Genomic DNA, 144179 nt, shown 5'->3' on the forward strand with positions numbered 1-144179 from the left:
GGAACCTACTTACTACTGTAGCTGGTGTCTGCCTTCCTGCTTTCTTGTAGCTCCCATACTGAGCGGTATACCTTAACTGACAAATGTATTCTTTCAAATGGAGCTGAACAGAAAAAGTGTGGTATTGAAGATAGCTCCCACAGGAAAGCAGCTGCAAATGTGACACCGTGCTGGCTGCTAGACTGCATGGGGACCTACTTACTACTGTAGCTGGGGTCTGCCTTCCTGCTTTCTTGTAGCTCCCATACCCAGCGGTATGCCTTAACTGACAAAATGTAGTTTTTTCAATGGGAGCTGAACAGAAAAAGTGTGGTATTGAAGATAGCTCCCACAGGAAAGCAGCTGCAAATGTGACACCGTGCTGGCTGCTAGACTGCATGGAGACCTACTTACTACTGTAGCTGGGGTCTGCCTTCCTGCTTTCTTGTAGCTCCCATACTCAGTGGTATACCTTAACTGACAAATGTATTCTTTCAATGGGAGCTGAACAGAAAAAGTGTGGTATTGAAGATAGCTCCCACAGGAAAGCAGCTGCAAATGTGACACCGTGCTGGCTGCTAGACTGCATGGGGACCTACTTACTACTGTAGCTGGGGTCTGCCTTCCTGCTTTCTTGTAGCTCCCATACTCAGTGGTATACCTTAAGAGACAAATGTATTTTTTCAACGGGAGCTGAACAGAAAAAGTGTGGTATTGAAGATAGCTCCCACAGGAAAGCAGCTGCAAATGTGACACCGTGCTGGCTGCTAGACTGCATGGGGACCTACTTACTACTGTAGCTGGGGTCTGCCTTCCTGCTTTCTTGTAGCTCCCATACTCAGTGGTATACCTTAACTGACAAATGTATTCTTTCAATGGGAGCTGAACAGAAAAAGTGTGGTATTGAAGATAGCTCCCACAGGAAAGCAGCTGCAAATGTGACACCGTGCTGGCTGCTAGACTGCATGGGGACCTACTTACTACTGTAGCTGGGGTCTGCCTTCCTGCTTTCTTGTAGCTCCCATACTCAGTGGTATACCTTAAGAGACAAATGTATTTTTTCAACGGGAGCTGAACAGAAAAAGTGTGGTATTGAAGATAGCTCCCACAGGAAAGCAGCTGCAAATGTGACACCGTGCTGGCTGATAGACTGCATGGGGACCTACTTACTACTGTAGCTGGGGTCTGCCTTCCTGCTTTCTTGTAGCTCCCATACTCAGTGGTATACCTTAACTGACAAATGTATTCTTTCAATGGGAGCTGAACAGAAAAAGTGTGGTATTGAAGATAGCTCCCACAGGAAAGCAGCTGCAAATGTGACACCGTGCTGGCTGCTAGACTGCATGGGGACCTACTTACTACTGTAGCTGGGGTCTGCCTTCCTGCTTTCTTGTAGCTCCCATACTCAGTGGTATACGTGAAGAGACAAATGTATTTTTTCAATGGGAGCTGAACAGAAAAAGTGTGGTATTGAAGATAGCTCCCACAGGAAAGCAGCTGCAAATGTGACACCGTGCTGGCTGCTAGACTGCATGGGGACCTACTTACTACTGTAGCTGGCATATATCTTCCTGCTTTCTTGTAGCTCCCATACTCAGTTGTATACCTTAAGAGACAAAATGTAGTTTTTTCAATGGGAGCAGAACAGAAAAAGTGTGGTATTGAAGATAGCTCCCACAGGAAAGCAGCTGCAAATGTGACACCGTGCTGGCTGCTAGACTGCATGGGGACCTACTTACTACTGTAGCTGGGGTCTGCCTTCCTGCTTTCTTGTAGCTCCCATACCCAGCGGTATGCCTTAACTGACAAAATGTAGTTTTTTCAATGGGAGCTGAACAGAAAAAGTGTGGTATTGAAGATAGCTCCCACAGGAAAGCAGCTGCAAATGTGACACCGTGCTGGCTGCTAGACTGCATGGAGACCTACTTACTACTGTAGCTGGGGTCTGCCTTCCTGCTTTCTTGTAGCTCCCATACTCAGTGGTATACCTTAACTGACAAATGTATTCTTTCAATGGGAGCTGAACAGAAAAAGTGTGGTATTGAAGATAGCTCCCACAGGAAAGCAGCTGCAAATGTGACACCGTGCTGGCTGCTAGACTGCATGGGGACCTACTTACTACTGTAGCTGGGGTCTGCCTTCCTGCTTTCTTGTAGCTCCCATACTCAGTGGTATACCTTAAGAGACAAATGTATTTTTTCAACGGGAGCTGAACAGAAAAAGTGTGGTATTGAAGATAGCTCCCACAGGAAAGCAGCTGCAAATGTGACACCGTGCTGGCTGCTAGACTGCATGGGGACCTACTTACTACTGTAGCTGGGGTCTGCCTTCCTGCTTTCTTGTAGCTCCCATACTCAGTGGTATACCTTAACTGACAAATGTATTCTTTCAATGGGAGCTGAACAGAAAAAGTGTGGTATTGAAGATAGCTCCCACAGGAAAGCAGCTGCAAATGTGACACCGTGCTGGCTGCTAGACTGCATGGGGACCTACTTACTACTGTAGCTGGGGTCTGCCTTCCTGCTTTCTTGTAGCTCCCATACTCAGTGGTATACCTTAAGAGACAAATGTATTTTTTCAACGGGAGCTGAACAGAAAAAGTGTGGTATTGAAGATAGCTCCCACAGGAAAGCAGCTGCAAATGTGACACCGTGCTGGCTGATAGACTGCATGGGGACCTACTTACTACTGTAGCTGGGGTCTGCCTTCCTGCTTTCTTGTAGCTCCCATACTCAGTGGTATACGTGAAGAGACAAATGTATTTTTTCAATGGGAGCTGAACAGAAAAAGTGTGGTATTGAAGATAGCTCCCACAGGAAAGCAGCTGCAAATGTGACACCGTGCTGGCTGCTAGACTGCATGGGGACCTACTTACTACTGTAGCTGGCATATATCTTCCTGCTTTCTTGTAGCTCCCATACTCAGTTGTATACCTTAAGAGACAAAATGTAGTTTTTTCAATGGGAGCAGAACAGAAAAAGTGTGGTATTGAAGATAGCTCCCACAGGAAAGCAGCTGCAAATGTGACACCGTGCTGGCTGCTAGACTGCATGGGGACCTACTTACTACTGTAGCTGGGGTCTGCCTTCCTGCTTTCTTGTAGCTCCCATACCCAGCGGTATGCCTTAACTGACAAAATGTAGTTTTTTCAATGGGAGCTGAACAGAAAAAGTGTGGTATTGAAGATAGCTCCCACAGGAAAGCAGCTGCAAATGTGACACCGTGCTGGCTGCTAGACTGCATGGAGACCTACTTACTACTGTAGCTGGGGTCTGCCTTCCTGCTTTCTTGTAGCTCCCATACTCAGTGGTATACCTTAACTGACAAATGTATTCTTTCAATGGGAGCTGAACAGAAAAAGTGTGGTATTGAAGATAGCTCCCACAGGAAAGCAGCTGCAAATGTGACACCGTGCTGGCTGCTAGACTGCATGGGGACCTACTTACTACTGTAGCTGGGGTCTGCCTTCCTGCTTTCTTGTAGCTCCCATACTCAGTGGTATACCTTAAGAGACAAATGTATTTTTTCAACGGGAGCTGAACAGAAAAAGTGTGGTATTGAAGATAGCTCCCACAGGAAAGCAGCTGCAAATGTGACACCGTGCTGGCTGCTAGACTGCATGGGGACCTACTTACTACTGTAGCTGGGGTCTGCCTTCCTGCTTTCTTGTAGCTCCCATACTCAGTGGTATACCTTAACTGACAAATGTATTCTTTCAATGGGAGCTGAACAGAAAAAGTGTGGTATTGAAGATAGCTCCCACAGGAAAGCAGCTGCAAATGTGACACCGTGCTGGCTGCTAGACTGCATGGGGACCTACTTACTACTGTAGCTGGGGTCTGCCTTCCTGCTTTCTTGTAGCTCCCATAGTCAGTGGTATACCTTAAGAGACAAATGTATTTTTTCAACGGGAGCTGAACAGAAAAAGTGTGGTATTGAAGATAGCTCCCACAGGAAAGCAGCTGCAAATGTGACACCGTGCTGGCTGATAGACTGCATGGGGACCTACTTACTACTGTAGCTGGGGTCTGCCTTCCTGCTTTCTTGTAGCTCCCATACTCAGTGGTATACCTTAACTGACAAATGTATTCTTTCAATGGGAGCTGAACAGAAAAAGTGTGGTATTGAAGATAGCTCCCACAGGAAAGCAGCTGCAAATGTGACACCGTGCTGGCTGCTAGACTGCATGGGGACCTACTTACTACTGTAGCTGGGGTCTGCCTTCCTGCTTTCTTGTAGCTCCCATACTCAGTGGTATACGTGAAGAGACAAATGTATTTTTTCAATGGGAGCTGAACAGAAAAAGTGTGGTATTGAAGATAGCTCCCACAGGAAAGCAGCTGCAAATGTGACACCGTGCTGGCTGCTAGACTGCATGGGGACCTACTTACTACTGTAGCTGGCATATATCTTCCTGCTTTCTTGTAGCTCCCATACTCAGTTGTATACCTTAAGAGACAAAATGTAGTTTTTTCAATGGGAGCAGAACAGAAAAAGTGTGGTATTGAAGATAGCTCCCACAGGAAAGCAGCTGCAAATGTGACACCGTGCTGGCTGCTAGACTGCATGGGGACCTACTTACTACTGTAGCTGGGATCTATCTTCCTGCTTTCTTGTAGCTCCCATACTCAGTGGTATACCTTAAGAGACAAATGTATTCTTTAAATGGGAACTGAGGAGAAAAAGTGTGGTATTGAAGATAGCTCCCACAGGAAAGCAGCTGCAAATGTGACACCGTGCTGGCTGCTAGACTGCATGGGGACCTACTTACTACTGTAGCTGGGGTCTGCCTTCCTGCTTTCTTGTAGCTCCCATACTCAGTGGTATACCTTAACTGACAAAACGTAGTTTTTTCAATGGGAGCTGAGAAGAAAAAGTGTGGTATTGAAGATAGCTCCCACAGGAAAGCAGCTGCAAATGTGACACCGTGCTGGCTGATAGACTGCATGGGGACCTACTTACTACTGTAGCTGGGGTCTGCCTTCCTGCTTTCTTGTAGCTCCCATACTCAGTGGTATACCTTAAGAGACAACTGTATTTTTTCAATGGGAGCTGAACAGAAAAAGTGTGGTATTGAAGATAGCTCCCACAGGAAAGCAGCTGCAAATGTGACACCGTGCTGGCTGCTAGACTGCATGGGGACCTACTTACTACTGTAGCTGGGGTCTGCCTTCCTGCTTTCTTGTAGCTCCCATACTCAGTGGTATACCTTAACTGACAAAAGTATTCTTTCAATGGGAGCTGAAAAGAAAAAGTGTGGTATTGAAGATAGCTCCCACAGGAAAGCAGCTGCAAATGTGACACCGTGCTGGCTGCTAGACTGCATGGGGACCTACTTACTACTGTAGCTGGGATCTATCTTCCTGCTTTCTTGTAGCTCCCATACTCAGTGGTATACCTTAAGAGACAAATGTATTCTTTAAATGGGAACTGAGGAGAAAAAGTGTGGTATTGAAGATAGCTCCCACAGGAAAGCAGCTGCAAATGTGACACCGTGCTGGCTGCTAGACTGCATGGGGACCTACTTACTACTGTAGCTGGGGTCTGCCTTCCTGCTTTCTTGTAGCTCCCATACTCAGTGGTATACCTTAACTGACAAAACGTAGTTTTTTCAATGGGAGCTGAGAAGAAAAAGTGTGGTATTGAAGATAGCTCCCACAGGAAAGCAGCTGCAAATGTGACACCGTGCTGGCTGATAGACTGCATGGGGACCTACTTACTACTGTAGCTGGGGTCTGCCTTCCTGCTTTCTTGTAGCTCCCATACTCAGTGGTATACCTTAAGAGACAACTGTATTTTTTCAATGGGAGCTGAACAGAAAAAGTGTGGTATTGAAGATAGCTCCCACAGGAAAGCAGCTGCAAATGTGACACCGTGCTGGCTGCTAGACTGCATGGGGACCTACTTATTACTGTAGCTGGGGTCTGCCTTCCTGCTTTCTTGTAGCTCCCATACTCAGTGGTATACGTGAAGAGACAAATGTATTTTTTCAATGGGAGCTGAACAGAAATAGTGTGGTATTGAAGATAGCTCCCACAGGAAAGCAGCTGCAAATGTGACACCGTGCTGGCTGCTAGACTGCATGGGGACCTACTTACTACTGTAGCTGGGATCTATCTTCCTGCTTTCTTGTAGCTCCCATACTCAGTTGTATACCTTAAGAGACAAAATGTAGTTTTTTCAATGGGAGCTGAACAGAAAAAGTGTGGTATTGAAGATAGCTCCCACAGGAAAGCAGCTGCAAATGTGACACCGTGCCGGCTGCTAGACTGCATGGGGACCTACTTACTACTGTAGCTGGGGTCTGCCTTCCTGCTTTCTTGTAGCTCCCATACTCAGCGGTATACCTTAACTGACAAATGTATTCTTTCAATGGGAGCTGAGGAGAAAAACTGTGTTATTGAAGATAGCTCCCAGAGGGAAGCAGCTGCAAATGTGACACCGTGCTGGCTGCTAGACTGCATGGGGACCTACTTATTACTGTAGCTGGGATCTATCTTCCTGCTTTCTTGTAGCTCCCATACTCAGTGGTATACCTTAACTGACAAAATGTATTTTTTTCAATGGGAACTGAGAAGAAAAAGTGTGGTATTGAAGATAGCTCCCACAGGAAAGCAGCTGCAAATGTGACACCGTGCTGGCTGCTAGACTGCATGGGGACCTACTTACTACTGTAGCTGGGGTCTGCCTTCCTGCTTTCTTGTAGCTCCCATACTCAGTGGTATACCTTAACTGACAAATGTATTCTTTCAATGGGAGCTGAACAGAAAAAGTGTGGTATTGAAGATAGCTCCCACAGGAAAGCAGCTGCAAATGTGACACCGTGCTGGCTGATAGACTGCATGGGGACCTACTTACTACTGTAGCTGGGGTCTGCCTTCCTGCTTTCTTGTAGCTCCCATACTCAGTGGTATACCTTAACTGACAAAACGTAGTTTTTTCAATGGGAGCTGAGAAGAAAAAGTGTGGTATTGAAGATAGCTCCCACAGGAAAGCAGCTGCAAATGTGACACCGTGCTGGCTGATAGACTGCATGGGAACCTACTTACTACTGTAGCTGGTGTCTGCCTTCCTGCTTTCTTGTAGCTCCCATACTGAGCGGTATACCTTAACTGACAAATGTATTCTTTCAAATGGAGCTGAACAGAAAAAGTGTGGTATTGAAGATAGCTCCCACAGGAAAGCAGCTGCAAATGTGACACCGTGCTGGCTGCTAGACTGCATGGGGACCTACTTACTACTGTAGCTGGGGTCTGCCTTCCTGCTTTCTTGTAGCTCCCATACCCAGCGGTATGCCTTAACTGACAAAATGTAGTTTTTTCAATGGGAGCTGAACAGAAAAAGTGTGGTATTGAAGATAGCTCCCACAGGAAAGCAGCTGCAAATGTGACACCGTGCTGGCTGCTAGACTGCATGGGGACCTACTTACTACTGTAGCTGGGGTCTGCCTTCCTGCTTTCTTGTAGCTCCCATACTCAGTGGTATACCTTAACTGACAAATGTATTCTTTCAATGGGAGCTGAACAGAAAAAGTGTGGTATTGAAGATAGCTCCCACAGGAAAGCAGCTGCAAATGTGACACCGTGCTGGCTGCTAGACTGCATGGGGACCTACTTACTACTGTAGCTGGGGTCTGCCTTCCTGCTTTCTTGTAGCTCCCATACTCAGTGGTATACCTTAAGAGACAAATGTATTTTTTCAACGGGAGCTGAACAGAAAAAGTGTGGTATTGAAGATAGCTCCCACAGGAAAGCAGCTGCAAATGTGACACCGTGCTGGCTGATAGACTGCATGGGGACCTACTTACTACTGTAGCTGGGGTCTGCCTTCCTGCTTTCTTGTAGCTCCCATACTCAGTGGTATACCTTAACTGACAAATGTATTCTTTCAATGGGAGCTGAACAGAAAAAGTGTGGTATTGAAGATAGCTCCCACAGGAAAGCAGCTGCAAATGTGACACCGTGCTGGCTGCTAGACTGCATGGGGACCTACTTACTACTGTAGCTGGGGTCTGCCTTCCTGCTTTCTTGTAGCTCCCATACTCAGTGGTATACCTTAAGAGACAAATGTATTTTTTCAATGGGAGCTGAACAGAAAAAGTGTGGTATTGAAGATAGCTCCCACAGGAAAGCAGCTGCAAATGTGACACCGTGCTGGCTGCTAGACTGCATGGGGACCTACTTACTACTGTAGCTGGGGTCTGCCTTCCTGCTTTCTTGTAGCTCCCATACTCAGTGGTATACCTTAACTGACAAATGTATTCTTTCAATGGGAGCTGAACAGAAAAAGTGTGGTATTGAAGATAGCTCCCACAGGAAAGCAGCTGCAAATGTGACACCGTGCTGGCTGATAGACTGCATGGGGACCTAATTACTACTGTAGCTGGGGTCTGCCTTCCTGCTTTCTTGTAGCTCCCATACTCAGTGGTATACGTGAAGAGACAAATGTATTTTTTCAATGGGAGCTGAACAGAAAAAGTGTGGTATTGAAGATAGCTCCCACAGGAAAGCAGCTGCAAATGTGACACCGTGCTGGCTGATAGACTGCATGGGGACCTACTTACTACTGTAGCTGGGGTCTGTCTTCCTGCTTTCTTGTAGCTCCCATACTCAGTGGTATACCTTAACTGACAAAAGTATTCTTTCAATGGGAGCTGAACAGAAAAAGTGTGGTATTGAAGATAGCTCCCACAGGAAAGCAGCTGCAAATGTGACACCGTGCTGGCTGCTAGACTGCATGGGGACCTACTTATTACTGTAGCTGGGATCTATCTTCCTGCTTTCTTGTAGCTCCCATACTCAGTGGTATACCTTAACTGACAAAAGTATTCTTTCAATGGGAGCTGAACAGAAAAAGTGTGGTATTGAAGATAGCTCCCACAGGAAAGCAGCTGCAAATGTGACACCATGCTGGCTGATAGACTGCATGGGGACCTAATTACTACTGTAGCTGGGGTCTGCCTTCCTGCTTTCTTGTAGCTCCCATACTCAGTGGTATACGTGAAGAGACAAATGTATTTTTTCAATGGGAGCTGAACAGAAAAAGTGTGGTATTGAAGATAGCTCCCACAGGAAAGCAGCTGCAAATGTGACACCGTGCTGGCTGCTAGACTGCATGGGGACCTACTTACTACTGTAGCTGGGGTCTGCCTTCCTGCTTTCTTGTAGCTCCCATACTCAGTGGTATACCTTAACTGACAAAAGTATTCTTTCAATGGGAGCTGAACAGAAAAAGTGTGGTATTGAAGATAGCTCCCACAGGAAAGCAGCTGCAAATGTGACACCGTGCTGGCTGCTAGACTGCATGGGGACCTACTTACTACTGTAGCTGGGATCTATCTTCCTGCTTTCTTGTAGCTCCCATACTCAGTGGTATACCTTAAGAGACAAATGTATTCTTTAAATGGGAACTGAGGAGAAAAAGTGTGGTATTGAAGATAGCTCCCACAGGAAAGCAGCTGCAAATGTGACACCGTGCTGGCTGCTAGACTGCATGGGGACCTACTTACTACTGTAGCTGGGGTCTGCCTTCCTGCTTTCTTGTAGCTCCCATACTCAGTGGTATACGTGAAGAGACAAATGTATTTTTTCAATGGGAGCTGAACAGAAAAAGTGTGGTATTGAAGATAGCTCCCACAGGAAAGCAGCTGCAAATGTGACACCGTGCTGGCTGCTAGACTGCATGGGGACCTACTTACTACTGTAGCTGGGATCTATCTTCCTGCTTTCTTGTAGCTCCCATACTCAGTTGTATACCTTAAGAGACAAAATGTAGTTTTTTCAATGGGAGCTGAACAGAAAAAGTGTGGTATTGAAGATAGCTCCCACAGGAAAGCAGCTGCAAATGTGACACCGTGCTGGCTGCTAGACTGCATGGGGACCTACTTACTACTGTAGCTGGGGTCTGCCTTCCTGCTTTCTTGTAGCTCCGATACTCAGCGGTACACCTTAACTGACAAATGTATTCTTTCAATGGGAGCTGAGGAGAAAAACTGTGTTATTGAAGATAGCTCCCAGAGGGAAGCAGCTGCAAATGTGACACCGTGCTGGCTGAAAGACTGCATGGGGACCTACTTATTACTGTAGCTGGGATCTATCTTCCTGCTTTCTTGTAGCTCCCATACTCAGTGGTATACCTTAACTGACAAAATGTATTTTTTTTAGTGGGAACTGAGAATAAAAAGTCTGGTATTGAAGATAGCTCCCACAGGAAAGCAGCTGCAAATGTGACACCGTGCTGGCTGCTAGACTGCATGGGGACCTACTTACTACTGTAGCTGGGGTCTGCCTTCCTGCTTTCTTGTAGCTCCCATACTCAGTGGTATACCTTAACTGACAAATGTATTCTTTCAATGGGAGCTGAACAGAAAAAGTGTGGTATTGAAGATAGCTCCCACAGGAAAGCAGCTGCAAATGTGACACCGTGCTGGCTGATAGACTGCATGGGGACCTACTTACTACTGTAGCTGGGGTCTGCCTTCCTGCTTTCTTGTAGCTCCCATACTCAGTGGTATACCTTAACTGACAAATGTATTCTTTCAATGGGAGCTGAACAGAAAAAGTGTGGTATTGAAGATAGCTCCCACAGGAAAGCAGCTGCAAATGTGACACCGTGCTGGCTGCTAGACTGCATGGGGACCTAATTACTACTGTAGCTGGGGTCTGCCTTCCTGCTTTCTTGTAGCTCCCATACTCAGTGGTATACGTGAAGAGACAAATGTATTTTTTCAATGGGAGCTGAACAGAAAAAGTGTGGTATTGAAGATAGCTCCCACAGGAAAGCAGCTGCAAATGTGACACCGTGCTGGCTGCTAGACTGCATGGGGACCTACTTACTACTGTAGCTGGCATATATCTTCCTGCTTTCTTGTAGCTCCCATACTCAGTTGTATACCTTAAGAGACAAAATGTAGTTTTTTCAATGGGAGCTGAACAGAAAAAGTGTGGTATTGAAGATAGCTCCCACAGGAAAGCAGCTGCAAATGTGACACCGTGCTGGCTGCTAGACTGCATGGGGACCTACTTACTACTGTAGCTGGGATCTATCTTCCTGCTTTCTTGTAGCTCCCATACTCAGTGGTATACCTTAAGAGACAAATGTATTCTTTAAATGGGAACTGAGGAGAAAAAGTGTGGTATTGAAGATAGCTCCCACAGGAAAGCAGCTGCAAATGTGACACCGTGCTGGCTGCTAGACTGCATGGGGACCTACTTACTACTGTAGCTGGGGTCTGCCTTCCTGCTTTCTTGTAGCTCCCATACTCAGTGGTATACCTTAACTGACAAAACGTAGTTTTTTCAATGGGAGCTGAGAAGAAAAAGTGTGGTATTGAAGATAGCTCCCACAGGAAAGCAGCTGCAAATGTGACACCGTGCTGGCTGATAGACTGCATGGGGACCTACTTACTACTGTAGCTGGGGTCTGCCTTCCTGCTTTCTTGTAGCTCCCATACTCAGTGGTATACCTTAAGAGACAACTGTATTTTTTCAATGGGAGCTGAACAGAAAAAGTGTGCTATTGAAGATAGCTCCCACAGGAAAGCAGCTGCAAATGTGACACCGTGCTGGCTGCTAGACTGCATGGGGACCTACTTACTACTGTAGCTGGGGTCTGCCTTCCTGCTTTCTTGTAGCTCCCATACTCAGTGGTATACCTTAACTGACAAAAGTATTCTTTCAATGGCAGCTGAACAGAAAAAGTGTGGTATTGAAGATAGCTCCCACAGGAAAGCAGCTGCAAATGTGACACCGTGCTGGCTGATAGACTGCATGGGGACCTACTTACTACTGTAGCTGGGATCTATCTTCCTGCTTTCTTGTAGCTCCCATACTCAGTGGTATACCTTAAGAGACAAATGTATTCTTTAAATGGGAACTGAGGAGAAAAAGTGTGGTATTGAAGATAGCTCCCACAGGAAAGCAGCTGCAAATGTGACACCGTGCTGGCTGCTAGACTGCATGGGGACCTACTTACTACTGTAGCTGGGGTCTGCCTTCCTGCTTTCTTGTAGCTCCCATACTCAGTGGTATACCTTAACTGACAAAACGTAGTTTTTTCAATGGGAGCTGAGAAGAAAAAGTGTGGTATTGAAGATAGCTCCCACAGGAAAGCAGCTGCAAATGTGACACCGTGCTGGCTGATAGACTGCATGGGGACCTACTTACTACTGTAGCTGGGGTCTGCCTTCCTGCTTTCTTGTAGCTCCCATACTCAGTGGTATACCTTAAGAGACAACTGTATTTTTTCAATGGGAGCTGAACAGAAAAAGTGTGGTATTGAAGATAGCTCCCACAGGAAAGCAGCTGCAAATGTGACACCGTGCTGGCTGATAGACTGCATGGGGACCTACTTACTACTGTAGCTGGGGTCTGCCTTCCTGCTTTCTTGTAGCTCCCATACTCAGTGGTATACGTGAAGAGACAAATGTATTTTTTCAATGGGAGCTGAACAGAAATAGTGTGGTATTGAAGATAGCTCCCACAGGAAAGCAGCTGCAAATGTGACACCGTGCTGGCTGCTAGACTGCATGGGGACCTACTTACTACTGTAGCTGGGATCTATCTTCCTGCTTTCTTGTAGCTCCCATACTCAGTTGTATACCTTAAGAGACAAAATGTAGTTTTTTCAATGGGAGCTGAACAGAAAAAGTGTGGTATTGAAGATAGCTCCCACAGGAAAGCAGCTGCAAATGTGACACCGTGCCGGCTGCTAGACTGCATGGGGACCTACTTACTGCTGTAGCTGGGGTCTGCCTTCCTGCTTTCTTGTAGCTCCCATACTCAGCGGTATACCTTAACTGACAAATGTATTCTTTCAATGGGAGCTGAGGAGAAAAACTGTGTTATTGAAGATAGCTCCCAGAGGGAAGCAGCTGCAAATGTGACACCGTGCTGGCTGCTAGACTGCATGGGGACCTACTTATTACTGTAGCTGGGATCTATCTTCCTGCTTTCTTGTAGCTCCCATACTCAGTGGTATACCTTAACTGACAAAATGTATTTTTTTCAATGGGAACTGAGAAGAAAAAGTGTGGTATTGAAGATAGCTCCCACAGGAAAGCAGCTGCAAATGTGACACCGTGCTGGCTGCTAGACTGCATGGGGACCTACTTACTACTGTAGCTGGGGTCTGCCTTCCTGCTTTCTTGTAGCTCCCATACTCAGTGGTATACCTTAACTGACAAATGTATTCTTTCAATGGGAGCTGAGGAGAAAAACTGTGGTATTGAAGATAGCTCCCACAGGGAAGCAGCTGCAAATGTGACACCGTGCTGGCTGCTAGACTGCATGGGGACCTACTTACTACTGTAGCTGGGGTCTGCCTTCCTGCTTTCTTGTAGCTCCCATACTCAGTGGTATACCTTAACTGACAAATGTATTCTTTCAATGGGAGCTGAACAGAAAAAGTGTGGTATTGAAGATAGCTCCCACAGGAAAGCAGCTGCAAATGTGACACCGTGCTGGCTGCTAGACTGCATGGGGACCTACTTACTACTGTAGCTGGGGTCTGCCTTCCTGCTTTCTTGTAGCTCCCATACTCAGTGGTATACCTTAACTGACAAAACGTAGTTTTTTCAATGGGAGCTGAGAAGAAAAAGTGTGGTATTGAAGATAGCTCCCACAGGAAAGCAGCTGCAAATGTGACACCGTGCTGGCTGCTAGACTGCATGGGGACCTACTTACTACTGTAGCTGGGGTCTGCCTTCCTGCTTTCTTGTAGCTCCCATACTCAGTGGTATACCTTAAGAGACAACTGTATTTTTTCAATGGGAGCTGAACAGAAAAAGTGTGGTATTGAAGATAGCTCCCACAGGAAAGCAGCTGGAAATGTGACACCGTGCTGGCTGCTAGACTGCATGGGGACCTACTTACTACTGTAGCTGGGGTCTGCCTTCCTGCTTTCTTGTAGCTCCCATACTCAGTGGTATACGTGAAGAGACAAATGTATTTTTTCAATGGGAGCTGAACAGAAAAAGTGTGGTATTGAAGATAGCTCCCACAGGAAAGCAGCTGCAAATGTGACACCGTGCTGGCTGCTAGACTGCATGGGGACCTACTTACTACTGTAGCTGGGGTCTGCCTTCCTGCTTTCTTGTAGCTCCCATACTCAGTGGTATACCTTAACTGACAAAAGTATTCTTTCAATGGGAGCTGAACAGAAAAAGTGTGGTATTGAAGATAGCTCCCACAGGAAAGCAGCTGCAAATGTGACACCGTGCTGGCTGCTAGACTGCATGGGGACCTACTTACTACTGTAGCTGGGATCTATCTTCCTGCTTTCTTGTAGCTCCCATACTCAGTGGTATACCTTAAGAGACAACTGTATTTTTTCAATGGGAGCTGAACAGAAAAAGTGTGGTATTGAAGATAGCTCCCACAGGAAAGCAGCTGCAAATGTGACACCGTGCTGGCTGCTAGACTGCATGGGGACCTACTTACTACTGTAGCTGGGGTCTATCTTCCTGCTTTCTTGTAGCTCCCATACTCAGTGGTATACCTTAACTGACAAAACGTAGTTTTTTCAATGGGAGCTGAGAAGAAAAAGTGTGGTATTGAAGATAGCTCCCACAGGAAAGCAGCTGCAAATGTGACACCGTGCTGGCTGATAGACTGCATGGGGACCTAATTACTACTGTAGCTGGGGTCTGCCTTCCTGCTTTCTTGTAGCTCCCATACTCAGTGGTATACGTGAAGAGACAAATGTATTTTTTCAATGGGAGCTGAACAGAAAAAGTGTGGTATTGAAGATAGCTCCCACAGGAAAGCAGCTGCAAATGTGACACCGTGCTGGCTGATAGACTGCATGGGGACCTACTTACTACTGTAGCTGGCATATATCTTCCTGCTTTCTTGTAGCTCCCATACTCAGTTGTATACCTTAAGAGACAAAATGTAGTTTTTTCAATGGGAGCTGAACAGAAAAAGTGTGGTATTGAAGATAGCTCCCACAGGAAAGCAGCTGCAAATGTGACACCGTGCTGGCTGCTAGACTGCATGGGGACCTACTTACTACTGTAGCTGGGATCTATCTTCCTGCTTTCTTGTAGCTCCCATACTCAGTTGTATACCTTAAGAGACAAAATGTAGTTTTTTCAATGGGAGCTGAACAGAAAAAGTGTGGTACTGAAGATAGCTCCCAGAGGAAAGCAGCTGCAAATGTGACACCGTGCTGGCTGCTAGACTGCATGGGGACCTACTTACTACTGTAGCTGGGGTCTGCCTTCCTGCTTTCTTGTAGCTCCCATACTCAGCGGTATACCTTAACTGACAAATGTATTCTTTCAATGGGAGCTGAGGAGAAAAACTGTGTTATTGAAGATAGATCCCAGAGGGAAGCAGCTGCAAATGTGACACCGTGCTGGCTGATAGACTGCATGGGGACCTACTTATTACTGTAGCTGGGATCTATCTTCCTGCTTTCTTGTAGCTCCCATACTCAGTGGTATACCTTAACTGACAAAATGTATTTTTTTCAATGGGAACTGAGAAGAAAAAGTGTGGTATTGAAGATAGCTCCCACAGGAAAGCAGCTGCAAATGTGACACCGTGCTGGCTGCTAGACTGCATGGGGACGTACTTACTACTGTAGCTGGGGTCTGCCTTCCTGCTTTCTTGTAGCTCCCATACTCAGTGGTATACCTTAACTGACAAAAGTATTCTTTCAATGGGAGCTGAACAGAAAAAGTGTGGTATTGAAGATAGCTCCCACAGGAAAGCAGCTGCAAATGTGACACCGTGCTGGCTGCTAGACTGCATGGGGACCTACTTACTACTGTAGCTGGGGTCTGCCTTCCTGCTTTCTTGTAGCTCCCATACTCAGTGGTATACGTGAAGAGACAAATGTATTCTTTCAATGGGAGCTGAACAGAAAAAGTGTGGTATTGAAGATAGCTCCCACAGGAAAGCAGCTGCAAATGTGACACCGTGCTGGCTGCTAGACTGCATGGGGACCTACTTACTACTGTAGCTGGGGTCTGCCTTCCTGCTTTCTTGTAGCTCCCATACTCAGTGGTATACCTTAACTGACAAAAGTATTCTTTCAATGGGAGGTGAACAGAAAAAGTGTGGTATTGAAGATAGCTCCCACAGGAAAGCAGCTGCAAATGTGACACCGTGCTGGCTGCTAGACTGCATGGGGACCTACTTACTACTGTAGCTGGGATCTATCTTCCTGCTTTCTTGTAGCTCCCATACTCAGTGGTATACCTTAAGAGACAAATGTATTCTTTAAATGGGAACTGAGGAGAAAAAGTGTGGTATTGAAGATAGCTCCCACAGGAAAGCAGCTGCAAATGTGACACCGTGCTGGCTGCTAGACTGCATGGGGACCTACTTACTACTGTAGCTGGGGTCTGCCTTCCTGCTTTCTTGTAGCTCCCATACTCAGTGGTATACGTGAAGAGACAAATGTATTTTTTCAATGGGAGCTGAACAGAAAAAGTGTGGTATTGAAGATAGCTCCCACAGGAAAGCAGCTGCAAATGTGACACCGTGCTGGCTGATAGACTGCATGGGGACCTACTTACTACTGTAGCTGGGATCTATCTTCCTGCTTTCTTGTAGCTCCGATACTCAGCGGTATACCTTAACTGACAAATGTATTCTTTCAATGGGAGCTGAGGAGAAAAACTGTGTTATTGAAGATAGCTCCCAGAGGGAAGCAGCTGCAAATGTGACACCGTGCTGGCTGATAGACTGCATGGGGACCTACTTATTACTGTAGCTGGGATCTATCTTCCTGCTTTCTTGTAGCTCCCATACTCAGTGGTATACCTTAACTGACAAAATGTATTTTTTTTAGTGGGAACTGAGAATAAAAAGTCTGGTATTGAAGATAGCTCCCACAGGAAAGCAGCTGCAAATGTGACACCGTGCTGGCTGCTAGACTGCATGGGGACCTACTTACTACTGTAGCTGGGGTCTGCCTTCCTGCTTTCTTGTAGCTCCCATACTCAGTGGTATACCTTAACTGACAAATGTATTCTTTCAATGGGAGCTGAACAGAAAAAGTGTGGTATTGAAGATAGCTCCCACAGGAAAGCAGCTGCAAATGTGACACCGTGCTGGCTGATAGACTGCATGGGGACCTACTTACTACTGTAGCTGGGGTCTGCCTTCCTGCTTTCTTGTAGCTCCCATACTCACTGGTATACGTGAAGAGACAAATGTATTTTTTCAATGGGAGCTGAACAGAAAAAGTGTGGTATTGAAGATAGCTCCCACAGGAAAGCAGCTGCAAATGTGACACCGTGCTGGCTGCTAGACTGCATGGGGACCTACTTACTACTGTAGCTGGCATATATCTTCCTGCTTTCTTGTAGCTCCCATACTCAGTTGTATACCTTAAGAGACAAAATGTAGTTTTTTCAATGGGAGCTGAACAGAAAAAGTGTGGTATTGAAGATAGCTCCCACAGGAAAGCAGCTGCAAATGTGACACCGTGCTGGCTGCTAGACTGCATGGGGACCTACTTACTACTGTAGCTGGGGTCTGCCTTCCTGCTTTCTTGTAGCTCCCATACTCAGTGGTATACCTTAACGGACAAATGTATTCTTTCAATGGGAGCTGACGAGAAAAACTGTGTTATTGAAGATAGCTCCCAGAGGGAAGCAGCTGCAAATGTGACACCGTGCTGGCTGATAGACTGCATGGGGACCTACTTATTACTGTAGCTGGGATCTATCTTCCTGCTTTCTTGTAGCTCCCATACTCAGTGGTATACCTTAACTGACAAATGTATTCTTTCAATGGGAGCTGAGGAGAAAAAGTGTGGTATTGAAGATAGCTCCCACAGGAAAGCAGCTGCAAATGTGACACCGTGCTGGCTGATAGACTGCATGGGGACCTAATTACTACTGTAGCTGGGGTCTGCCTTCCTGCTTTCTTGTAGCTCCGATACTCAGTGGTATACGTGAAGAGACAAATGTATTTTTTCAATGGGAGCTGAACAGAAAAAGTGTGGTATTGAAGATAGCTCCCACAGGAAAGCAGCTGCAAATGTGACACCGTGCTGGCTGCTAGACTGCATGGGGACCTACTTACTACTGTAGCTGGGGTCTGCCTTCCTGCTTTCTTGTAGCTCCCATACTCAGTGGTATACCTTAACTGACAAAAGTATTCTTTCAATGGGAGCAGAACAGAAAAAGTGTGGTATTGAAGATAGCTCCCACAGGAAAGCAGCTGCAAATGTGACACCGTGCTGGCTGCTAGACTGCATGGGGACCTACTTACTACTGTAGCTGGGGTCTGCCTTCCTGCTTTCTTGTAGCTCCCATACTCAGTGGTATACCTTAAGAGACAAATGTATTCTTTAAATGGGAACTGAGGAGAAAAAGTGTGGTATTGAAGATAGCTCCCACAGGAAAGCAGCTGCAAATGTGACACCGTGCTGGCTGCTAGACTGCATGGGGACCTACTTACTACTGTAGCTGGGGTCTGCCTTCCTGCTTTCTTGTAGCTCCCATACTCAGTGGTATACGTTAACTGACAAAACGTAGTTTTTTAAATGGGAGCTGAGAAGAAAAAGTGTGGTATTGAAGATAGCTCCCACAGGAAAGCAGCTGCAAATGTGACACCGTGCTGGCTGCTAGACTGCATGGGGACCTACTTACTACTGTAGCTGGGGTCTGCCTTCCTGCTTTCTTGTAGCTCCCATACTCAGTGGTATACCTTAACTGACAAAAGTATTCTTTCAATGGGAGCTGAACAGAAAAAGTGTGGTATTGAAGATAGCTCCCACAGGAAAGCAGCTGCAAATGTGACACCGTGCTGGCTGCTAGACTGCATGGGGACCTACTTACTACTGTAGCTGGGATCTATCTTCCTGCTTTCTTGTAGCTCCCATACTCAGTGGTATATCTTAAGAGACAAATGTATTCTTTAAATGGGAACTGAACAGAAAAAGTGTGGTATTGAAGATAGCTCCCACAGGAAAGCAGCTGCAAATGTGACACCGTGCTGGCTGCTAGACTGCATGGGGACCTACTTACTACTGTAGCTGGGGTCTGCCTTCCTGCTTTCTTGTAGCTCCCATACTCAGTGGTATACCTTAACTGACAAAACGTAGTTTTTTCAATGGGAGCTGAGAAGAAAAAGTGTGGTATTGAAGATAGCTCCCACAGGAAAGCAGCTGCAAATGTGACACCGTGCTGGCTGATAGACTGCATGGGGACCTACTTACTACTGTAGCTGGGGTCTGCCTTCCTGCTTTCTTGTAGCTCCCATACTCAGTGGTATACCTTAAGAGACAACTGTATTTTTTCAATGGGAGCTGAACAGAAAAAGTGTGGTATTGAAGATAGCTCCCACAGGAAAGCAGCTGCAAATGTGACACCGTGCTGGCTGCTAGACTGCATGGGGACCTACTTACTACTGTAGCTGGGGTCTGCCTTCCTGCTTTCTTGTAGCTCCCATACTCAGTGGTATACGTGAAGAGACAAATGTATTTTTTCAATGGGAGCTGAACAGAAAAAGTGTGGTATTGAAGATAGCTCCCACAGGAAAGCAGCTGCAAATGTGACACCGTGCTGGCTGCTAGACTGCATGGGGACCTACTTACTACTGTAGCTGGGATCTATCTTCCTGCTTTCTTGTAGCTCCCATACTCAGTTGTATACCTTAAGAGACAAAATGTAGTTTTTTCAATGGGAGCTGAACAGAAAAAGTGTGGTATTGAAGATAGCTCCCACAGGAAAGCAGCTGCAAATGTGACACCGTGCTGGCTGCTAGACTGCATGGGGACCTACTTACTACTGTAGCTGGGGTCTGCCTTCCTGCTTTCTTGTAGCTCCCATACTCAGCGGTATACCTTAACTGACAAATGTATTCTTTCAATGGGAGCTGAGGAGAAAAACTGTGTTATTGAAGATAGCTCCCAGAGGGAAGCAGCTGCAAATGTGACACCGTGCTGGCTGATAGACTGCATGGGGACCTACTTATTACTGTAGCTGGGATCTATCTTCCTGCTTTCTTGTAGCTCCCATACTCAGTGGTATACATTAACTGACAAAATGTATTTTTTTCAATGGGAACTGAGAAGAAAAAGTGTGGTATTGAAGATAGCTCCCACAGGAAAGCAGCTGCAAATGTGACACCGTCCTGGCTGCTAGACGGCATGGGGGCCTACTTACTACTGTAGCTGGGGTCTGCCTTCCTGCTTTCTTGTAGCTCCCATACTCAGTGGTATACCTTAACTGACAAATGTATTCTTTCAATGGGAGCTGAACAGAAAAAGTGTGGTATTGAAGATAGCTCCCACAGGAAAGCAGCTGCAAACGTGACACCGTGCTGGCTGATAGACTGCATGGGGACCTACTTACTACTGTAGCTGGGGTCTGCCTTCCTGCTTTCTTGTAGCTCCCATACTCAGTGGTATACCTTAACTGACAAAACGTAGTTTTTTCAATGGGAGCTGAACAGAAAAAGTGTGGTATTGAAGATAGCTCCCACAGGAAAGCAGCTGCAAATGTGACACCGTGCTGGCTGCTAGACTGCATGGGGACCTACTTACTACTGTAGCTGGGGTCTGCCTTCCTGCTTTCTTGTAGCTCCCATACTCAGTGGTATACCTTAACTGACAAATGTATTCTTTCAATGGGAGCTGAACAGAAAAAGTGTGGTATTGAAGATAGCTCCCACAGGAAAGCAGCTGCAAATGTGACACCGTGTTGGCTGATAGACTGCATGGGGACCTAATTACTACTGTAGCTGGGGTCTGCCTTCCTGCTTTCTTGTAGCTCCCATACTCAGTGGTATACGTGAAGAGACAAATGTATTTTTTCAATGGGAGCTGAACAGAAAAAGTGTGGTATTGAAGATAGCTCCCACAGGAAAGCAGCTGCAAATGTGACACCGTGCTGGCTGCTAGACTGCATGGGGACCTACTTACTACTGTAGCTCGGATCTATCTTGTGCTTTCTTGTAGCTCCCATACTCAGTTTTATACCTTAAGAGACAAAATGTAGTTTTTTCAAAGGGAGCTGAACAGAAAAAGTATGGTATTGAAGATAGCTCCCACAGGAAAGCAGCTGCAAATGTGACACCGTGCTGGCTGCTAGACTGCATGGGGACCTACTTACTACTGTAGCTGGGGTCTGCCTTCCTGCTTTCTTGTAGCTCCCATACTCAGTGGTATACCTTAAGAGACAAATGTATTTTTTCAATGGGAGCTGAACAGAAAAAGTGTGGTATTGAAGATAGCTCCCACAGGAAAGCAGCTGCAAATGTGACACCGTGCTGGCTGCTAGACTGCATGGGGACCTACTTACTACTGTAGCTGGGATCTATCTTCCTGCTTTCTTGTAGCTCCCATACTCAGTGGTATATCTTAAGAGACAAATGTATTCTTTAAATGGGAACTGAACAGAAAAAGTGTGGTATTGAAGATAGCTCCCACAGGAAAGCAGCTGCAAATGTGACACCGTGCTGGCTGCTAGACTGCATGGGGACCTACTTACTACTGTAGCTGGGGTCTGCCTTCCTGCTTTCTTGTAGCTCCCATACTCAGTGGTATACCTTAACTGACAAAACGTAGTTTTTTCAATGGGAGCTGAGAAGAAAAAGTGTGGTATTGAAGATAGCTCCCACAGGAAAGCAGCTGCAAATGTGACACCGTGCTGGCTGATAGACTGCATGGGGACCTACTTACTACTGTAGCTGGGGTCTGCCTTCCTGCTTTCTTGTAGCTCCCATACTCAGTGGTATACCTTAAGAGACAACTGTATTTTTTCAATGGGAGCTGAACAGAAAAAGTGTGGTATTGAAGATAGCTCCCACAGGAAAGCAGCTGCAAATGTGACACCGTGCTGGCTGCTAGACTGCATGGGGACCTACTTACTACTGTAGCTGGGGTCTGCCTTCCTGCTTTCTTGTAGCTCCCATACTCAGTGGTATACGTGAAGAGACAAATGTATTTTTTCAATGGGAGCTGAACAGAAAAAGTGTGGTATTGAAGATAGCTCCCACAGGAAAGCAGCTGCAAATGTGACACCGTGCTGGCTGCTAGACTGCATGGGGACCTACTTACTACTGTAGCTGGGATCTATCTTCCTGCTTTCTTGTAGCTCCCATACTCAGTTGTATACCTTAATAGACAAAATGTAGTTTTTTCAATGGGAGCTGAACAGAAAAAGTGTGGTATTGAAGATAGCTCCCACAGGAAAGCAGCTGCAAATGTGACACCGTGCTGGCTGCTAGACTGCATGGGGACCTACTTACTACTGTAGCTGGGGTCTGCCTTCCTGCTTTCTTGTAGCTCCCATACTCAGCGGTATACCTTAACTGACAAATGTATTCTTTCAATGTGAGCTGAGGAGAAAAACTGTGTTATTGAAGATAGCTCCCAGAGGGAAGCAGCTGCAAATGTGACACCGTGCTGGCTGATAGACTGCATGGGGACCTACTTATTACTGTAGCTGGGATCTATCTTCCTGCTTTCTTGTAGCTCCCATACTCAGTGGTATACCTTAACTGACAAAATGTATTTTTTTCAATGGGAACTGAGAAGAAAAAGTGTGGTATTGAAGATAGCTCCCACAGGAAAGCAGCTGCAAATGTGACACCGTCCTGGCTGCTAGACTGCATGGGGGCCTACTTACTACTGTAGCTGGGGTCTGCCTTCCTGCTTTCTTGTAGCTCCCATACTCAGTGGTATACCTTAACTGACAAATGTATTCTTTCAATGGGAGCTGAACAGAAAAAGTGTGGTATTGAAGATAGCTCCCACAGGAAAGCAGCTGCAAACGTGACACCGTGCTGGCTGATAGACTGCATGGGGACCTACTTACTACTGTAGCTGGGGTCTGCCTTCCTGCTTTCTTGTAGCTCCCATACTCAGTGGTATACCTTAACTGACAAAACGTAGTTTTTTCAATGGGAGCTGAACAGAAAAAGTGTGGTATTGAAGATAGCTCCCACAGGAAAGCAGCTGCAAATGTGACACCGTGCTGGCTGCTAGACTGCATGGGGACCTACTTACTACTGTAGCTGGGGTCTGCCTTCCTGCTTTCTTGTAGCTCCCATACTCAGTGGTATACCTTAACTGACAAATGTATTCTTTCAATGGGAGCTGAACAGAAAAAGTGTGGTATTGAAGATAGCTCCCACAGGAAAGCAGCTGCAAATGTGACACCGTGTTGGCTGATAGACTGCATGGGGACCTAATTACTACTGTAGCTGGGGTCTGCCTTCCTGCTTTCTTGTAGCTCCCATACTCAGTGGTATACGTGAAGAGACAAATGTATTTTTTCAATGGGAGCTGAACAGAAAAAGTGTGGTATTGAAGATAGCTCCCACAGGAAAGCAGCTGCAAATGTGACACCGTGCTGGCTGCTAGACTGCATGGGGACCTACTTACTACTGTAGCTCGGATCTATCTTCCTGCTTTCTTGTAGCTCCCATACTCAGTTTTATACCTTAAGAGACAAAATGTAGTTTTTTCAAAGGGAGCTGAACAGAAAAAGTATGGTATTGAAGATAGCTCCCACAGGAAAGCAGCTGCAAATGTGACACCGTGCTGGCTGATAGACTGCATGGGGACCTACTTACTACTGTAGCTGGGGTCTGCCTTCCTGCTTTCTTGTAGCTCCCATACTCAGTGGTATACCTTAAGAGACAAATGTATTTTTTCAATGGGAGCTGAACAGAAAAAGTGTGGTATTGAAGATAGCTCCCACAGGAAAGCAGCTGCAAATGTGACACCGTGCTGGCTGCTAGACTGCATGGGGACCTACTTACTACTGTAGCTGGGGTCTGCCTTCATGCTTTCTTGTAGCTCCGATACTCAGCGGTATACCTTAACTGACAAATGTATTCTTTCAATGGGAGCTGAACAGAAAAACTGTGGTATTGAAGATAGCTCCCAGAGGGAAGCAGCTGCAAATGTGACACCGTGCTGGCTGCTAGACTGCATGGGGACCTACTTACTACTGTAGCTGGGGTCTGCCTTCCTGCTTTCTTGTAGCTCCCATACTCAGTGGTATACCTTAACTGACAAAAGTATTCTTTCAATGGGAGCTGAACAGAAAAAGTGTGGTATTGAAGATAGCTCCCACAGGAAAGCAGCTGCAAATGTGACACCGTGCTGGCTGCTAGACTGCATGGGGACCTACTTACTACTGTAGCTGGGGTCTGCCTTCCTGCTTTCTTGTAGCTCCCATACTCAGTTGTATACCTTAAGAGACAAAATGCAGTTTTTTCAATGGGAGGTGAACAGAAAAAGTGTGGTATTGAAGATAGCTCCCACAGGAAAGCAGCTGCAAATGTGACACCGTGCTGGCTGCTAGACTGCATGGGGACCTACTTACTACTGTAGCTGGGGTCTGCCTTCCTGCTTTCTTGTAGCTCCCATACTCAGTGGTATACCTTAACTGACAAATGTATTCTTTCAAATGGAGCTGAACAGAAAAAGTGTGGTATTGAAGATAGCTCCCACAGGAAAGCAGCTGCAAATGTGACACCGTGCTGGCTGCTAGACTGCATGGGGACCTACTTACTACTGTAGCTGGGATCTATCTTCCTGCTTTCTTGTAGCTCCCATACTCAGCAGTATACCTTAACTGACAAATGTATTCTTTCAATGGGAGCTGAACAGAAAAAGTGTGGTATTGAAGATAGCTCCCACAGGAAAGCAGCTGCAAATGTGACACCGTGCTGGCTGATAGACTGCATGGGGACCTACTTACTACTGTAGCTGGGGTCTGCCTTCCTGCTTTCTTGTAGCTCCCATACTCAGTGGTATACCTTAACTGACAAATGTATTCTTTCAATGGGAGCTGAACAGAAAAACTGTGGTATTGAAGATAGCTCCCACAGGGAAGCAGCTGCAAATGTGACAATGTGCTAGCTGATAGACTGCATGGAGACCTACTTACTACTGTAGCTGGGGTCTGCCTTCCTGCTTTCTTGTAGCTCCCATACACTGTGGTATACCTTAAGAGACAAATGTATTTTTTCAATGGGAGCTGAACAGAAAAAGTGTGGTATTGAAGATAGCTCCCACAGGAAAGCAGCTGCAAATGTGACACCGTGCTGGCTGATAGACTGCATGGGGACCTACTTACTACTGTAGCTGGGATCTATCTTCCTGCTTTCTTGTAGCTCCCATACTCAGTTGTATACCTTAAGAGACAAAATGTAGTTTTTTCAATGGGAGGTGAACAGAAAAAGTGTGGTATTGAAGATAGCTCCCACAAGAAAGCAGCTGCAAATGTGACACCGTGCTGGCTGATAGACTGCATGGGGGCCTACTTACTACTGTACCTGAGGTCTGCATTCCTGCTTTCTTGTACCTCCCATACTCAGCGGTATACCTTAACTGACAAATGTATTCTTTCAATGGGAGCTGAGGAGAAAAACTGTGGTATTGAAGATAGCTCCCACAGGGAAGCAGCTGCAAATGTGACACCGTGCTAGCTGATAGACTGCATGGAGACCTACTTACTACTGTAGCTGGGATCTATCTTCCTGCTTTCTTGTAGCTCCCATACTCAGTGGTATACCTTAACTGACAAACGTATTCTTTCAATGGGAGCTGAACAGAAAAACTGTGGTATTGAAGACAGCTCCCACAGGAAAGCAGCTGCAAATGTGACACCGTGCTGGCTGCTAGACTGCATGGGGACCTACTTACTACTGTAGCTGGGGTCTGCCTTCCTGCTTTCTTGTAGCTCCCATACTCAGTTTTATACCTTAAGAGACAAAATGTAGTTTTTTCAAAGGGAGCTGAACAGAAAAAGTGTGGTATTGAAGATAGCTCCCACAGGAAAGCAGCTGCAAATGTGACACCGTGCTGGCTGCTAGACTGCATGGGGACCTACTTACTACTGTAGCTGGGGTCTGCCTTCCTGCTTTCTTGTAGCTCCCATACTCAGTGGTATACCTTAACTGACAAATGTATTCTTTCAATGGGAGCTGAACAGAAAAAGTGTGGTATTGAAGATAGCTCCCACAGGAAAGCAGCTGCAAATGTGACACCGTGCTGGCTGCTAGACTGCATGGGGACCTACTTACTACTGTAGCTGGCATATATTTTCCTGCTTTCTTGTAGCTCCCATACTCAGTGGTATACCTTAACTGACAAAATGTATTTTTTTCAATGGGAACTGAGAAGAAAAAGTGTGGTATTGAAGATAGCTCCCACAGGAAAGCAGCTGCAAATGTGACACCGTGCTGGCTGCTAGACTGCATGGGGACCTACTTACTACTGTAGCTGGGGTCTGCCTTCCTGCTTTCTTGTAGCTCCCATACTCAGTGGTATACCTTAACTGACAAATGTATTCTTTCAATGGGAGCTGAGGAGAAAAAGTGTGGTATTGAAGATAGCTCCCACAGGAAAGCAGCTGCAAATGTGACACCGTGCTGGCTGCTAGACTGCATGGGGACCTACTTACTACTGTAGCTGGGGTCTGCCTTCCTGCTTTCTTGTAGCTCCCATACTCAGCGGTATACCTGAACTGACAAATGTATTCTTTCAATGGGAGCTGAACAGAAAAAGTGTGGTATTGAAGATAGCTCCCACAGGAAAGCAGCTGCAAATGTGACACCGTGCTGGCTGATAGACTGCATGGGGACCTACTTACTACTGTAGCTGGGGTCTGCCTTCCTGCTTTCTTGTAGCTCCCATACTCAGTGGTATACCTTAACTGACAAATGTATTCTTTCAATGGGAGCTGAGGAGAAAAAGTGTGGTATTGAAGATAGCTCCCACAGGAAAGCAGCTGCAAATGTGACACCGTGCTGGCTGCTAGACTGCATGGGGACCTACTTACTACTGTAGCTGGGGTCTGCCTTCCTGCTTTCTTGTAGCTCCCATACTCAGCGGTATACCTGAACTGACAAATGTATTCTTTCAATGGGAGCTGAACAGAAAAAGTGTGGTATTGAAGATAGCTCCCACAGGAAAGCAGCTGCAAATGTGACACCGTGCTGGCTGATAGACTGCATGGGGACCTACTTACTACTGTAGCTGGGGTCTGCCTTCCTGCTTTCTTGTAGCTCCCATACTCAGTGGTATACCTTAACTGACAAATGTATTCTTTCAATGGGAGCTGAGGAGAAAAACTGTGGTATTGAAGATAGCTCCCACAGGAAAGCAGCTGCAAATGTGACACCGTGCTGGCTGATAGACTGCATGGGGACCTACTTACTACTGTAGCTGGGATTTATCTTCCTGCTTTCTTGTAGCTCCCATACTCAGTTGTATACCTTAAGAGACAAAATGTAGTTTTTTCAAGGGGAGCTGAACAGAAAAAGTGTGGTATTGAAGATAGCTCCCACAGGAAAGCAGCTGCAAATGTGACACCGTGCTGGCTGCTAGACTACATGGGGACCTACTTACTACTGTAGCTGGGGTCTGCCTTCCTGCTTTCTTGTAGCTCCCATACTCAGCGGTATACCTTAACTGACAAATGTATTCTTTCAATGGGAGCTGAACAGAAAAAGTGTGGTATTGAAGATAGCTCCCACAGGAAAGCAGCTGCAAATGTGACACCGTGCTGGCTGATAGACTGCATGGGGACCTACTTACTACTGTAGCTGGGATCTATCTTCCTGCTTTCTTGTAGCTCCCATACTCAGTTGTATACCTTAAGAGACAAAATGTAGTTTTTTCAATGGGAGCTGAACAGAAAAAGTGCGGTATTGAAGATAGCTCCCACAAGAAAGCAGCTGCAAATGTGACACCGTGCTGGCTGATAGACTGCATGGGGACCTACTTACTACTGTACCTGAGGTCTGCATTCCTGCTTTCTTGTACCTCCCATACTCAGCGGTATACCTTAACTGACAAATGTATTCTTTCAATGGGAGCTGAACAGAAAAAGTGTGGTATTGAAGATAGCTCCTACAGGAAAGCAGCTGCAAATGTGACACCGTGCTGGCTGCTAGACTGCATGGGGACCTACTTACTACTGTAGCTGGGGTCTGCCTTCCTGCTTTCTTGTAGCTCCCATACTCAGTTGTATACCTTAAGAGACAAATGTATTTTTTCAATGGGAGCTGAACAGAAAAAGTGTGGTATTGAAGATAGCTCCCACAGGAAAGCAGCTGCAAATGTGACACCGTGCTGGCTGATAGACTGCATGGGGACCTACTTACTACTGTAGCTGGGGTCTGCCTTCCTGCTTTCTTGTAGCTCCCATACTCAGTGGTATACCTTAACTGACAAATGTATTCTTTCAATGGGAGCTGAACAGAAAAAGTGTGGTATTGAAGATAGCTCCCACAGGAAAGCAGCTGCAAATGTGACACCGTGCTGGCTGCTAGACTGCATGGGGACCTACTTACTACTGTAGCTGGCATATATCTTCCTGCTTTCTTGTAGCTCCCATACTCAGTTGTATACCTTAAGAGACAAAATGTAGTTTTTTCAATGGGAGGTGAACAGAAAAAGTGTGGTATTGAAGATAGCTCCCACAGGAAAGCAGCTGCAAATGTGACACCGTGCTGGCTGCTAGACTGCATGGGGACCTACTTACTACTGTAGCTGGGGTCTGCCTTCCTGCTTTCTTGTAGCTCCGATACTCAGCGGTATACCTTAACTGACAAATGTATTCTTTCAATGGGAGCTGAACAGAAAAACTGTGGTATTGAAGATAGCTCCCACAGGAAAGCAGCTGCAAATGTGACACCGTGCTGGCTGCTAGACTGCATGGGGACCTACTTACTACTGTAGCTGGGGTCTGCCTTCCTGCTTTCTTGTAGCTCCCATACTCAGTGGTATACCTTAACTGACAAATGTATTCTTTCAATGGGAGCTGAGGAGAAAAAGTGTGGTATTGAAGATAGCTCCCACAGGAAAGCAGCTGCAAATGTGACACCGTGCTGGCTGCTAGACTGCATGGGGACCTACTTACTACTGTAGCTGGGGTCTGCCTTCCTGCTTTCTTGTAGCTCCCATACTCAGCGGTATACCTTAAGAGACAAATGTATTCTTTCAATGGGAGCTGAACAGAAAAAGTGTGGTATTGAAGATAGCTCCCACAGGAAAGCAGCTGCAAATGTGACACCGTGCTGGCTGCTAGACTGCATGGGGACCTACTTACTACTGTAGCTGGGGTCTGCCTTCCTGCTTTCTTGTAGCTCCCGTACTCAGTGGCATACCTTCAGAGACAAATGTATTCTTTATATGGGAATTTAGGAGAAAAAGTGTGGTATTGAAGATAGCTCCCACAGGAAAGCAGCTGCAAATGTGACACCGTGCTGGCTGCTAGACTGCATGGGGACCTACTTACTACTGTAGCTGGGATTTATCTTCCTGCTTTCTTGTAGCTCCCGTACTCAGTTGTATACCTTAAGAGACAAAATGTAGTTTTTTCAAAGGGAGCTGAACAGAAAAAGTGTGGTATTGAAGATAGCTCCCACAGGAAAGCAGCTGCAAATGTGACACCGTGCTGGCTGCTAGACTGCATGGGGACCTACTTACTACTGTAGCTGGGGTCTGCCTTCCTGCTTTCTTGTAGCTCCGATACTCAGCGGTATACCTTAACTGACAAATGTATTCTTTCAATGGGAGCTGAACAGAAAAAGTGTGGTATTGAAGATAGCTCCCAGAGGGAAGCAGCTGCAACTGTGACACCGTGCTGGCTGCTAGACTGCATGGGGACCTACTTACTACTGTAGCTGGGGTCTGCCTTCCTGCTTTCTTGTAGCTCCCATACTCAGTGGTATACCTTAACTGACAAATGTATTCTTTCAATGGGAGCTGAACAGAAAAAGTGTGGTATTGAAGATAGCTCCCACAGGAAAGCAGCTGCAAATGTGACACCGTGCTGGCTGCTAGACTGCATGGGGACCTACTTACTACTGTAGCTGGCATATATCTTCCTGCTTTCTTGTAGCTCCCATACTCAGTGGTATACCTTAACTGACAAAATGTATTTTTTTCAATGGGAACTGAGAAGAAAAAGTGTGGTATTGAAGATAGCTCCCACAGGAAAGCAGCTGCAAATGTGACACCGTGCTGGCTGCTAGACTGCATGGGGACCTACTTACTACTGTAGCTGGCATATATCTTCCTGCTTTCTTGTAGCTCCCATACTCAGTTGTATACCTTAAGAGACAAAATGTAGTTTTTTCAATGGGAGGTGAACAGAAAAAGTGTGGTATTGAAGATAGCTCCCACAGGAAAGCAGCTGCAAATGTGACACCGTGCTGGCTGCTAGACTGCATGGGGACCTACTTACTACTGTAGCTGGGGTCTGCCTTCCTGCTTTCTTGTAGCTCCCATACTCAGTTGTATACCTTAACTGACAAATGTATTCTTTCAATGGGAGCTGAGGAGAAAAAGTGTGGTATTGAAGATAGCTCCCAGAGGAAAGCAGCTGCAAATGTGACACCGTGCTGGCTGCTAGACTGCATGGGGACCTACTTACTACTGTAGCTGGGGTCTGCCTTCCTGCTTTCTTGTAGCTCCCATACTCAGCGGTATACCTTAACTGACAAATGTATTCTTTCAATGGGAGCTGAACAGAAAAAGTGTGGTATTGAAGATAGCTCCCACAGGGAAGCAGCTGCAAATGTGACACCGTGCTGGCTGATAGACTGCATGGGGACCTACTTACTACTGTAGCTGGGATCTATCTTCCTGCTTTCTTGTAGCTCCCATACTCAGTTGTATACCTTAAGAGACAAAATGTAGTTTTTTCAATGGGAGCTGAACAGAAAAAGTGCGGTATTGAAGATAGCTCCCAAAAGAAAGCAGCTGCAAATGTGACACCGTGCTGGCTGATAGACTGCATGGGGACCTACTTACTACTGTACCTGAGGTCTGCATTCCTGCTTTCTTGTACCTCCCATACTCAGCGGTATACCTTAACTGACAAATGTATTCTTTCAATGGGAGCTGAGGAGAAAAACTGTGGTATTGAAGATAGCTCCCACAGGGAAGCAGCTGCAAATGTGACACCGTGCTAGCTGATAGACTGCATGGAGACCTACTTACTACTGTAGCTGGGATCTATCTTCCTGCTTTCTTGTAGCTCCCATACTCAGTGGTATACCTTAACTGACAAATGTATTCTTTCAATGGGAGCTGAACAGAAAAAGTGTGGTATTGAAGATAGCTCCCACAGGAAAGCAGCTGCAAATGTGACACCGTGCTGGCTGCTAGACTGCATGGGGACCTACTTACTACTGTAGCTGGGGTCTGCCTTCCTGCTTTCTTGTAGCTCCCATACTCAGTGGTATACCTTAAGAGACAAATGTATTTTTTCAAAGGGAGCTGAACAGAAAAAGTGTGGTATTGAAGATAGCTCCCACAGGAAAGCAGCTGCAAATGTGACACCGTGCTGGCTGATAGACTGCATGGGGACCTACTTACTACTGTAGCTGGGGTCTGCCTTCCTGCTTTCTTGTAGCTCCCATACTCAGTGGTATACCTTAACTGACAAATGTATTCTTTCAATGGGAGCTGAACAGAAAAAGTGTGGTATTGAAGATAGCTCCCACAGGAAAGCAGCTGCAAATGTGACACCGTGCTGGCTGCTAGACTGCATGGGGACCTACTTACTACTGTAGCTGGCATATATCTTCCTGCTTTCTTGTAGCTCCCATACTCAGTTGTATACCTTAAGAGACAAAATGTAGTTTTTTCAATGGGAGGTAAACAGAAAAAGTGTGGTATTGAAGATAGCTCCCACAGGAAAGCAGCTGCAAATGTGACACCGTGCTGGCTGCTAGACTGCATGGGGACCTACTTACTACTGTAGCTGGGGTCTGCCTTCCTGCTTTCTTGTAGCTCCGATACTCAGCGGTATACCTTAACTGACAAATGTATTCTTTCAATGGGAGCTGAACAGAAAAACTGTGGTATTGAAGATAGCTCCCAGAGGGAAGCAGCTGCAAATGTGACACCGTGCTGGCTGCTAGACTGCATGGGGACCTACTTATTACTGTAGCTGGGATCTATCTTCCTGCTTTCTTGTAGCTCCCATACTCAGTGGTATACCTTAACTGACAAAATGTATTTTTTTCAATGGGAACTGAGAAGAAAAAGTGTGGTATTGAAGATAGCTCCCACAGGAAAGCAGCTGCAAATGTGACACCGTGCTGGCTGCTAGACTGCATGGGGACCTACTTACTACTGTAGCTGGGGTCTGCCTTCCTGCTTTCTTGTAGCTCCCATACTCAGTGGTATACCTTAACTGACAAATGTATTCTTTCAATGGGAGCTGAGGAGAAAAAGTGTGGTATTGAAGATAGCTCCCACAGGAAAGCAGCTGCAAATGTGACACCGTGCTGGCTGCTAGACTGCATGGGGACCTACTTACTACTGTAGCTGGGGTCTGCCTTCCTGCTTTCTTGTAGCTCCCATACTCAGCGGTATACCTTAACTGACAAATGTATTCTTTCAATGGGAGCTGAACAGAAAAAGTGTGGTATTGAAGATAGCTCCCACAGGAAAGCAGCTGCAAATGTGACACCGTGCTGGCTGATAGACTGCATGGGGACCTACTTACTACTGTAGCTGGGGTCTGCCTTCCTGCTTTCTTGTAGCTCCCATACTCAGTGGTATACCTTAACTGACAAATGTATTCTTTCAATGGGAGCTGAGGAGAAAAACTGTGGTATTGAAGATAGCTCCCACAGGAAAGCAGCTGCAAATGTGACACCGTGCTGGCTGATAGACTGCATGGGGACCTACTTACTACTGTAGCTGGCATATATCTTCCTGCTTTCTTGTAGCTCCCATACTCAGTTGTATACCTTAAGAGACAAAATGTAGTTTTTTCAATGGGAGGTGAACAGAAAAAGTGTGGTATTGAAGATAGCTCCCACAGGAAAGCAGCTGCAAATGTGACACCGTGCTGGCTGCTAGACTGCATGGGGACCTACTTACTACTGTAGCTGGGGTCTGCCTTCCTGCTTTCTTGTAGCTCCCATACTCAGTTGTATACCTTAACTGACAAATGTATTCTTTCAATGGGAGCTGAGGAGAAAAAGTGTGGTATTGAAGATAGCTCCCAGAGGAAAGCAGCTGCAAATGTGACACCGTGCTGGCTGCTAGACTGCATGGGGACCTACTTACTACTGTAGCTGGGGTCTGCCTTCCTGCTTTCTTGTAGCTCCCATACTCAGCGGTATACCTTAACTGACAAATGTATTCTTTCAATGGGAGCTGAACAGAAAAAGTGTGGTATTGAAGATAGCTCCCACAGGAAAGCAGCTGCAAATGTGACACCGTGCTGGCTGATAGACTGCATGGGGACCTACTTACTACTGTAGCTGGGATCTATCTTCCTGCTTTCTTGTAGCTCCCATACTCAGTTGTATACCTTAAGAGACAAAATGTAGTTTTTTCAATGGGAGCTGAACAGAAAAAGTGCGGTATTGAAGATAGCTCCCACAGGAAAGCAGCTGCAAATGTGACACCGTGCTGGCTGCTAGACTGCATGGGGACCTACTTACTACTGTAGCTGGGGTCTGCCTTCCTGCTTTCTTGTAGCTCCCATACTCAGTTGTATACCTTAACTGACAAATGTATTCTTTCAATGGGAGCTGAGGAGAAAAAGTGTGGTATTGAAGATAGCTCCCAGAGGAAAGCAGCTGCAAATGTGACACCGTGCTGGCTGCTAGACTGCATGGGGACCTACTTACTACTGTAGCTGGGGTCTGCCTTCCTGCTTTCTTGTAGCTCCCATACTCAGCGGTATACCTTAACTGACAAATGTATTCTTTCAATGGGAGCTGAACAGAAAAAGTGTGGTATTGAAGATAGCTCCCACAGGAAAGCAGCTGCAAATGTGACACCGTGCTGGCTGATAGACTGCATGGGGACCTACTTACTACTGTAGCTGGGATCTATCTTCCTGCTTTCTTGTAGCTCCCATACTCAGTTGTATACCTTAAGAGACAAAATGTAGTTTTTTCAATGGGAGCTGAACAGAAAAAGTGTGGTATTGAAGATAGCTCCCACAAGAAAGCAGCTGCAAATGTGACACCGTGCTGGCTGATAGACTGCATGGGGACCTACTTACTACTGTACCTGAGGTCTGCATTCCTGCTTTCTTGTACCTCCCATACTCAGCGGTATACCTTAACTGACAAATGTATTCTTTCAATGGGAGCTGAGGAGAAAAACTGTGGTATTGAAGATAGCTCCCACAGGGAAGCAGCTGCAAATGTGACACCGTGCTGGCTGCTAGACTGCATGGAGACCTACTTACTACTGTAGCTGGGATCTATCTTCCTGCTTTCTTGTAGCTCCCATACTCAGTGGTATACCTTAACTGACAAATGTATTCTTTCAATGGGAGCTGAACAGAAAAAGTGTGGTATTGAAGATAGCTCCCACAGGAAAGCAGCTGCAAATGTGACACCGTGCTGGCTGCTAGACTGCATGGGGACCTACTTACTACTGTAGCTGGGGTCTGCCTTCCTGCTTTCTTGTAGCTCCCATACTCAGTGGTATACCTTAAGAGACAAATGTATTTTTTCAAAGGGAGCTGAACAGAAAAAGTGTGGTATTGAAGATAGCTCCCACAGGAAAGCAGCTGCAAATGTGACACCGTGCTGGCTGATAGACTGCATGGGGACCTACTTACTACTGTAGCTGGGGTCTGCCTTCCTGCTTTCTTGTAGCTCCCATACTCAGTGGTATACCTTAACTGACAAATGTATTCTTTCAATGGGAGCTGAACAGAAAAAGTGTGGTATTGAAGATAGCTCCCACAGGAAAGCAGCTGCAAATGTGACACCGTGCTGGCTGCTAGACTGCATGGGGACCTACTTACTACTGTAGCTGGCATATATCTTCCTGCTTTCTTGTAGCTCCCATACTCAGTTGTATACCTTAAGAGACAAAATGTAGTTTTTTCAATGGGAGGTGAACAGAAAAAGTGTGGTATTGAAGATAGCTCCCACAGGAAAGCAGCTGCAAATGTGACACCGTGCTGGCTGCTAGACTGCATGGGGACCTACTTACTACTGTAGCTGGGGTCTGCCTTCCTGCTTTCTTGTAGCTCCGATACTCAGCGGTATACCTTAACTGACAAATGTATTCTTTCAATGGGAGCTGAACAGAAAAACTGTGGTATTCAAGATAGCTCCCACAGGAAAGCAGCTGCAAATGTGACACCGTGCTGGCTGCTAGACTGCATGGGGACCTACTTATTACTGTAGCTGGGATCTATCTTCCTGCTTTCTTGTAGCTCCCATACTCAGTGGTATACCTTAACTGACAAAATGTATTTTTTTCAATGGGAACTGAGAAGAAAAAGTGTGGTATTGAAGATAGCTCCCACAGGAAAGCAGCTGCAAATGTGACACCGTGCTGGCTGCTAGACTGCATGGGGACCTACTTACTACTGTAGCTGGGGTCTGCCTTCCTGCTTTCTTGTAGCTCCCATACTCAGTGGTATACCTTAACTGAGAAATGTATTCTTTCAATGGGAGCTGAGGAGAAAAAGTGTGGTATTGAAGATAGCTCCCACAGGAAAGCAGCTGCAAATGTGACACCGTGCTGGCTGCTAGACTGCATGGGGACCTACTTACTACTGTAGCTGGGGTCTGCCTTCCTGCTTTCTTGTAGCTCCCATACTCAGCGGTATACCTTAACTGACAAATGTATTCTTTCAATGGGAGCTGAACAGAAAAAGTGTGGTATTGAAGATAGCTCCCACAGGAAAGCAGCTGCAAATGTGACACCGTGCTGGCTGATAGACTGCATGGGGACCTACTTACTACTGTAGCTGGGGTCTGCCTTCCTGCTTTCTTGTAGCTCCCATACTCAGTGGTATACCTTAACTGACAAATGTATTCTTTCAATGGGAGCTGAGGAGAAAAACTGTGGTATTGAAGATAGCTCCCACAGGAAAGCAGCTGCAAATGTGACACCGTGCTGGCTGCTAGACTGCATGGGGACCTACTTACTACTGTAGCTGGGATTTATCTTCCTGCTTTCTTGTAGCTCCCATACTCAGTTGTATACCTTAAGAGACAAAATGTAGTTTTTTCAAAGGGAGCTGAACAGAAAAAGTGTGGTATTGAAGATAGCTCCCACAGGAAAGCAGCTGCAAATGTGACACCGTGCTGGCTGCTAGACTACATGGGGACCTACTTACTACTGTAGCTGGGGTCTGCCTTCCTGCTTTCTTGTAGCTCCGATACTCAGCGGTATACCTTAACTGACAAATGTATTCTTTCAATGGGAGCTGAACAGAAAAACTGTGGTATTGAAGATAGCTCCCAGAGGGAAGCAGCTGCAACTGTGACACCGTGCTGGCTGCTAGACTGCATGGGGACCTACTTACTACTGTAGCTGGGGTCTGCCTTCCTGCTTTCTTGTAGCTCCCATACTCAGTGGTATACCTTAACTGACAAAAGTATTCTTTCAATGGGAGCTGAACAGAAAAAGTGTGGTATTGAAGATAGCTCCCACAGGAAAGCAGCTGCAAATGTGACACCGTGCTGGCTGCTAGACTGCATGGGGACCTACTTACTACTGTAGCTGGCATATATCTTCCTGCTTTCTTGTAGCTCCCATACTCAGTTGTATACCTTAAGAGACAAAATGTAGTTTTTTCAATGGGAGCTGAACAGAAAAAGTGTGGTATTGAAGATAGCTCCCACAGGAAAGCAGCTGCAAATGTGACACCGTGCTGGCTGCTAGACTGCATGGGGACCTACTTACTACTGTAGCTGGGGTCTGCCTTCCTGCTTTCTTGTAGCTCCCATACTCAGTTGTATACCTTAACTGACAAATGTATTCTTTCAATGGGAGCTGAGGAGAAAAAGTGTGGTATTGAAGATAGCTCCCAGAGGAAAGCAGCTGCAAATGTGACACCGTGCTGGCTGCTAGACTGCATGGGGACCTACTTACTACTGTAGCTGGGGTCTGCCTTCCTGCTTTCTTGTAGCTCCCATACTCAGCGGTATACCTTAACTGACAAATGTATTCTTTCAATGGGAGCTGAACAGAAAAAGTGTGGTATTGAAGATAGCTCCCACAGGAAAGCAGCTGCAAATGTGACACCGTGCTGGCTGATAGACTGCATGGGGACCTACTTACTACTGTAGCTGGGATCTATCTTCCTGCTTTCTTGTAGCTCCCATACTCAGTTGTATACCTTAAGAGACAAAATGTAGTTTTTTCAATGGGAGGTGAACAGAAAAAGTGTGGTATTGAAGATAGCTCCCACAGGAAAGCAGCTGCAAATGTGACACCGTGCTGGCTGCTAGACTGCATGGGGACCTACTTACTACTGTAGCTGGGGTCTGCCTTCCTGCTTTCTTGTAGCTCCGATACTCAGCGGTATACCTTAACTGACAAATGTATTCTTTCAATGGGAGCTGAACAGAAAAACTGTGGTATTCAAGATAGCTCCCACAGGAAAGCAGCTGCAAATGTGACACCGTGCTGGCTGCTAGACTGCATGGGGACCTACTTATTACTGTAGCTGGGATCTATCTTCCTGCTTTCTTGTAGCTCCCATACTCAGTGGTATACCTTAACTGACAAAATGTATTTTTTTCAATGGGAACTGAGAAGAAAAAGTGTGGTATTGAAGATAGCTCCCACAGGAAAGCAGCTGCAAATGTGACACCGTGCTGGCTGCTAGACTGCATGGGGACCTACTTACTACTGTAGCTGGGGTCTGCCTTCCTGCTTTCTTGTAGCTCCCATACTCAGTGGTATACCTTAACTGAGAAATGTATTCTTTCAATGGGAGCTGAGGAGAAAAAGTGTGGTATTGAAGATAGCTCCCACAGGAAAGCAGCTGCAAATGTGACACCGTGCTGGCTGCTAGACTGCATGGGGACCTACTTACTACTGTAGCTGGGGTCTGCCTTCCTGCTTTCTTGTAGCTCCCATACTCAGCGGTATACCTTAACTGACAAATGTATTCTTTCAATGGGAGCTGAACAGAAAAAGTGTGGTATTGAAGATAGCTCCCACAGGAAAGCAGCTGCAAATGTGACACCGTGCTGGCTGATAGACTGCATGGGGACCTACTTACTACTGTAGCTGGGGTCTGCCTTCCTGCTTTCTTGTAGCTCCCATACTCAGTGGTATACCTTAACTGACAAATGTATTCTTTCAATGGGAGCTGAGGAGAAAAACTGTGGTATTGAAGATAGCTCCCACAGGAAAGCAGCTGCAAATGTGACACCGTGCTGGCTGCTAGACTGCATGGGGACCTACTTACTACTGTAGCTGGGATTTATCTTCCTGCTTTCTTGTAGCTCCCATACTCAGTTGTATACCTTAAGAGACAAAATGTAGTTTTTTCAAAGGGAGCTGAACAGAAAAAGTGTGGTATTGAAGATAGCTCCCACAGGAAAGCAGCTGCAAATGTGACACCGTGCTGGCTGCTAGACTACATGGGGACCTACTTACTACTGTAGCTGGGGTCTGCCTTCCTGCTTTCTTGTAGCTCCGATACTCAGCGGTATACCTTAACTGACAAATGTATTCTTTCAATGGGAGCTGAACAGAAAAACTGTGGTATTGAAGATAGCTCCCAGAGGGAAGCAGCTGCAACTGTGACACCGTGCTGGCTGCTAGACTGCATGGGGACCTACTTACTACTGTAGCTGGGGTCTGCCTTCCTGCTTTCTTGTAGCTCCCATACTCAGTGGTATACCTTAACTGACAAAAGTATTCTTTCAATGGGAGCTGAACAGAAAAAGTGTGGTATTGAAGATAGCTCCCACAGGAAAGCAGCTGCAAATGTGACACCGTGCTGGCTGCTAGACTGCATGGGGACCTACTTACTACTGTAGCTGGCATATATCTTCCTGCTTTCTTGTAGCTCCCATACTCAGTTGTATACCTTAAGAGACAAAATGTAGTTTTTTCAATGGGAGCTGAACAGAAAAAGTGTGGTATTGAAGATAGCTCCCACAGGAAAGCAGCTGCAAATGTGACACCGTGCTGGCTGCTAGACTGCATGGGGACCTACTTACTACTGTAGCTGGGGTCTGCCTTCCTGCTTTCTTGTAGCTCCCATACTCAGTTGTATACCTTAACTGACAAATGTATTCTTTCAATGGGAGCTGAGGAGAAAAAGTGTGGTATTGAAGATAGCTCCCAGAGGAAAGCAGCTGCAAATGTGACACCGTGCTGGCTGCTAGACTGCATGGGGACCTACTTACTACTGTAGCTGGGGTCTGCCTTCCTGCTTTCTTGTAGCTCCCATACTCAGCGGTATACCTTAACTGACAAATGTATTCTTTCAATGGGAGCTGAACAGAAAAAGTGTGGTATTGAAGATAGCTCCCACAGGAAAGCAGCTGCAAATGTGACACCGTGCTGGCTGATAGACTGCATGGGGACCTACTTACTACTGTAGCTGGGATCTATCTTCCTGCTTTCTTGTAGCTCCCATACTCAGTTGTATACCTTAAGAGACAAAATGTAGTTTTTTCAATGGGAGCTGAACAGAAAAAGTGCGGTATTGAAGATAGCTCCCACAAGAAAGCAGCTGCAAATGTGGCACCGTGCTGGCTGATAGACTGCATGGGGACCTACTTACTACTGTACCTGAGGTCTGCATTCCTGCTTTCTTGTACCTCCCATACTCAGCGGTATACCTTAACTGACAAATGTATTCTTTCAATGGGAGCTGAGGAGAAAAACTGTGGTATTGAAGATAGCTCCCACAGGGAAGCAGCTGCAAATGTGACACCGTGCTAGCTGATAGACTGCATGGAGACCTACTTACTACTGTAGCTGGGATCTATCTTCCTGCTTTCTTGTAGCTGCCATACTCAGTGGTATACCTTAACTGACAAATGTATTCTTTCAATGGGAGCTGAACAGAAAAAGTGTGGTATTGAAGATAGCTCCCACAGGAAAGCAGCTGCAAATGTGACACCGTGCTGGCTGCTAGACTGCATGGGGACCTACTTACTACTGTAGCTGGGGTCTGCCTTCCTGCTTTCTTGTAGCTCCCATACTCAGTGGTATACCTTAAGAGACAAATGTATTATTTCAATGGGAGCTGAACAGAAAAAGTGTGGTATTGAAGATAGCTCCCACAGGAAAGCAGCTGCAAATGTGACACCGTGCTGGCTGATAGACTGCATGGGGACCTACTTACTACTGTAGCTGGGGTCTGCCTTCCTGCTTTCTTGTAGCTCCCATACTCAGTGGTATACCTTAACTGACAAATGTATTCTTTCAATGGGAGCTGAACAGAAAAAGTGTGGTATTGAAGATAGCTCCCACAGGAAAGCAGCTGCAAATGTGACACCGTGCTGGCTGCTAGACTGCATGGGGACCTACTTACTACTGTAGCTGGCATATATCTTCCTGCTTTCTTGTAGCTCCCATACTCAGTTGTATACCTTAAGAGACAAAATGTAGTTTTTTCAATGGGAAGTGAACAGAAAAAGTGTGGTATTGAAGATAGCTCCCACAGGAAAGCAGCTGCAAATGTGACACCGTGCTGGCTGCTAGACTGCATGGGGACCTACTTACTACTGTAGCTGGGGTCTGCCTTCCTGCTTTCTTGTAGCTCCCATACTCAGTGGTATACCTTAACTGAGAAATGTATTCTTTCAATGGGAGCTGAGGAGAAAAAGTGTGGTATTGAAGATAGCTCCCACAGGAAAGCAGCTGCAAATGTGACACCGTGCTGGCTGCTAGACTGCATGGGGACCTACTTACTACTGTAGCTGGGGTCTGGCTTCCTGCTTTCTTGTAGCTCCCATACTCAGCGGTATACCTTAACTGACAAATGTATTCTTTCAATGGGAGCTGAACAGAAAAAGTGTGGTATTGAAGATAGCTCCCACAGGAAAGCAGCTGCAAATGTGACACCGTGCTGGCTGATAGACTGCATGGGGACCTACTTACTACTGTAGCTGGGGTCTGCCTTCCTGCTTTCTTGTAGCTCCCATACTCAGTGGTATACCTTAACTGACAAATGTATTCTTTCAATGGGAGCTGAGGAGAAAAACTGTGGTATTGAAGATAGCTCCCACAGGAAAGCAGCTGCAAATGTGACACCGTGCTGGCTGCTAGACTGCATGGGGACCTACTTACTACTGTAGCTGGGATTTATCTTCCTGCTTTCTTGTAGCTCCCATACTCAGTTGTATACCTTAAGAGACAAAATGTAGTTTTTTCAAAGGGAGCTGAACAGAAAAAGTGTGGTATTGAAGATAGCTCCCACAGGAAAGCAGCTGCAAATGTGACACCGTGCTGGCTGCTAGACTACATGGGGACCTACTTACTACTGTAGCTGGGGTCTGCCTTCCTGCTTTCTTCTAGCTCCGATACTCAGCGGTATACCTTAACTGACAAATGTATTCTTTCAATGGGAGCTGAACAGAAAAACTGTGGTATTGAAGATAGCTCCCAGAGGGAAGCAGCTGCAACTGTGACACCGTGCTGGCTGCTAGACTGCATGGGGACCTACTTACTACTGTAGCTGGGGTCTGCCTTCCTGCTTTCTTGTAGCTCCCATACTCAGTGGTATACCTTAACTGACAAAAGTATTCTTTCAATGGGAGCTGAACAGAAAAAGTGTGGTATTGAAGATAGCTCCCACAGGAAAGCAGCTGCAAATGTGACACCGTGCTGGCTGCTAGACTGCATGGGGACCTACTTACTACTGTAGCTGGCATATATCTTCCTGCTTTCTTGTAGCTCCCATACTCAGTTGTATACCTTAAGAGACAAAATGTAGTTTTTTCAATGGGAGCTGAACAGAAAAAGTGTGGTATTGAAGATAGCTCCCACAGGAAAGCAGCTGCAAATGTGACACCGTGCTGGCTGCTAGACTGCATGGGGACCTACTTACTACTGTAGCTGGGGTCTGCCTTCCTGCTTTCTTGTAGCTCCCATACTCAGTTGTATACCTTAACTGACAAATGTATTCTTTCAATGGGAGCTGAGGAGAAAAAGTGTGGTATTGAAGATAGCTCCCAGAGGAAAGCAGCTGCAAATGTGACACCGTGCTGGCTGCTAGACTGCATGGGGACCTACTTACTACTGTAGCTGGGGTCTGCCTTCCTGCTTTCTTGTAGCTCCCATACTCAGCGGTATACCTTAACTGACAAATGTATTCTTTCAATGGGAGCTGAACAGAAAAAGTGTGGTATTGAAGATAGCTCCCACAGGAAAGCAGCTGCAAATGTGACACCGTGCTGGCTGATAGACTGCATGGGGACCTACTTACTACTGTAGCTGGGATCTATCTTCCTGCTTTCTTGTAGCTCCCATACTCAGTTGTATACCTTAAGAGACAAAATGTAGTTTTTTCAATGGGAGGTGAACAGAAAAAGTGTGGTATTGAAGATAGCTCCCACAGGAAAGCAGCTGCAAATGTGACACCGTGCTGGCTGCTAGACTGCATGGGGACCTACTTACTACTGTAGCTGGGGTCTGCCTTCCTGCTTTCTTGTAGCTCCGATACTCAGCGGTATACCTTAACTGACAAATGTATTCTTTCAATGGGAGCTGAACAGAAAAACTGTGGTATTCAAGATAGCTCCCACAGGAAAGCAGCTGCAAATGTGACACCGTGCTGGCTGCTAGACTGCATGGGGACCTACTTATTACTGTAGCTGGGATCTATCTTCCTGCTTTCTTGTAGCTCCCATACTCAGTGGTATACCTTAACTGACAAAATGTATTTTTTTCAATGGGAACTGAGAAGAAAAAGTGTGGTATTGAAGATAGCTCCCACAGGAAAGCAGCTGCAAATGTGACACCGTGCTGGCTGCTAGACTGCATGGGGACCTACTTACTACTGTAGCTGGGGTCTGCCTTCCTGCTTTCTTGTAGCTCCCATACTCAGTGGTATACCTTAACTGAGAAATGTATTCTTTCAATGGGAGCTGAGGAGAAAAAGTGTGGTATTGAAGATAGCTCCCACAGGAAAGCAGCTGCAAATGTGACACCGTGCTGGCTGCTAGACTGCATGGGGACCTACTTACTACTGTAGCTGGGGTCTGCCTTCCTGCTTTCTTGTAGCTCCCATACTCAGCGGTATACCTTAACTGACAAATGTATTCTTTCAATGGGAGCTGAACAGAAAAAGTGTGGTATTGAAGATAGCTCCCACAGGAAAGCAGCTGCAAATGTGACACCGTGCTGGCTGATAGACTGCATGGGGACCTACTTACTACTGTAGCTGGGGTCTGCCTTCCTGCTTTCTTGTAGCTCCCATACTCAGTGGTATACCTTAACTGACAAATGTATTCTTTCAATGGGAGCTGAGGAGAAAAACTGTGGTATTGAAGATAGCTCCCACAGGAAAGCAGCTGCAAATGTGACACCGTGCTGGCTGCTAGACTGCATGGGGACCTACTTACTACTGTAGCTGGGATTTATCTTCCTGCTTTCTTGTAGCTCCCATACTCAGTTGTATACCTTAAGAGACAAAATGTAGTTTTTTCAAAGGGAGCTGAACAGAAAAAGTGTGGTATTGAAGATAGCTCCCACAGGAAAGCAGCTGCAAATGTGACACCGTGCTGGCTGCTAGACTACATGGGGACCTACTTACTACTGTAGCTGGCATATATCTTCCTGCTTTCTTGTAGCTCCGATACTCAGCGGTATACCTTAACTGACAAATGTATTCTTTCAATGGGAGCTGAACAGAAAAACTGTGGTATTGAAGATAGCTCCCAGAGGGAAGCAGCTGCAACTGTGACACCGTGCTGGCTGCTAGACTGCATGGGGACCTACTTACTACTGTAGCTGGGGTCTGCCTTCCTGCTTTCTTGTAGCTCCCATACTCAGTGGTATACCTTAACTGGCAAAAGTATTCTTTCAATGGGAGCTGAACAGAAAAAGTGTGGTATTGAAGATAGCTCCCACAGGAAAGCAGCTGCAAATGTGACACCGTGCTGGCTGCTAGACTGCATGGGGACCTACTTACTACTGTAGCTGGCATATATCTTCCTGCTTTCTTGTAGCTCCCATACTCAGTTGTATACCTTAAGAGACAAAATGTAGTTTTTTCAATGGGAGCTGAACAGAAAAAGTGTGGTATTGAAGATAGCTCCCACAGGAAAGCAGCTGCAAATGTGACACCGTGCTGGCTGCTAGACTGCATGGGGACCTACTTACTACTGTAGCTGGGGTCTGCCTTCCTGCTTTCTTGTAGCTCCCATACTCAGTTGTATACCTTAACTGACAAATGTATTCTTTCAATGGGAGCTGAGGAGAAAAAGTGTGGTATTGAAGATAGCTCCCAGAGGAAAGCAGCTGCAAATGTGACACCGTGCTGGCTGCTAGACTGCATGGGGACCTACTTACTACTGTAGCTGGGGTCTGCCTTCCTGCTTTCTTGTAGCTCCCATACTCAGCGGTATACCTTAACTGACAAATGTATTCTTTCAATGGGAGCTGAACAGAAAAAGTGTGGTATTGAAGATAGCTCCCACAGGAAAGCAGCTGCAAATGTGACACCGTGCTGGCTGATAGACTGCATGGGGACCTACTTACTACTGTAGCTGGGATCTATCTTCCTGCTTTCTTGTAGCTCCCATACTCAGTTGTATACCTTAAGAGACAAAATGTAGTTTTTTCAATGGGAGCTGAACAGAAAAAGTGCGGTATTGAAGATAGCTCCCACAAGAAAGCAGCTGCAAATGTGACACCGTGCTGGCTGATAGACTGCATGGGGACCTACTTACTACTGTACCTGAGGTCTGCATTCCTGCTTTCTTGTACCTCCCATACTCAGCGGTATACCTTAACTGACAAATGTATTCTTTCAATGGGAGCTGAGGAGAAAAACTGTGGTATTGAAGATAGCTCCCACAGGGAAGCAGCTGCAAATGTGACACCGTGCTAGCTGATAGACTGCATGGAGACCTACTTACTACTGTAGCTGGGATCTATCTTCCTGCTTTCTTGTAGCTCCCATACTCAGTGGTATACCTTAACTGACAAATGTATTCTTTCAATGGGAGCTGAACAGAAAAAGTGTGGTATTGAAGATAGCTCCCACAGGAAAGCAGCTGCAAATGTGACACCGTGCTGGCTGCTAGACTGCATGGGGACCTACTTACTACTGTAGCTGGGGTCTGCCTTCCTGCTTTCTTGTAGCTCCCATACTCAGTGGTATACCTTAAGAGACAAATGTATTATTTCAATGGGAGCTGAACAGAAAAAGTGTGGTATTGAAGATAGCTCCCACAGGAAAGCAGCTGCAAATGTGACACCGTGCTGGCTGATAGACTGCATGGGGACCTACTTACTACTGTAGCTGGGGTCTGCCTTCCTGCTTTCTTGTAGCTCCCATACTCAGTGGTATACCTTAACTGACAAATGTATTCTTTCAATGGGAGCTGAACAGAAAAAGTGTGGTATTGAAGATAGCTCCCACAGGAAAGCAGCTGCAAATGTGACACCGTGCTGGCTGCTAGACTGCATGGGGACCTACTTACTACTGTAGCTGGCATATATCTTCCTGCTTTCTTGTAGCTCCCATACTCAGTTGTATACCTTAAGAGACAAAATGTAGTTTTTTCAATGGGAAGTGAACAGAAAAAGTGTGGTATTGAAGATAGCTCCCACAGGAAAGCAGCTGCAAATGTGACACCGTGCTGGCTGCTAGACTGCATGGGGACCTACTTACTACTGTAGCTGGGGTCTGCCTTCCTGCTTTTTTGTAGCTCCGATACTCAGCGGTATACCTTAACTGACAAATGTATTCTTTCAATGGGAGCTGAACAGAAAAACTGTGGTATTGAAGATAGCTCCCAGAGGGAAGCAGCTGCAAATGTGACACCGTGCTGGCTGCTAGACTGCATGGGGACCTACTTATTACTGTAGCTGGGATCTATCTTCCTGCTTTCTTGTAGCTCCGATACTCAGTGGTATACCTTAACTGACAAAATGTATTTTTTTCAATGGGAACTGAGAAGAAAAAGTGTGGTATTGAAGATAGCTCCCACAGGAAAGCAGCTGCAAATGTGACACCGTGCTGGCTGCTAGACTGCATGGGGACCTACTTACTACTGTAGCTGGGGTCTGCCTTCCTGCTTTCTTGTAGCTCCCATACTCAGTGGTATACCTTAACTGACAAATGTATTCTTTCAATGGCAGCTGAGGAGAAAAAGTGTGGTATTGAAGATAGCTCCCACAGGAAAGCAGCTGCAAATGTGACACCGTGCTGGCTGCTAGACTGCATGGGGACCTACTTACTACTGTAGCTGGGGTCTGCCTTCCTGCTTTCTTGTAGCTCCCATACTCAGCGGTATACCTTAACTGACAAATGTATTCTTTCAATGGGAGCTGAACAGAAAAAGTGTGGTATTGAAGATAGCTCCCACAGGAAAGCAGCTGCAAATGTGACACCGTGCTGGCTGATAGACTGCATGGGGACCTACTTACTACTGTAGCTGGGGTCTGCCTTCCTGCTTTCTTGTAGCTCCCATACTCAGTGGTATACCTTAACTGACAAATGTATTCTTTCAATGGGAGCTGAACAGAAAAACTGTGGTATTGAAGATAGCTCCCACAGGGAAGCAGCTGCAAATGTGACAATGTGCTAGCTGATAGACTGCATGGAGACCTACTTACTACTGTAGTTGGGATCTATCTTCCTGCTTTCTTGTAGCTCCCATACTCAGTGGTATACCTTAACTGACAAATGTATTCTTTCAATGGGAGCTGAACAGAAACAGTGTGGTATTGAAGATAGCTCCCACAGGAAAGCAGCTGCAAATGTGACACCGTGCTGGCTGCTAGACTGCATGGGGACCTACTTACTACTGTAGCTGGGATCTATCTTCCTGCTTTCTTGTAGCTCCCATACTCAGTTGTATACCTTAAGAGACAAAATGTAGTTTTCTCAATGGGAGCTGAACAGAAAAAGTGTGGTATTGAAGATAGCTCCCACAAGAAAGCAGCTGCAAATGTGACACCGTGCTGGCTGATAGACTGCATGGGGACCTACTTACTACTATACCTGAGGTCTGCATTCCTGCTTTCTTGTACCTCCCATACTCAGCGGTATACCTTAACTGACAAATGTATTCTTTCAATGGGAGCTGAGGAGAAAAACTGTGGTATTGAAGATAGCTCCCACAGGGAAGCAGCTGCAAATGTGACACCGTGCTAGCTGATAGACTGCATGGAGACCTACTTACTACTGTAGTTGGGATCTATCTTCCTGCTTTCTTGTAGCTCCCATACTCAGTGGTATACCTTAACTGACAAATGTATTCTTTCAATGGGAGCTGAGGAGAAAAAGTGTGGTATTGAAGATAGCTCCCACAGGAAAGCAGCTGCAAATGTGACACCGTGCTGGCTGATAGACTGCATGGGGACCTACTTACTACTGTAGCTGGGGTCTGCCTTCCTGCTTTCTTGTAGCTCCCATACTCAGCGGTATACCTTAACTGACAAATGTATTCTTTCAATGGGAGCTGAACAGAAAAAGTGTGGTATTGAAGATAGCTCCCACAGGAAAGCAGCTGCAAATGTGACACCGTGCTGGCTGCTAGACTGCATGGGGACCTACTTACTACTGTAGCTGGGGTCTGCCTTCCTGCTTTCTTGTAGCTCCCATACTCAGTGGTATACCTTAACTGACAAATGTATTCTTTCAATGGGAGCTGAACAGAAAAACTGTGGTATTGAAGATAGCTCCCACAGGGAAGCAGCTGCAAATGTGACAATGTGCTAGCTGATAGACTGCATGGAGACCTACTTACTACTGTAGTTGGGATCTATCTTCCTGCTTTCTTGTAGCTCCCATACTCAGTGGTATACCTTAACTGACAAATGTATTCTTTCAATGGGAGCTGAACAGAAAAAGTGTGGTATTGAAGATAGCTCCCACAGGAAAGCAGCTGCAAATGTGACACCGTGCTGGCTGCTAGACTGCATGGGGACCTACTTACTACTGTAGCTGGGATCTATCTTCCTGCTTTCTTGTAGCTCCCATACTCAGTTGTATACCTTAAGAGACAAAATGTAGTTTTCTCAATGGGAGCTGAACAGAAAAAGTGTGGTATTGAAGATAGCTCCCACAAGAAAGCAGCTGCAAATGTGACACCGTGCTGGCTGATAGACTGCATGGGGACCTACTTACTACTGTACCTGAGGTCTGCATTCCTGCTTTCTTGTACCTCCCATACTCAGCGGTATACCTTAACTGACAAATGTATTCTTTCAATGGGAGCTGAGGAGAAAAAGTGTGGTATTGAAGATAGCTCCCACAGGGAAGCAGCTGCAAATGTGACACCGTGCTAGCTGATAGACTGCATGGAGACCTACTTACTACTGTAGCTGGGGTCTGCCTTCCTGCTTTCTTGTAGCTCCCATACTCAGTGGTATACCTTAACTGACAAATGTATTCTTTCAATGGGAGCTGAGGAGAAAAAGTGTGGTATTGAAGATAGCTCCCACAGGAAAGCAGCTGCAAATGTGACACCGTGCTGGCTGCTAGACTGCATGGGGACCTACTTACTACTGTAGCTGGGGTCTGCCTTTCTGCTTTCTTGTAGCTCCCATACTCAGCGGTATACCTTAACTGACAAAATGTAGTTTTTTCAATGAGCGCTGAGAAGAAAAAGTGTGGTATTGAAGATAGCTCCCAGAGGAAAGCAGCTGCAAATGTGACACCGTGCTGGCTGCTAGACTGCATGGGGACCTACTTACTACTGTAGCTGGGGTCTGCCTTCCTGCTTTCTTGTAGCTCCCATACTCAGTGGTATACCTTAAGAGAGAAATGTATTTTTTCAATGGGAGCTGAACAGAAAAAGTGTGGTATTGAAGATAGCTCCCACAGGAAAGCAGCTGCAAATGTGACACCGTGCTGGCTGCTAGACTGCATGGGGACCTACTTACTACTGTAGCTGGGGTCTGCCTTCCTGCTTTCTTGTAGCTCCCATACTCAGTGGTATACCTTAACTGACAAAAGTATTCTTTCAATGGGAGCTGAACAGAAAAAGTGTGGTATTGAAGATAGCTCCCACAGGAAAGCAGCTGCAAATGTGACACCGTGCTAGCTGATAGACTGCATGGAGACCTACTTACTACTGTAGCTGGGGTCTGCCTTCCTGCTTTCTTGTAGCTCCCATACTCAGTGGTATACCTTAACTGACAAATGTATTCTTTCAATGGGAGCTGAGGAGAAAAAGTGTGGTATTGAAGATAGCTCCCACAGGAAAGCAGCTGCAAATGTGACACCGTGCTGGCTGCTAGACTGCATGGGGACGTACTTACTACTGTAGCTGGGGTCTGCCTTCCTGCTTTCTTGTAGCTCCCATACTCAGCGGTATACCTTAACTGACAAATGTATTTTTTCAATGGGAGCTGAACAGAAAAAGTGTGGTATTGAAGATAGCTCCCACAGGAAAGCAGCTGCAAATGTGACACCGTGCTGGCTGATAGACTGCATGGGGACCTACTTACTACTGTAGCTGGGGTCTGCCTTCCTGCTTTCTTGTAGCTCCCATACTCAGTGGTATTCCTGAAGAGACAAATGTATTCTTTAAATGGGAACTGAGGAGAAAAAGTGTGGTATTGAAGATAGCTCCCACAGGAAAGCAGCTGCAAATGTGACACCGTGCTGGCTGCTAGACTGCATGGGGACCTACTTACTACTGTAGCTGGCATATATCTTCCTGCTTTCTTGTAGCTCCCATACTCAGTTGTATACCTTAAGAGACAAAATGTAGTTTTTTCAATGGGAGCTGAACAGAAAAAGTGTGGTATTGAAGATAGCTCCCACAGGAAAGCAGCTGCAAATGTGACACCGTGCTGGCTGATAGACTGCATGGGGACCTACTTACTACTGTAGCTGTGGTCTGCCTTCCTGCTTTCTTGTAGCTCCCATACTCAGTGGTATACCTTAACTGACAAATGTATTCTTTCAATGGGAGCTGAACAGAAAAACTGTGGTATTGAAGATAGCTCCCAGAGGGAAGCAGCTGCAAATGTGGCACCGTGCTGACTGCTAGACTGCATGGATACCTACTTACTACTGTAGCTGGGGTCTGCCTTCCTGCTTTTTTGTAGCTGCCAAACTCAGTGGTATACCTTAACTGACAAATGTATTCTTTCAATGGGAGCTGAACAGAAAAAGTGTGGTATTCAAGATAGCTCCCACAGGAAAGCAGCTGCAAATGTGACACCGTGCTGGCTGCTAGACTGCATGGGGACCTACTTACTACTGTAGTTGGGATCTATCTTCCTGCTTTCTTGTAGCTCCCATACTCAGTTGTATACCTTAAGAGACAAAATGTAGTTTTTTCAATGGGAGCTGAACAGAAAAAGTGTGGTATTGAAGATAGCTCCCACAGGAAAGCAGCTGCAAATGTGACACCGTGCTGGCTGCTAGACTGCATGGGGACCTACTTACTACTGTAGCTGGGGTCTGCCTTCCTGCTTTCTTGTAGCTCCCATACTCAGTGGTATACCTTAACTGACAAATGTATTCTTTCAATGGGAGCTGAGGAGAAAAACTGTGGTATTGAAGATAGCTCCCACAGGGAAGCAGCTGCAAATGTGACACCGTGCTGGCTGCTAGACTGCATGGGGACCTACTTACTACTGTAGCTGGGGTCTGCCTTCCTGCTTTCTTGTAGCTCCCATACTCAGCGGTATACCTTAACTGACAAATGTATTCTTTCAATGGGAGCTGAGGAGAAAAACTGTGGTATTGAAGATAGTTCCCACAGGGAAGCAGCTGCAAATGTGACACCGTGCTAGCTGATAGACTGCATGGAGACCTACTTACTACTGTAGTTGGGATCTATCTTCCTGCTTTCTTGTAGCTCCCATACTCAGTGGTATACCTTAACTGACAAATGTATTCTTTCAATGGGAGCTGAACAGAAAAAGTGTGGTATTGAAGATAGCTCCCACAGGAAAGCAGCTGCACATGTGACACCGTGCTGGCTGATAGACTGCATGGGGACCTACTTACTACTGTAGCTGGGATCTATCTTCCTGCTTTCTTGTAGCTCCCATACTCAGTTGTATACCTTAAGATACAAAATGTAGTTTTTTCAATGGGAGCTGAACAGAAAAAGTGTGGTATTGAAGATAGCTCCCACAAGAAAGCAGCTGCAAATGTGACACCGTGCTGGCTGCTAGACTGCATGGGGACCTACTTACTACTGTAGCTGGGGTCTGCCTTCCTGCTTTCTTGTAGCTCCCATACTCAGTGGTATACCTTAACTGACAAAAGTATTCTTTCAATGGGAGCTGAACAGAAAAAGTGTGGTATTGAAGATAGCTCCCACAGGGAAGCAGCTGCAAATGTGACACCGTGCTAGCTGATAGACTGCATGGAGACCTACTTACTACTGTAGCTGGGGTCTGCCTTCCTGCTTTCTTGTAGCTCCCATACTCAGTGGTATACCTTAACTGACAAATGTATTCTTTCAATGGGAGCTGAGGAGAAAAAGTGTGGTATTGAAGATAGCTCCCACAGGAAAGCAGCTGCAAATGTGACACCGTGCTGGCTGCTAGACTGCATGGGGACGTACTTACTACTGTAGCTGGGGTCTGCCTTTCTGCTTTCTTGTAGCTCCCATACTCAGCGGTATACCTTAACTGACAAATGTATTTTTTCAATGGGAGCTGAACAGAAAAAGTGTGGTATTGAAGATAGCTCCCACAGGAAAGCAGCTGCAAATGTGACACCGTGCTGGCTGATAGACTGCATGGGGACCTACTTACTACTGTAGCTGGGGTCTGCCTTCCTGCTTTCTTGTAGCTCCCATACTCAGTGGTATTCCTGAAGAGACAAATGTATTCTTTAAATGGGAACTGAGGAGAAAAAGTGTGGTATTGAAGATAGCTCCCACAGGAAAGCAGCTGCAAATGTGACACCGTGCTGGCTGCTAGACTGCATGGGGACCTACTTACTACTGTAGCTGGCATATATCTTCCTGCTTTCTTGTAGCTCCCATACTCAGTTGTATACCTTAAGAGACAAAATGTAGTTTTTTCAATGGGAGCTGAACAGAAAAAGTGTGGTATTGAAGATAGCTCCCACAGGAAAGCAGCTGCAAATGTGACACCGTGCTGGCTGCTAGACTGCATGGGGACCTACTTACTACTGTAGCTGGGGTCTGCCTTCCTGCTTTCTTGTAGCTCCGATACTCAGCGGTATACCTTAACTGACAAATGTATTCTTTCAATGGGAGCTGAACAGAAAAACTGTGGTATTGAAGATAGCTCCCAGAGGGAAGCAGCTGCAAATGTGACACCGTGCTGGCTGCTAGACTGCATGGGGACCTACTTATTACTGTAGCTGGGATCTATCTTCCTGCTTTCTTGTAGCTCCCATACTCAGTGGTATACCTTAAATGACAAAATGTATTTTTTTCAATGGGAACTGAGAAGAAAAAGTGTGGTATTGAAGATAGCTCCCACAGGAAAGCAGCTGCAAATGTGACACCGTGCTGGCTGCTAGACTGCATGGGGACCTACTTACTACTGTAGCTGGGGTCTGCCTTTCTGCTTTCTTGTAGCTCCCATACTCAGCGGTATACCTTAACTGACAAATGTATTCTTTCAATGGGAGCTGAACAGAAAAAGTGTGGTATTGAAGATAGCTCCCACAGGAAAGCAGCTGCAAATGTGACACCGTGCTGGCTGATAGACTGCATGGGGACCTACTTACTACTGTAGCTGGGGTCTGCCTTCCTGCTTTCTTGTAGCTCCCATACTCAGTGGTATACCTTAACTGACAAATGTATTCTTTCAATGGGAGCTGAGGAGAAAAACTGTGGTATTGAAGATAGCTCCCACAGGAAAGCAGATGCAAATGTGACACCGTGCTGGCTGCTAGACTGCATGGGGACCTACTTACTACTGTAGCTGGGATTTATCTTCCTGCTTTCTTGTAGCTCCCATACTCAGTTGTATACCTTAAGAGACAAAATGTAGTTTTTTCAAAGGGAGCTGAACAGAAAAAGTGTGGTATTGAAGATAGCTCCCACAGGAAAGCAGCTGCAAATGTGACACCGTGCTGGCTGATAGACTGCATGGGGACCTACTTACTACTGTAGCTGGGGTCTGCCTTCCTGCTTTCTTGTAGCTCCCATACTCAGTGGTATACCTTAACTGAAAAATGTATTCTTTCAATGAGAGCTGAGGAGAAAAACTGTGGTATTGAAGATAGCTCCCACAGGGAAGCAGCTGCAAATGTGACACCGTGCTAGCTGATAGACTGCATGGAGACCTACTTACTACTGTAGTTGGGATCTATCTTCCTGCTTTCTTGTAGCTCCCATACTCAGTGGTATACCTTAACTGACAAATGTATTCTTTCAATGGCAGCTGAACAGAAAAAGTGTGGTATTGAAGATAGCTCCCACAGGAAAGCAGCTGCAAATGTGACACCGTGCTGGCTGCTAGACTGCATGGGGACCTACTTACTACTGTAGCTGGGGTCTGCCTTCCTGCTTTCTTGTAGCTCCCATACTCAGCGGTATACCTTAACTGACAAAATGTAGTTTTTTCAATGAGCGCTGAGAAGAAAAAGTGTGGTATTGAAGATAGCTCCCAGAGGAAAGCAGCTGCAAATGTGACACCGTGCTGGCTGCTAGACTGCATGGGGACCTACTTACTACTGTAGCTGGGGTCTGCCTTCTTGCTTTCTTGTAGCTCCCATACTCAGTGGTATACCTTAAGAGACAAATGTATTTTTTCAATGGGAGCTGAACAGAAAAAGTGTGGTATTGAAGATAGCTCCCACAGGAAAGCAGCTGCAAATGTGACACCGTGCTGGCTGCTAGACTGCATGGGGACCTACTTACTACTGTAGCTGGGGTCTGCCTTCCTGCTTTCTTGTAGCTCCCATACTCAGTGGTATACCTTAACTGACAAAAGTATTCTTTCAATGGGAGCTGAACAGAAAAAGTGTGGTATTGAAGATAGCTCCCACAGGAAAGCAGCTGCAAATGTGACACCGTGCTGGCTGCTAGACTGCATGGGGACCTACTTACTACTGTAGCTGGGGTCTGCCTTCCTGCTTTCTTGTAGCTCCCATACTCAGCGGTATACCTTAACTGACAAATGTATTCTTTCAATGGGAGCTGAACAGAAAAACTGTGGTATTGAAGATAGCTCCCAGAGGGAAGCAGCTGCAAATGTGGCACCGTGCTGACTGCTAGACTGCATGGATACCTACTTACTACTGTAGCTGGGGTCTGCCTTCCTGCTTTTTTGTAGCTGCCAAACTCAGTGGTATACGTTAACTGACAAATGTATTCTTTCAATGGGAGCTGAACAGAAAAACTGTGGTATTCAAGATAGCTCCCACAGGAAAGCAGCTGCAAATGTGACACCGTGCTGGCTGCTAGACTGCATGGGGACCTACTTACTACTGTAGCTGGGATCTATCTTCCTGCTTTCTTGTAGCTCCCATACTCAGTTGTATACCTTAAGAGACAAAATGTAGTTTTTTCAATGGGAGCTGAACAGAAAAAGTGTGGTATTGAAGATAGCTCCCACAGGAAAGCAGCTGCAAATGTGACACCGTGCTGGCTGCTAGACTGCATGGGGAGCTACTTACTACTGTAGCTGGGGTCTGCCTTCCTGCTTTCTTGTAGCTCCCATACTCAGTGGTATACCTTAACTGACAAATGTATTCTTTCAATGGGAGCTGAGGAGAAAAACTGTGGTATTGAAGATAGCTCCCACAGGGAAGCAGCTGCAAATGTGACACCGTGCTGGCTGCTAGACTGCATGGGGACCTACTTACTACTGTAGCTGGGGTCTGCCTTCCTGCTTTCTTGTAGCTCCCATACTCAGCGGTATACCTTAACTGACAAATGTATTCTTTCAATGGGAGCTGAGGAGAAAAACTGTGGTATTGAAGATAGTTCCCACAGGGAAGCAGCTGCAAATGTGACACCGTGCTAGCTGATAGACTGCATGGAGACCTACTTACTACTGTAGTTGGGATCTATCTTCATGCTTTCTTGTAGCTCCCATACTCAGTGGTATACCTTAACTGACAAATGTATTCTTTCAATGGGAGCTGAACAGAAAAAGTGTGGTATTGAAGATAGCTCCCACAGGAAAGCAGCTGCACATGTGACACCGTGCTGGCTGATAGACTGCATGGGGACCTACTTACTACTGTAGCTGGGATCTATCTTCCTGCTTTCTTGTAGCTCCCATACTCAGTTGTATACCTTAAGATACAAAATGTAGTTTTTTCAATGGGAGCTGAACAGAAAAAGTGTGGTATTGAAGATAGCTCCCACAAGAAAGCAGCTGCAAATGTGACACCGTGCTGGCTGCTAGACTGCATGGGGACCTACTTACTACTGTAGCTGGGGTCTGCCTTCCTGCTTTCTTGTAGCTCCCATACTCAGTGGTATACCTTAACTGACAAAAGTATTCTTTCAATGGGAGCTGAACAGAAAAAGTGTGGTATTGAAGATAGCTCCCACAGGAAAGCAGCTGCAAATGTGACACCGTGCTGGCTGCTAGACTGCATGGGGACCTACTTACTACTGTAGCTGGGGTCTGCCTTCCTGCTTTCTTGTAGCTCCCATACTCAGCGGTATACCTTAACTGACAAATGTATTCTTTCAATGGGAGCTGAGGAGAAAAACTGTGGTATTGAAGATAGCTCCCACAGGGAAGCAGCTGCAAATGTGACACCGTGCTAGCTGATAGACTGCATGGAGACCTACTTACTACTGTAGTTGGGATCTATCTTCCTGCTTTCTTGTAGCTCTCATACTCAGTGGTATACCTTAAGAGACAAATGTATTCTTTCAATGGGAGCTGAACAGAAAAAGTGTGGTATTGAAGATAGCTCCCACAGGAAAGCAGCTGCAAATGTGACACCGTGCTGGCTGATAGACTGCATGGGGACCTACTTACTACTGTAGCTGGGATCTATCTTCCTGCTTTCTTGTAGCTCCCATACTCAGTGGTATACCTTAAGATACAAAATGTAGTTTTTTCAATGGGAGCTGAACAGAAAAAGTGTGGTATTGAAGATAGCTCCCACAGGAAAGCAGCTGCAAATGTGACACCGTGCTGGCTCATAGACTGCATGGGGACCTACTTACTACTGTAGCTGGGGTCTGCCTTCCTGCTTTTTTGTAGCTGCCAAACTCAGTGGTATACCTTAACTGACAAATGTATTCTTTCAATGGGAGCTGAACAGAAAAACTGTAGTATTCAAGATAGCTCCCAGAGGAAAGCAGCTGCAAATGTGACACCGTGCTGGCTGCTAGACTGCATGGGGACCTACTTACTACTGTAGCTGGGATCTATCTTCCTGCTTTCTTGTAGCTCCCATACTCAGTTGTATACCTTAAGAGACAAAATGTAGTTTTTTCAATGGGAGCTGAACAGAAAAAGTGTGGTATTGAAGATAGCTCCCACAGGAAAGCAGCTGCAAATGTGACACCGTGCTGGCTGCTAGACTGCATGGGGACCTACTTACTACTGTAGCTGGGGTCTGCCTTCCTGCTTTCTTGTAGCTCCCATACTCAGTGGTATACCTTAACTGACAAATGTATTCTTTCAATGGGAGCTGAACAGAAAAACTGTGGTATTGAAGATAGCTCCCAGAGGGAAGCAGCTGCAAATGTGGCACCGTGCTGGCTGCTAGACTGCATGGGGACCTACTTACTAGTGTAGCTGGCATCTATCTTCCTGCTTTCTTGTAGCTCCCATACTCAGTGGTATACCTTAAGTGACAAAATGTATTTTTTTGAATGGGAACTGAGAAGAAAAAGTGTGGTATTGAAGATAGCTCCCACAGGAAAGCAGCTGCAAATGTGACACCGTGCTGGCTGCTAGACTGCATGGGGACCTACTTACTACTGTCGCTGGGGTCTGCCTTCCTGCTTTCTTGTAGCTCCCATACTCAGCGGTATACCTTAACTGACAAAATGTAGTTTTTTCAATGGGAGCTGAACAGAAAAAGTGTGGTATTGAAGATAGCTCCCACAGGAAAGCAGCTGCAAATGTGACACCGTGCTGGCTGCTAGACTGCATGGGGACCTACTTACTACTGTAGCTGGGGTCTGCCTTCCTGCTTTCTTGTAGCTCCCATACTCAGTGGTATACCTTAACTGACAAATGTATTCTTTCAATGGGAGCTGAACAGAAAAAGTGTGGTATTGAAGATAGCTCCCACAGGAAAGCAGCTGCAAATGTGACACCGTGCTGGCTGCTAGACTGCATGGGGACCTACTTACTACTGTAGCTGGGGTCTGCCTTCCTGCTTTCTTGTAGCTCCCATACTCAGTGGTATAACTTAACTGACAAATGTATTCTTTCAATGGGAGCTGAACAGAAAAAGTGTGGTATTGAAGATAGCTCCCACAGGAAAGCAGCTGCAAATGTGACACCGTGCTGGCTGCTAGACTGCATGGGGACCTACTTACTACTGTAGCTGGGATCTATCTTCCTGCTTTCTTGTAGCTCCCATACTCAGCGGTATACCTTAACTGACAAATGTTTTCTTTCAATGGGAGCTGAACAGAAAAAGTGTGCTATTGAAGATAGCTCCCACAGGAAAGCAGCTGCAAATGTGACACCGTGCTGGCTGATAGACTGCATGGGGACCTACTTACTACTGTAGCTGGGATCTATCTTCCTGCTTTCTTGTAGCTCCCATACTCAGCGGTATACCTTAACTGACAAATGTATTCTTTCAATGGGAGCTGAACAGAAAAAGTGTGGTATTGAAGATAGCTCCCACAGGAAAGCAGCTGCAAATGTGACACCGTGCTGGCTCATAGACTGCATGGGGACCTACTTACTACTGTAGCTGGGGTCTGCCTTCCTGCTTTTTTGTAGCTGCCAAACTCAGTGGTATACCTTAACTGACAAATGTATTCTTTCAATGGGAGCTGAACAGAAAAACTGTAGTATTCAAGATAGCTCCCAGAGGAAAGCAGCTGCAAATGTGACACCGTGCTGGCTGCTAGACTGCATGGGGACCTACTTACTACTGTAGCTGGGATCTATCTTCCTGCTTTCTTGTAGCTCCCATACTCAGTTGTATACCTTAAGAGACAAAATGTAGTTTTTTCAATGGGAGCTGAACAGAAAAAGTGTGGTATTGAAGATAGCTCCCACAGGAAAGCAGCTGCAAATGTGACACCGTGCTGGCTGCTAGACTGCATGGGGACCTACTTACTACTGTAGCTGGGGTCTGCCTTCCTGCTTTCTTGTAGCTCCCATACTCAGTGGTATACCTTAACTGACAAATGTATTCTTTCAATGGGAGCTGAACAGAAAAACTGTGGTATTGAAGATAGCTCCCAGAGGGAAGCAGCTGCAAATGTGGCACCGTGCTGGCTGCTAGACTGCATGGGGACCTACTTACTACTGTAGCTGGCATCTATCTTCCTGCTTTCTTGTAGCTCCCATACTCAGTGGTATACCTTAAGTGACAAAATGTATTTTTTTGAATGGGAACTGAGAAGAAAAAGTGTGGTATTGAAGATAGCTCCCACAGGAAAGCAGCTGCAAATGTGACACCGTGCTGGCTGCTAGACTGCATGGGGACCTACTTACTACTGTCGCTGGGGTCTGCCTTCCTGCTTTCTTGTAGCTCCCATACTCAGCGGTATACCTTAACTGACAAAATGTAGTTTTTTCAATGGGAGCTGAACAGAAAAAGTGTGGTATTGAAGATAGCTCCCACAGGAAAGCAGCTGCAAATGTGACACCGTGCTGGCTGCTAGACTGCATGGGGACCTACTTACTACTGTAGCTGGGGTCTGCCTTCCTGCTTTCTTGTAGCTCCCATACTCAGTGGTATACCTTAACTGACAAATGTATTCTTTCAATGGGAGCTGAACAGAAAAAGTGTGGTATTGAAGATAGCTCCCACAGGAAAGCAGCTGCAAATGTGACACCGTGCTGGCTGCTAGACTGCATGGGGACCTACTTACTACTGTAGCTGGGGTCTGCCTTCCTGCTTTCTTGTAGCTCCCATACTCAGTGGTATAACTTAACTGACAAATGTATTCTTTCAATGGGAGCTGAACAGAAAAAGTGTGGTATTGAAGATAGCTCCCACAGGAAAGCAGCTGCAAATGTGACACCGTGCTGGCTGCTAGACTGCATGGGGACCTACTTACTACTGTAGCTGGGATCTATCTTCCTGCTTTCTTGTAGCTCCCATACTCAGCGGTATACCTTAACTGACAAATGTTTTCTTTCAATGGGAGCTGAACAGAAAAAGTGTGCTATTGAAGATAGCTCCCACAGGAAAGCAGCTGCAAATGTGACACCGTGCTGGCTGATAGACTGCATGGGGACCTACTTACTACTGTAGCTGGGATCTATCTTCCTGCTTTCTTGTAGCTCCCATACTCAGCGGTATACCTTAACTGACAAATGTATTCTTTCAATGGGAGCTGAACAGAAAAAGTGTGGTATTGAAGATAGCTCCCACAGGAAAGCAGCTGCAAATGTGACACCGTGCTGGCTGATAGACTGCATGGGGACCTACTTACTACTGTAGCTGGGGTCTGCCTTCCTGCTTTCTTGTAGCTCCCATACTCAGCGGTATACCTTAAGAAACAAATGTATTTTTTCAATGGGAGCTGAACAGAAAAAGTGTGGTATTGAAGATAGCTCCCACAGGAAAGCAGCTGCAAATGTGACACCGTGCTGGCTGCTAGACTGCATGGGGACCTACTTACTACTGTAGCTGGGGTCTGCCTTCCTGCTTTCTTGTAGCTCCCATACTCAGTGGTATACCTTAACTGACAAATGTATTCTTTCAATGGGAGCTGAGGAGAAAAAATGTAGTATTGAAGATAGCTCCCACAGGAAAGCAGCTGCAAATGTGACACCGTGCTGGCTGCTAGACTGCATGGGGACCTACTTACTACTGTAGCTGGGGTCTGCCTTCCTGCTTTCTTGTAGCTCCCATACTCAGTGGTATACCTTAACTGACAAATGTATTCTTTCAATGGGAGCTGAACAGAAAAAGTGTGGTATTGAAGATAGCTCCCACAGGAAAGCAGCTGCAAATGTGACACCGTGCTGGCTGCTAGACTGCATGGGGACCTACTTACTACTGTAGCTGGGGTCTGCCTTCCTGCTTTCTTGTAGCTCCCATACTCAGTGGTATATCTTAACTGACAAATGTATTCTTTCAATGGGAGCTGAACAGAAAAAGTGTGGTATTGAAGATAGCTCCCACAGGAAAGCAGCTGCAAATGTGACACCGTGCTGGCTGCTAGACTGCATGGGGACCTACTTACTAATGTAGCTGGGATCAATCTTCCTGCTTTCTTGTAGCTCCCATACTCAGTTGTATACCTTAAGAGACAAAATGTAGTTTTTTCAATGGGAGCTGAACAGAAAAAGTGTGCTATTGAAGATAGCTCCCACAGGAAAGCAGCTGCAAATGTGACACCGTGCTGGCTGCTAGACTGCATGGGGACCTACTTACTACTGTAGCTGGGGTCTGCCTTCCTGCTTTCTTGTAGCTCCCATACTCAGTGGTATACCTTAACTGACAAATGTATTCTTTCAATGGGAGCTGAACAGAAAAAGTGTGGTATTGAAGATAGCTCCCACAGGAAAGCAGCTGCAAATGTGACACCGTGCTGGCTGATAGACTGCATGGGGACCTACTTACTACTGTAGCTGGGGTCTGCCTTCCTGCTTTCTTGTAGCTCCCGTACTCAGTGGTATACCTTAAGAGACAAATGTATTTTTTCAATGGGAGCTGAACAGAAAAAGTGTGGTATTGAAGATAGCTCCCACAGGAAAGCAGCTGCAAATGTGACACCGTGCTGGCTGCTAGACTGCATGGGGACCTACTTACTACTGTAGCTGGGATCTATCTTCCTGCTTTCTTGTAGCTCCCATACTCAGCGGTATACCTTAACTGACAAATGTATTCTTTCAATGGGAGCTGAACAGAAAAAGTGTGGTATTGAAGATAGCTCCCACAGGAAAGCAGCTGCAAATGTGACACCGTGCTGGCTGCTAGACTGCATGGGGACCTACTTACTAATGTAGCTGGGATCTATCTTCCTGCTTTCTTGTAGCTCCCATACTCAGTTGTATACCTTAAGAGACAAAATGTAGTTTTTTCAATGGGAGCTGAACAGAAAAAGTGTGGTATTGAAGATAGCTCCCAGAGGAAAGCAGCTGCAAATGTGACACCGTGCTGGCTGCTAGACTGCATGGGGACCTACTTACTACTGTAGCTGGGATCTATCTTCCTGCTTTCTTGTAGCTCCCATACTCAGTTGTATACCTTAAGAGACAAAATGTAGTTTTTTCAATGGGAGCTGAACAGAAAAAGTGTGGTATTGAAGATAGCTCCCACAGGAAAGCAGCTGCAAATGTGACACCGTGCTGGCTGCTAGACTGCATGGGGACCTACTTACTACTGTAGCTGGGGTCTGCCTTCCTGCTTTCTTGTAGCTCCCATACTCAGTGGTATACCTTAACTGACAAATGTATTCTTTCAATGGGAGCTGAACAGAAAAAGTGTGGTATTGAAGATAGCTCCCACAGGAAAGCAGCTGCAAATGTGACACCGTGCTGGCTGCTAGACTGCATGGGGACCTACTTACTACTGTAGCTGGGGTCTGCCTTCCTGCTTTCTTGTAGCTCCCATACTCAGTGGTATACCTTAACTGACAAATGTATTCTTTCAATGGGAGCTGAACAGAAAAAGTGTGGTATTGAAGATAGCTCCCACAGGAAAGCAGCTGCAAATGTGACACCGTGCTGGCTGCTAGACTGCATGGGGACCTACTTACTACTGTAGCTGGGGTCTGCCTTCCTGCTTTCTTGTAGCTCCCATACTCAGTGGTATAACTTAACTGACAAATGTATTCTTTCAATGGGAGCTGAACAGAAAAAGTGTGGTATTGAAGATAGCTCCCACAGGAAAGCAGCTGCAAATGTGACACCGTGCTGGCTGCTAGACTGCATGGGGACCTACTTACTACTGTAGCTGGGATCTATCTTCCTGCTTTCTTGTAGCTCCCATACTCAGCGGTATACCTTAACTGACAAATGTTTTCTTTCAATGGGAGCTGAACAGAAAAAGTGTGCTATTGAAGATAGCTCCCACAGGAAAGCAGCTGCAAATATGACACCGTGCTGGCTGATAGACTGCATGGGGACCTACTTACTACTGTAGCTGGGATCTATCTTCCTGCTTTCTTGTAGCTCCCATACTCAGCGGTATACCTTAACTGACAAATGTATTCTTTCAATGGGAGCTGAGCAGAAAAAGTGTGGTATTGAAGATAGCTCCCACAGGAAAGCAGCTGCAAATGTGACACCGTGCTGGCTGCTAGACTGCATGGGGACCTACTTACTACTGTAGCTGGGGTCTGCCTTCCTGCTTTCTTGTAGCTCCCATACTCAGCGGTATACCTTAAGAGACAAATGTATTTTTTCAATGGGAGCTGAACAGAAAAAGTGTGGTATTGAAGATAGCTCCCACAGGAAAGCAGCTGCAAATGTGACACCGTGCTGGCTGCTAGACTGCATGGGGACCTACTTACTACTGTAGCTGGGGTCTGCCTTCCTGCTTTCTTGTAGCTCCAATACTCAGTGGTATACCTTAACTGACAAATGTATTCTTTCAATGGGAGCTGAGGAGAAAAAATGTAGTATTGAAGATAGCTCCCACAGGAAAGCAGCTGCAAATGTGACACCGTGCTGGCTGATAGACTGCATGGGGACCTACTTACTAATGTAGCTGGGGTCTGCCTTCCTGCTTTCTTGTAGCTCCCATACTCAGTGGTATACCTTAACTGACAAATGTATTCTTTCAATGGGAGCTGAACAGAAAAAGTGTGGTATTGAAGAGAGCTCCCACAGGAAAGCAGCTGCAAATGTGACACCGTGCTGGCTGCTAGACTGCATGGGGACCTACTTACTACTGTAGCTGGGGTCTGCCTTCCTGCTTTCTTGTAGCTCCCATACTCAGTGGTATATCTTAACTGACAAATGTATTCTTTCAATGGGAGCTGAACAGAAAAAGTGTGGTATTGAAGATAGCTCCCACAGGAAAGCAGCTGCAAATGTGACACTGTGCTGGCTGATAGACTGCATGGGGACCTACTTACTAATGTAGCTGGGATCAATCTTCCTGCTTTCTTGTAGCTCCCATACTCAGTTGTATACCTTAAGAGACAAAATGTAGTTTTTTCAATGGGAGCTGAACAGAAAAAGTGTGGTATTGAAGATAGCTCCCACAGGAAAGCAGCTGCAAATGTGACACCGTGCTGGCTGCTAGACTGCATGCGGACCTACTTACTACTGTAGCTGGGGTCTGCCTTCCTGCTTTCTTGTAGCTCCCATACTCAGTGGTATACCTTAACTGACAAATGTATTCTTTCAATGGGAGCTGAACACAAAAAGTGTGGTATTGAAGATAGTTCCCACAGGAAAGCAGCTGCAAATGTGACACCGTGCTGGCTGCTAGACTGCATGGGGACCTACTTACTACTGTAGCTGGGATCAATCTTCCTGCTTTCTTGTAGCTCCCATACTCAGTGGTATACCTTAACTGACAAATGTATTCTTTCAATGGGAGCTGAACAGAAAAAGTCTGGTATTGAAGATAGCTCCCACAGGAAAGCAGCTGCAAATGTGACACCGTGCTGGCTGCTAGACTGCATGGGGACCTACTTACTACTGTAGCTGGGGTCTGCCTTCCTGCTTTCTTGTAGCTCCCGTACTCAGTGGTATACGTGAAGAGACAAATGTATTTTTTCAATGGGAGCTGAACAGAAAAAGTGTGGTATTGAAGATAGCTCCCACAGGAAAGCAGCTGCAAATGTGACACCGTGCTGGCTGCTAGACTGCATGGGGACCTACTTACTACTGTAGCTGGGATCTATCTTCCTGCTTTCTTGTAGCTCCCATACTCAGCGGTATACCTTAACTGACAAATGTATTCTTTCAATGGGAGCTGAACAGAAAAAGTGTGGTATTGAAGATAGCTCCCACAGGAAAGCAGCTGCAAATGTGACACCGTGCTGGCTGATAGACTGCATGGGGACCTACTTACTACTGTAGCTGGGGTCTGCCTTCCTGCTTTCTTGTAGCTCCCATACTCAGCGGTATACCTTAAGAGACAAATGTATTTTTTCAATGGGAGCTGAACAGATAAAGTGTGGTATTGAAGATAGCTCCCACAGGAAAGCAGCTGCAAATGTGACACCGTGCTGGCTCATAGACTGCATGGGGACCTACTTACTACTGTAGCTGGGGTCTGCCTTCCTGCTTTCTTGTAGCTCCCATACTCAGCGGTATACCTTAACTAACAAAATGTAGTTTTTTCAATGGGAGCTGAGAAGAAAAAGTGTGGTATTGAAGATAGCTCCCAGAGGAAAGCAGCTGCAAATGTGACACCGTGCTGGCTCATAGGCTGCATGGGGACCTACTTACTACTGTAGCTGGGGTCTGCCTTCCTGCTTTCTTGTAGGTCCCATACTCAGCGGTATACCTTAACTGACAAAATGTAGTTTTTTCAATGGGAGCTGAGAAGAAAAAGTGTGGTATTGAAGATAGCTCCCACAGGAAAGCAGCTGCAAATGTGACACCGTGCTGGCTGCTAGACTGCATGGGGACCTACTTACTACTGTAGCTGGGGTCTGCCTTCCTGCTTTCTTGTAGCTCCCGTACTCAGTGGTATACCTTAAGAGACAAATGTATTTTTTCAATGGGAGCTGAACAGAAAAAGTGTGGTATTGAAGATAGCTCCCACAGGAAAGCAGCTGCAAATGTGACACCGTGCTGGCTGATAGACTGCATGGGGACCTACTTACTACTGTAGCTGGGGTCTGCCTTCCTGCTTTCTTGTAGCTCCCATACTCAGTTGTATACCTTAAGAGACAAAATGTAGTTTTTTCAATGGGAGCTGAACAGAAAAAGTGTGGTATTGAAGATAGCTCCCACAGGAAAGCAGCTGCAAATGTGACACCGTGCTGGCTGCTAGACTGCATGGGGACCTACTTACTACAGTAGCTGGGGTCTGCCTTCCTGCTTTCTTGTAGCTCCCATACTCAGCGGTATACCTTAACTGACAAATGTATTCTTTCAATGGGAGCTGAACAGAAAAACTGTGGTATTGAAGATAGCTCCCAGAGGGAAGCAGCTGCAAATGTGACACCGTGCTGGCTGCTAGACTGCATGGGGACCTACTTACTACTGTAGCTGGGATCTATCTTCCTGCTTTCTTGTAGCTCCCATACTCAGTGGTATACCTTAAGAGACAAAATGTAGTTTTTTCAATGGGAACTGAGAATAAAAAGTGTGGTATTGAAGATAGCTCCCACAAGAAAGCAGCTGCAAATGTGACACCGTGCTGGCTGCTAGACTGCATGGGGACCTACTTACTACTGTAGCTGGGGTCTGCCTTCCTGCTTTCTTGTAGCTCCCATACTCAGTGGTATACCTTAAGAGACAAATGTATTCTTTCAATGGGAGCTGAACAGAAAAATTGTGGTATTGAAGATAGCTCCCACAGGAAAGCAGCTGCAAATGTGACACCGTGCTGGCTGCTAGACTGCATGGGGAACTACTTACTACTGTAGCTGGGGTCTGCCTTCCTGCTTTCTTGTAGCTCCCATACTCAGTGGTATACCTTAACTGACAAATGTATTCTTTCAATGGGAGCTGAACAGAAAAAGTGTGGTATTGAAGATAGTTCCCACAGGAAAGCAGCTGCAAATGTGACACCGTGCTGGCTGCTAGACTGCATGGGGACCTACTTACTACTGTAGCTGGGATCAATCTTCCTGCTTTCTTGTAGCTCCCATACTCAGTGGTATACCTTAACTGACAAATGTATTCTTTCAATGGGAGCTGAATTGAAAAAGTCTGGTATTGAAGATAGCTCCCACAGGAAAGCAGCTGCAAATGTGACACCGTGCTGGCTGCTAGACTGCATGGGGACCTACTTACTACTGTAGCTGGGGTCTGCCTTCCTGCTTTCTTGTAGCTCCCGTACTCAGTGGTATACCTTAAGAGACAAATGTATTTTTTCAATGGGAGCTGAACAGAAAAAGTGTGGTATTGAAGATAGCTCCCACAGGAAAGCAGCTGCAAATGTGACACCGTGCTGGCTGCTAGACTGCATGGGGACCTACTTACTACTGTAGCTGGGGTCTGCCTTCCTGCTTTCTTGTAGCTGCCATACTCAGTGGTATACCTTAACTGACAAAAGTATTCTTTCAATGGGAGCTGAGGAGAAAAAATGTAGTATTGAAGATAGCTCCCACAGGAAAGCAGCTGCAAATGTGACACCGTGGTGGCTGCTAGACTGCATGGGGACCTACTTACTACTGTAGCTGGGGTCTGCCTTCCTGCTTTCTTGTAGCTCCCATACTCAGTGGTATACCTTAACTGACAAATGTATTCTTTCAATGGGAGCTGAACAGAAAAAGTGTGGTATTGAAGATAGCTCCCACAGGAAAGCAGCTGCAAATGTGACACCGTGCTGGCTGATAGACTGCATGGGGACCTACTTACTACTGTAGCTGGGGTCTGCCTTCCTGCTTTTATGTAGCTCCCGTACTCAGTGGTATACGTGAAGAGACAAATGTATTCTTTCAATGGGAGCTGAACAGAAAAAGTGTGGTATTGAAGATAGCTCCCACAGGAAAGCAGCTGCAAATGTGACACCGTGCTGGCTGCTAGACTGCATGGGGACCTACTTACTACTGTAGCTGGGATCTATCTTCCTGCTTTCTTGTAGCTCCCATACTCAGTTGTATACCTTAAGAGACAAAATGTAGTTTTTTCAATGAGAGATGAACAGAAAAAGTGTGGTATTGAAGATAGCTCCCACAGGAAAGCAGCTGCAAATGTGACACCGTGCTGGCTGCTAGACTGCATGGGGACCTACTTACTAATGTAGCTGGGATCTATCTTCCTGCTTTCTTGTAGCTCCCATACTCAGTTGTATACCTTAAGAGACAAAATGTAGTTTTTTCAATGGGAGCTGAACAGAAAAAGTGTGGTATTGAAGATAGCTCCCACAGGAAAGCAGCTGCAAATGTGACACCGTGCTGGCTGCTAGACTGCATGAGGACCTACTTACTACTGTAGCTGGGATCTATCTTCCTGCTTTCTTGTAGCTCCCATACTCAGTTGTATACCTTAAGAGACAAAATGTAGTTTTTTCAATGGGAGCTGAACAGAAAAAGTGTGGTATTGAAGATAGCTCCCACAGGAAAGCAGCTGCAAATGTGACACCGTGCTGGCTGATAGACTGCATGGGGACCTACTTACTACTGTAGCTGGGGTCTGCCTTCCTGCTTTCTTGTAGCTCCCATACTCAGTGGTATACCTTAACTGACAAATGTATTCTTTCAATGGGAGCTGAGGAGAAAAACTGTGGTATTGAAGATAGCTCCCACAGGAAAGCAGCTGCAAATGTGACACCGTGCTGGCTGATAGACTGCATGGGGACCTACTTACTACTGTAGCTGGGGTCTGCCTTCCTGCTTTCTTGTAGCTCCCATACTCAGTGGTATACCTTAACTGACAAATGTATTCTTTCAATGGGAGCTGAACAGAAAAAGTGTGGTATTGAAGATAGCTCCCACAGGAAAGCAGCTGCAAATGTGACACCGTGCTGGCTGCTAGACTGCATGGGGACCTACTTACTACTGTAGCTGGGGTCTGCCTTCCTGCTTTCTTGTAGCTCCCATACTCAGTGATATAACTTAACTGACAAATGTATTCTTTCAATGGGAGCTGAACAGAAAAAGTGTGGTATTGAAGATAGCTCCCACAGGAAAGCAGCTGCAAATGTGACACCGTGCTGGCTGCTAGACTGCATGGGGACCTACTTACTACTGTAGCTGGGATCTATCTTCCTGCTTTCTTGTAGCTCCCATACTCAGCGGTATACCTTAACTGACAAATATATTCTTTCAATGGGAGCTGAACAGAAAAAGTGTGGTATTGAAGATAGCTCCCACAGGAAAGCAGCTGCAAATGTGACACCGTGCTGGCTGATAGACTGCATGGGGACCTACTTACTACTGTAGCTGGGGTCTGCCTTCCTGCTTTCTTGTAGCTCCCATACTCAGCGGTATACCTTAAGAGACAAATGTATTTTTTCAATGGGAGCTGAACAGAAAAAGTGTGGTATTGAAGATAGCTCCCACAGGAAAGCAGCTGCAAATGTGACACCGTGCTGGCTCATAGACTGCATGGGGACCTACTTACTACTGTAGCTGGGGTCTGCCTTCCTGCTTTCTTGTAGCTCCCATACTCAGCGGTATACCTTAACTGACAAAATGTAGTTTTTTCAATGGGAGCTGAGAAGAAAAAGTGTGGTATTGAAGATAGCTCCCAGAGGAAAGCAGCTGCAAATGTGTCACCGTGCTGGCTCATAGACTGCATGGGGACCTACTTACTACTGTAGCTGGGGTCTGCCTTCCTGCTTTCTTGTAGCTCCCATACTCAGCGGTATACCTTTAACTGACAAAATGTAGTTTTTTCAATGGGAGCTGAGAATAAAAAGTGTGGTATTGAAGATAGCTCCCACACGAAAGCAGCTGCAAATGTGACACCGTGCTGGCTGCTAGACTGCATGGGGACCTACTTACTACTGTAGCTGGGGTCTGCCTTCCTGCTTTCTTGTAGCTCCCGTACTCAGTGGTATACCTTAAGAGACAAATGTATTTTTTCAATGGGAGCTGAACAGAAAAAGTGTGGTATTGAAGATAGCTCCCACAGGAAAGCAGCTGCAAATGTGACACCGTGCTGGCTGCTAGACTGCATGGGGACCTACTTACTACTGTAGCTGGGGTCTGCCTTCCTGCTTTCTTGTAGCTCCCATACTCAGCGGTATACCTTAACTGACAAAAGTATTCTTTCAATGGGAGCTGAACAGAAAAAGTGTGGTATTGAAGATAGCTCCCACAGGAAAGCAGCTGCAAATGTGACACCGTGCTGGCTGCTAGACTGCATGGGGACCTACTTACTACTGTAGCTGGGGTCTGCCTTCCTGCTTTCTTGTAGCTCCCATACTCAGCGGTATACCTTAACTGACAAATGTATTCTTTCAATGGGAGCTGAACAGAAAAAGTGTGGTATTGAAGATAGCTCCCACAGGAAAGCAGCTGCAAATGTGACACCGTGCTGGCTGATAGACTGCATGGGGACCTACTTACTACTGTAGCTGGGATCTATCTTCCTGCTTTCTTGTAGCTCCCATACTCAGCGGTATACCTGAACTGACAAATGTATTCTTCCAATGGCAGCTGAGGAGAAAAACTGTGGTATTGAAGATAGCTCCCACAGGAAAGCAGCTGCAAATGTGACACCGTGCTGGCTGATAGACTGCATGGGGAACTACTTACTACTGTAGCTGGGATCTATCTTCCTGCTTTCTTGTAGCTCCCATACTCAGTTGTATACCTTAAGAGACAAAATGTAGTTTTTTCAATGGGAGCTGAACAGAAAAAGTGTGGTATTGAAGATAGCTCCCACAGGAAAGCAGCTGCAAATGTGACACCGTGCTGGCTGCTAGACTGCATGGGGACCTACTTACTACTGTAGCTGGGGTCTGCCTTCCTGCTTTCTTGTAGCTTCCATACTCAGCGGTATACCTTAACTGACAAATGTATTCTTTCAATGGGAGCTGAACAGAAAAACTGTGGTATTGAAGATAGCTCCCAGAGGGAAGCAGCTGCAAATGTGACACCGTGCTGGCTGCTAGACTGCATGGGGACCTACTTACTACTGTAGCTGGGATCTATCTTCCTGCTTTCTTGTAGCTCCCATACTCAGTGGTATACCTTAAGAGACAAAATGTAGTTTTTTCAATGGGAACTGAGAATAAAAAGTGTGGTATTGAAGATAGCTCCCACAAGAAAGCAGCTGCAAATGTGACACCGTGCTGGCTGCTAGACTGCATGGGGATCTACTTACTACTGTAGCTGGGGTCTGCCTTCCTGCTTTCTTGTAGCTCCCATACTCAGTGTTATACCTTAACTGACAAATGTATTCTTTCAATGGGAGCTGAACAGAAAAAGTGTGGTATTGAAGATAGCTCCCACAGGAAAGCAGCTGCAAATGTGACACCGTGCTGGCTGCTAGACTGCATGGGGAACTACTTACTACTGTAGCTGGGGTCTGCCTTCCTGCTTTCTTGTAGCTCCCATACTCAGTGGTATACCTTAAGAGACAAATGTATTCTTTCAATGGGAGCTGAACAGAAAAATTGTGGTATTGAAGATAGCTCCCACAGGAAAGCAGCTGCAAATGTGACACCGTGCTGGCTGCTAGACTGCATGGGGACCTACTTACTACTGTAGCTGGGGTCTCCCTTCCTGCTTTCTTGTAGCTCCCATACTCAGTGGTATACCTTAACTGACAAATGTATTCTTTCAATGGGAGCTGAACAGAAAAAGTGTGGTATTGAAGATAGTTCCCACAGGAAAGCAGCTGCAAATGTGACACCGTGCTGGCTGCTAGACTGCATGGGGACCTACTTACTACTGTAGCTGGGATCAATCTTCCTGCTTTCTTGTAGCTCCCATACTCAGTGGTATACCTTAACTGACAAATGTATTCTTTCAATGGGAGCTGAACAGAAAAACTTTGGTATTGAAGATAGCTCCCACAGGGAAGCAGCTGCAAATGTGACACCGTGCTGGCTGCTAGACTGCATGGGGACCTACTTACTACTGTAGCTGGGATCTATCTTCCTGCTTTCTTGTAGCTCCCATACTCAGCGGTATACCTTAAGAGACAAAATGTAGTTTTTTCAATGGGAGCTGAGAATAAAAAGTGTGGTATTGAAGATAGCTCCCACACGAAAGCAGCTGCAAATGTGACACCGTGCTGGCTGCTAGACTGCATGGGGACCTACTTACTACTGTAGCTGGGATCTATCTTCCTGCTTTCTTGTAGCTCCCATACTCAGCGGTATACCTTAACTGACAAAATGTAGTTTTTTCAATGGGAGCTGAGAATAAAAAGTGTGGTATTGAAGATAGCTCCCACACGAAAGCAGCTGCAAATGTGACACCGTGCTGGCTGCTAGACTGCATGGGGAACTACTTACTAATGTAGCTGGGATCTATCTTCCTGCTTTCTTGTAGCTCCCATACTCAGTTGTATACCTTAAGAGACAAATGTATTCTTTAAATGGGAACTGAGGAGAAAAAGTGTGATATTGAAGATAGCTCCCACAGGAAAGCAGCTGCAAATGTGACACCGTGCTGGCTGATAGACTGCATGGGGACCTACTTACTACTGTAGCTGGGGTCTGCCTTCCTGCTTTCTTGTAGCTCCCATACTCAGTGGTATACCTTAACTGAGAAAAGTATTCTTTCAATGGGAGCTGAACAGAAAAAGTGTGGTATTGAAGATAGCTCCCACAGGAAAGCAGCTGCAAATGTGACACCGTGCTGGCTGCTAGACTGCATGGGGAACTACTTACTACTGTAGCTGGGATCTATCTTCCTGCTTTCTTGTAGCTCCCATACTCAGCGGTATACCTGAACTGACAAATGTATTCTTCCAATGGGAGCTGAGGAGAAAAACTGTGGTATTGAAGATAGCTCCCACAGGAAAGCAGCTGCAAATGTGAAACCGTGCTGGCTGATAGACTGCATGGGGACCTACTTACTACTGTAGCTGGGATCTATCTTCCTGCTTTCTTGTAGCTCCCATACTCAGTTGTATACCTTAAGAGAGAAAATGTAGTTTTTTCAATGGGAGCTGAACAGATAAAGTGTGGTATTGAAGATAGCTCCCACAGGGAAGCAGCTGCAAATGTGACACCGTGCTGGCTGCTAGACTGCATGGGGACCTACTTACTACTGTAGCTGGGGTCTGCCTTCCTGCTTTCTTGTAGCTCCCATACTCAGCGGTATACCTTAACTGACAAATGTATTCTTTCAATGGGAGCTGAACAGAAAAACTTTGGTATTGAAGATAGCTCCCACAGGGAAGCAGCTGCAAATGTGACACCGTGCTGGCTGATAGACTGCATGGGGACCTACTTACTACTGTAGCTGGGATCTATCTTCCTGCTTTCTTGTAGCTCCCATACTCAGCGGTATACCTTAACTGACAAAATGTAGTTTTTTCAATGGGAGCTGAGAATAAAAAGTGTGGTATTGAAGATAGCTCCCACACGAAAGCAGCTGCAAATGTGACACCGTGCTGGCTGCTAGACTGCATGGGGACGTACTTACTACTGTAGCTGGGGTCTGCCTTCCTGCTTTCTTGTAGCTCCCATACTCAGTGGTATTCCTGAAGAGACAAATGTGTTCTTTAAATGGGAACTGAGGAGAAAAAGTGTGGTATTGAAGATAGCTCCCACAGGAAAGCAGCTGCAAATGTGACACCGTGCTGGCTGCTAGACTGCATGGGGACCTACTTACTACTGTAGCTGGGGTCTGCCTTCCTGCTTTCTTGTAGCTCCCATACTCAGTGGTATACCTTAAGAGACAAATGTATTCTTTCAATGGGAGCTGAACAGAAAAAGTGTGGTATTGAAGATAGCTCCCACAGGAAAGCAGCTGCAAATGTGACACCGTGCTGGCTGCTAGACTGCATGGGGACCTACTTACTACTGTAGCTGGGATCTATCTTCCTGCTTTCTTGTAGCTCCCATACTCAGCGGTATACCTGAACTGACAAATGTATTCTTCCAATGGGAGCTGAGGAGAAAAACTGTGGTATTGAAGATAACTCCCACAGGAAAGCAGCTGCAAATGTGACACCGTGCTGGCTGATAGACTGCATGGGGACCTACTTACTACTGTAGCTGGGGTCTGCCTTCCTGCTTTCTTGTAGCTCCCATACTCAGCGGTATACCTGAACTGACAAATGTATTCTTTCAATGGGAGCTGAGGAGAAAAAGTGTGGTATTGAAGATAGCTCCCACAGGAAAGCAGCTGCAAATGTGACACCGTGCTGGCTGCTAGACTGCATGGGGACCTACTTACTACTGTAGCTGGGATCTATCTTCCTGCTTTCTTGTAGCTCCCATACTCAGTTGTATACCTTAACTGACAAATGTATTCTTTCAATGGGAGCTGAGGAGAAAAAGTGTGGTATTGAAGATAGCTCCCACAGGAAAGCAGCTGCAAATGTGACACCGTGCTGGCTGCTAGACTGCATGGGGACCTACTTACTACTGTAGCTGGGGTCTGCCTTCCTGCTTTCTTGTAGCTCCCATACTCAGTGGTATACCTTAACTGAGAAAAGTATTCTTTCAATGGGAGCTGAACAGAAAAAGTGTGGTATTGAAGATAGCTCCCACAGGAAAGCAGCTGCAAATGTGACACCGTGCTGGCTGATAGACTGCATGGGGACCTACTTACTACTGTAGCTGGGGTCTGCCTTCCTGCTTTCTTGTAGCTCCCATACTCAGCGGTATACCTGAACTGACAAATGTATTCTTCCAATGGGAGCTGAGGAGAAAAACTGTGGTATTGAAGATAGCTCCCACAGGAAAGCAGCTGCAAATGTGAAACCGTGCTGGCTGATAGACTGCATGGGGACCTACTTACTACTGTAGCTGGGATCTATCTTCCTGCTTTCTTGTAGCTCCCATACTCAGTTGTATACCTTAAGAGAGAAAATGTAGTTTTTTCAATGGGAGCTGAACAGATAAAGTGTGGTATTGAAGATAGCTCCCACAGGGAAGCAGCTGCAAATGTGACACCGTGCTGGCTGCTAGACTGCATGGGGACCTACTTACTACTGTAGCTGGGGTCTGCCTTCCTGCTTTCTTGTAGCTCCCATACTCAGCGGTATACCTTAACTGACAAATGTATTCTTTCAATGGGAGCTGAACAGAAAAACTTTGGTATTGAAGATAGCTCCCACAGGGAAGCAGCTGCAAATGTGACACCGTGCTGGCTGATAGACTGCATGGGGACCTACTTACTACTGTAGCTGGGATCTATCTTCCTGCTTTCTTGTAGCTCCCATACTCAGCGGTATACCTTAACTGACAAAATGTAGTTTTTTCAATGGGAGCTGAGAATAAAAAGTGTGGTATTGAAGATAGCTCCCACACGAAAGCAGCTGCAAATGTGACACCGTGCTGGCTGCTAGACTGCATGGGGACGTACTTACTACTGTAGCTGGGGTCTGCCTTCCTGCTTTCTTGTAGCTCCCATACTCAGTGGTATTCCTGAAGAGACAAATGTGTTCTTTAAATGGGAACTGAGGAGAAAAAGTGTGGTATTGAAGATAGCTCCCACAGGAAAGCAGCTGCAAATGTGACACCGTGCTGGCTGCTAGACTGCATGGGGACCTACTTACTACTGTAGCTGGGGTCTGCCTTCCTGCTTTCTTGTAGCTCCCATACTCAGTGGTATACCTTAAGAGACAAATGTAGTCTTTCAATGGGAGCTGAACAGAAAAAGTGTGGTATTGAAGATAGCTCCCACAGGAAAGCAGCTGCAAATGTGACACCGTGCTGGCTGCTAGACTGCATGGGGACCTACTTACTACTGTAGCTGGGGTCTGCCTTCCTGCTTTCTTGTAGCTCCCATACTCAGTGGTATACCTTAACTGACAAATGTATTCTTTCAATGGGAGCTGAACAGAAAAAGTGTGGTATTGAAGATAGCTCCCACAGGAAAGCAGCTGCAAATGTGACACCGTGCTGGCTGATAGACTGCATGGGGACCTACTTACTACTGTAGCTGGGGTCTGCCTTCCTGCTTTCTTGTAGCTCCCATACTCAGCGGTATACCTTAACTGACAAATGTATTCTTTCAATGGGAGCTGAACAGAAAAACTGTGGTATTGAAGATAGCTCCCAGAGGGAAGCAGCTGCAAATGTGACACCGTGCTGGCTGCTAGACTGCATGGGGACCTACTTACTACTGTAGCTGGGGTCTGCCTTCCTGCTTTCTTGTAGCTCCCATACTCAGTGGTATACCTTAACTGAGAAAAGTATTCTTTCAATGGGAGCTGAACAGAAAAAGTGTGGTATTGAAGATAGCTCCCACAGGAAAGCAGCTGCAAATGTGACACCGTGCTGGCTGATAGACTGCATGGGGACCTACTTACTACTGTAGCTGGGGTCTGCCTTCCTGCTTTCTTGTAGCTCCCATACTCAGCGGTATACCTTAAGAGACAAATGTATTATTTCAATGGGAGCTGAGGAGAAAAACTGTGGTATTGAAGATAGCTCCCACAGGAAAGCAGCTGCAAATGTGAAACCGTGCTGGCTGATAGACTGCATGGGGACCTACTTACTACTGTAGCTGGGATCTATCTTCCTGCTTTCTTGTAGCTCCCATACTCAGTTGTATACCTTAAGAGAGAAAATGTAGTTTTTTCAATGGGAGCTGAACAGATAAAGTGTGGTATTGAAGATAGCTCCCACAGGGAAGCAGCTGCAAATGTGACACCGTGCTGGCTGCTAGACTGCATGGGGACCTACTTACTACTGTAGCTGGGGTCTGCCTTCCTGCTTTCTTGTAGCTCCCATACTCAGCGGTATACCTTAACTGACAAATGTATTCTTTCAATGGGAGCTGAACAGAAAAACTTTGGTATTGAAGATAGCTCCCACAGGGAAGCAGCTGCAAATGTGACACCGTGCTGGCTGATAGACTGCATGGGGACCTACTTACTACTGTAGCTGGGATCTATCTTCCTGCTTTCTTGTAGCTCCCATACTCAGCGGTATACCTTAACTGACAAAATGTAGTTTTTTCAATGGGAGCTGAGAATAAAAAGTGTGGTATTGAAGATAGCTCCCACACGAAAGCAGCTGCAAATGTGACACCGTGCTGGCTGCTAGACTGCATGGGGACGTACTTACTACTGTAGCTGGGGTCTGCCTTCCTGCTTTCTTGTAGCTCCCATACTCAGTGGTATTCCTGAAGAGACAAATGTGTTCTTTAAATGGGAACTGAGGAGAAAAAGTGTGGTATTGAAGATAGCTCCCACAGGAAAGCAGCTGCAAATGTGACACCGTGCTGGCTGCTAGACTGCATGGGGACCTACTTACTACTGTAGCTGGGGTCTGCCTTCCTGCTTTCTTGTAGCTCCCATACTCAGTGGTATACCTTAAGAGACAAATGTAGTCTTTCAATGGGAGCTGAACAGAAAAAGTGTGGTATTGAAGATAGCTCCCACAGGAAAGCAGCTGCAAATGTGACACCGTGCTGGCTGCTAGACTGCATGGGGACCTACTTACTACTGTAGCTGGGATCTATCTTCCTGCTTTCTTGTAGCTCCCATACTCAGCGGTATACCTGAACTGACAAATGTATTCTTCCAATGGGAGCTGAGGAGAAAAACTGTGGTATTGAAGATAACTCCCACAGGAAAGCAGCTGCAAATGTGACACCGTGCTGGCTGATAGACTGCATGGGGACCTACTTACTACTGTAGCTGGGGTCTGCCTTCCTGCTTTCTTGTAGCTCCCATACTCAGCGGTATACCTGAACTGACAAATGTATTCTTTCAATGGGAGCTGAGGAGAAAAAGTGTGGTATTGAAGATAGCTCCCACAGGAAAGCAGCTGCAAATGTGACACCGTGCTGGCTGCTAGACTGCATGGGGACCTACTTACTACTGTAGCTGGGATCTATCTTCCTGCTTTCTTGTAGCTCCCATACTCAGTTGTATACCTTAACTGACAAATGTATTCTTTCAATGGGAGCTGAGGAGAAAAAGTGTGGTATTGAAGATAGCTCCCACAGGAAAGCAGCTGCAAATGTGACACCGTGCTGGCTGCTAGACTGCATGGGGACCTACTTACTACTGTAGCTGGGGTCTGCCTTCCTGCTTTCTTGTAGCTCCCATACTCAGTGGTATACCTTAACTGAGAAAAGTATTCTTTCAATGGGAGCTGAACAGAAAAAGTGTGGTATTGAAGATAGCTCCCACAGGAAAGCAGCTGCAAATGTGACACCGTGCTGGCTGATAGACTGCATGGGGACCTACTTACTACTGTAGCTGGGGTCTGCCTTCCTGCTTTCTTGTAGCTCCCATACTCAGCGGTATACCTGAACTGACAAATGTATTCTTCCAATGGGAGCTGAGGAGAAAAACTGTGGTATTGAAGATAACTCCCACAGGAAAGCAGCTGCAAATGTGACACCGTGCTGGCTGATAGACTGCATGGGGACCTACTTACTACTGTAGCTGGGATCTATCTTCCTGCTTTCTTGTAGCTCCCATACTCAGCGGTATACCTTAACTGACAAAATGTAGTTTTTTCAATGGGAGCTGAGAATAAAAAGTGTGGTATTGAAGATAGCTCCCACACGAAAGCAGCTGCAAATGTGACACCGTGCTGGCTGCTAGACTGCATGGGGACGTACTTAATACTGTAGCTGGGGTCTGCCTTCCTGCTTTCTTGTAGCTCCCATACTCAGTGGTATTCCTGAAGAGACAAATGTATTCTTTAAATGGGAACTGAGGAGAAAAAGTGTGGTATTGAAGATAGCTCCCACAGGAAAGCAGCTGCAAATGTGACACCGTGCTGGCTGCTAGACTGCATGGGGACCTACTTACTACTGTAGCTGGGGTCTGCCTTCCTGCTTTCTTGTAGCTCCCATACTCAGTGGTATACCTTAAGAGACAAATGTATTCTTTCAAGGGGAGCTGAACAGAAAAAGTGTGGTATTGAAGATAGCTCCCACAGGAAAGCAGCTGCAAATGTGACACCGTGCTGGCTGCTAGACTGCATGGGGACCTACTTACTACTGTAGCTGGGATCTATCTTCCTGCTTTCTTGTAGCTCCCATACTCAGCGGTATACCTGAACTGACAAATGTATTCTTCCAATGGGAGCTGAGGAGAAAAACTGTGGTATTGAAGATAACTCCCACAGGAAAGCAGCTGCAAATGTGACACCGTGCTGGCTGATAGACTGCATGGGGACCTACTTACTACTGTAGCTTGGATCTATCTTCCTGCTTTCTTGTAGCTCCCATACTCAGTTGTATACCTTAAGAGACAAAATGTAGTTTTTTCAATGGGAGCTGAACAGAAAAAGTGTGGTATTGAGGATAGCTCCCACAGGAAAGCAGCTGCAAATGTGACACCGTGCTGGCTGCTAGACTGCATGGGGACCTACTTACTAATGTAGCTGGGATCTATCTTCCTGCTTTCTTGTAGCTCCCATACTCAGTTGTATACCTTAAGAGACAAATGTATTCTTTAAATGGGAGCTGAGGAGAAAAAGTGTGGTATTGAAGATAGCTCCCACAGGAAAGCAGCTGCAAATGTGACACCGTGCTGGCTGCTAGACTGCATGGGGACCTACTTACTACTGTAGCTGGGGTCTGCCTTCCTGCTTTCTTGTAGCTCCCATACTCAGCGGTATACCTGAACTGACAAATGTATTCTTCCAATGGGAGCTGAGGAGAAAAACTGTGGTATTGAAGATAGCTCCCACAGGAAAGCAGCTGCAAATGTGACACCGTGCTGGCTGCTAGACTGCATGGGGACCTACTTACTACTGTAGCTGGGATCTATCTTCCTGCTTTCTTGTAGCTCCCATACTCAGTTGTATACCTTAAGAGACAAAATGTAGTTTTTTCAATGAGAGCTGAAAAGAAAAAGTATGGTATTGAAGATAGCTCCCACAGGAAAGCAGCTGCAAATGTGACACCGTGCTGGCTGATAGACTGCATGGGGACCTACTTACTACTGTAGCTGGGATCTATCTTCCTGCTTTCTTGTAGCTCCCATACTCAGTGGTATACCTTAACTGACAAATGTATTCTTTCAATGGGAGCTGAGGAGAAAAAGTGTGGTATTGAAGATAGCTCCCACAGGAAAGCAGCTGCAAATGTGACACCGTGCTGGCTGATAGACTGCATGGGGACCTACTTACTACTGTAGCTGGGGTCTGCCTTCCTGCTTTCTTGTAGCTCCCATACTCAGTGGTATACCTTAACTGAGAAAAGTATTCTTTCAATGGGAGCTGAACAGAAAAAGTGTGGTATTGAAGATAGCTCCCACAGGAAAGCAGCTGCAAATGTGACACCGTGGTGGCTGCTAGACTGCATGGGGACCTACTTACTACTGTAGCTGGTGTCTGCCTTCCTGCTTTCTTGTAGCTCCCATACTCAGCGGTATACCTGAACTGACAAATGTATTCTTCCAATGGGAGCTGAGGAGAAAAACTGTGGTATTGAAGATAACTCCCACAGGAAAGCAGCTGCAAATGTGACACCGTGCTGGCTGATAGACTGCATGGGGACCTACTTACTACTGTAGCTGGGATCTATCTTCCTGCTTTCTTGTAGCTCCCATACTCAGTTGTATACCTTAAGAGAGAAAATGTAGTTTTTTCAATGGGAGCTGAACAGAAAAAGTGTGGTATTGAAGATAGCTCCCACAGGGAAGCAGCTGCAAATGTGACACCGTGTTGGCTGCTAGAGTGCATGGGGACCTACTTACTACTGTAGCTGGGTTCTGCCTTCCTGCTTTCTTGTAGCTCCCGTACTCAGTGGTATACCTTAAGAGACAAATGTATTCTTTCAAGGGGAGCTGAACAGAAAAATTGTGGTATTGAAGATAGCTCCCACAGGAAAGCAGCTGCAAATGTGACACCGTGCTGGCTGATAGACTGCATGGGGACCTACTTACTACTGTAGCTTGGATCTATCTTCCTGCTTTCTTGTAGCTCCCATACTCAGTTGTATACCTTAAGAGACAAAATGTAGTTTTTTCAATGAGAGCTGAACAGAAAAAGTGTGGTATTGAAGATAGCTCCCACAGGAAAGCACCTGCAAATGTGACACCGTGCTGGCTGATAGACTGCATGGGGACCTACTTACTACTGTAGCTGGGATCTATCTTCCTGCTTTCTTGTAGCTCCCATACTCAGTTGTATACCTTAAGAGAGAAAATGTAGTTTTTTCAATGGGAGCTGAACAGAAAAAGTGTGGTATTGAAGATAGCTCCCACAGGGAAGCAGCTGCAAATGTGACACCGTGTTGGCTGCTAGAGTGCATGGGGACCTACTTACTACTGTAGCTGGGGTCAGCCTTCCTGCTTTCTTGTAGCTCCCATACTCAGCGGTATACCTTAACTGACAAATGTATTCTTTCAATGGGAGCTGAGGAGAAAAACTTTGGTATTGAAGATAGCTCCCACAGGGAAGCAGCTGCAAATGTGACACCGTGCTGGCTGCTAGACTGCATGGGGACCTACTTACTACTGTAGCTGGGGTCTGCCTTCCTGCTTTCTTGTAGCTCCCATACTCAGCGGTATACCTTAACTGACAAATGTATTCTTTCAATGGGAGCTGAGGAGAAAAACTTTGGTATTGAAGATAGCTCCCACAGGGAAGCAGCTGCAAATGTGACACCGTGCTGGCTGCTAGACTGCATGGGGACCTACTTACTACTGTAGCTGGGATCTATCTTCCTGCTTTCTTGTAGCTCCCATACTCAGCGGTATACCTTAACTGACAAAATGTAGTTTTTTCAATGGGAGCTGAGAATAAAAAGTGTGGTATTGAAGATAGCTCCCACACGAAAGCAGCTGCAAATGTGACACCGTGCTGGCTGCTAGACTGCATGGGGAACTACTTACTACTGTAGCTGGAATCTATCTTCCTGCTTTCTTGTAGCTCCCATACTCAGTTGTATACCTTAAGAGACAAAATGTAGTTTTTTCAATGAGAGCTGAAAAGAAAAAGTGTGGTATTGAAGATAGCTCCCACAGGAAAGCAGCTGCAAATGTGACACCGTGCTGGCTGATAGACTGCATGGGGACCTACTTACTACTGTAGCTGGGGTCTGCCTTCCTGCTTTCTTGTAGCTCCCATACTCAGTGGTATACCTTAAGAGACAAATGTATTCTTTAAATGGGAACTGAGGAGAACAACTGTGGTATTGAAGATAGCTCCCACAGGAAAGCAGCTGCAAATGTGACACCGTGCTGGCTGCTAGACTGCATGGGGACCTACTTACTACTGTAGCTTGGATCTATCTTCCTGCTTTCTTGTAGCTCCCATACTCAGTTGTATACCTTAAGAGACAAAATGTAGTTTTTTCAATGAGAGCTGAACAGAAAAAGTGTGGTATTGAAGATAGCTCCCACAGGAAAGCAGCTGCAAATGTGACACCGTGCTAGCTGATAGACTGCATGGAGACCTACTTACTACTGTAGCTGGGATCTATCTTCCTGCTTTCTTGTAGCTCCCATACTCAGTGGTATACCTTAACTGACAAATGTATTCTTTCAATGGGAGCTGAATAGAAAAAGTGTGGTATTGAATATAGCTCCCACAGGAAAGCAGCTGCAAATGTGACACCGTGCTGGCTGCTAGACTGCATGGGGACCTACTTACTACTGTAGCTGGGGTCTGCCTTCCTGCTTTCTTGTAGCTCCCATACTCAGCGGTATACCTTACCTGACAAAATGTAGTTTTTTCAATGGGAGCTGAGAAGAAAAAGTGTGGTATTGAAGATAGCTCCCACAGGAAAGCAGCTGCAAATGTGACACCGTGCTGGCTGCTAGACTGCATGGGGACCTACTTACTACTGTAGCTGGGGTCTGCCTTCCTGCTTTCTTGTAGCTCCCATACTCAGCGGTATACCTTAACTGACAAAATGTAGTTTTTTCAATGGGAGCTGAGAATAAAAAGTGTGGTATTGAAGATAGCTCCCACACGAAAGCAGCTGCAAATGTGACACCGTGCTGGCTGCTAGACTGCATGGGGAACTACTTACTACTGTAGCTGGGATCTATCTTCCTGCTTTCTTGTAGCTCCCATACTCAGTTGTATACCTTAAGAGACCAAATGTAGTTTTTTCAATGAGAGCTGAAAAGAAAAAGTGTGGTATTGAAGATAGCTCCCACAGGAAAGCAGCTGCAAATGTGACACCGTGCTGGCTGATAGACTGCATGGGGACCTACTTACTAATGTAGCTGGGATCTATCTTCCTGCTTTCTTGTAGCTCCCATACTCAGTTGTATACCTTAAGAGACAAATGTATTCTTTAAATGGGAACTGAGGAGAAAAAGTGTGGTATTGAAGATAGCTCCCACAGGAAAGCAGCTGCAAATGTGACACCGTGCTGGCTGCTAGACTGCATGGGGACCTACTTACTACTGTAGCTGGGGTCTGCTTTCCTGCTTTCTTGTAGCTCCCATACTCAGTGGTATACCTTAACTGACAAATGTATTCTTTCAATGGGAGCTGAGGAGAAAAAGTGTGGTATTGAAGATAGCTCCCACAGGGAAGCAGCTGCAAATGTGACACCGTGCTAGCTGATAGACTGCATGGGGACCTACTTACTACTGTAGCTGGGATCTGCCTTCCTGCTTTCTTGTAGCTCCCGTACTCAGCGGTATACCTTTAGAGACAAATGTATTTTTTCAATGTGAGCTGAGGAGAAAAACTGTGGTATTGAAGATAGCTCCCACAGGAAAGCAGCTGCAAATGTGACACCGTGCTGGCTGATAGACTGCATGGGGACCTACTTACTACTGTAGCTGGGGTCTGCCTTCCTGCTTTCTTGTAGCTCCCATACTCAGTGGTATTCCTAAAGAGACAAATGTATTCTTTAAATGGGAACTGAGGAGAAAAAGTGTGGTATTGAAGATAGCTCCCACAGGAAAGCAGCTGCAAATGTGACACCGTGCTGGCTGCTAGACTGCATGGGGACCTACTTACTACTGTAGCTGGGGTCTGCCTTCCTGCTTTCTTGTAGCTCCCATACTCAGTGGTATACCTTAAGAGACAAATGTATTCTTTAAATGGGAACTGAGGAGAACAACTGTGGTATTGAAGATAGCTCCCACAGGAAAGCAGCTGCAAATGTGACACCGTGCTGGCTGCTAGACTGCATGGGGACCTACTTACTACTGTAGCTGGGGTCTGCCTTCCTGCTTTCTTGTAGCTCCCATACTCAGTGGTATACCTTAACTGACAAATGTATTCTTTCAATGGGAGCTGAACAGAAAAAGTGTGGTATTGAATATAGCTCCCACAGGAAAGCAGCTGCAAATGTGACACCGTGCTGGCTGCTAGACTGCATGGGGACCTACTTACTACTGTAGCTGGGATCTGCCTTCCTGCTTTCTTGTAGCTCCCGTCCTCAGCGGTATACCTTCAGAGACAAATGTATTTTTTCAATGGGAGGTGAACAGAAAAAGTGTGGTATTGAAGATAGCTCCCACAGGAAAGCAGCTGCAAATGTGACACCGTGCTGGCTGCTAGACTGCATGGGGACCTACTTACTACTGTAGCTGGGGTCTGCCTTCCTGCTTTCTTGTAGCTCACATACTCAGTGGTATACCTTAACTGACAAATGTATTCTTTCAATGGGAGCTGAACAGAAAAAGTGTGGTATTGAATATAGCTCCCACAGGAAAGCAGCTGCAAATGTGACACCGTGCTGGCTGCTAGACTGCATGGGGACCTACTTACTACTGTAGCTGGGATCTGCCTTCCTGCTTTCTTGTAGCTCCCGTCCTCAGCGGTATACCTTCAGAGACAAATGTATTTTTTCAATGGGAGCTGAACAGAAAAAGTGTGGTATTGAAGATAGCTCCCACAGGAAAGCAGCTGCAAATGTGACACCGTGCTGGCTGATAGACTGCATGGGGACCTACTTACTACTGTAGCTGGGGTCTGCCTTCCTGCTTTCTTGTAGCTCCCATACTCAGTGGTATACCTTAACTGACAAAAGTATTCTTTCAATGGGAGCTGAACAGAAAAAGTGTGGTATTGAAGATAGCTCCCACAGGAAAGCAGCTGCAAATGTGACACCGTGCTGGCTGCTAGACTGCATGGGGACCTACTTACTACTGTAGCTGGGGTCTGCCTTCCTGCTTTCTTGTAGCTCCCATACTCAGCGGTATACCTTAACTGACAAATGTATTCTTTCAATGGGAGCTGAACAGAAAAAGTGTGGTATTGAAGATAGCTCCCACAGGAAAGCAGCTGCAAATGTGACACCGTGCTGGCTGCTAGACTGCATGGGGTCCTACTTACTACTGTAGCTGGGGTCTGCCTTCCTGCTTTCTTGTAGCTCCCATACTCAGTGGTATACCTTAACTGACAAATGTATTCTTTCAATGGGAGCTGAACAGAAAAAGTGTGGTATTGAAGATAGCTCCCACAGGAAAGCAGCTGCAAATGTGACACCGTGCTGGCTGATAGACTGCATGGGGACCTACTTACTACTGTAGCTGGGGTCTGCCTTCCTGCTTTCTTGTAGCTCCCATACTCAGCGGTATACCTTAACTGACAAAATGTACTTTTTTCAATGGGAGCTGAACAGAAAAAGTGTGGTATTGAAGATAGCTCCCACAGGAAAGCAGCTGCAAATGTGACACCGTGCTGGCTGCTAGACTGCATGGGGACCTACTTACTACTGTAGCTGGGGTATGCCTTCCTGCTTTCTTGTAGCTCCCATACTCAGCGGTATACCTTAACTGACAAATGTATTCTTTCAATGGGAGCTGAACAGAAAAACTGTGGTATTGAAGATAGCTCCCACAGGAAAGCAGCTGCAAATGTGACACCGTGCTGGCTGCTAGACTGCATGGGGACCTACTTACTACTGTAGCTGGGGTCTGCCTTCCTGCTTTCTTGTAGCTCCCATACTCAGTGGTATACCTTAACTGACAAATGTATTCTTTCAATGGGAGCTGAACAGAAAAACTGTGGTATTGAAGATAGCTCCCACAGGAAAGCAGCTGCAAATGTGACACCGTGCTGGCTGATAGACTGCATGGGGACCTACTTACTACTGTAGCTGGGGTCTGCCTTCCTGCTTTCTTGTAGCTCCCATACTCAGCGGTATACCTTACCTGACAAAATGTACTTTTTTCAATGGGAGCTGAACAGAAAAAGTGTGGTATTGAAGATAGCTCCCACAGGAAAGCAGCTGCAAATGTGACACCGTGCTGGCTGCTAGACTGCATGGGGACCTACTTACTACTGTAGCTGGGGTCTGCCTTCCTGCTTTCTTGTAGCTCCCATACTCAGCGGTATACCTTAACTGACAAATGTATTCTTTCAATGGGAGCTGAACAGAAAAACTGTGGTATTGAAGATAGCTCCCACAGGAAAGCAGCTGCAAATGTGACACCGTGCTGGCTGCTAGACTGCATGGGGACCTACTTACTACTGTAGCTGGGGTCTGCCTTCCTGCTTTCTTGTAGCTCCCATACTCAGTGGTATACCTTAAGAGACAAATGTATTCTTTAAATGGGAACTGAGGAGAACAACTGTGGTATTGAAGATAGCTCCCACAGGAAAGCAGCTGCAAATGTGACACCGTGCTGGCTGCTAGACTGCATGGGGACCTACTTACTACTGTAGCTGGGGTCTGCCTTCCTGCTTTCTTGTAGCTCCCATACTCAGTGATATAACTTAACTGACAAATGTATTCTTTCAATGGGAGCTGAACAGAAAAAGTGTGGTATTGAAGATAGCTCCCACAGGAAAGCAGCTGCAAATGTGACACCGTGCTGGCTGCTAGACTGCATGGGGACCTACTTACTACTGTAGCTGGGATCTATCTTCCTGCTTTCTTGTAGCTCCCATACTCAGCGGTATACCTTAACTGACAAATGTATTCTTTCAATGGGAGCTGAACAGAAAAAGTGTGGTATTGAAGATAGCTCCCACAGGAAAGCAGCTGCAAATGTGACACCGTGCTGGCTGCTAGACTGCATGGGGACCTACTTACTACTGTAGCTGGGGTCTGCCTTCCTGCTTTCTTGTAGCTCCCATACTCAGCGGTATACCTTAACTGACAAATGTATTCTTTCAATGGGAGCTGAACAGAAAAACTGTGGTATTGAAGATAGCTCCCAGAGGGAAGCAGCTGCAAATGTGACACCGTGCTGGCTGCTAGACTGCATGGGGACCTACTTACTACTGTAGCTGGGGTCTGCCTTCCTGCTTTCTTGTAGCTCCCATACTCAGCGGTATACCTTAACTGACAAATGTATTCTTTCAATGGGAGCTGAACAGAAAAACTGTGGTATTGAAGATAGCTCCCAGAGGGAAGCAGCTGCAAATGTGACACCGTGCTGGCTGCTAGACTGCATGGGGACCTACTTACTACTGTAGCTGGGGTCTGCCTTCCTGCTTTCTTGTAGCTCCCATACTCAGTGGTATACCTTAACTGACAAATGTATTCTTTCAATGGGAGCTGAACAGAAAAAGTGTGGTATTGAAGATAGCTCCCACAGGAAAGCAGCTGCAAATGTGACACCGTGCTGGCTGATAGACTGCATGGGGACCTACTTACTACTGTAGCTGGGGTCTGCCTTCCTGCTTTCTTGTAGCTCCCATACTCAGCGGTATACCTTAACTGACAAATGTATTCTTTCAATGGGAGCTGAACAGAAAAACTGTGGTATTGAAGATAGCTCCCAGAGGGAAGCAGCTGCAAATGTGACACCGTGCTGGCTGCTAGACTGCATGGGGACCTACTTACTACTGTAGCTGGGGTCTGCCTTCCTGCTTTCTTGTAGCTCCCATACTCAGTGGTATACCTTAACTGACAAATGTATTCTTTCAATGGGAGCTGAACAGAAAAAGTGTGGTATTGAAGATAGCTCCCACAGGAAAGCAGCTGCAAATGTGACACCGTGCTGGCTGATAGACTGCATGGGGACCTACTTACTAATGTAGCTGGGATCTATCTTCCTGCTTTCTTGTAGCTCCCATACTCAGTTGTATACCTTAAGAGACAAAATGTAGTTTTTTCAATGGGAGCTGAACAGAAAAAGTGTGGTATTGAAGATAGCTCCCACAGGAAAGCAGCTGCAAATGTGACACCGTGCTGGCTGCTAGACTGCATGGGGACCTACTTACTACTGTAGCTGGGGTCTGTCTTCCTGCTTTCTTGTAGCTCCCATACTCAGTGGTATACCTTAACTGACAAATGTATTCTTTCAATGGGAGCTGAACAGAAAAACTGTGGTATTGAAGATAGCTCCCACAGGAAAGCAGCTGCAAATGTGACACCGTGCTGGCTGCTAGACTGCATGGGGACCTACTTACTACTGTAGCTGGGATCTATCTTCCTGCTTTCTTGTAGCTCCCATACTCAGTTGTATACCTTAAAAGACAAAATGTAGTTTTTTCAATGGGAGCTGAACAGAAAAAGTGTGGTATTGAAGATAGCTCCCACAGGAAAGCAGCTGCAAATGTGACACCGTGCTGGCTGCTAGACTGCATGGGGACCTACTTACTACTGTAGCTGGGGTCTGCCTTCCTGCTTTCTTGTAGCTCCGATACTCAGCGGTATACCTTAACTGACAAATGTATTCTTTCAATGGGAGCTGAGGAGAAAAACTTTGGTATTGAAGATAGCTCCCACAGGGAAACAGCTGCAAATGTGACACCATGCTGGCTGCTAGACTGCATGGGGAACTACTTACTACTGTAGCTGGGATCTATCTTCCTGCTTTCTTGTAGCTCCCATACTCAGTTGTATACCTTAAGAGACAAAATGTAGTTTTTTCAATGAGAGCTGAATAGAAAAAGTGTGGTATTGAAGATAGCTCCCACAGGAAAGCAGCTGCAAATGTGACACCCTGCTGGCTGCTAGACTGCATGGGGACCTACTTACTACTGTAGCTGGGGTCTACCTTCCTGCTTTCTTGTAGCTCCCATACTCAGTGGTATTAGTGAAGAGACAAATGTATTTTTTAAATGGGAACTGAGGAGAAAAAGTGTGGTATTGAAGATAGCTCCCACAGGAAAGCAGCTGCAAATGTGACACCGTGCTGGCTGATAGACTGCATGGGGACATACTTACTACTGTAGCTGGGGTCTGTCTTCCTGCTTTCTTGTAGCTCCCATACTCAGTGGTATACCTTAAGAGACAAATGTATTCTTTAAATGGGAACTGAGGAGAAAAACTGTGGTATTGAAGATACCTCCCAGAGGGAAGCAGCTGCAAATGTGACACCGTGCTGGCTGCTAGACTGCATGGGGACCTACTTACTACTGTAGCTGGGGTCTGCCTTCCTGCTTTCTTGTAGCTCCCGTACTCAGCGGTATACCTTAACTGACAAATGTATTCTTTCAATGGGAGCTGAGGAGAAAAATTGTGGTATTGAAGATAGCTCCCACAGGGAAGCAGCTGCAAATGTGACACCGTGCTGGCTGCTAGACTGCATGGGGACCTACTTACTACTGTAGCTGGGATCTATCTTCCTGCTTTCTTGTAGCTCCCATACTCAGCGGTATACCTTAACTGACAAATGTATTCTTTCAATGGGAGCTGAACAGAAAAAGTGTGGTATTGAAGATAGCTCCCAGAGGGAAGCAGCTGCAAATGTGACACCGTGCTGGCTGCTAGACTGCATGGGGACCTACTTACTACTGTAGCTGGGGTCTGCCTTCCTGCTTTCTTGTAGCTCCCATACTCAGTGGTATACCTTAACTGACAAATGTATTCTTTCAATGGGAGCTGAGGAGAAAAAGTGTGGTATTGAAGATAGCTCCCACAGGAAAGCAGCTGCAAATGTGACACCGTGCTGGCTGCTAGACTGCATGGGGACCTACTTACTACTGTAGCTGGGATCTATCTTCCTGCTTTCTTGTAGCTCCCATACTCAGTTGTATACCTTAAGAGACAAAATGTAGTTTTTTCAATGGGAGCTGAACATAAAAAGTGTGGTATTGAAGATAGCTCCCACAGGGAAGCAGCTGCAAATGTGACACCGTGCTGGCTGCTAGACAGCATGGGGACCTACTTACTACTGTAGCTGGTGTCTGCCTTCCTGCTTTCTTGTAGCTCCCATGCTCAGAGGTATACCTTAACTGACAAATGTATTCTTTCAATGGGAGCTGAGGAGAAAAACTTTGGTATTGAAGATAGCTCCCACAGGGAAGCAGCTGCAAATGTGACACCGTGCTCGTTGCTAGACTGCATGGGGAACTACTTACTACTGTAGCTGGGATCTATCTTCCTGCTTTCTTGTAGCTCCCATACTCAGCGATATACCTTAACTGACAAATGTATTCTTTCAATGGGAGCTGAACAAAAAAAGGGTGGTATTGAAGATAGCTCCCACAGGAAAGCAGCTGCAAATGTGACACCGTGCTGGCTGATAGACTGCATGGGGACCTACTTACTAATGTAGCTGGGATCAATATTCCTGCTTTCTTGTAGCTTCCATACTCAGTTGTATACCTTAAGAGACAAAATGTAGTTTTTTCAAAGGGAGCTGAACAGAAAAAGTGTGGTATTGAAGATAGCTCCCACAGGAAAGCAGCTGCAAATGTGACACCGTGCTGGCTGCTAGACTGCATGGGGACCTACTTACTACTGTAGCTGGGGTCTGCCTTCCTGCTTTCTTGTAGCTCCCATACTCAGTGGTATACCTTAAGAGACAAATGTATTCTTTAAATGGGAACTGAGGAGAACAACTGTGGTATTGAAGATAGCTCCCACAGGAAAGCAGCTGCAAATGTGACACCGTGCTGGCTGCTAGACTGCATGGGGACCTACTTACTACTGTAGCTGGGGTCTGCCTTCCTGCTTTCTTGTAGCTCCCATACTCAGTGGTATACCTTAACTGACAAATGTATTCTTTCAATGGGAGCTGAACAGAAAAAGTGTGGTATTGAAGATAGCTCCCACAGGAAAGCAGCTGCAAATGTGACACCGTGCTGGCTGATAGACTGCATGGGGACCTACTTACTACTGTAGCTGGGGTCTGCCTTCCTGCTTTCTTGTAGCTCCCATACTCAGCGGTATACCTTAACTGACAAATGTATTCTTTCAATGGGAGCTGAACAGAAAAACTGTGGTATTGAAGATAGCTCCCAGAGGGAAGCAGCTGCAAATGTGACACCGTGCTGGCTGCTAGACTGCATGGGGACCTACTTACTACTGTAGCTGGGGTCTGCCTTCCTGCTTTCTTGTAGCTCCCATACTCAGTGGTATACCTTAACTGACAAATGTATTCTTTCAATGGGAGCTGAACAGAAAAAGTGTGGTATTGAAGATAGCTCCCACAGGAAAGCAGCTGCAAATGTGACACCGTGCTGGCTGATAGACTGCATGGGGACCTACTTACTAATGTAGCTGGGATCTATCTTCCTGCTTTCTTGTAGCTCCCATACTCAGTTGTATACCTTAAGAGACAAAATGTAGTTTTTTCAATGGGAGCTGAACAGAAAAAGTGTGGTATTGAAGATAGCTCCCACAGGAAAGCAGCTGCAAATGTGACACCGTGCTGGCTGCTAGACTGCATGGGGACCTACTTACTACTGTAGCTGGGGTCTGTCTTCCTGCTTTCTTGTAGCTCCCATACTCAGTGGTATACCTTAACTGACAAATGTATTCTTTCAATGGGAGCTGAACAGAAAAACTGTGGTATTGAAGATAGCTCCCACAGGAAAGCAGCTGCAAATGTGACACCGTGCTGGCTGCTAGACTGCATGGGGACCTACTTACTACTGTAGCTGGGATCTATCTTCCTGCTTTCTTGTAGCTCCCATACTCAGTTGTATACCTTAAAAGACAAAATGTAGTTTTTTCAATGGGAGCTGAACAGAAAAAGTGTGGTATTGAAGATAGCTCCCACAGGAAAGCAGCTGCAAATGTGACACCGTGCTGGCTGCTAGACTGCATGGGGACCTACTTACTACTGTAGCTGGGGTCTGCCTTCCTGCTTTCTTGTAGCTCCGATACTCAGCGGTATACCTTAACTGACAAATGTATTCTTTCAATGGGAGCTGAGGAGAAAAACTTTGGTATTGAAGATAGCTCCCACAGGGAAACAGCTGCAAATGTGACACCATGCTGGCTGCTAGACTGCATGGGGAACTACTTACTACTGTAGCTGGGATCTATCTTCCTGCTTTCTTGTAGCTCCCATACTCAGTTGTATACCTTAAGAGACAAAATGTAGTTTTTTCAATGAGAGCTGAATAGAAAAAGTGTGGTATTGAAGATAGCTCCCACAGGAAAGCAGCTGCAAATGTGACACCCTGCTGGCTGCTAGACTGCATGGGGACCTACTTACTACTGTAGCTGGGGTCTACCTTCCTGCTTTCTTGTAGCTCCCATACTCAGTGGTATTAGTGAAGAGACAAATGTATTTTTTAAATGGGAACTGAGGAGAAAAAGTGTGGTATTGAAGATAGCTCCCACAGGAAAGCAGCTGCAAATGTGACACCGTGCTGGCTGATAGACTGCATGGGGACATACTTACTACTGTAGCTGGGGTCTGTCTTCCTGCTTTCTTGTAGCTCCCATACTCAGTGGTATACCTTAAGAGACAAATGTATTCTTTAAATGGGAACTGAGGAGAAAAACTGTGGTATTGAAGATACCTCCCAGAGGGAAGCAGCTGCAAATGTGACACCGTGCTGGCTGCTAGACTGCATGGGGACCTACTTACTACTGTAGCTGGGGTCTGCCTTCCTGCTTTCTTGTAGCTCCCGTACTCAGCGGTATACCTTAACTGACAAATGTATTCTTTCAATGGGAGCTGAGGAGAAAAATTGTGGTATTGAAGATAGCTCCCACAGGGAAGCAGCTGCAAATGTGACACCGTGCTGGCTGCTAGACTGCATGGGGACCTACTTACTACTGTAGCTGGGATCTATCTTCCTGCTTTCTTGTAGCTCCCATACTCAGCGGTATACCTTAACTGACAAATGTATTCTTTCAATGGGAGCTGAACAGAAAAAGTGTGGTATTGAAGATAGCTCCCAGAGGGAAGCAGCTGCAAATGTGACACCGTGCTGGCTGCTAGACTGCATGGGGACCTACTTACTACTGTAGCTGGGGTCTGCCTTCCTGCTTTCTTGTAGCTCCCATACTCAGTGGTATACCTTAACTGACAAATGTATTCTTTCAATGGGAGCTGAGGAGAAAAAGTGTGGTATTGAAGATAGCTCCCACAGGAAAGCAGCTGCAAATGTGACACCGTGCTGGCTGCTAGACTGCATGGGGACCTACTTACTACTGTAGCTGGGATCTATCTTCCTGCTTTCTTGTAGCTCCCATACTCAGTTGTATACCTTAAGAGACAAAATGTAGTTTTTTCAATGGGAGCTGAACATAAAAAGTGTGGTATTGAAGATAGCTCCCACAGGGAAGCAGCTGCAAATGTGACACCGTGCTGGCTGCTAGACAGCATGGGGACCTACTTACTACTGTAGCTGGTGTCTGCCTTCCTGCTTTCTTGTAGCTCCCATGCTCAGAGGTATACCTTAACTGACAAATGTATTCTTTCAATGGGAGCTGAGGAGAAAAACTTTGGTATTGAAGATAGCTCCCACAGGGAAGCAGCTGCAAATGTGACACCGTGCTCGTTGCTAGACTGCATGGGGAACTACTTACTACTGTAGCTGGGATCTATCTTCCTGCTTTCTTGTAGCTCCCATACTCAGCGATATACCTTAACTGACAAATGTATTCTTTCAATGGGAGCTGAACAAAAAAAGGGTGGTATTGAAGATAGCTCCCACAGGAAAGCAGCTGCAAATGTGACACCGTGCTGGCTGATAGACTGCATGGGGACCTACTTACTAATGTAGCTGGGATCAATATTCCTGCTTTCTTGTAGCTTCCATACTCAGTTGTATACCTTAAGAGACAAAATGTAGTTTTTTCAAAGGGAGCTGAACAGAAAAAGTGTGGTATTGAAGATAGCTCCCAGAGGAAAGCAGCTGCAAATGTGACACCGTGCTGGCTGCTAGACTGCATGGGGACCTACTTACTACTGTAGCTGGGGTCTGCCTTCCTGCTTTCTTGTAGCTCCCATACTCAGTGGTATTCCTGAAGAGACAAATGTATTTTTTAAATGGGAACTGAGGAGAAAAAGTGTGGTATTGAAGATAGCTCCCACAGGAAAGCAGCTGCAAATGTGACACCGTGCTGGCTGCTAGACTGCATGGGGACCTACTTACTACTGTAGCTGGGGTCTGCCTTCCTGCTTTCTTGTAGCTCCCATACTCAGTGGTATACCTTAAGAGACAAATGTATTCTTTATATGGGAACTGAGGAGAAAAACTGTGGTATTGAAGATAGCTCCCACAGGAAAGCAGCTGCAAATGTGACACCGTGCTGGCTGCTAGACTGCATGGGGACCTACTTACTACTGTAGCTTGGATCTATCTTCCTGCTTTCTTGTAGCTCCCATACTCAGTTGTATACCTTAAGAGACAAAATGTAGTTTTTTCAATGAGAGCTGAACAGAAAAAGTGTGGTATTGAAGATAGCTCCCACAGGAAAGCAGCTGCAAATGTGACACCGTGCTGGCTGATAGACTGCATGGGGACCTACTTACTAATGTAGCTGGGATCTATCTTCCTGCTTTCTTGTAGCTCCCATACTCAGTTGTATACCTTAAGAGACAAATGTATTCTTTCAATGGGAGCTGAACAGAAAAAGTGTGCTATTGAAGATAGCTCCCACAGGAAAGCAGCTGCAAATGTGACACCGTGCTGGCTGCTAGACTGCATGGGGACCTACTTACTACTGTAGCTGGGGTCTGCCTTCCTGCTTTCTTGTAGCTCCCATACTCAGTGGTATACCTTAACTGACAAATGTATTGTTTCAATGGGAGCTGAGGAGAAAAACTGTGGTATTGAAGATAGCTCCCACAGGGAAGCAGCTGCAAATGTGACACCGTGCTAGCTGATAGACTGCATGGAGACCTACTTACTACTGTAGCTGGGATCTATCTTCCTGCTTTCTTGTAGCTCCCATACTCAGTGTTATACCTTAACTGACAACTGTATTCTTCCAATGGGAGCTGAGGAGAAAAACTGTGGTATTGAAGATAGCTCCCACAGGAAAGCAGCTGCAAATGTGACACCGTGCTGGCTGCTAGACTGCATGGGGACCTACTTACTACTGTAGCTGGGGTCTGCCTTCCTGCTTTCTTGTAGCTCCCATACTCAGTGGTATACCTTAACTGAGAAAAGTATTTTTTCAATGGGAGCTGAACAGAAAAAGTGTGGTATTGAAGATAGCTCCCACAGGAAAGCAGCTGCAAATGTGACACCGTGCTGGCTGTTAGACTGCATGGGGACCTACTTACTACTGTAGCTGGGATCTATCTTCCTGCTTTCTTGTAGCTCCCATACTCAGTTGTATACCTTAAGAGACAAAATGTAGTTTTTTCAATGGGAGCTGAGAAGAAAAAGTGTGGTATTGAAGATAGCTCCCACAGGAAAGCAGCTGCAAATGTGACACCGTGCTGGCTGCTAGACTGCATGGCGACCTACTTACTACTGTAGCTGGGGTCTGCCTTCCTGCTTTCTTGTAGCTCCCGTACTCAGTGGCATACCTTCAGAGACAAATGTATTCTTTATATGGGAATTGAGGAGAAAAAGTGTGGTATTGAAGATAGCTCCCACAGGAAAGCAGCTGCAAATGTGACACCGTGCTGGCTGCTAGACTGCATGGGGACCTACTTACTACTGTAGCTTGGATCTATCTTCCTGCTTTCTTGTAGCTCCCATACTCAGTTGTATACCTTAAGAAACAAAATGTAGTTTTTTCAATGAGAGCTGAACAGAAAAAGTGTGGTATTGAAGATAGCTCCCACAGGAAAGCAGCTGCAAATGTGACACCGTGCTGGCTGATAGACTGCATGGGAACCTACTTACTAATGTAGCTGGGATCTATCTTCCTGCTTTCTTGTAGCTCCCATACTCAGTTGTATACCTTAAGAGACAAATGTATTCTTTCAATGGGAGCTGAACAGAAAAAGTGTGCTATTGAAGATAGCTCCCACAGGAAAGCAGCTGCAAATGTGACACCGTGCTGGCTGCTAGACTGCATGGGGACCTACTTACTACTGTAGCTGGGGTCTGCCTTCCTGCTTTCTTGTAGCTCCCATACTCAGTGGTATACCTTAACTGAGAAAAGTATTTTTTCAATGGGAGCTGAACAGAAAAAGTGTGGTATTGAAGATAGCTCCCACAGGAAAGCAGCTGCAAATGTGACACCGTGCTGGCTGCTAGACTGCATGGGGACCTACTTACTACTGTAGCTGGGGTCTGCCTTCCTGCTTTCTTGTAGCTCCCATACTCAGCGGTATACCTTAACTGACAAAATGTAGTTTTTTCAATGGGAGCTGAGAAGAAAAAGTGTGGTATTGAAGATAGCTCCCACAGGAAAGCAGCTGCAAATGTGACACCGTGCTGGCTGCTAGACTGCATGTGGACCTACTTACTACTGTAGCTGGGGTCTGCCTTCCTGCTTTCTTGTAGCTCCCGTACTCAGTGGTATACGTTCAGAGACAAATGTATTTTTTCAATGGGAGCTGAACAGAAAAAGTGTGGTATTGAAGATAGCTCCCACAGGAAAGCAGCAGCAAATGTGACACCGTGCTGGCTGTTAGACTGCATTGGGACCTACTTACTACTGTAGCTGGGGTCTGCCTTCCTGCTTTCTTGTAGTTCCCGTACTCAGCGGTATACCTTAACTGACAAATGGATTCTTTCAATGGGAGCTGAGGAGAAAAAGTGTGGTATTGAAGATAGCTCCCACAGGAAAGCAGCAGCAAATGTGACACCGTGCTGGCTGATAGACTGCATGGGGACCTACTTACTACTGTAGCTGGGGTCTGCCTTCCTGCTTTCTTGTAGCTCCCATACTCAGTTGTATACCTTAAGAGACAAAATGTAGTTTTTTCAAAGGGAGCTGAGAAGAAAAAGTGTGGTATTGAAGATAGCTCCCACAAGAAAGCAGCTGCAAATGTGACACCGTGCTGGCTCATAGACTGCATGGGGACCTCCTTACTAATGTAGCTGGGATCTATCTTCCTGCTTTCTTGTAGCTCCCATACTCAGTTGTATGCCTTAAGAGACAAAATGTAGTTTTTTCAATGGGAGCTGAACAGAAAAAGTGTGCTATTGAAGATAGCTCCCACAGGAAAGCAGCTGCAAATGTGACACCGTGCTGGCTGCTAGACTGCATGGGGACCTACTTACTACTGTAGCTGGGATCTATCTTCCTGCTTTCTTGTAGCTCCCATACTCAGCGGTATACCTTAACTGACAAATGTATTCTTTCAATGGGAGCTGAACAGAAAAACTGTGGTATTGAAGATAGCTCCCACAGGAAAGCAGCTGCAAATGTGACACCGTGCTGGCTGCTAGACTGCATGGGGACCTACTTACTACTGTAGCTGGGGTCTGCCTTCCTGCTTTCTTGTAGCTCCCATACTAAGCGGTATACCTTAACTGACAAAATGTAGTTTTTTCAATGGGAGCTGAGAAGAAAAAGTGTGGTATTGAAGATAGCTCCCACAGGAAAGCAGCTGCAAATGTGACACCGTACTGGCTGCTAGACTGCATGGGGACCTACTTACTACTGTAGCTGGGGTCTGCCTTCCTGCTTTCTTGTAGCTCCCGTACTCAGTGGTATACCTTCAGAGACAAATGTATTTTTTCAATGGGAGCTGAACAGAAAAAGTGTGGTATTGAAGATAGCTCCCACAGGAAAGCAGCTGCAAATGTGACACCGTGCTGGCTGTTAGACTGCATGGGGACCTACTTACTACTGTAGCTGGGATCTATCTTCCTGCTTTCTTGTAGCTCCCATACTCAGTTGTATACCTTAACTGACAAATGGATTCTTTCAATGGGAGCTGAGGAGAAAAAGTGTGGTATTGAAGATAGCTCCCACAGGAAAGCAGCTGCAAATGTGACACCGTGCTGGCTGCTAGACTGCATGGGGACCTACTTACTACTGTAGCTGGGGTCTACCTTCCTGCTTTCTTGTAGCTCCCATACTCAGTGGTATTCCTGAAGAGATAAAATGTAGTTTTTTCAATGGGAGCTGAGAAGAAAAAGTGCGGAATTGAAGATAGCTCCCAGAGGAAAGCAGCTGCAAATGTGACACCGTGCTGGCTGCTAGACTGCATGGGGACCTACTTACTACTGTAACTGGGGTCTGCCTTCCTGCTTTCTTGTAGCTCCCATACTCAGCGGTATACCTTAACTGAAAAATGTATTCTTTCAATGGGAGCTGAACAGAAAAACTGTGGTATTGAAGATAGCTCCCACAGGAAAGCAGCTGCAAATGTGACACCGTGCTGGCTGCTAGACTGCATGGGGACCTACTTACTAATGTAGCTGGGATCAATATTCCTGCTTTCTTGTAGCTTCCATACTCAGTTGTATACCTTAAGAGACAAAATGTAGTTTTTTCAAAGGGAGCTGAACAGAAAAAGTGTGGTATTGAAGATAGCTCCCACAGGAAAGCAGCTGCAAATGTGACACCGTGCTGGCTGCTAGACTGCATGGGGACCTACTTACTACTGTAGCTGGGGTCTGCCTTCCTGCTTTCTTGTAGCTCCCATACTCAGTGGTATTCCTGAAGAGACAAATGTATTTTATAAATGGGAACTGAGGAGAAAAAGTGTGGTATTGAAGATAGCTCCCACAGGAAAGCAGCTGCAAATGTGACACCGTGCTGGCTGTTAGACTGCATGGGGACCTACTTACTACTGTAGCTGGGATCTATCTTCCTGCTTTCTTGTAGCTCCCATACTCAGTTGTATACCTTAAGAGACAAAATGTAGTTTTTTCAATGGGAGCTGAGAAGAAAAAGTGTGGTATTGAAGATAGCTCCCACAGGAAAGCAGCTGCAAATGTGACACCGTGCTGGCTGCTAGACTGCATGGCGACCTACTTACTACTGTAGCTGGGGTCTGCCTTCCTGCTTTCTTGTAGCTCCCGTACTCAGTGGCATACCTTCAGAGACAAATGTATTCTTTATATGGGAATTGAGGAGAAAAAGTGTGGTATTGAAGATAGCTCCCACAGGAAAGCAGCTGCAAATGTGACACCGTGCTGGCTGCTAGACTGCATGGGGACCTACTTACTACTGTAGCTTGGATCTATCTTCCTGCTTTCTTGTAGCTCCCATACTCAGTTGTATACCTTAAGAAACAAAATGTAGTTTTTTCAATGAGAGCTGAACAGAAAAAGTGTGGTATTGAAGATAGCTCCCACAGGAAAGCAGCTGCAAATGTGACACCGTGCTGGCTGATAGACTGCATGGGAACCTACTTACTAATGTAGCTGGGATCTATCTTCCTGCTTTCTTGTAGCTCCCATACTCAGTTGTATACCTTAAGAGACAAATGTATTCTTTCAATGGGAGCTGAACAGAAAAAGTGTGCTATTGAAGATAGCTCCCACAGGAAAGCAGCTGCAAATGTGACACCGTGCTGGCTGCTAGACTGCATGGGGACCTACTTACTACTGTAGCTGGGGTCTGCCTTCCTGCTTTCTTGTAGCTCCCATACTCAGTGGTATACCTTAACTGAGAAAAGTATTTTTTCAATGGGAGCTGAACAGAAAAAGTGTGGTATTGAAGATAGCTCCCACAGGAAAGCAGCTGCAAATGTGACACCGTGCTGGCTGCTAGACTGCATGGGGACCTACTTACTACTGTAGCTGGGGTCTGCCTTCCTGCTTTCTTGTAGCTCCCATACCCAGCGGTATGCCTTAACTGACAAAATGTAGTTTTTTCAATGGGAGCTGAACAGAAAAAGTGTGGTATTGAAGATAGCTCCCACAGGAAAGCAGCTGCAAATGTGACACCGTGCTGGCTGCTAGACTGCATGTGGACCTACTTACTACTGTAGCTGGGGTCTGCCTTCCTGCTTTCTTGTAGCTCCCGTACTCAGTGGTATACGTTCAGAGACAAATGTATTTTTTCAATGGGAGCTGAACAGAAAAAGTGTGGTATTGAAGATAGCTCCCACAGGAAAGCAGCAGCAAATGTGACACCGTGCTGGCTGTTAGACTGCATTGGGACCTACTTACTACTGTAGCTGGGGTCTGCCTTCCTGCTTTCTTGTAGTTCCCGTACTCAGCGGTATACCTTAACTGACAAATGGATTCTTTCAATGGGAGCTGAGGAGAAAAAGTGTGGTATTGAAGATAGCTCCCACAGGAAAGCAGCAGCAAATGTGACACCGTGCTGGCTGATAGACTGCATGGGGACCTACTTACTACTGTAGCTGGGGTCTGCCTTCCTGCTTTCTTGTAGCTCCCATACTCAGTTGTATACCTTAAGAGACAAAATGTAGTTTTTTCAAAGGGAGCTGAGAAGAAAAAGTGTGGTATTGAAGATAGCTCCCACAAGAAAGCAGCTGCAAATGTGACACCGTGCTGGCTCATAGACTGCATGGGGACCTCCTTACTAATGTAGCTGGGATCTATCTTCCTGCTTTCTTGTAGCTCCCATACTCAGTTGTATGCCTTAAGAGACAAAATGTAGTTTTTTCAATGGGAGCTGAACAGAAAAAGTGTGCTATTGAAGATAGCTCCCACAGGAAAGCAGCTGCAAATGTGACACCGTGCTGGCTGCTAGACTGCATGGGGACCTACTTACTACTGTAGCTGGGATCTATCTTCCTGCTTTCTTGTAGCTCCCATACTCAGCGGTATACCTTAACTGACAAATGTATTCTTTCAATGGGAGCTGAACAGAAAAACTGTGGTATTGAAGATAGCTCCCACAGGAAAGCAGCTGCAAATGTGACACCGTGCTGGCTGCTAGACTGCATGGGGACCTACTTACTACTGTAGCTGGGGTCTGCCTTCCTGCTTTCTTGTAGCTCCCATACTAAGCGGTATACCTTAACTGACAAAATGTAGTTTTTTCAATGGGAGCTGAGAAGAAAAAGTGTGGTATTGAAGATAGCTCCCACAGGAAAGCAGCTGCAAATGTGACACCGTACTGGCTGCTAGACTGCATGGGGACCTACTTACTACTGTAGCTGGGGTCTGCCTTCCTGCTTTCTTGTAGCTCCCGTACTCAGTGGTATACCTTCAGAGACAAATGTATTTTTTCAATGGGAGCTGAACAGAAAAAGTGTGGTATTGAAGATAGCTCCCACAGGAAAGCAGCTGCAAATGTGACACCGTGCTGGCTGTTAGACTGCATGGGGACCTACTTACTACTGTAGCTGGGATCTATCTTCCTGCTTTCTTGTAGCTCCCATACTCAGTTGTATACCTTAACTGACAAATGGATTCTTTCAATGGGAGCTGAGGAGAAAAAGTGTGGTATTGAAGATAGCTCCCACAGGAAAGCAGCTGCAAATGTGACACCGTGCTGGCTGCTAGACTGCATGGGGACCTACTTACTACTGTAGCTGGGGTCTACCTTCCTGCTTTCTTGTAGCTCCCATACTCAGTGGTATTCCTGAAGAGATAAAATGTAGTTTTTTCAATGGGAGCTGAGAAGAAAAAGTGCGGAATTGAAGATAGCTCCCAGAGGAAAGCAGCTGCAAATGTGACACCGTGCTGGCTGCTAGACTGCATGGGGACCTACTTACTACTGTAACTGGGGTCTGCCTTCCTGCTTTCTTGTAGCTCCCATACTCAGCGGTATACCTTAACTGAAAAATGTATTCTTTCAATGGGAGCTGAACAGAAAAACTGTGGTATTGAAGATAGCTCCCAGAGGGAAGCAGCTGCAAATGTGACACCGTGCTGGCTGCTAGACTGCATGGGGACCTACGTACTACTGTAGCTGGGGTCTGCCTTCCTGCTTTCTTGTAGCTCCCATACTCAGCGGTATACCTTAACTGACAAATGTATTCTTTCAATGGGAGCTGAACAGAAAAACTGTGGTATTGAAGATAGCTCCCACAGGAAAGCAGCTGCAAATGTGACACCGTGCTGGCTGCTAGACTGCATGGGGACCTACTTACTAATGTAGCTGGGATCAATATTCCTGCTTTCTTGTAGCTTCCATACTCAGTTGTATACCTTAAGAGACAAAATGTAGTTTTTTCAATGGGAGCTGAACAGAAAAACTGTGGTATTGAAGATAGCTCCCAGAGGGAAGCAGCTGCAAATGTGACACCGTGCTGGCTGCTAGACTGCATGGGGACCTACTTACTACTGTAGCTGGGGTCTGCCTTCCTGCTTTCTTGTAGCTCCCATACTCAGTGGTATTCCTGAAGAGACAAATGTATTTTATAAATGGGAACTGAGGAGAAAAAGTGTGGTATTGAAGATAGCTCCCACAGGAAAGCAGCTGCAAATGTGACACCGTGCTGGCTGCTAGACTGCATGGGGACCTACTTACTACTGTAGCTGGGGTCTGCCTTCCTGCTTTCTTGTAGCTCCCATACTCAGTTGTATACCTTAAGAGACAAAATGTAGTTTTTTCAAAGGGAGCTGAGAAGAAAATGTGTGGTATTGAAGATAGCTCCCACAAGAAAGCAGCTGCAAATGTGACACCGTGCTGGCTCATAGACTGCATGGGGACCTCCTTACTAATGTAGCTGGGATCTATCTTCCTGCTTTCTTGTAGCTCCCAGACTCAGTTGTATACCTTAAGAGACACAATGTAGTTTTTTCAATGGGAGCTGAACAGAAAAAGTGTGCTATTGAAGATAGCTCTCACAGGAAAGCAGCTGCAAATGTGACACCGTGCAGGCTGCTAGACTGCATGGGGACCTACTTACTACTGTAGCTGGGATCTATCTTCCTGCTTTCTTGTAGCTCCCATACTCAGCGGTATACCTTAACTGACAAAAGTATTCTTTCAATGGGAGCTGAACAGAAAAACTGTGGTATTGAAGATAGCTCCCAGAGGGAAGCAGCTGCAAATGTGACACCGTGCTGGCTGCTAGACTGCATGGGGACCTACTTACTACTGTAGATGGGGTCTGCCTTCCTGCTTTCTTGTAGCTCCCATACTCAGCGGTATACCTTAACTGACAAATGTATTCTTTAAATGGGAGCTGAACAGAAAAACTGTGGTATTGAAGATAGCTCCCACAGGAAAGCAGCTGCAAATGTGACACCGTGCTGGCTGCTAGACTGCATGGGGACCTACTTACTACTGTAGCTGGGGTCTGCCTTCCTGCTTTCTTGTAGCTCCCATACTCAGTGGTATACCTTAAGAGACAAATGTATTCTTTATATGGGAACTGAGGAGAAAAACTGTGGTATTGAAGATAGCTCCCACAGGAAAGCAGCTGCAAATGTGACACCGTGCTGGCTGCTAGACTGCATGGGGACCTACTTACTACTGTAGCTTGGATCTATCTTCCTGCTTTCTTGTAGCTCCCATACTCAGTTGTATACCTTAAGAAACAAAATGTAGTTTTTTCAATGAGAGCTGAACAGAAAAAGTGTGGTATTGAAGATAGATCCCACAGGAAAGCAGCTGCAAATGTGACACCGTGCTGGCTGCTAGACTGCATGGGGACCTACTTACTAATGTAGCTGGGATCTATCTTCCTGCTTTCTTGTAGCTCCCATACTCAGTTGTATACCTTAAGAGACAAATGTATTCTTTCAATGGGAGCTGAGAAGAAAAAGTCTGGTATTGAAGATAGCTCCCACAGGAAAGCAGCTGCAAATGTGACACCGTGCTGGCTGCTAGACTGCATGGGGACCTACTTACTACTGTAGCTGGGGTCTGCCTTCCTGCTTTCTTGTAGCTCTCATACTCAGTGGTATACCTTAACTGAGAAAAGTATTTTTTCAATCGGAGCTGAACAGAAAAAGTGTGGTATTGAAGATAGCTCCCACAGGAAAGCAGCTGCAAATGTGACACCGTGCTGGCTGTTAGACTGCATGGGGACCTACTTACTACTGTAGCTGGGATCTATCTTCCTGCTTTCTTGTAGCTCCCATACTCAGTTGTATACCTTAAGAGACAAAATGTAGTTTTTTCAATGGGAGCTGAGAAGAAAAAGTGTGGTATTGAAGATAGCTCCCACAGGAAAGCAGCTGCAAATGTGACACCGTGCTGGCTGCTAGACTGCATGGGGACCTACTTACTACTGTAGCTGGGGTCTGCCTTCCTGCTTTCTTGTAGCTCCCGTACTCAGTGGCATACCTTCAGAGACAAATGTATTCTTTATATGGGAATTGAGGAGAAAAAGTGTGGTATTGAAGATAGCTCCCACAGGAAAGCAGCTGCAAATGTGACACCGTGCTGGCTGCTAGACTGCATGGGGACCTACTTACTACTGTAGCTTGGATCTATCTTCCTGCTTTCTTGTAGCTCCCATACTCAGTTGTATACCTTAAGAAACAAAATGTAGTTTTTTCAATGAGAGCTGAACAGAAAAAGTGTGGTATTGAAGATAGCTCCCACAGGAAAGCAGCTGCAAATGTGACACCGTGCTGGCTGCTAGACTGCATGGGGACCTACTTACTACTGTAGCTGGGGTCTGCCTTCCTGCTTTCTTGTAGCTCCCATACTCAGCGGTATACCTTAACTGACAAATGTATTCTTTAAATGGGAGCTGAACAGAAAAACTGTGGTATTCAAGATAGCTCCCACAGGAAAGCAGCTGCAAATGTGACACCGTGCTGGCTGCTAGACTGCATGGGGACCTACTTACTACTGTAGCTGGGGTCTGCCTTCCTGCTTTCTTGTAGCTCCCATACTCAGTGGTATACCTTAAGAGACAAATGTATTCTTTATATGGGAACTGAGGAGAAAAACTGTGGTATTGAAGATAGCTCCCACAGGAAAGCAGCTGCAAATGTGACACCGTGCTGGCTGCTAGACTGCATGGGGACCTACTTACTAATGTAGCTGGGATCTATCTTCCTGCTTTCTTGTAGCTCCCATACTCAGTTGTATACCTTAAGAGACAAATGTATTCTTTCAATGGGAGCTGAACAGAAAAAGTGTGCTATTGAAGATAGCTCCCACAGGAAAGCAGCTGCAAATGTGACACCGTGCTGGCTGCTAGACTGCATGGGGACCTACTTACTACTGTAGCTGGGGTCTGCCTTCCTGCTTTCTTGTAGCTCCCATACTCAGTTGTATACCTTAAGAGACAAAATGTAGTTTTTTCAAAGGGAGCTGAGAAGAAAAAGTGTGGTATTGAAGATAGCTCCCACAAGAAAGCAGCTGCAAATGTGACACCGTGCTGGCTCATAGACTGCATGGGGACCTCCTTACTAATGTAGCTGGGATCTATCTTCCTGCTTTCTTGTAGCTCCCATACTCAGTGGTATACCTTAACTGACAAATGTATTCTTTCAATGGGAGCTGAACAGAAAAACTGTGGTATTGAAGATAGCTCCCACAGGAAAGCAGCTGCAAATGTGACACCGTGCTGGCTGCTAGACTGCATGGGGACCTACTTACTACTGTAGCTGGGGTCTGCCTTCCTGCTTTCTTGTAGCTCCCATACTAAGCGGTATACCTTAACTGACAAAATGTAGTTTTTTCAATGGGAGCTGAGAAGAAAAAGTGTGGTATTGAAGATAGCTCCCACAGGAAAGCAGCTGCAAATGTGACACCGTGCTGGCTGCTAGACTGCATGTGGACCTACTTACTACTGTAGCTGGGGTCTGCCTTCCTGCTTTCTTGTAGCTCCCGTACTCAGTGGTATACGTTCAGAGACAAATGTATTTTTTCAATGGGAGCTGAACAGAAAAAGTGTGGTATTGAAGATAGCTCCCACAGGAAAGCAGCTGCAAATGTGACACCGTGCTGGCTGTTACACTGCATTGGGACCTACTTACTACTGTAGCTGGGGTCTGCCTTCCTGCTTTCTTGTAGCTCCCGTACTCAGCGGTATACCTTAACTGACAAATGGATTCTTTCAATGGGAGCTGAGGAGAAAAAGTGTGGTATTGAAGATAGCTCCCACAGGAAAGCACCTGCAAATGTGACACCGTGCTGGCTGCTAGACTGCATGGGGACCTACTTACTACTGTAGCTGGGGTCTGCCTTCCTGCTTTCTTGTAGCTCCCATACTCAGTTGTATACCTTAAGAGACAAAATGTAGTTTTTTCAAAGGGAGCTGAGAAGAAAAAGTGTGGTATTGAAGATAGCTCCCACAAGAAAGCAGCTGCAAATGTGACACCGTGCTGGCTCATAGACTGCATGGGGACCTCCTTACTAATGTAGCTGGGATCTATCTTCCTGCTTTCTTGTAGCTCCCATACTCAGTTGTATACCTTAAGAGACAAAATGTAGTTTTTTCAATGGGAGCTGAACAGAAAAAGTGTGCTATTGAAGATAGCTCCCACAGGAAAGCAGCTGCAAATGTGACACCGTGCTGGCTGCTAGACTGCATGGGGACCTACTTACTACTGTAGCTGGGATCTATCTTCCTGCTTTCTTGTAGCTCCCATACTCAGCGGTATACCTTAACTGACAAATGTATTCTTTCAATGGGAGCTGAACAGAAAAACTGTGGTATTGAAGATAGCTCCCACAGGAAAGCAGCTGCAAATGTGACACCGTGCTGGCTGCTAGACTGCATGGGGACCTACTTACTACTGTAGCTGGGGTCTGCCTTCCTGCTTTCTTGTAGCTCCCATACTAAGCGGTATACCTTAACTGACAAAATGTAGTTTTTTCAATGGGAGCTGAGAAGAAAAAGTGTGGTATTGAAGATAGCTCCCACAGGAAAGCAGCTGCAAATGTGACACCGTGCTGGCTGCTAGACTGCATGTGGACCTACTTACTACTGTAGCTGGGGTCTGCCTTCCTGCTTTCTTGTAGCTCCCGTACTCAGTGGTATACGTTCAGAGACAAATGTATTTTTTCAATGGGAGCTGAACAGAAAAAGTGTGGTATTGAAGATAGCTCCCACAGGAAAGCAGCTGCAAATGTGACACCGTGCTGGCTGTTAGACTGCATTGGGACCTACTTACTACTGTAGCTGGGGTCTGCCTTCCTGCTTTCTTGTAGCTCCCGTACTCAGCGGTATACCTTAACTGACAAATGGATTCTTTCAATGGGAGCTGAGGAGAAAAAGTGTGGTATTGAAGATAGCTCCCACAGGAAAGCACCTGCAAATGTGACACCGTGCTGGCTGCTAGACTGCATGGGGACCTACTTACTACTGTAGCTGGGGTCTGCCTTCCTGCTTTCTTGTAGCTCCCATACTCAGTTGTATACCTTAAGAGACAAAATGTAGTTTTTTCAAAGGGAGCTGAGAAGAAAAAGTGTGGTATTGAAGATAGCTCCCACAAGAAAGCAGCTGCAAATGTGACACCGTGCTGGCTCATAGACTGCATGGGGACCTCCTTACTAATGTAGCTGGGATCTATCTTCCTGCTTTCTTGTAGCTCCCATACTCAGTTGTATACCTTAAGAGACAAAATGTAGTTTTTTCAATGGGAGCTGAACAGAAAAAGTGTGCTATTGAAGATAGCTCCCACAGGAAAGCAGCTGCAAATGTGACACCGTGCTGGCTGCTAGACTGCATGGGGACCTACTTACTACTGTAGCTGGGATCTATCTTCCTGGTTTCTTGTAGCTCCCATACTCAGCGGTATACCTTAACTGACAAATGTATTCTTTCAATGGGAGCTGAACAGAAAAACTGTGGTATTGAAGATAGCTCCCACAGGAAAGCAGCTGCAAATGTGACACCGTGCTGGCTGCTAGACTGCATGGGGACCTACTTCCTACTGTAGCTGGGGTCTGCCTTCCTGCTTTCTTGTAGCTCCCATACTAAGCGGTATACCTTAACTGACAAAATGTAGTTTTTTCAATGGGAGCTGAGAAGAAAAAGTGTGGTATTGAAGATAGCTCCCACAGGAAAGCAGCTGCAAATGTGACACCGTACTGGCTGCTAGACTGCATGGGGACCTACTTACTACTGTAGCTGGGGTCTGCCTTCCTGCTTTCTTGTAGCTCCCGTACTCAGTGGTATACCTTCAGAGACAAAATGTAGTTTTTTCAATGGGAGCTGAACAGAAAAAGTGTGGTATTGAAGATAGCTCCCACAGGAAAGCAGCTGCAAATGTGACACCGTGCTGGCTGTTAGACTGCATTGGGACCTACTTACTACTGTAGCTGGGGTCTGCCTTCCTGCTTTCTTGTAGCTCCCGTACTCAGCGGTATACCTTAACTGACAAATGGATTCTTTCAATGGGAGCTGAGGAGAAAAAGTGTGGTATTGAAGATAGCTCCCACAGGAAAGCACCTGCAAATGTGACACCGTGCTGGCTGCTAGACTGCATGGGGACCTACTTACTACTGTAGCTGGGGTCTGCCTTCCTGCTTTCTTGTAGCTCCCATACTCAGTTGTATACCTTAAGAGACAAAATGTAGTTTTTTCAAAGGGAGCTGAGAAGAAAAAGTGTGGTATTGAAGATAGCTCCCACAAGAAAGCAGCTGCAAATGTGACACCGTGCTGGCTCATAGACTGCATGGGGACCTCCTTACTAATGTAGCTGGGATCTATCTTCCTGCTTTCTTGTAGCTCCCATACTCAGTTGTATACCTTAAGAGACAAAATGTAGTTTTTTCAATGGGAGCTGAACAGAAAAAGTGTGCTATTGAAGATAGCTCCCACAGGAAAGCAGCTGCAAATGTGACACCGTGCTGGCTGCTAGACTGCATGGGGACCTACTTACTACTGTAGCTGGGATCTATCTTCCTGGTTTCTTGTAGCTCCCATACTCAGCGGTATACCTTAACTGACAAATGTATTCTTTCAATGGGAGCTGAACAGAAAAACTGTGGTATTGAAGATAGCTCCCACAGGAAAGCAGCTGCAAATGTGACACCGTGCTGGCTGCTAGACTGCATGGGGACCTACTTCCTACTGTAGCTGGGGTCTGCCTTCCTGCTTTCTTGTAGCTCCCATACTAAGCGGTATACCTTAACTGACAAAATGTAGTTTTTTCAATGGGAGCTGAGAAGAAAAAGTGTGGTATTGAAGATAGCTCCCACAGGAAAGCAGCTGCAAATGTGACACCGTACTGGCTGCTAGACTGCATGGGGACCTACTTACTACTGTAGCTGGGGTCTGCCTTCCTGCTTTCTTGTAGCTCCCGTACTCAGTGGTATACCTTCAGAGACAAAATGTAGTTTTTTCAATGAGAGCTGAACAGAAAAAGTGTGGTATTGAAGATAGCTCCCACAGGAAAGCAGCTGCAAATGTGACACCGTGCTGGCTGATAGACTGCATGGGAACCTACTTACTAATGTAGCTGGGATCTATCTTCCTGCTTTCTTGTAGCTCCCATACTCAGTTGTATACCTTAAGAGACAAATGTATTCTTTCAATGGGAGCTGAACAGAAAAAGTGTGCTATTGAAGATAGCTCCCACAGGAAAGCAGCTGCAAATGTGACACCGTGCTGGCTGCTAGACTGCATGGGGACCTACTTACTACTGTAGCTGGGGTCTGCCTTCCTGCTTTCTTGTAGCTCCCATACTCAGTGGTATACCTTAACTGACAAAATGTAGTTTTTTCAATGGGAGCTGAGAAGAAAAAGTGTGGTATTGAAGATATCTCCCACAGGAAAGCAGCTGCAAATGTGACACCGTGCTGGCTGCTAGACTGCATGTGGACCTACTTACTACTGTAGCTGGGGTCTGCCTTCCTGCTTTCTTGTAGCTCCCGTACTCAGTGGTATACGTTCAGAGACAAATGTATTTTTTTAATGGGAGCTGAACAGAAAAAGTGTGGTATTGAAGATAGCTCCCACAGGAAAGCAGCTGCAAATGTGACACCGTGCTGGCTGTTAGACTGCATTGGGACCTACTTACTACTGTAGCTGGGGTCTGCCTTCCTGCTTTCTTGTAGCTCCCGTACTCAGCGCTATACGTTAACTGACAAATGGATTCTTTCAATGGGAGCTGAGGAGAAAAAGTGTGGTATTGAAGATAGCTCCCACAGGAAAGCAGCTGCAAATGTGACACCGTGCTGGCTGCTAGACTGCATGGGGACCTACTTACTACTGTAGCTGGGGTCTGCCTTCCTGCTTTCTTGTAGCTCCCATACTCAGTTGTATACCTTAAGAGACAAAATGTAGTTTTTTCAAAGGGAGCTGAGAAGAAAAAGTGTGGTATTGAAGATAGCTCCCACAAGAAAGCAGCTGCAAATGTGACACCGTGCTGGCTCATAGACTGCATGGGGACCTCCTTACTAATGTAGCTGGGATCTATCTTCCTGCTTTCTTGTAGCTCCCATACTCAGTTGTATACCTTAAGAGACAAAATGTAGTTTTTTCAATGGGAGCTGAACAGAAAAAGTGTGCTATTGAAGATAGCTCCCACAGGAAAGCAGCTGCAAATGTGACACCGTGCTGGCTGCTAGACTGCATGGGGACCTACTTACTACTGTAGCTGGGATCTATCTTCCTGCTTTCTTGTAGCTCCCATACTCAGCGGTATACCTTAACTGACAAATGTATTCTTTCAATGGGAGCTGAACAGAAAAACTGTGGTATTGAAGATAGCTCCCACAGGAAAGCAGCTGCAAATGTGACACCGTGCTGGCTGCTAGACTGCATGGGGACCTACTTACTACTGTAGCTGGGGTCTGCCTTCCTGCTTTCTTGTAGCTCCCGTACTCAGTGGTATACCTTCAGAGACAAATGTATTTTTTCAATGGGAGCTGAACAGAAAAAGTGTGGTATTGAAGATAGCTCCCACAGGAAAGCAGCTGCAAATGTGACACCGTGCTGGCTGTTAGACTGCATGGGGACCTACTTACTACTGTAGCTGGGATCTATCTTCCTGCTTTCTTGTAGCTCCCATACTCAGTTGTATACCTTAAGAGACAAAATGTAGTTTTTTCAAAGGGAGCTGAACAGAAAAAGTGTGGTATTGAAGATAGCTCCCACAGGAAAGCAGCTGCAAATGTGACACCGTGCTGGCTGCTAGACTGCATGGGGACCTACTTACTACTGTAGCTGGGGTCTGCCTTCCTGCTTTCTTGTAGCTCCCATACTCAGTGGTATTCCTGAAGAGACAAATGTATTTTATAAATGGGAACTGAGGAGAAAAAGTGTGGTATTGAAGATAGCTCCCACAGGAAAGCAGCTGCAAATGTGACACCGTGCTGGCTGCTAGACTGCATGGGGACCTACTTACTACTGTAGCTGGGGTCTGCCTTCCTGCTTTCTTGTAGCTCCCATACTCAGTTGTATACCTTAAGAGACAAAATGTAGTTTTTTCAAAGGGAGCTGAGAAGAAAATGTGTGGTATTGAAGATAGCTCCCACAAGAAAGCAGCTGCAAATGTGACACCGTGCTGGCTCATAGACTGCATGGGGACCTCCTTACTAATGTAGCTGGGATCTATCTTCCTGCTTTCTTGTAGCTCCCAGACTCAGTTGTATACCTTAAGAGACACAATGTAGTTTTTTCAATGGGAGCTGAACAGAAAAAGTGTGCTATTGAAGATAGCTCTCACAGGAAAGCAGCTGCAAATGTGACACCGTGCAGGCTGCTAGACTGCATGGGGACCTACTTACTACTGTAGCTGGGATCTATCTTCCTGCTTTCTTGTAGCTCCCATACTCAGCGGTATACCTTAACTGACAAAAGTATTCTTTCAATGGGAGCTGAACAGAAAAACTGTGGTATTGAAGATAGCTCCCAGAGGGAAGCAGCTGCAAATGTGACACCGTGCTGGCTGCTAGACTGCATGGGGACCTACTTACTACTGTAGCTGGGGTCTGCCTTCCTGCTTTCTTGTAGCTCCCATACTCAGCGGTATACCTTAACTGACAAATGTATTCTTTAAATGGGAGCTGAACAGAAAGACTGTGGTATTGAAGATAGCTCCCACAGGAAAGTAGCTGCAAATGTGACACCGTGCTGGCTGATAGACTGCATGGGGACCTACTTATGACTGTAGCTTGGATCTATCTTCCTGCTTTCTTGCAGCTTTCATACTCAGTTGTATACCTTAAGAGACAAAATGTAGTTTTTTCAAAGGGAGCTGAACAGAAAAAGTGTGGTATTGAAGATAGCTCCCACAGGAAAGCAGCTGCAAATGTGACACCGTGCTGGCTGCTAGACTGCATGGGGACCTACTTACTACTGTAGCTGGGGTCTGCCTTCCTGCTTTCTTGTAGCTCCCATACTCAGTGGTATACCTTAACTGAGAAAAGTATTTTTTCAATGGGAGCTGAACAGAAAAAGTGTGGTATTGAAGATAGCTCCCACAGGAAAGCAGCTGCAAATGTGACACCGTGCTGGCTGCTAGACTGCATGGGGACCTACTTACTACTGTAGCTGGGGTCTGCCTTCCTGCTTTCTTGTAGCTCCCATACTCAGTGGTATACCTTAAGAGACAAATGTATTCTTTATATGGGAATTGAGGAGAAAAAGTGTGGTATTGAAGATAGCTCCCACAGGAAAGCAGCTGCAAATGTGACACCGTGCTGGCTGCTAGACTGCATGGGGACCTACTTACTACTGTAGCTTGGATCTATCTTCCTGCTTTCTTGTAGCTCCCATACTCAGTTGTATACCTTAAGAAACAAAATGTAGTTTTTTCAATGAGAGCTGAACAGAAAAAGTGTGGTATTGAAGATAGCTCCCACAGGAAAGCAGCTGCAAATGTGACACCGTGCTGGCTGCTAGACTGCATGGGGACCTACTTACTAATGTAGCTGGGATCTATCTTCCTGCTTTCTTGTAGCTCCCATACTCAGTTGTATACCTTAAGAGACAAATGTATTCTTTCAATGGGAGCTGAACAGAAAAAGTGTGCTATTGAAGATAGCTCCCACAGGAAAGCAGCTGCAAATGTGACACCGTGCTGGCTGCTAGACTGCATGGGGACCTACTTACTACTGTAGCTGGGGTCTGCCTTCCTGCTTTCTTGTAGCTCCCATACTCAGTGGTATACCTTAACTGAGAAAAGTATTTTTTCAATGGGAGCTGAACAGAAAAAGTGTGGTATTGAAGATAGCTCCCACAGGAAAGCAGCTGCAAATGTGACACCGTGCTGGCTGCTAGACTGCATGGGGACCTACTTACTACTGTAGCTGGGGTCTGCCTTCCTGCTTTCTTGTAGCTCCCATACTCAGCGGTATACCTTAACTGACAAAATGTAGTTTTTTCAATGGGAGCTGAGAAGAAAAAGTGTGGTATTGAAGATAGCTCCCACAGGAAAGCAGCTGCAAATGTGACACCGTGCTGGCTGCTAGACTGCATGTGGACCTACTTACTACTGTAGCTGGGGTCTGCCTTCCTGCTTTCTTGTAGCTCCCGTACTCAGTGGTATACGTTCAGAGACAAATGTATTTTTTCAATGGGAGCTGAACAGAAAAAGTGTGGTATTGAAGATAGCTCCCACAGGAAAGCAGCTGCAAATGTGACACCGTGCTGGCTGTTAGACTGCATTGGGACCTACTTACTACTGTAGCTGGGGTCTGCCTTCTTGCTTTCTTGTAGCTCCCGTACTCAGCGGTATACCTTAACTGACAAATGGATTCTTTCAATGGGAGCTGAGGAGAAAAAGTGTGGTATTGAAGATAGCTCCCACAGGAAAGCACCTGCAAATGTGACACCGTGCTGGCTGCTAGACTGCATGGGGACCTACTTACTACTGTAGCTGGGGTCTGCCTTCCTGCTTTCTTGTAGCTCCCATACTCAGTTGTATACCTTAAGAGACAAAATGTAGTTTTTTCAAAGGGAGCTGAGAAGAAAAAGTGTGGTATTGAAGATAGCTCCCACAAGAAAGCAGCTGCAAATGTGACACCGTGCTGGCTCATAGACTGCATGGGGACCTTCTTACTAATGTAGCTGGGATCTATCTTCCTGCTTTCTTGTAGCTCCCATACTCAGTTGTATACCTTAAGAGACAAAATGTAGTTTTTTCAATGGGAGCTGAACAGAAAAAGTGTGCTATTGAAGATAGCTCCTACAGGAAAGCAGCTGCAAATGTGACACCGTGCTGGCTGCTAGACTGCATGGGGACCTACTTACTACTGTAGCTGGGATCTATCTTCCTGCTTTCTTGTAGCTCCCATACTCAGCGGTATACCTTAACTGACAAATGTATTCTTTCAATGGGAGCTGAACAGAAAAACTGTGGTATTGAAGATAGCTCCCACAGGAAAGCAGCTGCAAATGTGACACCGTGCTGGCTGCTAGACTGCATGGGGACCTACTTACTACTGTAGCTGGGGTCTGCCTTCCTGCTTTCTTGTAGCTCCCATACTAAGCGGTATACCTTAACTGACAAAATGTAGTTTTTTCAATGGGAGCTGAGAAGAAAAAGTGTGGTATTGAAGATAGCTCCCACAGGAAAGCAGCTGCAAATGTGACACCGTACTGGCTGCTAGACTGCATGGGGACCTACTTACTACTGTAGCTGGGGTCTGCCTTCCTGCTTTCTTGTAGCTCCCGTACTCAGTGGTATACCTTCAGAGACAAATGTATTTTTTCAATGGGAGCTGAACAGAAACAGTGTGGTATTGAAGATAGCTCCCACAGGAAAGCAGCTGCAAATGTGACACCGTGATGGCTGTTAGACTGCATGGGGACCTACTTACTACTGTAGCTGAGATCTATCTTCCTGCTTTCTTGTAGCTCCCATACTCAGTTGTATACCTTAAGAGACAAAATGTAGTTTTTTCAATGGGAGCTGAACAGAAAAAGTGTGGTATTGAAGATAGCTCCCACAGGAAAGCAGCTGCAAATGTGACACCGTGCTGGCTGCTAGACTGCATGGGGACCTACTTACTACTGTAGCTGGGGTCTACCTTCCTGCTTTCTTGTAGCTCCCATACTCAGTGGTATTCCTGAAGAGATAAAATGTAGTTTTTTCAATGGGAGCTGAGAAGAAAAAGTGCGGAATTGAAGATAGCTCCCACAGGAAAGCATCTGCAAATGTGACACCGTGCTGGCTGCTAGACTGCATGGGGACCTACTTACTACTGTAGCTGGGGTCTGCCTTCCTGCTTTCTTGTAGCTCCCATACTCAGCGGTATACCTTAACTGAAAAATGTATTCTTTCAATGGGAGCTGAACAGAAAAACTGTGGTATTGAAGATAGCTCCCAGAGGGAAGCAGCTGCAAATGTGACACCGTGCTGGCTGCTAGACTGCATGGGGACCTACGTACTACTGTAGCTGGGGTCTGCCTTCCTGCTTTCTTGTAGCTCCCATACTCAGCGGTATACCTTAACTGACAAATGTATTCTTTCAATGGGAGCTGAACAGAAAAACTGTGGTATTGAAGATAGCTCCCACAGGAAAGTAGCTGCAATTGTGACACCGTGCTGGCTGCTAGACTGCATGGGGACCTACTTACTAATGTAGCTGGGATCACTATTCCTGCTTTCTTGTAGCTTCCATACTCAGTTGTATACCTTAAGAGACAAAATGTAGTTTTTTCAAAGGGAGCTGAACAGAAAAAGTGTGGTATTGAAGATAGCTCCCACAGGAAAGCAGCTGCAAATGTGACACCGTGCTGGCTGCTAGACTGCATGGGGACCTACTTACTACTGTAGCTGGGGTCTGCCTTCCTGCTTTCTTGTAGCTCCCATACTCAGTGGTATTCCTGAAGAGACAAATGTATTTTATAAATGGGAACTGAGGAGAAAAAGTGTGGTATTGAAGATAGCTCCCACAGGAAAGCAGCTGCAAATGTGACACCGTGCTGGCTGCTAGACTGCATGGGGACCTACTTACTACTGTAGCTGGGGTCTGCCTTCCTGCTTTCTTGTAGCTCCCATACTCAGTTGTATACCTTAAGAGACAAAATGTAGTTTTTTCAAAGGGAGCTGAGAAGAAAATGTGTGGTATTGAAGATAGCTCCCACAAGAAAGCAGCTGCAAATGTGACACCGTGCTGGCTCATAGACTGCATGGGGACCTCCTTACTAATGTAGCTGGGATCTATCTTCCTGCTTTCTTGTAGCTCCCATACTCAGTTGTATACCTTAAGAGACACAATGTAGTTTTTTCAATGGGAGCTGAACAGAAAAAGTGTGCTATTGAAGATAGCTCTCACAGGAAAGCAGCTGCAAATGTGACACCGTGCAGGCTGCTAGACTGCATGGGGACCTACTTACTACTGTAGCTGGGATCTATCTTCCTGCTTTCTTGTAGCTCCCATACTCAGCGGTATACCTTAACTGACAAAAGTATTCTTTCAATGGGAGCTGAACAGAAAAACTGTGGTATTGAAGATAGCTCCCAGAGGGAAGCAGCTGCAAATGTGACACCGTGCTGGCTGCTAGACTGCATGGGGACCTACTTACTACTGTAGCTGGGGTCTGCCTTCCTGCTTTCTTGTAGCTCCCATACTCAGCGGTATACCTTAACTGACAAATGTATTCTTTAAATGGGAGCTGAACAGAAAAACTGTGGTATTGAAGATAGCTCCCACAGGAAAGTAGCTGCAAATGTGACACCGTGCTGGCTGATAGACTGCATGGGGACCTACTTATGACTGTAGCTTGGATCTATCTTCCTGCTTTCTTGCAGCTGTCATACTCAGTTGTATACCTTAAGAGACAAAATGTAGTTTTTTCAAGGGGAGCTGAACAGAAAAAGTGTGGTATTGAAGATAGCTCCCACAGGAAAGCAGCTGCAAATGTGACACCGTGCTGGCTGCTAGACTGCATGGGGACCTACTTACTACTGTAGCTGGGGTCTGCCTTCCTGCTTTCTTGTAGCTCCCATACTCAGTGGTATACCTTAACTGAGAAAAGTATTTTTTCAATGGGAGCTGAACAGAAAAAGTGTGGTATTGAAGATAGCTCCCACAGGAAAGCAGCTGCAAATGTGACACCGTGCTGGCTGCTAGACTGCATGGGGACCTACTTACTACTGTAGCTGGGGTCTGCCTTCCTGCTTTCTTGTAGCTCCCATACTCAGTGGTATACCTTAAGAGACAAATGTATTCTTTATATGGGAACTGAGGAGAAAAACTGTGGTATTGAAGATAGCTCCCACAGGAAAGCAGCTGCAAATGTGACACCGTGCTGGCTGCTAGACTGCATGGGGACCTACTTACTACTGTAGCTTGGATCTATCTTCCTGCTTTCTTGTAGCTCCCATACTCAGTTGTATACCTTAAGAGACAAAATGTAGTTTTTTCAATGAGAGCTGAACAGAAAAAGTGTGGTATTGAAGATAGATCCCACAGGAAAGCAGCTGCAAATGTGACACCGTGCTGGCTGCTAGACTGCATGGGGACCTACTTACTAATGTAGCTGGGATCTATCTTCCTGCTTTCTTGTAGCTCCCATACTCAGTTGTATACCTTAAGAGACAAATGTATTCTTTCAATGGGAGCTGAACAGAAAAAGTGTGCTATTGAAGATAGCTCCCACAGGAAAGCAGCTGCAAATGTGACACCGTGCTGGCTGCTAGACTGCATGGGGACCTACTTACTACTGTAGCTGGGGTCTGCCTTCCTGCTTTCTTGTAGCTCCCATACTCAGCGGTATACCTTAACTGACAAAATGTAGTTTTTTCAATGGGAGCTGAGAAGAAAAAGTGTGGTATTGAAGATAGCTCCCACAGGAAAGCAGCTGCAAATGTGACACCGTGCTGGCTGCTAGACTGCATGTGGACCTACTTACTACTGTAGCTGGGGTCTGCCTTCCTGCTTTCTTGTAGCTCCCGTACTCAGTGGTATACGTTCAGAGACAAATGTATTTTTTCAATGGGAGCTGAACAGAAAAAGTGTGGTATTGAAGATAGCTCCCACAGGAAAGCAGCTGCAAATGTGACACCGTGCTGGCTGTTAGACTGCATTGGGACCTACTTACTACTGTAGCTGGGGTCTGCCTTCTTGCTTTCTTGTAGCTCCCGTACTCAGCGGTATACCTTAACTGACAAATGGATTCTTTCAATGGGAGCTGAGGAGAAAAAGTGTGGTATTGAAGATAGCTCCCACAGGAAAGCACCTGCAAATGTGACACCGTGCTGGCTGCTAGACTGCATGGGGACCTACTTACTACTGTAGCTGGGGTCTGCCTTCCTGCTTTCTTGTAGCTCCCATACTCAGTTGTATACCTTAAGAGACAAAATGTAGTTTTTTCAAAGGGAGCTGAGAAGAAAAAGTGTGGTATTGAAGATAGCTCCCACAAGAAAGCAGCTGCAAATGTGACACCGTGCTGGCTCATAGACTGCATGGGGACCTTCTTACTAATGTAGCTGGGATCTATCTTCCTGCTTTCTTGTAGCTCCCATACTCAGTTGTATACCTTAAGAGACAAAATGTAGTTTTTTCAATGGGAGCTGAACAGAAAAAGTGTGCTATTGAAGATAGCTCCTACAGGAAAGCAGCTGCAAATGTGACACCGTGCTGGCTGCTAGACTGCATGGGGACCTACTTACTACTGTAGCTGGGATCTATCTTCCTGCTTTCTTGTAGCTCCCATACTCAGCGGTATACCTTAACTGACAAATGTATTCTTTCAATGGGAGCTGAACAGAAAAACTGTGGTATTGAAGATAGCTCCCACAGGAAAGCAGCTGCAAATGTGACACCGTGCTGGCTGCTAGACTGCATGGGGACCTACTTACTACTGTAGCTGGGGTCTGCCTTCCTGCTTTCTTGTAGCTCCCATACTAAGCGGTATACCTTAACTGACAAAATGTAGTTTTTTCAATGGGAGCTGAGAAGAAAAAGTGTGGTATTGAAGATAGCTCCCACAGGAAAGCAGCTGCAAATGTGACACCGTACTGGCTGCTAGACTGCATGGGGACCTACTTACTACTGTAGCTGGGGTCTGCCTTCCTGCTTTCTTGTAGCTCCCGTACTCAGTGGTATACCTTCAGAGACAAATGTATTTTTTCAATGGGAGCTGAACAGAAACAGTGTGGTATTGAAGATAGCTCCCACAGGAAAGCAGCTGCAAATGTGACACCGTGATGGCTGTTAGACTGCATGGGGACCTACTTACTACTGTAGCTGAGATCTATCTTCCTGCTTTCTTGTAGCTCCCATACTCAGTTGTATACCTTAAGAGACAAAATGTAGTTTTTTCAATGGGAGCTGAACAGAAAAAGTGTGGTATTGAAGATAGCTCCCACAGGAAAGCAGCTGCAAATGTGACACCGTGCTGGCTGCTAGACTGCATGGGGACCTACTTACTACTGTAGCTGGGGTCTACCTTCCTGCTTTCTTGTAGCTCCCATACTCAGTGGTATTCCTGAAGAGATAAAATGTAGTTTTTTCAATGGGAGCTGAGAAGAAAAAGTGCGGAATTGAAGATAGCTCCCACAGGAAAGCATCTGCAAATGTGACACCGTGCTGGCTGCTAGACTGCATGGGGACCTACTTACTACTGTAGCTGGGGTCTGCCTTCCTGCTTTCTTGTAGCTCCCATACTCAGCGGTATACCTTAACTGAAAAATGTATTCTTTCAATGGGAGCTGAACAGAAAAACTGTGGTATTGAAGATAGCTCCCAGAGGGAAGCAGCTGCAAATGTGACACCGTGCTGGCTGCTAGACTGCATGGGGACCTACGTACTACTGTAGCTGGGGTCTGCCTTCCTGCTTTCTTGTAGCTCCCATACTCAGCGGTATACCTTAACTGACAAATGTATTCTTTCAATGGGAGCTGAACAGAAAAACTGTGGTATTGAAGATAGCTCCCACAGGAAAGTAGCTGCAATTGTGACACCGTGCTGGCTGCTAGACTGCATGGGGACCTACTTACTAATGTAGCTGGGATCACTATTCCTGCTTTCTTGTAGCTTCCATACTCAGTTGTATACCTTAAGAGACAAAATGTAGTTTTTTCAAAGGGAGCTGAACAGAAAAAGTGTGGTATTGAAGATAGCTCCCACAGGAAAGCAGCTGCAAATGTGACACCGTGCTGGCTGCTAGACTGCATGGGGACCTACTTACTACTGTAGCTGGGGTCTGCCTTCCTGCTTTCTTGTAGCTCCCATACTCAGTGGTATTCCTGAAGAGACAAATGTATTTTATAAATGGGAACTGAGGAGAAAAAGTGTGGTATTGAAGATAGCTCCCACAGGAAAGCAGCTGCAAATGTGACACCGTGCTGGCTGCTAGACTGCATGGGGACCTACTTACTACTGTAGCTGGGGTCTGCCTTCCTGCTTTCTTGTAGCTCCCATACTCAGTTGTATACCTTAAGAGACAAAATGTAGTTTTTTCAAAGGGAGCTGAGAAGAAAATGTGTGGTATTGAAGATAGCTCCCACAAGAAAGCAGCTGCAAATGTGACACCGTGCTGGCTCATAGACTGCATGGGGACCTCCTTACTAATGTAGCTGGGATCTATCTTCCTGCTTTCTTGTAGCTCCCATACTCAGTTGTATACCTTAAGAGACACAATGTAGTTTTTTCAATGGGAGCTGAACAGAAAAAGTGTGCTATTGAAGATAGCTCTCACAGGAAAGCAGCTGCAAATGTGACACCGTGCAGGCTGCTAGACTGCATGGGGACCTACTTACTACTGTAGCTGGGATCTATCTTCCTGCTTTCTTGTAGCTCCCATACTCAGCGGTATACCTTAACTGACAAAAGTATTCTTTCAATGGGAGCTGAACAGAAAAACTGTGGTATTGAAGATAGCTCCCAGAGGGAAGCAGCTGCAAATGTGACACCGTGCTGGCTGCTAGACTGCATGGGGACCTACTTACTACTGTAGCTGGGGTCTGCCTTCCTGCTTTCTTGTAGCTCCCATACTCAGCGGTATACCTTAACTGACAAATGTATTCTTTAAATGGGAGCTGAACAGAAAAACTGTGGTATTGAAGATAGCTCCCACAGGAAAGTAGCTGCAAATGTGACACCGTGCTGGCTGATAGACTGCATGGGGACCTACTTATGACTGTAGCTTGGATCTATCTTCCTGCTTTCTTGCAGCTGTCATACTCAGTTGTATACCTTAAGAGACAAAATGTAGTTTTTTCAAGGGGAGCTGAACAGAAAAAGTGTGGTATTGAAGATAGCTCCCACAGGAAAGCAGCTGCAAATGTGACACCGTGCTGGCTGCTAGACTGCATGGGGACCTACTTACTACTGTAGCTGGGGTCTGCCTTCCTGCTTTCTTGTAGCTCCCATACTCAGTGGTATACCTTAACTGAGAAAAGTATTTTTTCAATGGGAGCTGAACAGAAAAAGTGTGGTATTGAAGATAGCTCCCACAGGAAAGCAGCTGCAAATGTGACACCGTGCTGGCTGCTAGACTGCATGGGGACCTACTTACTACTGTAGCTGGGGTCTGCCTTCCTGCTTTCTTGTAGCTCCCATACTCAGTGGTATACCTTAAGAGACAAATGTATTCTTTATATGGGAACTGAGGAGAAAAACTGTGGTATTGAAGATAGCTCCCACAGGAAAGCAGCTGCAAATGTGACACCGTGCTGGCTGCTAGACTGCATGGGGACCTACTTACTACTGTAGCTTGGATCTATCTTCCTGCTTTCTTGTAGCTCCCATACTCAGTTGTATACCTTAAGAGACAAAATGTAGTTTTTTCAATGAGAGCTGAACAGAAAAAGTGTGGTATTGAAGATAGATCCCACAGGAAAGCAGCTGCAAATGTGACACCGTGCTGGCTGCTAGACTGCATGGGGACCTACTTACTAATGTAGCTGGGATCTATCTTCCTGCTTTCTTGTAGCTCCCATACTCAGTTGTATACCTTAAGAGACAAATGTATTCTTTCAATGGGAGCTGAACAGAAAAAGTGTGCTATTGAAGATAGCTCCCACAGGAAAGCAGCTGCAAATGTGACACCGTGCTGGCTGCTAGACTGCATGGGGACCTACTTACTACTGTAGCTGGGGTCTGCCTTCCTGCTTTCTTGTAGCTCTCATACTCAGTGGTATACCTTAACTGACAAATGTATTCTTTCAATGGGAGCTGAGGAGAAAAACTGTGGTATTGAAGATAGCTCCCACAGGGAAGCAGCTGCAAATGTGACACCGTGCTAGCTGATAGACTGCATGGAGACCTACTTACTACTGTAGCTGGGATCTATCTTCCTGCTTTCTTGTAGCTCCCATACTCAGTGGTATACCTTAACTGACAACTGTATTCTTTCAATGGGAGCTGAACAGAAAAACTGTGGTATTGAAGATAGCTCCCACAGGAAAGCAGCTGCAAATGTGACACCGTGCTGGCTGATAGACTGCATGGGGACCTACTTACTACTGTAGCTGGGGTCTGCCTTCCTGCTTTCTTGTAGCTCCCGTACTCAGTGATATACCTTCAGAGACAAATGTATTTTTTCAATGGGAGCTGAACAGAAAAAGTGTGGTATTGAAGATAGCTCCCACAGGAAAGCAGCTGCAAATGTGACACCGTGCTGGCTGTTAGACTGCATGGGGACCTACTTACTACTGTAGCTGGGATCTATCTTCCTGCTTTCTTGTAGCTCCCATACTCAGTTGTATACCTTAAGAGACAAAATGTAGTTTTTTCAATGGGAGCTGAACAGAAAAAGTGTGGTATTGAAGATAGCTCCCACAGGAAAGCAGCTGCAAATGTGACACCGTGCTGGCTGCTAGACTGCATGGGGACCTACTTACTACTGTAGCTGGGGTCTGCCTTCCTGCTTTCTTGTAGCTCCCATACTCAGTTGTATACCTTAAGAGACAAAATGTAGTTTTTTCAAAGGGAGCTGAGAAGAAAAAGTGTGGTATTGAACATAGCTCCCACAAGAAAGCAGCTGCAAATGTGACACCGTGCTGGCTGCTAGACTGCATGGGGACCTACTTACTACTGTAGCTGGGATCTATCTTCCTGCTTTCTTGTAGCTCCCATACTCAGCGGTATACCTTAACTGACAAATGTATTCTTTCAATGGGAGCTGAACAGAAAAACTGTGGTATTGAAGATAGCTCCCAGAGGGAAGCAGCTGCAAATGTGACACCGTGCTGGCTGCTAGACTGCATGGGGACCTACTTACTACTGTAGCTGGGGTCTGCCTTCCTGCTTTCTTGTAGCTCCCATACTCAGCGGTATACCTTAACTGACAAATGTAGTCTTTCAATGGGAGCTGAACAGAAAAACTGTGGTATTGAAGATAGCTCCCAGAGGGAAGCAGCTGCAAATGTGACACCGTGCTGGCTGCTAGACTGCATGGGGACCTACTTACTACTGTAGCTGGGGTCTGCCTTCCTGCTTTCTTGTAGCTCCCATACTCAGTGGTATACCTTAACTGACAAATGTACTCTTTCAATGGGAGCTGAACAGAAAAAGTGTGGTATTGAAGATAGCTCCCACAGGAAAGCAGCTGCAAATGTGACACCGTGCTGGCTGCTAGACTGCATGGGGACCTACTTACTACTGTAGCTGGGGTCTGCCTTCCTGCTTTCTTGTAGCTCCCATACTCAGCGGTATACCTTAACAGACAAAATGTACTTTTTTCAATGGGAGCTGAACAGAAAAAGTGTGGTATTGAAGATAGCTCCCACAGGAAAGCAGCTGCAAATGTGACACCGTGCTAGCTGCTAGACTGCATGGGGACCTACTTACTACTGTAGCTGGGGTCTGCCTTCCTGCTTTCTTGTAGCTCCCTGACTCAGTGGTATACCTTCAGAGACAAATGTATTCTTTCAATGGGAGCTGAGGAGAAAAACTGTGGTATTGAAGATAGCTCCCACAGGGAAGCAGCTGCAAATGTGATACCGTGCTAGCTGATAGACTGCATGGAGACCTACTTACTACTGTAGCTGGGATCTATCTTCCTGCTTTCTTGTAGCTCCCATACTCAGTGGTATACCTTAACTGACAAATGTATTCTTTCAATGGGAGCTGAACAGAAAAACTGTGGTATTGAAGATAGCTCCCACAGGAAAGCAGCTGCAAATGTGACACCGTGCTGGCTGATAGACTGCATGGGGACCTACTTACTACTGTAGCTGGGGTCTGCCTTCCTGCTTTCTTGTAGCTCCCATACTCAGCGGTATATCTTAACTGACAAAATGTACTTTTTTCAATGGTAACTGAGAAGAAAAAGTGTGGTATTGAAGATAGCTCCCACAGGAAAGCAGCTGCAAATGTGACACCGTGCTGGCTGTTAGACTGCATGGGGACCTACTTACTACTGTAGCTGGGATCTATCTTCCTGCTTTCTTGTAGCTCCCATACTCAGTTGTATACCTTAAGAGACAAAATGTAGTTTTTTCAATGGGAGCTGAACAGAAAAAGTGTGGTATTGAAGATAGCTCCCACAGGAAAGCAGCTGCAAATGTGACACCGTGCTGGCTGCTAGACTGCATGGGGACCTACTTACTACTGTAGCTGGGGTCTGCCTTCCTGCTTTCTTGTAGCTCCCATACTCAGTTGTATACCTTAAGAGACAAAATGTAGTTTTTTCAATGGGAGCTGAACAGAAAAAGTGTGGTATTGAAGATAGCTCCCACAGGAAAGCAGCTGCAAATGTGACACCGTGCTGGCTGCTAGACTGCATGGGGACCTCCTTACTAATGTAGCTGGGATCTATCTTCCTGCTTTCTTGTAGCTCCCATACTCAGTTGTATACCTTAAGAGACACAATGTAGTTTTTTCAATGGGAGCTGAACAGAAAAAGTGTGCTATTGAAGATAGCTCTCACAGGAAAGCAGCTGCAAATGTGACACCGTGCAGGCTGCTAGACTGCATGGGGACCTACTTACTACTGTAGCTGGGATCTATCTTCCTGCTTTCTTGTAGCTCCCATACTCAGCGGTATACCTTAACTGACAAAAGTATTCTTTCAATGGGAGCTGAACAGAAAAACTGTGGTATTGAAGATAGCTCCCAGAGGGAAGCAGCTGCAAATGTGACACCGTGCTGGCTGCTAGACTGCATGGGGACCTACTTACTACTGTAGCTGGGGTCTGCCTTCCTGCTTTCTTGTAGCTCCCATACTCAGCGGTATACCTTAACTGACAAATGTATTCTTTAAATGGGAGCTGAACAGAAAAACTGTGGTATTGAAGATAGCTCCCACAGGAAAGTAGCTGCAAATGTGACACCGTGCTGGCTGATAGACTGCATGGGGACCTACTTATGACTGTAGCTTGGATCTATCTTCCTGCTTTCTTGCAGCTGTCATACTCAGTTGTATACCTTAAGAGACAAAATGTAGTTTTTTCAAGGGGAGCTGAACAGAAAAAGTGTGGTATTGAAGATAGCTCCCACAGGAAAGCAGCTGCAAATGTGACACCGTGCTGGCTGCTAGACTGCATGGGGACCTACTTACTACTGTAGCTGGGGTCTGCCTTCCTGCTTTCTTGTAGCTCCCATACTCAGTGGTATACCTTAACTGAGAAAAGTATTTTTTCAATGGGAGCTGAACAGAAAAAGTGTGGTATTGAAGATAGCTCCCACAGGAAAGCAGCTGCAAATGTGACAACGTGCTGGCTGATAGACTGCATGGGGACCTACTTACTACTGTAGCTGGGGTCTGCCTTCCTGCTTTCTTGTAGCTCCCATACTCAGTGGTATACCTTAAGAGACAAATGTATTCTTTATATGGGAACTGAGGAGAAAAACTGTGGTATTGAAGATAGCTCCCACAGGAAAGCAGCTGCAAATGTGACACCGTGCTGGCTGCTAGACTGCATGGGGACCTACTTACTACTGTAGCTTGGATCTATCTTCCTGCTTTCTTGTAGCTCCCATACTCAGTTGTATACCTTAAGAGACAAAATGTAGTTTTTTCAATGAGAGCTGAACAGAAAAAGTGTGGTATTGAAGATAGATCCCACAGGAAAGCAGCTGCAAATGTGACACCGTGCTGGCTGCTAGACTGCATGGGGACCTACTTACTAATGTAGCTGGGATCTATCTTCCTGCTTTCTTGTAGCTCCCATACTCAGTTGTATACCTTAAGAGACAAATGTATTCTTTCAATGGGAGCTGAACAGAAAAAGTGTGCTATTGAAGATAGCTCCCACAGGAAAGCAGCTGCAAATGTGACACCGTGCTGGCTGCTAGACTGCATGGGGACCTACTTACTACTGTAGCTGGGGTCTGCCTTCCTGCTTTCTTGTAGCTCTCATACTCAGTGGTATACCTTAACTGACAAATGTATTCTTTCAATGGGAGCTGAGGAGAAAAACTGTGGTATTGAAGATAGCTCCCACAGGGAAGCAGCTGCAAATGTGACACCGTGCTAGCTGATAGACTGCATGGAGACCTACTTACTACTGTAGCTGGGATCTATCTTCCTGCTTTCTTGTAGCTCCCATACTCAGTGGTATACCTTAACTGACAACTGTATTCTTTCAATGGGAGCTGAACAGAAAAACTGTGGTATTGAAGATAGCTCCCACAGGAAAGCAGCTGCAAATGTGACACCGTGCTGGCTGATAGACTGCATGGGGACCTACTTACTACTGTAGCTGGGGTCTGCCTTCCTGCTTTCTTGTAGCTCCCGTACTCAGTGATATACCTTCAGAGACAAATGTATTTTTTCAATGGGAGCTGAACAGAAAAAGTGTGGTATTGAAGATAGCTCCCACAGGAAAGCAGCTGCAAATGTGACACCGTGCTGGCTGTTAGACTGCATGGGGACCTACTTACTACTGTAGCTGGGATCTATCTTCCTGCTTTCTTGTAGCTCCCATACTCAGTTGTATACCTTAAGAGACAAAATGTAGTTTTTTCAATGGGAGCTGAACAGAAAAAGTGTGGTATTGAAGATAGCTCCCACAGGAAAGCAGCTGCAAATGTGACACCGTGCTGGCTGCTAGACTGCATGGGGACCTACTTACTACTGTAGCTTGGATCTATCTTCCTGCTTTCTTGTAGCTCCCATACTCAGTTGTATACCTTAAGAGACAAAATGTAGTTTTTTCAATGAGAGCTGAACAGAAAAAGTGTGGTATTGAAGATAGATCCCACAGGAAAGCAGCTGCAAATGTGACACCGTGCTGGCTGCTAGACTGCATGGGGACCTACTTACTAATGTAGCTGGGATCTATCTTCCTGCTTTCTTGTAGCTCCCATACTCAGTTGTATACCTTAAGAGACAAATGTATTCTTTCAATGGGAGCTGAACAGAAAAAGTGTGCTATTGAAGATAGCTCCCACAGGAAAGCAGCTGCAAATGTGACACCGTGCTGGCTGCTAGACTGCATGGGGACCTACTTACTACTGTAGCTGGGGTCTGCCTTCCTGCTTTCTTGTAGCTCTCATACTCAGTGGTATACCTTAACTGACAAATGTATTCTTTCAATGGGAGCTGAGGAGAAAAACTGTGGTATTGAAGATAGCTCCCACAGGGAAGCAGCTGCAAATGTGACACCGTGCTAGCTGATAGACTGCATGGAGACCTACTTACTACTGTAGCTGGGATCTATCTTCCTGCTTTCTTGTAGCTCCCATACTCAGTGGTATACCTTAACTGACAACTGTATTCTTTCAATGGGAGCTGAACAGAAAAACTGTGGTATTGAAGATAGCTCCCACAGGAAAGCAGCTGCAAATGTGACACCGTGCTGGCTGATAGACTGCATGGGGACCTACTTACTACTGTAGCTGGGGTCTGCCTTCCTGCTTTCTTGTAGCTCCCGTACTCAGTGATATACCTTCAGAGACAAATGTATTTTTTCAATGGGAGCTGAACAGAAAAAGTGTGGTATTGAAGATAGCTCCCACAGGAAAGCAGCTGCAAATGTGACACCGTGCTGGCTGTTAGACTGCATGGGGACCTACTTACTACTGTAGCTGGGATCTATCTTCCTGCTTTCTTGTAGCTCCCATACTCAGTTGTATACCTTAAGAGACAAAATGTAGTTTTTTCAATGGGAGCTGAACAGAAAAAGTGTGGTATTGAAGATAGCTCCCACAGGAAAGCAGCTGCAAATGTGACACCGTGCTGGCTGCTAGACTGCATGGGGACCTACTTACTACTGTAGCTGGGGTCTGCCTTCCTGCTTTCTTGTAGCTCCCATACTCAGTTGTATACCTTAAGAGACAAAATGTAGTTTTTTCAAAGGGAGCTGAGAAGAAAAAGTGTGGTATTGAACATAGCTCCCACAAGAAAGCAGCTGCAAATGTGACACCGTGCTGGCTGCTAGACTGCATGGGGACCTACTTACTACTGTAGCTGGGATCTATCTTCCTGCTTTCTTGTAGCTCCCATACTCAGCGGTATACCTTAACTGACAAAAGTATTCTTTCAATGGGAGCTGAACAGAAAAACTGTGGTATTGAAGATAGCTCCCAGAGGGAAGCAGCTGCAAATGTGACACCGTGCTGGCTGCTAGACTGCATGGGGACCTACTTACTACTGTAGCTGGGGTCTGCCTTCCTGCTTTCTTGTAGCTCCCATACTCAGCGGTATACCTTAACTGACAAATGTAGTCTTTCAATGGGAGCTGAACAGAAAAACTGTGGTATTGAAGATAGCTCCCAGAGGGAAGCAGCTGCAAATGTGACACCGTGCTGGCTGCTAGACTGCATGGGGACCTACTTACTACTGTAGCTGGGGTCTGCCTTCCTGCTTTCTTGTAGCTCCCATACTCAGTGGTATACCTTAACTGACAAATGTACTCTTTCAATGGGAGCTGAACAGAAAAAGTGTGGTATTGAAGATAGCTCCCACAGGAAAGCAGCTGCAAATGTGACACCGTGCTGGCTGCTAGACTGCATGGGGACCTACTTACTACTGTAGCTGGGGTCTGCCTTCCTGCTTTCTTGTAGCTCCCATACTCAGCGGTATACCTTAACAGACAAAATGTACTTTTTTCAATGGGAGCTGAACAGAAAAAGTGTGGTATTGAAGATAGCTCCCACAGGAAAGCAGCTGCAAATGTGACACCGTGCTAGCTGCTAGACTGCATGGGGACCTACTTACTACTGTAGCTGGGGTCTGCCTTCCTGCTTTCTTGTAGCTCCCTGACTCAGTGGTATACCTTCAGAGACAAATGTATTCTTTCAATGGGAGCTGAGGAGAAAAACTGTGGTATTGAAGATAGCTCCCACAGGGAAGCAGCTGCAAATGTGATACCGTGCTAGCTGATAGACTGCATGGAGACCTACTTACTACTGTAGCTGGGATCTATCTTCCTGCTTTCTTGTAGCTCCCATACTCAGTGGTATACCTTAACTGACAAATGTATTCTTTCAATGGGAGCTGAACAGAAAAACTGTGGTATTGAAGATAGCTCCCACAGGAAAGCAGCTGCAAATGTGACACCGTGCTGGCTGCTAGACTGCATGGGGACCTACTTACTACTGTAGCTGGGGTCTGCCTTCCTGCTTTCTTGTAGCTCCCATACTCAGCGGTATATCTTAACTGACAAAATGTACTTTTTTCAATGGTAACTGAGAAGAAAAAGTGTGGTATTGAAGATAGCTCCCACAGGAAAGCAGCTGCAAATGTGACACCGTGCTGGCTGTTAGACTGCATGGGGACCTACTTACTACTGTAGCTGGGATCTATCTTCCTGCTTTCTTGTAGCTCCCATACTCAGTTGTATACCTTAAGAGACAAAATGTAGTTTTTTCAATGGGAGCTGAACAGAAAAAGTGTGGTATTGAAGATAGCTCCCACAGGAAAGCAGCTGCAAATGTGACACCGTGCTGGCTGCTAGACTGCATGGGGACCTACTTACTACTGTAGCTGGGGTCTGCCTTCCTGCTTTCTTGTAGCTCCCATACTCAGTTGTATACCTTAAGAGACAAAATGTAGTTTTTTCAATGGGAGCTGAACAGAAAAAGTGTGGTATTGAAGATAGCTCCCACAGGAAAGCAGCTGCAAATGTGACACCGTGCTGGCTGCTAGACTGCATGGGGACCTCCTTACTAATGTAGCTGGGATCTATCTTCCTGCTTTCTTGTAGCTCCCATACTCAGTTGTATACCTTAAGAGACACAATGTAGTTTTTTCAATGGGAGCTGAACAGAAAAAGTGTGCTATTGAAGATAGCTCTCACAGGAAAGCAGCTGCAAATGTGACACCGTGCAGGCTGCTAGACTGCATGGGGACCTACTTACTACTGTAGCTGGGATCTATCTTCCTGCTTTCTTGTAGCTCCCATACTCAGCGGTATACCTTAACTGACAAAAGTATTCTTTCAATGGGAGCTGAACAGAAAAACTGTGGTATTGAAGATAGCTCCCAGAGGGAAGCAGCTGCAAATGTGACACCGTGCTGGCTGCTAGACTGCATGGGGACCTACTTACTACTGTAGCTGGGGTCTGCCTTCCTGCTTTCTTGTAGCTCCCATACTCAGCGGTATACCTTAACTGACAAATGTATTCTTTAAATGGGAGCTGAACAGAAAAACTGTGGTATTGAAGATAGCTCCCACAGGAAAGTAGCTGCAAATGTGACACCGTGCTGGCTGATAGACTGCATGGGGACCTACTTATGACTGTAGCTTGGATCTATCTTCCTGCTTTCTTGCAGCTGTCATACTCAGTTGTATACCTTAAGAGACAAAATGTAGTTTTTTCAAGGGGAGCTGAACAGAAAAAGTGTGGTATTGAAGATAGCTCCCACAGGAAAGCAGCTGCAAATGTGACACCGTGCTGGCTGCTAGACTGCATGGGGACCTACTTACTACTGTAGCTGGGGTCTGCCTTCCTGCTTTCTTGTAGCTCCCATACTCAGTGGTATACCTTAACTGAGAAAAGTATTTTTTCAATGGGAGCTGAACAGAAAAAGTGTGGTATTGAAGATAGCTCCCACAGGAAAGCAGCTGCAAATGTGACAACGTGCTGGCTGATAGACTGCATGGGGACCTACTTACTACTGTAGCTGGGGTCTGCCTTCCTGCTTTCTTGTAGCTCCCATACTCAGTGGTATACCTTAAGAGACAAATGTATTCTTTATATGGGAACTGAGGAGAAAAACTGTGGTATTGAAGATAGCTCCCACAGGAAAGCAGCTGCAAATGTGACACCGTGCTGGCTGCTAGACTGCATGGGGACCTACTTACTACTGTAGCTTGGATCTATCTTCCTGCTTTCTTGTAGCTCCCATACTCAGTTGTATACCTTAAGAGACAAAATGTAGTTTTTTCAATGAGAGCTGAACAGAAAAAGTGTGGTATTGAAGATAGATCCCACAGGAAAGCAGCTGCAAATGTGACACCGTGCTGGCTGCTAGACTGCATGGGGACCTACTTACTAATGTAGCTGGGATCTATCTTCCTGCTTTCTTGTAGCTCCCATACTCAGTTGTATACCTTAAGAGACAAATGTATTCTTTCAATGGGAGCTGAACAGAAAAAGTGTGCTATTGAAGATAGCTCCCACAGGAAAGCAGCTGCAAATGTGACACCGTGCTGGCTGCTAGACTGCATGGGGACCTACTTACTACTGTAGCTGGGGTCTGCCTTCCTGCTTTCTTGTAGCTCTCATACTCAGTGGTATACCTTAACTGACAAATGTATTCTTTCAATGGGAGCTGAGGAGAAAAACTGTGGTATTGAAGATAGCTCCCACAGGGAAGCAGCTGCAAATGTGACACCGTGCTAGCTGATAGACTGCATGGAGACCTACTTACTACTGTAGCTGGGATCTATCTTCCTGCTTTCTTGTAGCTCCCATACTCAGTGGTATACCTTAACTGACAACTGTATTCTTTCAATGGGAGCTGAACAGAAAAACTGTGGTATTGAAGATAGCTCCCACAGGAAAGCAGCTGCAAATGTGACACCGTGCTGGCTGATAGACTGCATGGGGACCTACTTACTACTGTAGCTGGGGTCTGCCTTCCTGCTTTCTTGTAGCTCCCGTACTCAGTGATATACCTTCAGAGACAAATGTATTTTTTCAATGGGAGCTGAACAGAAAAAGTGTGGTATTGAAGATAGCTCCCACAGGAAAGCAGCTGCAAATGTGACACCGTGCTGGCTGTTAGACTGCATGGGGACCTACTTACTACTGTAGCTGGGATCTATCTTCCTGCTTTCTTGTAGCTCCCATACTCAGTTGTATACCTTAAGAGACAAAATGTAGTTTTTTCAATGGGAGCTGAACAGAAAAAGTGTGGTATTGAAGATAGCTCCCACAGGAAAGCAGCTGCAAATGTGACACCGTGCTGGCTGCTAGACTGCATGGGGACCTACTTACTACTGTAGCTGGGGTCTGCCTTCCTGCTTTCTTGTAGCTCCCATACTCAGTTGTATACCTTAAGAGACAAAATGTAGTTTTTTCAAAGGGAGCTGAGAAGAAAAAGTGTGGTATTGAACATAGCTCCCACAAGAAAGCAGCTGCAAATGTGACACCGTGCTGGCTGCTAGACTGCATGGGGACCTACTTACTACTGTAGCTGGGATCTATCTTCCTGCTTTCTTGTAGCTCCCATACTCAGCGGTATACCTTAACTGACAAAAGTATTCTTTCAATGGGAGCTGAACAGAAAAACTGTGGTATTGAAGATAGCTCCCAGAGGGAAGCAGCTGCAAATGTGACACCGTGCTGGCTGCTAGACTGCATGGGGACCTACTTACTACTGTAGCTGGGGTCTGCCTTCCTGCTTTCTTGTAGCTCCCATACTCAGCGGTATACCTTAACTGACAAATGTAGTCTTTCAATGGGAGCTGAACAGAAAAACTGTGGTATTGAAGATAGTTCCCAGAGGGAAGCAGCTGCAAATGTGACACCGTGCTGGCTGCTAGACTGCATGGGGACCTACTTACTACTGTAGCTGGGGTCTGCCTTCCTGCTTTCTTGTAGCTCCCATACTCAGTGGTATACCTTAACTGACAAATGTACTCTTTCAATGGGAGCTGAACAGAAAAAGTGTGGTATTGAAGATAGCTCCCACAGGAAAGCAGCTGCAAATGTGACACCGTGCTGGCTGCTAGACTGCATGGGGACCTACTTACTACTGTAGCTGGGGTCTGCCTTCCTGCTTTCTTGTAGCTCCCATACTCAGCGGTATACCTTAACAGACAAAATGTACTTTTTTCAATGGGAGCTGAACAGAAAAAGTGTGGTATTGAAGATAGCTCCCACAGGAAAGCAGCTGCAAATGTGACACCGTGCTAGCTGCTAGACTGCATGGGGACCTACTTACTACTGTAGCTGGGGTCTGCCTTCCTGCTTTCTTGTAGCTCCCTGACTCAGTGGTATACCTTCAGAGACAAATGTATTCTTTCAATGGGAGCTGAGGAGAAAAACTGTGGTATTGAAGATAGCTCCCACAGGGAAGCAGCTGCAAATGTGATACCGTGCTAGCTGATAGACTGCATGGAGACCTACTTACTACTGTAGCTGGGATCTATCTTCCTGCTTTCTTGTAGCTCCCATACTCAGTGGTATACCTTAACTGACAAATGTATTCTTTCAATGGGAGCTGAACAGAAAAACTGTGGTATTGAAGATAGCTCCCACAGGAAAGCAGCTGCAAATGTGACACCGTGCTGGCTGCTAGACTGCATGGGGACCTACTTACTACTGTAGCTGGGGTCTGCCTTCCTGCTTTCTTGTAGCTCCCATACTCAGCGGTATATCTTAACTGACAAAATGTACTTTTTTCAATGGTAACTGAGAAGAAAAAGTGTGGTATTGAAGATAGCTCCCACAGGAAAGCAGCTGCAAATGTGACACCGTGCTGGCTGTTAGACTGCATGGGGACCTACTTACTACTGTAGCTGGGATCTATCTTCCTGCTTTCTTGTAGCTCCCATACTCAGTTGTATACCTTAAGAGACAAAATGTAGTTTTTTCAATGGGAGCTGAACAGAAAAAGTGTGGTATTGAAGATAGCTCCCACAGGAAAGCAGCTGCAAATGTGACACCGTGCTGGCTGCTAGACTGCATGGGGACCTACTTACTACTGTAGCTGGGGTCTGCCTTCCTGCTTTCTTGTAGCTCCCATACTCAGTTGTATACCTTAAGAGACAAAATGTAGTTTTTTCAAAGGGAGCTGAGAAGAAAAAGTGTGGTATTGAACATAGCTCCCACAAGAAAGCAGCTGCAAATGTGACACCGTGCTGGCTGATAGACTGCATGGGGACCTACTTACTACTGTAGCTGGGATCTATCTTCCTGCTTTCTTGTAGCTCCCATACTCAGCGGTATACCTTAACTGACAAATGTATTCTTTCAATGGGAGCTGAACAGAAAAACTGTGGTATTGAAGATAGCTCCCAGAGGGAAGCAGCTGCAAATGTGACACCGTGCTGGCTGCTAGACTGCATGGGGACCTACTTACTACTGTAGCTGGGGTCTGCCTTCCTGCTTTCTTGTAGCTCCCATACTCAGCGGTATACCTTAACTGACAAATGTAGTCTTTCAATGGGAGCTGAACAGAAAAACTGTGGTATTGAAGATAGCTCCCAGAGGGAAGCAGCTGCAAATGTGACACCGTGCTGGCTGCTAGACTGCATGGGGACCTACTTACTACTGTAGCTGGGGTCTGCCTTCCTGCTTTCTTGTAGCTCCCATACTCAGTGGTATACCTTAACTGACAAATGTATTCTTTCAATGGGAGCTGAACAGAAAAAGTGTGGTATTGAAGATAGCTCCCACAGGAAAGCAGCTGCAAATGTGACACCGTGCTGGCTGCTAGACTGCATGGGGACCTACTTAATACTGTAGCTGGGGTCTGCCTTCCTGCTTTCTTGTAGCTCCCATACTCAGCGGTATACCTTAACAGACAAAATGTACTTTTTTCAATGGGAGCTGAACAGAAAAAGTGTGGTATTGAAGATAGCTCCCACAGGAAAGCAGCTGCAAATGTGACACCGTGCTAGCTGCTAGACTGCATGGGGACCTACTTACTACTGTAGCTGGGGTCTGCCTTCCTGCTTTCTTGTAGCTCCCGTACTCAGTGGTATACCTTCAGAGACAAATGTATTCTTTCAATGGGAGCTGAACAGAAAAAGTGTGGTATTGAAGATAGCTCCCACAGGGAAGCAGCTGCAAATGTGATACCGTGCTAGCTGATAGACTGCATGGAGACCTACTTACTACTGTAGCTGGGATCTATCTTCCTGCTTTCTTGTAGCTCCCATACTCAGTGGTATACCTTAACTGACAAATGTATTCTTTAAATGGGAGCTGAACAGAAAAACTGTGGTATTGAAGATAGCTCCCACAGGAAAGTAGCTGCAAATGTGACACCGTGCTGGCTGATAGACTGCATGGGGACCTACTTATGACTGTAGCTTGGATCTATCTTCCTGCTTTCTTGCAGCTGTCATACTCAGTTGTATACCTTAAGAGACAAAATGTAGTTTTTTCAAGGGGAGCTGAACAGAAAAAGTGTGGTATTGAAGATAGCTCCCACAGGAAAGCAGCTGCAAATGTGACACCGTGCTGGCTGCTAGACTGCATGGGGACCTACTTACTACTGTAGCTGGGGTCTGCCTTCCTGCTTTCTTGTAGCTCCCATACTCAGTGGTATACCTTAACTGAGAAAAGTATTTTTTCAATGGGAGCTGAACAGAAAAAGTGTGGTATTGAAGATAGCTCCCACAGGAAAGCAGCTGCAAATGTGACACCGTGCTGGCTGCTAGACTGCATGGGGACCTACTTACTACTGTAGCTGGGGTCTGCCTTCCTGCTTTCTTGTAGCTCCCATACTCAGTGGTATACCTTAAGAGACAAATGTATTCTTTGTATGGGAACTGAGGAGAAAAAGTGTGGTATTGAAGATAGCTCCCACAGGAAAGCAGCTGCAAATGTGACACCGTGCTGGCTGCTAGACTGCATGGGGACCTACTTACTACTGTAGCTTGGATCTATCTTCCTGCTTTCTTGTAGCTCCCATACTCAGTTGTATACCTTAAGAGACAAAATGTAGTTTTTTCAATGAGAGCTGAACAGAAAAAGTGTGGTATTGAAGATAGATCCCACAGGAAAGCAGCTGCAAATGTGACACCGTGCTGGCTGCTAGACTGCATGGGGACCTACTTACTAATGTAGCTGGGATCTATCTTCCTGCTTTCTTGTAGCTCCCATACTCAGTTGTATACCTTAAGAGACAAATGTATTCTTTCAATGGGAGCTGAACAGAAAAAGTGTGCTATTGAAGATAGCTCCCACAGGAAAGCAGCTGCAAATGTGACACCGTGCTGGCTGCTAGACTGCATGGGGACCTACTTACTACTGTAGCTGGGGTCTGCCTTCCTGCTTTCTTGTAGCTCTCATACTCAGTGGTATACCTTAACTGACAAATGTATTCTTTCAATGGGAGCTGAGGAGAAAAACTGTGGTATTGAAGATAGCTCCCACAGGGAAGCAGCTGCAAATGTGACACCGTGCTAGCTGATAGACTGCATGGAGACCTACTTACTACTGTAGCTGGGATCTATCTTCCTGCTTTCTTGTAGCTCCCATACTCAGTGGTATACCTTAACTGACAACTGTATTCTTTCAATGGGAGCTGAACAGAAAAACTGTGGTATTGAAGATAGCTCCCACAGGAAAGCAGCTGCAAATGTGACACCGTGCTGGCTGCTAGACTGCATGGGGACCTACTTACTACTGTAGCTGGGGTCTGCCTTCCTGCTTTCTTGTAGCTCCCGTACTCAGTGATATACCTTCAGAGACAAATGTATTTTTTCAATGGGAGCTGAACAGAAAAAGTGTGGTATTGAAGATAGCTCCCACAGGAAAGCAGCTGCAAATGTGACACCGTGCTGGCTGTTAGACTGCATGGGGACCTACTTACTACTGTAGCTGGGATCTATCTTCCTGCTTTCTTGTAGCTCCCATACTCAGTTGTATACCTTAAGAGACAAAATGTAGTTTTTTCAATGGGAGCTGAACAGAAAAAGTGTGGTATTGAAGATAGCTCCCACAGGAAAGCAGCTGCAAATGTGACACCGTGCTGGCTGCTAGACTGCATGGGGACCTACTTACTACTGTAGCTGGGGTCTGCCTTCCTGCTTTCTTGTAGCTCCCATACTCAGTTGTATACCTTAAGAGACAAAATGTAGTTTTTTCAAAGGGAGCTGAGAAGAAAAAGTGTGGTATTGAACATAGCTCCCACAAGAAAGCAGCTGCAAATGTGACACCGTGCTGGCTGCTAGACTGCATGGGGACCTACTTACTACTGTAGCTGGGATCTATCTTCCTGCTTTCTTGTAGCTCCCATACTCAGCGGTATACCTTAACTGACAAATGTATTCTTTCAATGGGAGCTGAACAGAAAAACTGTGGTATTGAAGATAGCTCCCAGAGGGAAGCAGCTGCAAATGTGACACCGTGCTGGCTGCTAGACTGCATGGGGACCTACTTACTACTGTAGCTGGGGTCTGCCTTCCTGCTTTCTTGTAGCTCCCATACTCAGCGGTATACCTTAACTGACAAATGTAGTCTTTCAATGGGAGCTGAACAGAAAAACTGTGGTATTGAAGATAGCTCCCAGAGGGAAGCAGCTGCAAATGTGACACCGTGCTGGCTGCTAGACTGCATGGGGACCTACTTACTACTGTAGCTGGGGTCTGCCTTCCTGCTTTCTTGTAGCTCCCATACTCAGTGGTATACCTTAACTGACAAATGTACTCTTTCAATGGGAGCTGAACAGAAAAAGTGTGGTATTGAAGATAGCTCCCACAGGAAAGCAGCTGCAAATGTGACACCGTGCTGGCTGCTAGACTGCATGGGGACCTACTTACTACTGTAGCTGGGGTCTGCCTTCCTGCTTTCTTGTAGCTCCCATAATCAGCGGTATACCTTAACAGACAAAATGTACTTTTTTCAATGGGAGCTGAACAGAAAAAGTGTGGTATTGAAGATAGCTCCCACAGGAAAGCAGCTGCAAATGTGACACCGTGCTAGCTGCTAGACTGCATGGGGACCTACTTACTACTGTAGCTGGGGTCTGCCTTCCTGCTTTCTTGTAGCTCCCTGACTCAGTGGTATACCTTCAGAGACAAATGTATTCTTTCAATGGGAGCTGAGGAGAAAAACTGTGGTATTGAAGATAGCTCCCACAGGGAAGCAGCTGCAAATGTGATACCGTGCTAGCTGATAGACTGCATGGAGACCTACTTACTACTGTAGCTGGGATCTATCTTCCTGCTTTCTTGTAGCTCCCATACTCAGTGGTATACCTTAACTGACAAATGTATTCTTTCAATGGGAGCTGAACAGAAAAACTGTGGTATTGAAGATAGCTCCCACAGGAAAGCAGCTGCAAATGTGACACCGTGCTGGCTGATAGACTGCATGGGGACCTACTTACTACTGTAGCTGGGGTCTGCCTTCCTGCTTTCTTGTAGCTCCCATACTCAGCGGTATATCTTAACTGACAAAATGTACTTTTTTCAATGGTAACTGAGAAGAAAAAGTGTGGTATTGAAGATAGCTCCCACAGGAAAGCAGCTGCAAATGTGACACCGTGCTGGCTGTTAGACTGCATGGGGACCTACTTACTACTGTAGCTGGGATCTATCTTCCTGCTTTCTTGTAGCTCCCATACTCAGTTGTATACCTTAAGAGACAAAATGTAGTTTTTTCAATGGGAGCTGAACAGAAAAAGTGTGGTATTGAAGATAGCTCCCACAGGAAAGCAGCTGCAAATGTGACACCGTGCTGGCTGCTAGACTGCATGGGGACCTACTTACTACTGTAGCTGGGGTCTGCCTTCCTGCTTTCTTGTAGCTCCCATACTCAGTTGTATACCTTAAGAGACAAAATGTAGTTTTTTCAAAGGGAGCTGAGAAGAAAAAGTGTGGTATTGAACATAGCTCCCACAAGAAAGCAGCTGCAAATGTGACACCGTGCTGGCTGCTAGACTGCATGGGGACCTACTTACTACTGTAGCTGGGATCTATCTTCCTGCTTTCTTGTAGCTCCCATACTCAGCGGTATACCTTAACTGACAAATGTATTCTTTCAATGGGAGCTGAACAGAAAAACTGTGGTATTGAAGATAGCTCCCAGAGGGAAGCAGCTGCAAATGTGACACCGTGCTGGCTGCTAGACTGCATGGGGACCTACTTACTACTGTAGCTGGGGTCTGCCTTCCTGCTTTCTTGTAGCTCCCATACTCAGTGGTATACCTTAACTGACAAATGTATTCTTTCAATGGGAGCTGAACAGAAAAAGTGTGGTATTGAAGATAGCTCCCACAGGAAAGCAGCTGCAAATGTGACACCGTGCTGGCTGCTAGACTGCATGGGGACCTACTTACTACTGTAGCTGGGGTCTGCCTTCCTGCTTTCTTGTAGCTCCCATACTCAGCGGTATACCTTAACAGACAAAATGTACTTTTTTCAATGGGAGCTGAACAGAAAAAGTGTGGTATTGAAGATAGCTCCCACAGGAAAGCAGCTGCAAATGTGACACCGTGCTAGCTGCTAGACTGCATGGGGACCTACTTACTACTGTAGCTGGGGTCTGCCTTCCTGCTTTCTTGTAGCTCCCGTACTCAGTGGTATACCTTCAGAGACAAATGTATTCTTTCAATGGGAGCTGAGGAGAAAAACTGTGGTATTGAAGATAGCTCCCACAGGGAAGCAGCTGCAAATGTGATACCGTGCTAGCTGATAGACTGCATGGAGACCTACTTACTACTGTAGCTGGGATCTATCTTCCTGCTTTCTTGTAGCTCCCATACTCAGTGGTATACCTTAACTGACAAATGTATTCTTTCAATGGGAGCTGAACAGAAAAACTGTGGTATTGAAGATAGCTCCCACAGGAAAGCAGCTGCAAATGTGACACCGTGCTGGCTGATAGACTGCATGGGGACCTACTTACTACTGTAGCTGGGGTCTGCCTTCCTGCTTTCTTGTAGCTCCCATACTCAGCGGTATATCTTAACTGACAAAATGTACTTTTTTCAATGGTAACTGAGAAGAAAAAGTGTGGTATTGAAGATAGCTCCCACAGGAAAGCAGCTGCAAATGTGACACCGTACTGGCTGCTAGACTGCATGGGGACCTACTTACTACTGTAGCTGGGGTCTGCCTTCCTGCTTTCTTGTAGCTCCCATACTCAGTGGTATACCTTAACTGAGAAAAGTATTTTTTCAATGGGAGCTGAACAGAAAAAGTGTGGTATTGAAGATAGCTCCCACAGGAAAGCAGCTGCAAATGTGACACCGTGCTGGCTGCTAGACTGCATGGGGACCTACTTACTACTGTAGCTGGGGTCTGCCTTCCTGCTTTCTTGTAGCTCCCATACTCAGCGGTATACCTTAACTGACAAAATGTAGTTTTTTCAATGGGAGCTGAGAAGAAAAAGTCTGGTATTGAAGATAGCTCCCACAGGAAAGCAGCTGCAAATGTGACACCGTGCTGGCTGCTAGACTGCATGGGGACCTACTTACTACTGTAGCTGGGATCTATCTTCCTGCTTTCTTGTAGCTCCCATACTCAGTGGTATACCTTAACTGACAAATGTATTCTTTCAATGGGAGCTGAACAGAAAAACTGTGGTATTGAAGATAGCTCCCACAGGAAAGCAGCTGCAAATGTGACACCGTGCTGGCTGCTAGACTGCATGGGGACCTACTTACTACTGTAGCTGGGGTCTGCCTTCCTGCTTTCTTGTAGCTCCCATACTCAGCGGTATATCTTAACTGACAAAATGTACTTTTTTCAATGGTAACTGAGAAGAAAAAGTGTGGTATTGAAGATAGCTCCCACAGGAAAGCAGCTGCAAATGTGACACCGTACTGGCTGCTAGACTGCATGGGGACCTACTTACTACTGTAGCTGGGGTCTGCCTTCCTGCTTTCTTGTAGCTCCCATACTCAGTGGTATACCTTAACTGAGAAAAGTATTTTTTCAATGGGAGCTGAACAGAAAAAGTGTGGTATTGAAGATAGCTCCCACAGGAAAGCAGCTGCAAATGTGACACCGTGCTGGCTGCTAGACTGCATGGGGACCTACTTACTACTGTAGCTGGGGTCTGCCTTCCTGCTTTCTTGTAGCTCCCATACTCAGCGGTATACCTTAACTGACAAAATGTAGTTTTTTCAATGGGAGCTGAGAAGAAAAAGTGTGGTATTGAAGATAGCTCCCACAGGAAAGCAGCTGCAAATGTGACACCGTGCTGGCTGCTAGACTGCATGGGGACCTACTTACTACTGTAGCTGGGGTCTGCCTTCCTGCTTTCTTGTAGCTCCCGTACTCAGTGGTATACCTTAACTGACAAAATGTACTTTTTTCAATGGGAGCTGAACAGAAAAAGTGTGGTATTGAAGATAGCTCCCACAGGAAAGCAGCTGCAAATGTGACACCGTGCTGGCTGTTAGACTGCATGGGGACCTACTTACTACTGTAGCTGGGATCTATCTTCCTGCTTTCTTGTAGCTCCCATACTCAGTTGTATACCTTAAGAGACAAAATGTAGTTTTTTCAATGGGAACTGAGAAGAAAAAGTGTGGTATTGAAGATAGCTCCCACAGGAAAGCAGCTGCAAATGTGACACCGTGCTGGCTGCTAGACTGCATGGGGACCTACATAATACTGTAGCTGGGGTCTGCCTTCCTGCTTTCTCGTAGCTCCCGTACTCAGCGGTATAACTTAACTGACAAATGTATTCTTTCAATGGGAGCTGAGGAGAAAAATTGTGGTATTGAAGATAGCTCCCAGAGGGAAGCAGCTGCAAATGTGACACCGTACTGGCTGCGAGACTGCATGGGGACCTACTTACTACTGTAGCTGGGGTCTGCCTTCCTGCTTTCTTGTAGCTCCCATACTCAGTTGTATACCTTCAGAGACAAAATGTAGTTTTTTCAATGGGAGCTGAGAAGAAAAAGTGTGGTAATGAAGATAGCTCCCACAGGAAAGCAGCTGCAAATGTGACACCGTGCTGGCTGCTAGACTGCATGGGGACCTACTTACTACTGTAGCTGGGGTCTGCCTTCCTGCTTTCTTGTAGCTCCCATACTCAGTGGTATACCTTAACTGACAAATGTATTCTTTCAATGGGAGCTGAACAGAAAAAGTGTGGTATTGAAGATAGCTCCCACAGGAAAGCAGCTGCAAATGTGACACCGTGCTGGCTGCTAGACTGCATGGGGACCTACTTACTACTGTAGCTGGGGTCTGCCTTCCTGCTTTCTTGTAGCTCCCATACTCAGCGGTATACCTTAACTGACAAAATGTAATTTTTTCAATGGGAGCTGAACAGAAAAAGTGTGGTATTGACGATAGCTCCCACAGGAAAGCAGCTGCAAATGTGACACCGTGCTGGCTGCTAGACTGCATGGGGACCTACTTACTACTGTAGCTGGGGTCTGCCTTCCTGCTTTCTTGTAGCTCCCATACTCAGTGGTATACCTTAACTGACAAATGTATTCTTTCAATGGGGGCTGAACAGAAAAAGTGTGCTATTGAAGATAGCTCCCACAGGAAAGCAGCTGCAAATGTGACACCGTGCTGGCTGCTAGACTGCATGGGGACCTACTTACTACTGTAGCTGGGATCTATGTTCCTGCTTTCTTGTAGCTCCCATACTCAGTTGTATACCTTAAGAGACAAAATGTAGTTTTTTCAATGAGAGCTGAACAGAAAAAGTGTGGTATTGAAGATAGCTCCCACAGGAAAGCAGCTGCAAATGTGACACCGTGCTGGCTGCTAGACTGCATGGGGACCTACTTACTACTGTAGCTGGGGTCTGCCTTCCTGCTTTCTTGTAGCTCCCATACTCAGTGGCATTCCTGAAGAGACAAATGTATTTTTTAAATGGGAAATGAGGAGAAAAAGTGTGGTATTGAAGATAGCTCCCACAGGAAAGCAGCTGCAAATGTGACACCGTGCTGGCTGCTAGACTGCATGGGGACCTACTTACTACTGTAGCTGGGGTCTGCCTTCCTGCTTTCTTGTAGCTCCCATACTCAATTGTATACCTTAAGAGACAAATGTATTCTTTCAATGGGAGCTGAACAGAAAAAGTGTGCTATTGAAGATAGCTCCCACAGGAAAGCAGCTGCAAATGTGACACCGTGCTGGCTGCTAGACTGCATGGGGACCTACTTACTACTGTAGCTGGGGTCTATGTTCCTGCTTTCTTGTAGCTCCCATACTCAGTGGTATACCTTAACTGACAAATGTATTCTTTCAATGGGAGCTGAACAGAAAAAGTGTGCTATTGAAGATAGCTCCCACAGGAAAGCAGCTGCAAATGTGACACCGTGCTGGCTGCTAGACTGCATGGGGACCTACTTAATACTGTAGCTGGGGTCTGCCTTCCTGCTTTCTTGTAGCTCCCATACTCAGCGGTATACCTTAACTGACAAAATGTACTTTTTTCAATGGGAGCTGAACAGAAAAATTGTGGTATTGACGATAGCTCCCACAGGAAAGCAGCTGCAAATGTGACACCGTGCTGGCTGCTAGACTGCATGGGGACCTACTTACTACTGTAGCTGGGGTCTGCCTTCCTGCTTTCTTGTAGCTCCCATACTCAGCGGTATACCTTAAGAGACAAATGTATTCTTTCAATGGGAGCTGAGGAGAAAAACTGTGGTATTGAAGATAGCTCCCACAGGAAAGCAGCTGCAAATGTGACAACGTGCTGGCTGATAGACTGCATGGGGACCTACTTACTACTGTAGCTGGGGTCTGCCTTCCTGCTTTCTTGTAGCTGCCATACTCAGTGGTATACCTTAACTGACAAATGTATTCTTTCAATGGGAGCTGAACAGAAAAACGTGTGGTATTGAAGATAGCTCCCACAGGAAAGCAGCTGCAAATGTGACATCGTGCTGGCTGCTAGACTGCATGGGGACCTACTTACTACTGTAGCTGGGATCTATCTTCCTGCTTTCTTGTAGCTCCCATACTCAGCGGTATACCTTAACTGACAAATGTATTCTTTCAATGGGAGCTGAGGAGAAAAACTGTGGTATTGAAGATAGCTCCCACAGGAAAGCAGCTGCAAATGTGACACCGTGCTGGCTGATAGACTGCATGGGGACCTACTTACTACTGTAGCTGGGGTCTGCCTTCCTGCTTTCTTGTAGCTCCCGTACTCAGTTGTATACCTTAAGAGACAAAATGTAGTTTTTTCAATGGGAACTGAGAAGAAAAAGTGTGGTATTGAAGATAGCTCCCACAGGAAAGCAGCTGCAAATGTGACACCGTGCTGGCTGCTAGACTGCATGGGGACCTACATAATACTGTAGCTGGGGTCTGCCTTCCTGCTTTCTCGTAGCTCCCGTACTCAGCGGTATAACTTAACTGACAAATGTATTCTTTCAATGGGAGCTGAACAGAAAAAGTGTGGTATTGAAGATAGCTCCCACAGGAAAGCAGCTGCAAATGTGACACCGTGCTGGCTGCTAGACTGCATGGGGACCTACTTACTACTGTAGCTGGGGTCTGCCTTCCTGCTTTCTTGTAGCTCCCATACTCAGCGGTATACCTTAACTGACAAAATGTAATTTTTTCAATGGGAGCTGAACAGAAAAAGTGTGGTATTGACGATAGCTCCCACAGGAAAGCAGCTGCAAATGTGACACCGTGCTGGCTGCTAGACTGCATGGGGACCTACTTACTACTGTAGCTGGGGTCTGCCTTCCTGCTTTCTTGTAGCTCCCATACTCAGCGGTATACCTTAACTGACAAAATGTAATTTTTTCAATGGGAGCTGAACAGAAAAAGTGTGGTATTGACGATAGCTCCCACAGGAAAGCAGCTGCAAATGTGACACCGTGCTGGCTGCTAGACTGCATGGGGACCTACTTACTACTGTAGCTGGGGTCTGCCTTCCTGCTTTCTTGTAGCTCCCATACTCAGTGGTATACCTTAACTGACAAATGTATTCTTTCAATGGGGGCTGAACAGAAAAAGTGTGCTATTGAAGATAGCTCCCACAGGAAAGCAGCTGCAAATGTGACACCGTGCTGGCTGCTAGACTGCATGGGGACCTACTTACTACTGTAGCTGGGATCTATGTTCCTGCTTTCTTGTAGCTCCCATACTCAGTTGTATACCTTAAGAGACAAAATGTAGTTTTTTCAATGAGAGCTGAACAGAAAAAGTGTGGTATTGAAGATAGCTCCCACAGGAAAGCAGCTGCAAATGTGACACCGTGCTGGCTGCTAGACTGCATGGGGACCTACTTACTACTGTAGCTGGGGTCTGCCTTCCTGCTTTCTTGTAGCTCCCATACTCAGTGGTATACCTTAACTGACAAATGTATTGTTTCAATGGGAGCTGAGGAGAAAAACTGTGGTATTGAAGATAGCTCCCACAGGAAAGCAGCTGCAAATGTGACACCGTGCTGGCTGCTAGACTGCATGGGGACCTACTTAATACTGTAGCTGGGGTCTGCCTTCCTGCTTTCTTGTAGCTCCCATACTCAGTGGTATACCTTAAGAGACAAATGTATTCTTTCAATGGGAGCTGAGGAGAAAAACTGTGGTATTGAAGATAGCTCCCACAGGAAAGCAGCTGCAAATGTGACAACGTGCTGGCTGATAGACTGCATGGGGACCTACTTACTACTGTAGCTGGGGTCTGCCTTCCTGCTTTCTTGTAGCTGCCATACTCAGTGGTATACCTTAACTGACAAATGTATACTTTCAATGGGAGCTGAACAGAAAAACGTGTGGTATTGAAGATAGCTCCCACAGGAAAGCAGCTGCAAATGTGACATCGTGCTGGCTGCTAGACTGCATGGGGACCTACTTACTACTGTAGCTGGGATCTATCTTCCTGCTTTCTTGTAGCTCCCATACTCAGCGGTATACCTTAACTGACAAATGTATTCTTTCAATGGGAGCTGAGGAGAAAAACTGTGGTATTGAAGATAGCTCCCACAGGAAAGCAGCTGCAAATGTGACACCGTGCTGGCTGCTAGACTGCATGGGGACCTACATAATACTGTAGCTGGGGTCTG

This window comes from Colius striatus, unplaced genomic scaffold (assembly GCF_028858725.1).
Source record: "Colius striatus isolate bColStr4 unplaced genomic scaffold, bColStr4.1.hap1 scaffold_43, whole genome shotgun sequence".
NCBI classification, from domain to species: Eukaryota; Metazoa; Chordata; class Aves; order Coliiformes; family Coliidae; genus Colius; species Colius striatus.